This window comes from Labeo rohita, chromosome 9, assembly GCF_022985175.1.
Source record: "Labeo rohita strain BAU-BD-2019 chromosome 9, IGBB_LRoh.1.0, whole genome shotgun sequence".
NCBI lineage: Eukaryota > Metazoa > Chordata > Actinopteri > Cypriniformes > Cyprinidae > Labeo > Labeo rohita.
Genome location: NC_066877.1, coordinates 3,524,211 through 3,631,022, shown reverse-complemented (window position 1 = coordinate 3,631,022; position 106,812 = coordinate 3,524,211). Strand labels below are relative to the sequence as shown.

The following is a 106,812-nucleotide window of genomic DNA, read 5'->3' as shown; positions in this document are numbered from 1 at the left end:
GTTCATTAGTCAGGTGTGATCCGCTGCGTTACATAGGGAGCAACAGCAGAAATGTGCTCAGGGGCTCCTAGGAGCAGCATTGTGATAAAATACAGACAGATGCCACTCAACAGTGACACCGTGTGGTGAGATGCATCTGTGCACATCACACGATCTTTCGCACCCAAAGGCTTTTTACAGAAAAGTGCCCTTGGATTAAAATAAGCAACTAAAGATCTTAAAAATGGAAGTTTGAAGAACTGAATGTTCTTTAGGTAACATACTTAAAGATACTTTTATGGATGTTCACTTTCAAAGTATATCATTAGGAAAAATAAAATGATAAAGTAGTTTTTATTTGTTAATTCAGTACTTTTGCTTGGGTTCCAGAAGTACGGGTACTTCTTAAATAGTTGATGGATGGCAACCTAGCGGACTGGAGTTAATCCAAAAATGAAAATCATAATTTACACACCCAAATTCTCTTCTGCATACTACAGTTTAATCTTGGGGTTCATCTAGGTTCATGTGAATTTTTAAATATGCTTTATTTCTAAACATGACATTCTAACAATTGCTGATTGTTAGAATGTCGTCTGTTGTTTAAAGACGCTACTTTATTTCAACAATGAATTATTCATTTTTATGTTTAAAAATGAATAAGCATAAAGACATTTACATAAGCCAAGGTTTATAAATGCTTTTTTGTTCAATCTTAGTTTATGCTGTGTAAAATTATTAAATACAATTACAAGAGCTATAGAAAATATTTACAAGTAAAGCTGTCCTTGAATCATGAATCATCTTGTTCATGGGGGCCTGTACATGCTGTATGTTTAATGAAGTGTTCTCTAGAAGTCTTACAATGTTTTTCACCCTAAATTCTTGTTTCAACAGGAGGTCACTTTCAGCAACCATTTCACTGGCTCTTTAAACATGGTAAAATGACTGTAACACAGTCTGAAAAATGTAAATATGATTAAAACCTCTCATTGGGATCAGATAATGAATGGAAACATTTGCTAATTTATTTGTTATAGCACAAAAGATAAAATAAAATAATAAAAGAGCGGATTATATAAGTTACTTTTGATATAATGCTTACTGTTTGGGTCATTCTATAATCAGAGGTACATTTAGAATTTGACAATGTGAAGAAAAAGGTTTTTTTCCCCAAACATGACCTTACACAGCTGATTTGAAACAGTCTATATTGTATAAAGTGCTATAGAAATAAAGGTGATCTGTAGGAATATGTGCATAAAATACCATTTATGTTTGCTACTGTCCACCATGTTACCTGGGTAACACAGTTGACAGGTAACTTAGTTGACATTTTTAGTGTTTTGGGCCTATACTCAACATGAAAGCCTAGAACTACTGAGCATATGGTATGTTTAGAAATATATTTTCATACACAAAACATAAGTTTTAGTTAAATTGTATTGTTAACATTTGCAGCAGTAATACTTGGTTAACACTGTTGACGGTCAATTAATCCACTCTTCACACTGGTTTGCTACTTTAACCAATATTAGTGAAAAGAGAGAGAATATAACATTTAGTGTTTCATCCATGTGCTTCTAGAGGAAATATCATCATACTGTGCAAACTATGTGAGAATGGGACTTATTTTTAAAACACACACCTAATCTAACTGAAGGCAAAACTATGAAATAAATTTTATATTTGAGGTAATTTTCATGCGTAAATGCAGAGCAGAATGAGCAACTTCACAAAATCGGACAGCTGAATATCAGGGTTGAATGTGATATGAACATCATTGTTTAACAAAAGATATCGCTTTTTCAACGTGATTGGGGAAAATATAATTTTAATAAACTACAAAAATAAGCATCAGGGCTTTATATTGCTGAAAATATATTAAAAACATACTTCACGGACATGAGATGTACTCAGTTATAAAATGACCCACTATTTTTAATGTGTCATTAATGTAAAATGTTTTTTTTACTGGTTTAAAAAAATACCTTATATAAAACTGCTACGGGCTAAGTTGCATTTTATTATTACATTAATGTAAAATGCTGGTAAATAAAGCTAAATGTTTACTAACATAAATACAGATAAACATAAAAGCTATTTTAGGTTCTTTCGTGCCATAACAAATCCTTTAAATTGAATGGTATTCGGGAAAAAATAATGAAAAACAGCATAAGCAAACATCAAACCAAAACAAATTCATTACTGAAACTGAAACGGGCGTTCGGCACGAATCCACTCAAAAAATGTTTCTATATTCATGATGTCGGATTTGGATGAGCAACTATTATTCATTAGGCTAAGCTTTGAACTTCTCTCCAATGCATGTAAATCATCCTTCACATATTTAAATTGAGCAGTGTAACTTTTTTCAGTCCAACAGGCCGGAGCAAATGTAATGATTTCACTCAATTAAGCTATGTGAGCTAAGTCTACAAATCATACTATTAACATTAGGCTACCTCATATACATTTTACAAGGCTGTTGGTTCTTCAAAGAAAGATCTTTTTTTAGATCTGGATTTATTTTAAACCATTTTTAGGCATTCTGATAAAGTACTGCTTTATGCACAGTATTGCATACTAAGTACTGTATGCACAGCTCCTGTACGCTGATTGATGAAAATAATATAGTAAAAATTATGACTCTGAATATCTGTCTATTATCATTATTTCACCAGACACCTGGTGGAATATTAATATTTCTAGTTTTAAATATTGTGTCTGTAATATGTTTATTATTTCATTAATATTAAATGTCCTCCTTACACCTTACTGTTTAATTAAAATTAAAAACGAACCTATATTGACAATAATTTATAAAATGAGTATGGAAAATATTAACTACATTTGCAGTATTCTACATTTTTGCATAACATTATTTTGCATTTTTTTGTGCATAAACAGTAACTAATGATGTTACAAGTCTTTTTTGGTACATTCGTCACCCTGGAAATGAAAGATCAGGTTGAGTACACTGTGTTGAGACAGAATTTTCTAGGCAGTGTGGACTGGATGTACACAACACATTGAAAAATGTGATTTTGTCAGACTATGACACAATCAGGAAGAAGTGTGCTTTTCAGACAAGCTCTCTGACTGGACAGACAAAGAAAAAAACTTAACATGACATTCTAAAAAATGACAGAGGACATCAAATCTAAAATGTTCTGACATGTTCTGTTAATTTATTGCACAAACAGCTTTGACAAAATGTACTCTGATATTAAACACATGACCAGGAAATCTGGGGAAAGACAAGGGAGCTTTCATAATATTCAGATTGAAAACTGTTAATACGCCTGTTGTTTTGTCTTTAAGTGAAACAAGACGTTTGATGATGAAACCATTCAGGAATCATTCCGAGGGGTGACAAAACCTCGTCTGATCCTTCATTTTGCGTTTCAGCAACACAAAAGAGTTCAGAAACATAAAAAAAAGCTCCTCTGACACTTAATAAATGGTAGTGTCGTTTGGGAAAGCAGTGAAAAAGCTCTGCTGAACATCACAGCCCCGTTTGACAGGCTCGAGGAGAGGCGTCTCTCAGCAGTGGGCAGGACGTCTGGAAATAAAGACCCTGCAAGGCTATTGGATTATTTGTTTAGGCTTAAATGTTTTACAAAAGTGCCACTTTAGTAAAGTGAGAAGTCTATGCCCTGTTAAACGGGACACACACTGTTAAACACACTCAATTAATGGGTTATTTAAACGGTTGTGTCTCTTTCAGGTCAACACAACTTAGTAGCCTACAGGAATAGTTCAACCTTCATCATCAGGTTCAAACTCAAAGTCATGCTGCTCCAAAATCACACACTGCTTGCTTTCTTCAGCAAAACACAAAAATTGCACAGAACGCTCATGCTGCTTTTTCATTACATTGAAAGTGTGAAAAAGCACCATGGAGGTATCAGCAGATGACTCTCAAAACTTATTTACACATATTGCGTTAATGTGCACCAGGTTTGACATCAATGGCAGTGGTCATGCGTCTCATAAGTGTCAATGCGGCAAATTTTAAAGTACAGAAAGAGCCTGTGGTGATTGTGAAAGATCATATGACCTGGAATATGAACACATTTTAATGGTATGGACTACTTTTTATCCCTTTCTGTAATGTTTTCAATGTCTGGAAAAGAGCAGCATGAACATTCTTCCGAACTTCTCCTTTTGTGTTTTACAAAAGAATGTCATTCAGTTTGAAACAACATGAGGCTGAGTAAATAATGAGTGTATTTTCTGTTTTAAATGATTAGTTCACTTTCAGAATAAAAATGATAATTTGCTCACCCCCATGTCATCCAAGATGTTCATGTCTTTCTTTTTTCAGTCGAAAAGAAATAAAAGTTTTTGAGGAAAACATTTCAGGATTTTTACCAATAGGTTAAAGGTCCAAACTGCAGTTTCAATGCAGCTTCAAAAGACCCTACATGATCGTAGTGAGGAATAAGAGTCTTATCTAGTGAAACAATCATTCATTTTCTAAAAATTAAACTTTATGTAGCTTTTAACCACAAATGCTCATCTTGTACTAGCTCGACTTCGCTCATTATGTAGTCACATTGGAAAGGTCACGCGAACATGCAAAGAAAGTCAAACGCCCTTTACAAAAAAGGTAAAACAACAATGTCGGACGATTTTGAAGTTGGATGAGAAAATGAGATGGAGTTTTTCTACCTTTTTGAACCAAAGCACACAGTCAAAGAGCTAACAACGCTTGACTTTTCCAACGTGTTTAGGCAAGGCGTAAATTTTAGATATATTTTTATTTTTTTTTTAGAAAATGACAGATCGTTTCGCTAGAAAAGATCTCGGCTGGAATCACGTAGAGCCCTTTGAAGCTGCACTGAAACTGCAATTTGGACCTCCAACCCCTTGATCTCCATTGAAGTCCACTATATGGAGAAAAATCCTGGCGTGTTTTCCTCAAAAACCTTTTTTTTGCAACTGAAGACAGACATGAACATCTTGAATGACATGGGGGTGAGTACATTATCAGGAATTCTTTATTCTAAAAGTGAACGAATCCTTTAAGTGAACTATTTGTTTGAAAGCAAGCATCTCCTACACAAGTCAAACCACTTGAAGATTTGAGAAGAACTGAGTATAATGTATAACTTGATGACAGATGAACGCAGGAGGAATTCTGCCACACATATTTTTTCCTCAAAGTTAAATGCATACAAATCAAATGATGTAACAGTCACATAAATGTTTTAGATACCATTTCAGATAATCTCTGGCTTTTTGCATACGTTGTGTTAAAAAAATACAATTTATCGTGATGGATCTCTGGCGAACACACTCTCCAAATCATGTAGTCGTGTTTATATACAGGATGTACAAATGCGTGTGTGGCTGAAGCAGTCGGCCGAAGAAGAGATGCTGACAGTCTTTGGTAGAAACACGAGGAGGGATTTGATGCCGATCATTTTGACGATCAAGCCAAACCAAATCACCTCAGTCCAAAACCTCTGTCAGCCAGACCATGTGCTTGAAGACACAACATCTCTGTTTAACCCCACACTCACAGGGGTTACTCTTCAACAGATCTTGCTTAATACACAAAAACTGCACCTCTTAAAATAGTGAATCTCATAAAAAATGTCTAGGTCATATTCCATCTCCATAAGAGAGAGAGAGAGGGAAAAAAAACAATCAAGGCTAATACATGTATTAATTAATTCAATTACTTTTTTGTATCATTCATTGTTCAATCGTGTCACCTACACAACCTTATTAAAAATGTAAATGAAATATATACACTACCAGTCAAAAGCTTTTGAACAGTAAGATTTTTAATGTTTTTTTAAGGAAGTCTCTTCTCACCAAATCTGCATTTATGTGATCCAAAGTACAGCAAAAACAGTAAAATACTTAAATATTTTTACTATTTAAAATAACTGCTTTCTGTTAAAACATATTTTTTAAATGCAATTTATTCCTATGATCAAAGCCACATTTTTAGCATCATTCAAATATGCTGATTTACTGTGCAGAAAAAAACCCAAAAAACATTTATTGTTATTATCAATATTTAAAACAGTTGAGAAATTATAGAAATTAATACTTTTATTTAGCAAGGATGCTTTAAATTAATCAAAAGCGATGAAAAAGTAATACAAAAGATTTCTACTTCAGATAAATGCTGTTCTTCTGAACTTTCTATTCATCAAAGAAACCTGCAGAAAATTATTTCCAGCTGTTTTTAACATAATAATAATAATAATAATAATAATAATAATAAATGTTTTTGAGCAGCAAATCAGACTATTAGAATGATTTATGAAGGATCATGTGACTGAAGTAATGATGCTAAATATTCAGCTTTGAAATCACAAAAATAAATACCATTTTAAAATATATTCAAACAGAGAACAGTTGTTTTAAATTGTAAAAATATTAAAAAATGTTACTGTTTTTGCTGTACTTTGGATCACATAAATGCAGGCTTGGTGAGCAGAAGAGACTTCTTAAAACACATTAAAAATCTGGTAGGCTACAATATATATATATATATATATATATATATATACATATACATATATATATATATATATATATATATATATACACACACATATATACCATCCAAAACATTTGTCTCCATTCTCTTTATATTTTTCTCATCGAGTGAAATAAAAACAGGACATTTTTGATGAGATTCACCCAAAAATTATAATACACCTAGTTCGACAGACGAATAGAAAAGGCAAAAGTACAGTAAGGAAGAGAGGATAAGAGACAGTAAACATTTAGCCACTCAGAAAGAGGAGTTTAAGACAGACGGACGGACAGACAGACAAAAGGCACACTGCTTTAAAAAGCATAATTCAGTCACTGCTAATGTACGAAACAACAGTAGTGCCAGACACAAAAGCATCCAGACGTTACAGTATCAAAAACCTGTTAAATCAGAAGAGCAATGGGAAGACCGGTGAAAACTTAGGTCACGTGATCACGAGGAGGCAGGATGTTACGGACACTCGAGTCCTGCCTCCTCACGAAACACAAGGTCAAAGGTCAAAGGTGACAATAACGCAAGAGGATCGGTTAATGGGAAACAGAAGAGTGGTTTATCGTATTACTGTGCTCACACACACCAAGAAAAAAGGCAGGAATATGAAGTTTAAATCAAATCGGACTAGATGATAATAGAAAACGCATGAACGCAGAGTGTTAGTGAATTACAACAGGTTTCTGCTGCCAAAAATGTTCTGAGGGTCCACGTACTCCTTCACCGACTTGAGCATGCCGAGCCCCACGCCGGACACGCTCTCTTTCATCCATTCCTTCCGGAGTTTTCCCACTGTGAGAGAAAGAGAGAAAGAGAGAGAGGGGGATTGAGCAGACGTGCGCGGCAGACAGCAGGACGTGAATGGCTCTCGTGTGCGAGCGGCTGTAAGCACTGGATGATGGATGTTGTGGGGTGGGCGGCACTGCTGAAACGCTGAGATGTTTTGCATGATGTGATTTATGGAGAGCAGCAGACTATCAAACTCATTATGCTGCCTGCGCTCCCAGCGGAGAGAGAGGTACCGCGGCAGAGCGTCTCTGCGTGCCGCGTCTCTTCCTCCGCGCTGTCTGTTTGTCTGCTGCTCTCGCGTTCAGACTAAATACCACAGGCTTCCACCCCACATACATCAACGTCAACACAACTTTACCAAAAAATAGTCATTAAAAAATAAATTAATACTAAACAACATATGAGAACTTCTCGTAAGCACAATTCAAAAAATGATACGACACTCAATCATAAAATTAATGAATAAAATCAAGTGTGAGTAGATGCCAGGGAGTTGATGTTCTGTTTTGAGGTAATCTAAATCTTTTTTGCATTGCTACGTTGTTATGAATGATTAGTAAATAACGATAAAAAATTCTAAACTTTAGATCTTATGGCCAATAAATGGCTGATACTCAACATCTACACAGTTTTGCGAAAAGTAAGTAAATAAATAAATAAAACCGTTTTAAAAGTTTAGGTATCAATTCATTATTAATTTATGATTATTAATATTATTAAATCATTTTTACAATTTTTTTTAATTATAAAATCATTAGTATATCATTACCGTGAACATTAAGTGTTAATTGAAAGAAAAAGTAATCTAAATGCAAAAATAGGGGAAAATGAACAATGATATAATATCAGCAAATACAGATAACATTTAAAGAATTAAAAAAAAATATAATAAATTTGAAAATAAATAAATAAATAAATAAATAAATCTGTCTTATCAGCAGAGATTCACGCCTGAAAATATCCTAATGGATCATATAAATTAAAACTAACTTCCAACAAGACTGTAAGACTGTAATAATGTAATGTAATAATAGAAAAAAGTCATCTAAATAAAAAAAAAATAAAAAAAAAAAAAAGTGGAAAGAGCAAGAAAAATAATCTAATATCAGCCAATGCAGACACATTTAAAGAATTTAAAATAATAATAATATAAATAAATAAATAAATAAATAAATCATTAAAACAATGTCCTTTATAAATCTTTGGTTAATATTTAGATATTTAATTAAAACCATTATTGATATTGCTGGTATTGTTACATCATTATTATATAGTTATTGTTATTTTAAGATATGAACTTTGTGTGTGAAATGAAGGAAAATGTACTCTAGATGCAAAAATAAGAGAAATGAGCATGATCAATAATCTAATATCAGCCAATGCAGATACATTTCAAGAATTAAAAATAATAATAATAAAAAAAATAAATAAATAAAAAAAGAACTTCCAACAAGACAATAAAAAAATAAATAAAAAAATAAAAGACGTGCCCTTTTTAAGTGTTTGGTTAATATTTAAATATTTAATCATTAAAATAAATAAATAAATAAATAAAAACTTCCAACAAGACAATAAATTTAAAAAAAAGCCCTTTTTGAGTGTTTGGTTAATATCTAAATATTTAATTATTACATCATTATTGATATTGCTGGTATTGTTACATCACTATTATATAATTGTTGTTATTTTAAAAAATGAACTTTGTGTTAATATAACACAAAAATCCAATCTCAGCCAATATAGATACATTTATTTAATTAAAATACATTTATTTAATTAATTAATTTATTTAAAATGTATTTAATTGTTTGTATAAAACTAAATATGAAGTTAATTTAAACAAAAATTATTAATTAATTAATTTAAAAAACATCTATTGGATAAAAATTAAACCAATGTCCAAAAAAAGACAATGTAATTATATAATATAAGATTGTTAAGATTTCTTTCCCAAATCATTAAAACAATGACATGTTCTTTTTGAGTGTTTGTTTAATATAATACCACACAACATATTGTTTGTGAGAGCAGCAGTTTAGGGAACCTTGACGTCCCCGTCGCTTCTCTCTCTCTGTCTCTGATGCGTAATATGATTGATAAGCGAGCAGACGGCGTTTCGTCATAATACGTTACTGTTTGAGAAGGGGGCGGGGTTTAGGGCAAGGGCAGCTCGCTATTGGCAACACCCCAACCCGACACTCTCTCATACATATGCAAATAGGTCTTGCGGCAACAGAGCCAGTCATTTCGCATGAACGAACAGACGGCCGGCCCACCGAACGCACAGCCAGCCAATCGGGAGTGGTGCACGTCGGCCCCTCCTCGAACCCCCAGTGGTGTATTTGTGTCTCTGCTGGGCGACAGACAGAAACAGAAGGAGGCATGACTGCATCATTGCCTCCATCACGGAGATAATTTACACATCTATCATCTCGCCATCAGCCCGTATTCCCGCGCTCTCTTTCCATCACTATCCTGTCACTATTCATCTCTCATAACCACTTTCGCACAGCTGAGACATGCAAAAAACTTAAGACGGAGACAAAAGCATAGGTGTGTGTGTGTGTCCAATAAGTGGAAGCGGTCTGAGTATGTTTGAGGCTGATGAACTCATTTCCCTGACAACCCCTGGTCTTCACCTGCACAAACACGTGCATGCTGTTCACACTCCTACGCTGTCCTCAGGCGTGCGTTTACACATGCTGTGCTCTGAGACTCTGGGATTAGCTCAGAAGAAATCTTGACGCATGTCTGCATGGTGCCCAACAAACAAACCCCAAAAGCAAAACTCCTGCTGTGAGGTCCAACAAGAATTCTTATCTGGGTCACGGCACCAAAAAATAAAACATTGTACTTCGAAGTGCTCACATTAGTCTAAAACATATCACAACTACTAGAGATGTCGGGCGGCAGGGGTGAGTGACCATTGTACTGGTGAACGCTGGAACATTTTATTCATTTAAGAGAAATTTAAGTAAACGTTTAAACTGACGAATGATTCATTGATTCGAGTGGTTACTTCCAAAACGTTCTTGAAAGCCCTGCTTGTTTTGTAGTGACTTTAATTAGTACTGTTTACAAGGTTCATTTGGTTGGTTGATTTCAATGAACACACAAACGACTCACTGATTCACACAAATAAATAAACACACAAATGATTCACTGATTCATTTGAGTCATTACTTTCAAAATATTATAGGAAGCCCTTTTTTGTAATGAAATAATGTTTAGTTCTGTTTGATGAAGTTGCTAGGTTCGTTAGGACAGTTCATTTCAATGAACCACTTAAATTAACAATTCAATGATTCATTTGAGTCATTACTTCCAAAATATTTTCAACAGCCAATAGTTTTTGTAGTGACAAATGTTCAGTAAGCTCTCTTTGCTAGGGCTGCTATACATTTTTTAATTAGTTGTTTGTTAGGTTTGTTAATTTCAGTGAACACACAAACAACTCATTGATTTACACCAATCAACAAACACAAATGATTCACTGATTCATATGAGTCATTACTTTCAATATTATAGAAAGCTCTTCTTTTTGTAAATGAAATTAATGTTAGTTCTGTTTGATGACGTTGCTAGGTTCATTACGACAGTTCATTTCAATGAACCGCTTAAACTAACGATTCAATTATTCATTTCAGTCATTACTTTTAAGATGTTCTTAGAAGCTAGTCAGTGAATCATTCATTTGAGTCAATACTTCCAAAATATTACAGGAAGCCCTTGTTGTTGTAGTGACAAACGTTCAGTTAGTTCTCTTTGCTAGGGTTACTAGTTTGTTTGGGCAGTTTAATTCAGTGAACCACTCAGTGATTCATTTGAGTCATTACTTTTAAAATAGTTTTTGTAGTGTCATAAATGTTCAGTAAGCTCTCTTTGCTAGGGCTGCTATACATTGTTTGGACAGTTCTGTTCAATGAAATGCTTACACAAATGATTCACTGACTTGATTCATTACTTTCAAAATGTTCTCGGAAGCCCATCTTTTTTTGTAGGATTTTTTTTTTCTTTTTGAATTAGTTCTGTTTGTTAGGTTTGTTTGGACAGTTCAATTCAATGAACTGCTTACACAAATGAGTCAATGATTCATTACTTCCAAAATATTATTAGATGTAGTAACAAATTTTCAGTTAGTTCTCCTTAATTTTTTTTCGGAAGCCCTTCTTTTTTTCTAGCAAATTTTTTTTTTTTTTTTTTTTTTTTTAAATCAGTTCTGTTTGATAGGTTTGGTCATTTCAATGAACACAAAAACGACTCACTGATTCACACCAATCAACAAACACACAAATGGTTCACTGATTCATTTGAGTCATTACTTCCAACCTATTATAGGAATCTCTTCTTTTTGTAGTGAAATAAATGTTTAGTTAATTTAGTTTGATAAGCTTGCTAGGTTTATTTGGACAGTTCAATTCAGTTATCTGCTTACACAAATGATTCACTGATCAATTTGAGTCATTACTTCCAAAATATTATAGGAAGCCCTTGTTTTTGTAGTGACAGACGTTCATTTATTTCTCTTTGCTAGGGTTGCGTTATGTTTGTTTCGGCAGCTCAACTGATTGAACCGCTTACACAAATGATTCACTGATTCATTTGAGTCATTTGTTTTTAAAATGGTCTCAGAATCCTTAACAAGCCTATAGTGTCAAGTATTAAACTTTAACTAGTTCACATTGATTGTGTCCAATGTTGTCAATATTTTCAAAATGTCACCCAATTCCCAAAGTCCAGTCAGATGACTGACAAATGCTTTGCAAATTGGTTTGCCCAAATCATTAAAAAGTCGTCTCATTAATGAATCAGTAATCATTACCTCTGGTCATTTCTTTCCATTCTCCATCCTGCTTCCCCTAAAGGCTGCGCACGGTCTGTTTTTAACTCTTTATCTCTAACAGAGCAGCAAATCTATTTTAACAGTTTAATCTGTTTAACAACATCTTTTCAAAGTGCAAAGGGCATCTTATTATTGATTTAGTTTGCTTAGTTGTATGTCCACATGGCCAACGTGCAACAAAGAAACTGTGTGCGCTTGTGTTTAAAGCGAGTGGAGGTCTGGCAAATGTGTTTGGTTGCATTCACAGCTCTGACCTGCGGTAAACACAGGTTAGTAAACTGTGCCTTTCTCTCCTGCGCCCTCCCACCTCGCAAGCCCAGACTACATCTGTTTTTCCAGATACACACACACACACTTCATTTGTCATGCTGTGATTGTGTGTAGACAAAAGGGCCTGTCGGCAGGCAGATAGTACCGCAGTACTGCTATTAATCACAATTACGGAGAACTCCCCTCCACCACACACACACAGCATCAGCATGGCTTTCTTTCTCTTAAATCAGGAAAGTTTATAAATATCAGCTCTACATTTCCTCTCTCACTTTAAAGGTATAGCTAACCCAAAAATGTAACAATTTTCTCTTATCTGTGAAATATAAAAGACCAATTCTGAATCAGAATAGGTCTTAACTCACATTTTCTCAATTATTATTCTTGAGTATTTTGTCTTGTGTGTTCCACAGAAGGAGGAAAAAGTTATTCAGGTTTTTGGAATGACATAACAGTCAAGAAACAATGACAGATCTCTCATTTTTGAGTGAACTATGCCTTTAATACTCCATACAGCACTCGACCTCATGTAGGCTACAGTGTGAGTGTGTGTGTGTGTGTGTGTGTGGCTGTGATTAATGAGTGTGGTGATGTTTAGCTAGCAGCAGGCGGATGCTAGATACGTCATGTGTTTCAGACCCAATAAACCAGGACAAACCACTGACCCAAACTCTGCAAGTCTCTAAAAAGCTGAATTGCTGAGTCTAGAGGCCGTGTACTGTATATGTTCTGTTCAGTAGAGATCAGAAGGAGTGAATATATTCATTTATTTTAGATGACGTGTGGTGAAATTCACCTCCATGATGGTGAGACAGACTTCCTCCGTTGGCTAGAATCTCCTCCCGGGCTGCATGCTACATAAGAAAGGCAAAACAGAAACACATTCTCAGTATCTACTTATTTTAAGCCAAAATCAATTCTTTGTTTTGAATTTAACAGCAGTCCATTAAACTTACAGGTTTAAAGATTGATGGCTAATCGTTTACTTTCTTACTGTACATACCTCCACTTGTTCGTAGACGTGAACTGGATCACTCAGACCCCGGTAATTAAAGGCAAAATAGAAATACACACAAGCACCTGCATCATACGTCTGTGTAACTCTGAAAAGAGGATAACAGACCAAAAAAATCAATTTCAAGTTATTGGAAGTTCTTACATAAAAATGCACTCAGCAACTTTATGTCATATTGCATGGCAGATATCTTGTATTGACACCTAGTGGTGTGGATGTAGCATTATGCAACAGTATTATTTTTCAGTTACAGATGCAGAAATGTGCCATTAGCAGTCAGCCGTGACTATTTTTTAAATATATATTTAATATTTTAAAATATCTTGTCTTAAAATTATTTAATATATAGTTCAGTATCAGTAAGACTTTTTTTAAAGAAGTCTCTTATGCTCATCAAAGCTGCATATATTTGATCAAAAATACAGAAAAAAAACAGTAATACTGCTAAATGTTTTTGAAATGTAAAATAATAATTTCTGTTTTGATAAGCTTTAAAATATAATTTATTCCTGTGATGCAATCTGAATTTTCATCAGCCATTACTCCAGTCTTAAGTGTCACATGATCTTCCTAATATGAAATCATTCTAATATGCTGATTTATTATTAGAATTATCAATTATCAAGAATTATCAATTTTTTTTTTTTTTTTGAACTTGTGATTCTTTATTTAGAATTCATGAGTAAAAAGTTAAAAAGAACAACATTTATTCAAAATAGAAATCTTTTCTCACAACATAAGTATTTGCTATCACTTTTTATTAATGTAACACATCCTTGATTGAATAAAAGTATTAATTTCTTAAAAAAAAAAATAAATTGACCCCAAACTTTTTGGATTTCTGAAGGATCATGTGACACTGATGACTGGAGTAATAATGCTGAAAATTCAAGTTTGATCACAGGAATAAAACAGATTTGAATGTTTATTTAAAAAAAAAAACACATTTTGCATCGTAATACTTTTACTTCTACATTGTTGTTATTATTCTTTTAATAAATAAATTTAAATTTATTTAAATTTTTTTTTTTTTTAATCAAATAAACACAGCCCAAGAGACTTAGCACAAATGCATAAGAAACTTCTCTATTAAAAATAGTGAGTGCACTTTATTATTGTAATCATGTACAATAATTGTATACATTAAAAAAAACCCTACACACTGATTTATAAAAGCAGCTAGTTACATTATTATACATATGCAATTAGATATTGCAAAATTTATAGCCACTCTCCACCAACGGTATACAAAAAGCTTGCAAAATAAATTGCACAGTTCATATTCACAATCACGATACCAATTTATTATAAAATATAGATTTTTATAGATTTTATTTGACCAAGGAAGACAAAAAGTCTAGGTTCAAATAAAAATCAAAACTGATATCAAACTAGAAATCAAAATTGTTTCTACTTTTATGTTGGTATACACACTTCTAACCACTGACTTCTCAGAGGATCGTGAATTTGGTGTTTCAATAAGCATTTATCTTAATGTTCGTCCTGCTAAATCAGATTTACGGCTTCTGTGGGGTCTTTTATGCCCCCAGAAAGGCACAAAAAGAAAGAGAGGGACATTGACATGCTTTCTATCCAGGCCCTGCTTTAGTGACCCTTGACTTTGAGACAGTGAAAGTTTAAGGGCTGTGAGTTTGTGTTATCTGGTTCTACAGAGGTTAAATGGCCACATCAATCATGTCACACGCAGCTGGATAGCGAAAGACAGGAAATGAATGACTGAGAAATGCACCCAAATCTCCCTCTCTTTCTGTGCGCGTGACGGTAAAGGTGAGATCAGAATGGACACAGAGTTTACGATCAATATTGCGTCAAAATAGACATTGCTGGAGTCTTATAGGTAATCTTTTAAGCATAATACTATATGTTAATATTCCAGATAATTGCTCGGTGGTGCTTACTTATGGACAGCATATCAAAGGTCATAAAGATAGATGTGTGTGTGTACCTGCATGTGGAGAGCGGTGGGAACTGTACTCCTCTCTCCTTACACTCTCGTACAATCCTCTCCTTCACATTCCTGCACAAGTCCAAAACCCTGAAAGAGTGACAAAAAAGAGAAATAATGAATAAATAATGAACAAGAGGTGGCCAAAAGTTAACCTACCTATTCATGCTTTACTATTACTATATTCGAAAAATGTTCAAAATAGTGCAATTATTGAAGCTATTAAGGGTATTAAATACCACAAATGGACATGTGGGAATTATATAGTGAACAATAAATATTATGAGCTTTTTGTCTTGTTTCTTCTCACTCTAAACATTCACTCAACCAACTTTTAAACTGAAAAGGCTTCACATGTGTGTTGCACACTTGACTGCTTTAAGTTCATAATCTGAAGCCTTAAAGTTTGAGTCTTTGTGGGAGTTCAAGTTTTTTCTTTGACTTTGCGTCCTTGAAACCTTCCCACCTCCACTAAACCATTCAGACAGAGGCAACAAAAGCGTCCAAGAGAGTGTGGGCAGCAGTGGGCGAAAAACAGAAAGTGCACAGGGCAAAAGTGATGGCAAAGCATCACGCTGTCTGAACATTTACCTGTCCCAAGGAACAGACGTCTCAAACGACTCTCCGATCACATAGTAGTCCATTCCCAAATCCTGCACACATACACACAGATGTTACACTAATGGACAGAACCTGACTCTATATGTGACCCTGGACCACAAAACCAGTCTTAAGTAGCCAAAAATACATTGTATGGGTCAAAATGGTTGATTTTTCATTAGGATACTAAGTTTTTTTTTAAGTTTTTTAACTTAATTTTTGATTAGTAATATGCATTACTAAGAACTTCATTCGGACAATTTTAAAGGCAATTTTCTCAATATTTCGATTTTTTTTGCAAATATTTGCCTCTACAAACCATACATCAATGGAAAGCTTATTTATTCAACTTTTAGATTTTTTTTTTAGCTTTTGGATTTTAGCTTTTGAATTTTGGAATTTTTGGAGTTTTTCAATTCCAGCATTTTTAAGTACAAATATCAAATGTCTTCTATTTCTAATATATGCAAACACAAACGTTTCCATTCAAAAGTCTGGGGTTTTAAATGTATATATTTATTTACTTTTTTAATGCATTTTAATGTCCACCAAGGCTGCATTTATTTGATCAAAAATACAACAAAAACAGCAAAACTATGAAATATTATTACAATTTAAACTATTTTATATTTGAATATATTTTAAAATATAATTTATGTGATGGTAAATTTTCAGCATAATTACACCAGTCTTCAGTGTCACGTGATCCTTCAGAAATCATTCTAATATGCTGATTTGATACTCAAGAAACATTTATTATTATTATCATTCCTTAATATTTTTGTAGAAAACGTGACATTTTAACAAATAGAAACTTCAAAGTAGGGGTCGACCAATAATCGGCACAGATATTAAGCATTTTTATGGTTATCGGTAATGACCATTTTCAAAACAGATTCGCAGATAAAATAATTTACAAACATTTAAAGAAAGTTTTTCAGAGTCCTTGTTATTTTTAATTTTAATTTTACACCAGACATATGTTCAAAATATTGGTTATCGGTCTACTTAATCTGTAATAATCGGTATCGACATCGGTATTCGACATCCTGCTGAAGACTGGAGTATTAATGCTGCAAATTCAGTTTTACAGGAATAAATTGCATTTTACAATATATATATATATATATATTTCAAAATATTGGTTATCGGTCTACGTGATCTGTAATAATCGGTATCGACATCGGCCCTGAAAAACACATATCAGCCGACCCCTAGGTCAAAGGAACAACATTTAAAAAAAAAAAAAAATAAAATAAACATTATAAATATCACTACTTTCTCATTTCATCAATTTAATGCATCCCTGCTGAATAAAGTTTTAATTTCTTTGCTCTTACTGAGCCCAAATAAAACCAATGTCATTAAAACACACATTTAAGGTTAGACATAAAAAATAAGTTTTATGAAGGTGCATTTTTGGGCTCTTTGAAGTCTGTTGTAATTAAGGAGAGTAAATCAGTGTGAGGAGCTTCATAACACACCCGCAGATACGCGATGACAAACGTCAGCATGTAACCCCTCTGACCGTTATCCTCTCCTGCTGCCAGACCCCTAAAACACACACAGTAACAAAACAGAGTACAGGTCACTGGGAATTGAAGGGGAAAATACATGTTATCAGCACAGTCAATGTTGCAAATAAAAATCATGAGGCGTTTGTGGTCCGGTGAACATTTCCTGCATGGACACACACACACAGAAGCAGTGGATCAATAAGGTCAGCTGTGGGATTCCCCTTCTATCCATCACAATCAGCCTCTAATTAAATATTCTCAAAATCAACACAAGCGTTAATGCAGAAATCATTCAATCTGTTCAGTCTTTTCCTCACACACCCATCACTGCCACTGAAAGAGCCGTGACGAATGAGGGAGGATGAAAAGACACAGACAAACGCTAGTGCTTCTGTATACAATCAGAGAGATCAGTTAAGGTCAGGGGTCATGACCCTTATGACCTTTACTGGTGAAACAGTAACTCTGGTTCCATAGAAACAGCACAGATTAGAAGAACACACAAAATGAGAGGTCTCTTACCCAAATTTGGCTGCAATGTCGTAAACCTGTTTCTCATGCTGCAAAACCTTCCCACGATCGCCTTCGAATAACAGCGTAGCAACACACAGGTGGTGCGGGTCGAAGCCTTTAAACTGAGAGCGATATTACATGGTTAGATGACACAAAATCAAAATTGATCAGCAGATGTTATTCTGGAAAAAAAAAATGTGACAAACTATTATCAAAATGTATGAGCTTTTGATACTCTCTGCCTCTAAAATTAGTTTTTATTTTTGTTTTTATTTCAAGGCTGTGTGGGCAGGGAGAAACCGTATTACCCAATAATATCATAGCCTACTTTACACAAGGCAATCAAATCAGTGGATAAAAATCAATAGCAATATTTCTTGCTTTGACTGCAGAGTGACTGACCAAGTAAATCAGAGAGCAGAGCAGTGAAATAGCAGTATGGATAAATATTCAAATCCTTCGTGTGGTCCAGAGTAGCCAAAAATTGACACACCTACTCACTGTTCATTATTCTAAAATGTTAAATAAAAAAAACAACAAATAAAATAGTAATATGAAAGTCTTCAAAATTATGTATGTGCAGGGGAATTATGTAGTGAACAACACACACACAAAATAATAAAAAAGCAAAAAACACACTTATACTTAAGTTTCTTTGTCTGATTCTGTTCAATGTTCACTCTGTTCAGATTCTAACCAATAACTTCATGAAATGCATCCTGGGATGCTTTAGATGCTGTGCATCTAAAATAAGCTTTTTTCTTATATCATTTCAAGGCTGTTTGGGTGAGATAAAAGAAAATTAGGATGTAGTATTCAAAACACAAAACAAAAACAAAACACATTAAATCAAACCTAAACTAAACGAAACCTAACTAAAAAACAACAAAAACTCAACTCAAAAAAAAAAAAAAAAAAAAAAAAAAAAGAACATAAAATAAACATGCAAAACAAAAATGAACAAACCAAATCAAAACCAAACCTAAACTAAAACAAACCAAACCAAACCAAAAAAAAAAAAAAAACAAACAAAAAAAACACTCATATTTAAGTTTATTTGACAAAAAATAAAACAAAATCAAAACTATATTTAAGTTTCTTAAAGTTTCATTCTTTAAGTTTTTTAAAAAACAAAAAAGCAAAAAAGGAGATAAAAAAATCAAATAAAATAGGACAGAACAAAATAAACCTGCAAACACACACCAAACAGAACAAACCAAACCAAACCAAACCAAACCAAACAAAAAAAACATTTGTATTTAAGTTTCTTTGACAAAAAAATAAATAAATAAAAAAAAAAGAACCAAAACTAAACACACACAAAAACAACAACACAAAATAAAACAGAACAGAACGGAATAAACCAAACCATACCAAAAATAAAACACAAACCAAATCAAAACCAAACCTAAACTAAAACAAACCAAATAATAAAAAAAACACTCATATTTAAGTATCTTTGACAAAAAATAAAACAAAATCAAAACAAAACACAAAATAAAGCGAAACAGAACAAACCAAACCAAAAACAAATCAAATCAAATTTAACACCAATTTGGTTAACAAACCAACCATGTTTAAGTTTCTTAAAGTTTCATTCTTTAAATTTCTTTAAAAACAAAAAAACAAAATAAACTTGCAAACACACACCAAACACCAAAAACAAAATAAAATTGAACATAAACCAAAACAAACAAAAAAACATTTGGATTTAAGTTTCTTTGACAAAAAAATAAGAATAGAACCAAAACTAAACAAAAAAATCCCACACAGCAACAAAAAAATAAATAAATAAAACAGAACAGAACAAAATAAACAAAATGAACATACCAAACCACAACTAAAACAAACCAAACCAACTGAAACTATACTAAACTAAAACAAAACAAACCAAACCAAGAAAAACAAACAAACAAAAACACTTGTTTTTAAGTTTCTTTGTCTAATTCTGTTCACTCTAGAGATTCAATCAGATCAACAACTTCATGAATTTTTTGCTTTAGATACTCTCCCTCTAAAACATGTTTTCATTTCCAATTTCATTTTAAGGCTGTTTGGACAGGAAAAAAAAATATATTACTACTATGTTGTGTTTTGTCCAAAACACACACACACAAAACAAAAAAATAAAAACAAACAAATAAAAAAACACTTACTTATATTTAAGCTCTGATGGTCTAATTCTCTTCACTTAAGTAACATTCAATCAACCCATTTACTGAGGAACACACCAGGATGTTTCTTTCAAGGCTGTGTGGATAATAATTTTATAGCCTACTTATCACAAGCCGATTACATCAGTGCACCAAACTAAATCTTGCAAAAGCTTCCTGCTTTAGATGCAGAACACAGTGACTGACCAATCAGAATGAAGTATTCAGGAGAGCAGTGTGGTACTCCCGAATTGTGGTCTTGACACACATTTACGATTCTCTCACCTTTGTGATGTAGAATTTTTTCAACCCGTCCAAGAACGATGTGAATATGGAGGACACTTGTGGCTTGAGTGCATGACCTGTCAAAACATTTTTAAAAACATCAATAAACCCCAGTATTAAATATACAATCATTCAACATTTTTTGTGCAATCAAAAGCTTTCCTCTCTTTAAAAAAGGAGAAACGAATGCCTCTCGTACTGTTCTAATGTCACCAAGCATCCCTCAGTTTTGCCCCTTGGATTTCCCAGAGGCCTTTGTGTCAGATTTATTAGCGGTGTGAACAATAGCACAGTAATGACTGGAGACAGAGAGGGAGAAAAAGCGAGAGGGAACACAGTGAGGATGTTTCACAGGGGGTTTGTCATAAATCATCCTGATAGCAGCTCCTCTGATAAGAAACGCTGCTAAATTTCACACACACAGTCAGATTCACCTCAGAACCAACACCAAATCTAAGATTAATTCAAATCAATTGAAAACTGACAGGAATCTGTGTGAGAAATACTTCAAACATGCTAATCACGTCTCAGCCGTGGCCTAGCGTTTAGCATGCTAATGTGGGAGGTGCAAGTTCAATTCCAGCTCGTGTCCACACACACTCCCCCCATCTCTTGCTATCATTTCCCGTCTGCTATATAGTCTCTCAGTGCTGGGCGGTATAATGATATATGGTAGAAATGTGTCTGTTCTGGTTTTGCTAAATCACTTACGCAGTGGTACATACATCTGCATGGCTATCAGTGTTAATTCACACACAAGAATCACTAAGAAACTTAGAAAAATGTGTGCAAGACATGTCCCAAATAATCATGAAGATGAAAAATGCGTTAAGCAAGGCATCTTTTATGTAAGCGAGTTTAGTTTTAGGTTATTGGATGACGTATAATGTTACAAATTGGTGCATTAATAAAAACAGATTACAGTGTGCATATTAACTATTTAACAACAGCTTCAAATACGCCTCACCTAATAACAATTAAACAAAATATTTTAACATTTTTAATATTAGTTATATTAGTATTTGAATGAATAGCATTAATATTAGTATTAAGGTTCTGTTTTGCTATTGATTATTTTAGTAATCGATTATTCGATCGATTAATCGAGTAATCTGATGAAAAGTCATTTTTCTTTATTAAAGAGCTATACTAAAAATACAAGAGAAAATAAGATAGGTTTCTTAAAATAAACAACCAATTTGTTTCTTTTTAGAAAAATATACATTTTTATTGCTGAACTTGCATACATTAATAAACATGAAAACTAAACTTTTTTTTGCCAAATTACATTCAATATGCAAATACAAATATATCAATAATATATAAATTTATATTTCAAGAAACTGCCCATAAATCAAGAAATTGAGGCATTTAGATGTATTTACTAATTATTTAATTCAGCTCAGAGGGACATGAATGCATTTAACTTGCAGTTACAAATGCATAAATAATATTTTGTTATTTTAAACAAAACATTGAATACTGACATTTACATGCATTTTTAAAATGAAGATACTTTAAAAGTAAAATCAATGCCGCCAGCAGATGTCAGCAAGTCACTGTTAAGTAAGTGAGTCATTGCGATTGAACTGAATCGTTTAACGGGTGATTCATTCAAGAACGAAACACTGTCATGTTGCTCAAAAACGCAAAACAGCGCTGTGGCTGTTTGTAATGGTTATTTGTTGACGAAACAGAGCAAAAACAGGGAATATGAGGTCTAAAATGTAAGCCTCTTGTAAGTGTAACTGGGGAAACACAGTGTTCCGTGTGTCGTTATAGTAAATGGACTAAACGAAGCCTCGAGGCAAACAATTTTTTGTATTCGAGTTACTCGAGGAATCGTTTCAGCCCTATTATAAATAACGCACACACAAGTATGTATATCTTTAGGAAAAATATGTTATGTTCATATATTAAATATATATATATATATATATTATAAATTATATGTATAAAAATATATACATGTAAATAGTACATACATACTGTATGTGTGTGTCTTTATATATATACACATAATAAATATACACAGCACACACACGTATATTATGTAAAAAAAAACAAGCACTTCTATTTTGGATGTGATTAATCATGATTAATCGTTGCCCAGCACTAGTAATGGATAAATATTTTTTCTTCAATATACCATTAAAACAATTTTGGGACATAATTTAATTAATTATTTAATTTAATTTAATTTAATTTAATTTAATTTTTATATATTTTGTAAACAAATTAATATTTTTATTCTGCAAGGAGGCATTAAATCAATCACATGTGACAATATTTTATAATATTCTCTCTTATAATGTCACAGAAAATAAAAAAATAAAGAAAAGTGCTGTTCTTTGGAACTTTCTAGTTATTCATTTCTAATCCAAAAAAAAGTCATGGTTTCCAAAAATATAAAAAATTAAATAATAATAATAATAATTACAAAAATGACATAGTACAACAGTTTTTCAACACTGATTATTGAATGTTTTTTGAGCAGCAAATCAGCATATTTGATTTCTGAAGGATCATGTGACACTGAAGACTGGAGTAATGATGCTAAAAAAAAAAAAAAAAAAAAAAAAAAAAAAAAATCAGCTTTGCATCACAGAAACAAATGGAATTTTAAAATATATTAAAATAGAAAACAGTTAATTTTTTTAAACTGCACTAATACAACTGTTAAATTCAGTGAATGAACTGGTGTACTTTACCATGATATAAAACGACTTCATTCTGTGGCATAATTTTTCTGGTCATACACTTTTCAGTCATTTCAGCCCTAGCGACCTTTAGTTTGTGAGGGACCGAACCCTTACGACGCCATTCTGAGATGACACAGTTAATGCGTCTGAACGCACTACAACACTCATTACCTCCCTTTTTCTTCTAATTGCGATTATAACACAGATATAACAATAATACAGCCACACTTCTGGCCTTGAAGAGTGTGCATTCTGCAAAAAGCATTATGATTACAGAGACCCGAGTCTTCATTAAAGAGTCAATACATCTCTGTGGCTCTCAGAAGTGCACCGTCGATGAAAACACGGAGCCGAACGGGAGTTAATGAGATCCCTGGAGACGGGGGGAACTTTTCCAGATATATCTGGCAACCCCTCACAAATTCCCCCACATCTCCGCATGTAACGTTATAAACCTCGGCTGCACTGTGAGCTTAATTGCTGCCAGGGCCATTTTTCATTGTTCCTGAATTGTGTGTTTGTGCATTCGCTCGCTCATTCGTTCGCTGCTCAGCTGGTAAAATAATGATCAATTTCACTTTATACGAGGCGGCGCGAGAGGGGGTTCTCCAGAGATAAATTACACCAGACCAAATTAAACCACTTGATGTAATGAATACACAAAACAACAACAACAAGTAATAAAAACCAAAACAAAGCTCTCAAAGGCTAAATCTTCCAATTCATCTCTGTGGAGTGGAATAGGAATATGAAAACAGATAACTGTCTCTACAGCCAGAAATGGATTATAACTGATGGTTGTGGAAACAGGCTCTCTGTGTTTCTCTACTACTTGCTGTCAGTTTTCCAGTATTACATGATGTTAAGTTATTGATGGGTACATCATTTCCGGTGGTGCTGTATATTTATAACAGAACATAACCTCACTCAGGTTATGTTCTGTTATAAATATACAGCACCACCGGATATGATGTACCCATCAATAACTTAACATCATAACAAAAATAAGAAACAGTCTGACTAATCAGTGCTGTCACTTATTTCACTGTGGTGTATTTCAACGTGTTTCTGCTTTCACAAAGCTAGCTCATAAACATTAATTAGGCTTTGCACAAATAATTTAAAATGATAAACTGATTTTGAAATCATGTTTTTGGCTGAGTAGTTACTCACTGTAAAACTGATATGTAAACAATAGCATTAAGATTACGGTATAACTGTTCAATTAGGGCCCTATGATTTCCACGATGCAAAAACGCAGACGGAATCGCAGAATACAGTCATAAAAATGGAATTTACTGAATAAATTTACTGAGAGTCACTTTATGAGCATTTTACCCTTTCATTTGAGCATTCATGGCAACCCATCAAAGTAAAAGTTCAGTTTAACTAGTATAAACTGTGTCAGAAATATATTATATATATATATATATATATATGTGCAGTAGAACTTACGTACTACTAATAATACATTATTAAAAATTAATTTAAGGAATAATCACACAATATTTCTGTCATGTTTTAATTTATAGCATTAAATAAAAAGTAATAGTATTAAAACAAAGTTTGTTTTTATTTGATTAAAGAATAAATTATTGTTTCCTTTTTTCATTTGATAACCAGAAAAATTAAAATACACAGAATTTCTGAAATAAATAAATAAATAAATAAACAAACAATAAATACAAATTATAGGGCTATTGTAAAAACACATTTTAATAGAAAGTTGTTTTTATGCATTCGAATAATTATAAAGAATAAATAAAGAAAAAAATAAAACATATTTCATAGTGCTATTTCATTTTAATATACTACTGTTAAATTGTTTCATGAATTTAATTACACAAGCTTTTTGATTTCTACAAATTTATTGGAAAATAAAAATAAAACTGAACTTGGGGGGAAAAAAACGGATTTCATAGGGCCCTACTCAAACAAACAAGCAAACAAAAAGTAGTTTTCAAAATAAAATTAAAGATCTTACACAATGATTTTACAGTGTTCAAATTAAATTATATAATTTTCTATTGTTTATTTATATTAACCACCATTTAAAAGTCTGGGGCCAGCAAGCTTTTATGTTGTTTTGTTTTGTTTATTTATTTATTTAATTTTGCTATTTAATCCTATATTTAATATACTGATGTTAAATTGCACAAGTTCCATGAAATTTATTAATTACACAAGCTTTTTGATTACTACAAATTTATTTCAACCATTAAAACGGACTCCAGAAAAACAGAAATGGAAAAAAGCAGAGACCAGAAAAATTAAAACAGAAAAAAATGAATTTGGAAAAATAAAAAATAAAACTAATAACATTGAGTTTTCAAAATACAATGTTCTTACACAATGATTTTACAGTGTTCAAATGAAATTATATAATTTCCTATAGTTTATGTTAACCACCATTCAAAAGTTTGGGATCAGGAAGATTTTATTTTATTTTATTTATTTTTCATTTTTATTTATTTATTAATTTATTGCAAGAAAGAAATTATGTTTATTGATCAAAAGTGACAGTAAAGGCATTTACACTGATATAAATTATTTCTATTTCAAATAAATTCTGTTCTTTTGAACTTTCTATTCATAAAAGAATCCTGAAAAAAAATGTATCACAGTTTCCACAAAAATATTTAACAACACAACTGCTTTGAATAAATAAATAAATAAATAAATATTATTGTTAGTATTATTGTTATTATAATTATTATTATTATTAAAGGTGCAGTGTGTAATTTTTAGCGGCATCTAGCGGTGAGGATTCGAATTTCAACCAACGGCTAAGTCCCCCCCTTACCCCGCCCTTTCGAAACGCATACAGAACCTACGGAACACAACTTTCTTTCCGAATGCGGTGGCTTGCGGGAGGGGAAAGGGAGGAGGGGGTCCGAAGGGATCACGATGCCGGTAGAACAACGTACTGACGAAACGCGTTCTGTAGAAGTTTGTCCGTGTGGGGGCTACTATAGAAACATGGCGGCACTAAATGGCGACTTCCATGTAAGGGGACCCGCGGTTTATGTAGATATAAATTGCTCGTTCTAAGGTTATAAAATCATAACGGCTTATTATGTAAGGTCTTTACACACCTCTGAAAACATAGTTTTGTATGTTATATTGCATTTCTGCCAATAAATTCTCCTAAATATTACACACTGCACCTTTAAGCATAATAAATTATTTCTACAATTAATGTTTATGCTATTTTTGCTATTTAATGCTATCTTCATTCTCACATCAACCACTGTCTGTTCTGGTATTTCGTGTCACGTATTCATCAGCAATTGCACATGAAAAATTATTTGTCAATCCAACAGTAATGTTTCCACTGAGAACAACAAGACCCAGGTTCTAACTTAAAAACACACACCTGTTGTCTGAACAGTGACAGAATGGGTACAGGGAGGAAGTGGCAGCATGAGTGCTCAGGAACATTAATAGTTTTGAAATAAACACACCATCTTTAAAATACACACCAAGAAAGCATGTGTTATGCAAATAAATGTAAATGCAAATGGCAAGACATTGCTTCCCAAAGCAAACGGATCATTCCATGTGTAACTGCTCTTTCCTGAAGTTTGTGTAATTGGCTGGAGCAGTTCTGATCTGAGATCAGCCCACACAGGACACAAGGCCGTACACCTCACCAGCCCTTCTGAGACAGATCTGTAACCATGACAACACACCGTGCACTCCCACACGGTATGCTTTGAATCACCGTTCCCTTCATCTTGGCCCGCTTCCTTAGTAAAACATTTTCTGAGGATCCCAGAAATTGTTAAACATATAATAGAAACTAACTAAAAGATACACTGATTTGCTCAACACATTTGACCAATGATTTTTGTCCACTTTTGACCATTTGTGAAAAGAATAGAATAGAATAGAATAGAATAGAATAGAATAGAATAGAATAGAATAGAATAGAATAGAATAGAAATGGCTAACAGCTAGAAAAACATTCACAATTCACATAGACTACTGCCATTTTTGTTGCTTTTTTGTTTCTTTCTGAAGCCACCCATCGTCACCGCATCGACTTCATTGTAAAAGAGTGGTGTAAAGACTTTTCTTTAGCTCCACAAAAGTGTAATATGAATAAAAACTAAAACTCACCAAACTGAAACTGCTCGTTGTCCATTAACCGAATGGATGCTGGAGCACATCTCTGAAACATAAATAAAGAAAAGGCAACTTCAGACAGAAACGAATTAATACATGCAGATGTATAACGACCCTCACCCATAGTTTTGAATAAATCTGCAATATTAATATTGCTCAGCAAGCATTTGTTAGGAAGCACCTACACTACGGCGAAATGATATTCCAATTAAAATAAAACCTTACTTTTTAAAGGCAGCCTTGGGCAAAGACAAACAGAGAGAGGAGCAGTGTAGGTCCTGAATAGCATAATCAATAATTTAATTTTAAGTTTGGATCACAGTTTGTTTATGGACTAATAAGAAGCAGTGCTGTACAGAACGCTAGCAGTGTGCTCACTCATCAATAACGGCTACATCAGCAGCAGGCCCACAGACTAATGAGGAGCCGAGATCTAAGGCCATTAGCCAGAGTCTGAGCAGAGCTGCAGGTACACACACTGTAATGAGAGACGCAGCCTTATTCACCACACCAGCACTGATACCAGCCTTCAAATCAATGCTGCACTCAAACACACATGCCAGAGTAGCTCTCAAATATACACAGCATGAATTCAGAATGCCACAGTAAGTCTAAATCAGTTAATATCTAAAACCATTTATACTTTTGGTGTACTTAATCCTAAACATACAGTAGCGTTCAAAGATATGAGGTCTGTCAGATTTTTTCAAGAAGTTAATATTTAGCAAGGAATGTTATAATGTCACAAAATGATTTCTATTTGATAACACATGCTAGTGACATGCTGTCGTTGTACTGAAACATCCAAGCAACATGCTAGTGACATGTTAAAGGAGAAGTCCACTTTCAGAACAACAATTCACATATAATGTACTCACCCCCTTGTCATCCAAGATGTTCATGTCTTTCTTTTTTCAGTCGTGAAGAAATTATGTTTTTTGAGGAAAACACTTCTGCATTTTTCTCCATATAATGGACTGATATGGTGCCCTGATTTTGAACTTCCAAAATGTAGTTTAAATGCGGGAGAACATGAGATGGGAGTTTTTCGACATACCGTAACTGTCATGAACCGGGGGAAAAAAAAAAAAAAAAAAAAAAAAAAAAAAAAAAAACAGTCCAGGCAGAGTAAGACAAGATGAGCGCTGGCATTAAAAAGTATATAAATTGTATTATTTTTATTAAAATAACCAATTGTTACACTAGATAAGACCCTTCTTTCTCAGCTTGGGTCATTTACAACCACATTTGGGATCGTTTCAAGCTGCATTTAAACTGCATATTGGAAGTTCAAACTCGGGGCACCATATCAGTCCATTATATGGAGAAAAATCCTGAAATGTTTTCTTCAAAAAACAATTTCTTTACGACTGAAGAAAGAAAGACATGAGCATCTTGGATGACAAGGGGGTGAGTAAATTATTTGTCAATTGTTGTTATGAAAGTGGTCTTCTCCTTTAACAACATGTTAGCAATGTACTAAAGCTAAAACATTCAGAATAATGTGCTAACATGCCAGTGATATGTTAAAATGTGCTATAAACATGCTATAAACATGCTATGTGCATAAACATGTTATAAACATGTTAACCCTGCTGAAAAGAAAAAAAAAAAAAACAGCTAAAACCAACCTAAGCTGGTTGGCTGGTTTTAGCTGGTCACTCAGCCTGGCTTTCACTGGTCACAGCTGGTCAGCAGGCTGGTTTTAGAGGGGTTTTGGCCACTTCCATAGCTGGCCAGGCTGAGAGACCAGCTAAAACCAGCTACTTCCAGCTTAATCCAGCTGAGGTTGGTTTTATCTGTTTTTTTTTTGTTTGTTTGTTTATTTGTTTTTTCAGCAGGGAACATGCTAGCAACACGTTAGCAATGGACTAAAGCTAAAACATTTAGAAAAATGTGCTAACATGCTAGTGACATGTTACAATATGCTAAAAACATGCTATAAACATGTTAAAATATGCTAGCAACATGATAGCAATGGACTAAAAATAAAACATTCATAAAAATGTGCTAAGATGCTATTGACATTTTAAAATGTACTATAAACATGCTATAAACATGCTAGCAACACATTAGCGATGGACTAAACTAGATGCAATGGACTAAACTAAAACATTTAGAAAAATGAAATATGCTAACATGCTTGTTATGTTAAAATGTGCTAAAAACATGCTAGCAACACATTAGCGATGGACTAAACTAGATGCAGTGGACCAAACTAAAACATTTAGAAAAATGTGCTAACATGCTCATGACGTACATGCTATGGACATGGTAAAATCTGCTATAAACATGCTAGCAACATTGTGAAACCCTGTGACAGTGACAGTATAGAGATATATGTTATTGCTAATCAAGTACATGCTGTTTTTTTTAACTTTCTATACAAATAACTTCAGAATAATGTATCACTTTTCTAGAAAAAACTATTTAGCAGCAAAAACGGGAAATGATTCTTGAGCAGTAAATCAGCATTTATGGATGACTTTTGAAGGATCATGTGACACCGCTCTTTAATTAAAAAAAAGACTGATTGCCATTTTCTACAACTATAGTTTTACTACAAATACTATGGTTAAACTATGGTTAGTGTAGCAAAACCATGGTTCATTTGTGTTGAACATGCTTTAACTACAATAACCATGTTGTTGTTGTTGTTGTTTTGTAAAACTATGGTTAATTTTCGCAAGGGACTGAAAATTCAACTTTGAAATCACAAGAATAAATTACATTTTAAAATATATACAAATAGAAAACAATTTAAACTGTAAACTGTATTTTTACAATATTACTGTTTGATCAAATAAATGCAGCCTTGGTGAACATAAACTGCTTCTAAAACATTAAAAATAAATCTTACCAATCTCAAATTTTTAAACAGTAATGTACTGGTAATTTGTATCAGTAACTGGTCATAACATCATTTTGAAATCAGCATCATTCAGACTATCCTCGAATCAAACCATCTCTAGAAAATCAGGTTAGTTTTTCGAGTCCCATAGTCCTGCACTGACCTGTCTGGCCACCTCTCTCAGGCACGCCACACCCTGCTGAAAGTTTGGGAAGACAACGGAGCCGTACTTCTGATACTCAGGAATGGGTCGGATCTTCATTGTAACTTCAGTCACCACTCCCAGAGTTCCTAAAGAGCAAGACACATATGCTTAATCAGCACGTGCGAGGACATATGGGAACCATGCGGTCACAAACAGCATCACAGCAGATTGTTTTTTAAGGTTTGATCTGATTCTCTATTACTGCATCACACACAAGGGCTGAAAATGTGTGGTTTGTAATATGCATGATTTGAATAGCCTTTAACATCAAACAAAGGATCTCCGAGAGTTAAAGTGTATGAAACGCACAAACACACACATACGCATACATACATACATACATACATACATACATACATACATACATACATACATACATACATACATATATATATATATATATATGAACAGAGCCCCTGGCTCTCTGCAGGAGATCTCCGTGTTCATTTTCACCTGAACGCTCAAGTTTCTTCTGCTACAAAAGGAAGCAGAGAGATTTACAGACTGTGTTCTGTGACATAAAGCAGGTCAGTATCAAACGGCACACCGGGGGGAGAGCAGAGCCACCGAGGCCCCGGCAGAGCCCGGCGCAGCAGGCTTCCTGTCCCAAACCAGCATGACCTCTGACCCCTGAGGGAAACCCTGCGTCTTCTGCTCTGAGTCTGGGCTTCTAGACTCATTACTGACAGCCCAGAGCGAGCGTACATGTATGAGTGTGCAACTCTGGTGATAAAGTCCTGTGGAGAGTTTATGCTTCCCATCAGTGAGACCGTATGCTGGACGAGGCTTTATGAGCAGAAAAAAAACCTCAACAACAAAACGCCACTCAACCTCATCCTTCACTCATATTGTCTTCATTATACTGTAAAAATACTGGAAGTACAACTCTGTAACATTTTTTTGAAGTAACTATGAATTACCATATAATTTATAGTGAAAAACAGTAAAGATACATAAGAAAGTCGCTACATCACACACCATATTTAAATTGTTTCTTCTTATTTTTATAATCAGTAATGTACATTAAGAAGTTTTGTGTTACAATGTATGACATAGCTGCATTATAAAGAATTTTATTGTAAAATACTGCCATATTTGGTTTTTGGAAGTTAAATTATGAATTAATGTATAATTTATAGTGAAGTACGGTAAAAGTAAATAGTTCAACATCATATATATGTACTTTTACTGTAAAATACTATCAAAGCATAGTGGAAGTGAAAATATCTTAAATTTATAACAAAAATGGTAATGTTTTAATATCACTTTATATGTAATTATACTGTAAATTGACATAAGATGCAAACAGTAAAAGTAAATTGTTTAACATTGTGTTACATGTAATTTTACTATAAAGTACTGGCACATTTGTGATTTTTGGGAAACAAAACTATGAATTACTATACCATTTATGATGTAAAACAGTAAAAAAAAAAAAAAGGTTTAACATCAAATTGTACATACTTTTACAGTAAAATACTGTAAAAATGTTTTTGGAAGTAACTGAATTACAATATAATTTATGGTGAAACAGTAAAGATACATAAGGAAGTCCCTGCACAACACATCACATATGATGATATTTTATTTAAATAGTTTCTTATTTTTATAATCAGTAATGTACATTAAGAAGTTTTGTGCTACAATGTATGATTTCACTGCATTATGAAGAATTAAACTGTAAAATGCTGACAAATGTATGGATTCTGAAAGTAAAATTATGCATTAATGTATAATTTATAGTGAAGTACAGTAAAAGTAAATACTTTAACATAATTTTATGTAATTTTACTGTAAAAATACTATCAAACTATAGCGGAGCTAAAAATATTTTAGAATTTATGATAAAAAGGGTCAATGTTTTAATATCATATTACACGTGATTATACTGTAAAATAAGATGAAAACAGTAAAAGTAAAAGGGTTTAACACTGCTATATGTAACTTTACTATAAAGTACTGTCACATTTATGGTTTTTGGAAAAAAAACTGAATTACTATACCATTTATGATGTAAAACAGTAAACAAAAATGTTCTTTGGAAGTAACTGAACTACCATATGTATCACCATAATTTATGGTGATAAACAGTAAAGATACATAAGGATACATAAGGAAAGATACATAAGGAAGTCCCTGCACAACACATCACATATGATGATATTTTATTTAAATAGTTTCTTATTTTTATAATCAGTAGAGAAGTTTTGTGTTACAATGTATGATTTCACTGCATTATGAAGAATTAAACTGTAAAATGCTGACAAATTTATGTTTTTGGTAGTAAAATTATGATTTATAGTAAAATACAGTAATGGTAAACTGTTTGCATGAATTAGCATAAGTATTTTCTCAAAATTTGTTTTTTCTTTTGGTAGTACCTCTAATATCAAGGCCTAATGTCCAATTTAATAAATTTTCTGTGGTAGCGGAAAAACCATGACATGAAATGGGCTGTGGACCTTTTAAACAAAAGGTGTTTAAAATTTGTCTTTTGTTAGGGTATGCCATATTTCAAGCCCTTAGGTGTCTTTAACGCATAGTCTGTGGTGGCCAAGAAACCACACTGATATGAGCTGAAGGCACAATAGGTGGATCAGTGTGCACTGTCCTATATACTAAGTTTAATAGTTTCTTGTGCGCACATAAAAGTCTGTATATTTTTTATTTTTGCAAAGGTCCTTGAGGCTATGTAATATGGTGCTAAGAATATAGTGAGAAGAAACCCAAAATATTTATAACCTGCATTCTGCATAATGAAAACGTGCACAGTGAATTGATTCAGTCCTATTTGACAGTCACCAAAAAAAAAACAAAAAAAAAAAAAAAAACACGCTGCCATGAAACCTTACTTCTTGTACAATACTTTAATTTTTATTAAATTCTTAATTTTTTTTTATTATAAAAAGCTTAATAGGGGTAAAAGTCTGGAAACACAAATATTTTTTTACATACTTTTCCAGACCTGGAAAATACTATTTCCATACTTCCAGACTTTTCCAAACCCTATGGGAACCCTGTAAAAGTAAATAGTTTAACACCATATGATATGTAATTTTACTATAAAGTACTGTCAAATGTATGCACTTAAAAAAAATTATAAATTACCATATCATTTATGGTAACCCCATTTACTATCAAACACACACATACTCACACCTCTGAGACGAGAATCCTTGCATCTAAAGATCTCCTGACCCCCGTAAAAACAACAACAATAACTCTGTCATCTGAACTTTAGCGTGTCAGAGGGGAAAAGGTGAAATGGGCCTTTCTTAAGTGTCTAGATGCCCCTGACATTACAAAGCCATTAAAGCAGCCAGATGTCCTTCCTAATGGAATCATGAATGTTTAATTAATGCAGATTAATCCTGGGAAATATTCGTCCTCCCACAAAAAACTCATATGAGCCATAAAAAGCTTCACAGACCATTTTACCAAACACAACGATTATGACCCATTTTCCTCACTTCAGGGCTTCACGAACGGCTTAATGACTTTTTAGAGAAATAGATTAATAACAGTATTGTTTTCTTTGGATAAGGCTGATGCTTTTAAACAGCACACAGTACTCATATAAGACATCAAGCACACAGTTCTGACTTGTTGCCTTCTCTGAGGAGAGCTTGAGAAACATTACAGCATGACACACATTGAAAACTAAACATTGAAAGTTTCAGTGCCCCCTAATGGTTCACAGGAAAGCCCAAACATAGTCTCAGTTTCAGACGGTGTTCTCTGACTACCTGACTTTTGAAAATCACCGCAAGTTTCAGTCAGATGGCACGACTGCTACATGACTTCTGGGAGGAAGAACTAATCACTGGGCTTACCAAAATTTTCCAAGATTTTAGGAATAATTCACCCAAAACACATTTGTTGAACATTTACTCACCCCAGACCATCCGAGATGTAGACTAATTTAGCATTACATGACTTGCTCACCAATGGATGCTTTGCAGTGAATGGGTGCCGTCAGAATGAGAGTCCAAACAGCTGATAAAAACATCGCAATAATCCACAAGTAATCCACAAAACTCCCATCCATCAATTAATGTCTTGTGAAGTGAAAAGCTGTGTTTGTAAGAAACAAATCCATCATTAAAATGTTTTTTAACTTCAAACCACTGTTTTCAAATATTCTAAATATATCGTTACTAAAATACAAGTCCTATCTGTAATATTGCTTTCTCCAGTGAAGTCATCTGAATCAGGACATAAATATGCACAGATAAGCAGAGTTTACAATAGTCAAAAACATTTATAAACAAATATGTCAGCGGATTTTAACGTGAGAAAATAACACTGCACAAAGTTTTATTTTTTGGATTATGGACTAGATATTTTGGCCAGAAGTGACTGCTTGAAGTTAAAACGCCTTAACAATAGATTTGTTATTTGCAAACACACCTCTTTTGGCTTTACAAGACATTAACTGATGGACTGGAGTGGTGTGGATTATTGTGATGTTTTTATCAGCTGTTTGGACTCTTATTCTGACGGCACCCATTCACTGCAGATCCATTGGTGAGCAAGTCATGTAATGCTACATTTCTCCAAATCTGTCCCAATTACAAAAAACAAACTTATCTACATCTTCAATAGCCTGAGGGTCAGTAAGTCTTCAAAATAAATAAATAACAAACAGGGTTTACTTATGCATTGTATCATCTATTTTAAATGCATCTATCTCTAAAAACTTTACAGTTTGATCTTTTCCTTTGTGTGATTATTGCAAGGCTTCATCCTGATATGATGCCAGCTCTGCACTAGTAGGCCAAACAGGGCAACATGACCTTAGACAAAGATTGCTTTACAAATCTCTCTGATTAAAAGAACTGTTTTTAAGAAAAGTGATTGATAAGAACTCTAACTTTAGTATAAACCCCCTTATTATCACTATCAGTGACCAAACCAATGTCAAACTAACCTTAGTCAGTGTGCACAGTGACAAGAGGATCCACTCTAGGAACAAATACTACAGACTAAAGTATGTACTGTAGTATTCTCAAAGTACCTACTTAGGGCTAAAGTTTACTTCGATTTTAAGTATACAATGGCACAAGACTTGAAGGAGTAGTTCACTTCCAGAACACAAATTTACAAATAATTTACTCACCCCCTTGTCATCCAAGAAGTTCATGTCTTTCTTTCTTCAGTCGTAAAGAAATAGTGTTTTTTGAGGAAAACATTTCAGCTATGGTGGTTTCTTTACGACTGAAGAAAGAAAGACATGAACATCTTAGCAGACAACGGGGTGAGTACATTATCTGTACATTTTTGTTCTGGAAGTGAACTTCCCCTTTATATTTTGTCATCAGCACAGGCTTTGTTTTCTTTCATCAAAATTTAAAGGTGAAATACAAGCCGTACATGTTCTGGACATGTTTCTGAAGATTCACTGAGAAGTGGATCCTTTCAGATACATTCCTCACACAAAACATCAGGTATTCGTACCTTCTGAACCCATTATGAAGTGATGTATGTCGGGGCCGGTGGACATGCGGGGCCCTAGACAGCTCTTCTCAATCACTCCTCTAGGGGTCACCATCTTTATATGCACCACCTGGAAACACAGGAGATCACAGGTAGCATGAATGACTTACATTGACACATCTCTAACTCTAAACCACAAGACTGATGCGGATAAAAGTGTGTGAGGGTGAATGTGATGTCTCTAACTCTGTCCCAGACCTGTGTATGCTTGTGTGTGTTGAGAAACAGGAAGACATACCAGGTCTTCGATGTTGCCGTAGATGTTTTTCTTCATGCCTGATGCCCGTGTGGCCACCCAGCCGCCCAGAGAACTGAACTCCATGGAGTCTGGCTCATGGCCCGTACAGTAGCCACGCTCATTCAACTATAATCACATAAATGAATTTTTTAGTAAATAATAGTCACTGACATTAAAAAAAAAATAAAAATAGGTTACAGGGATAGTTCACCCAAAGAGTTGACGATAGCCATTGCCTTCCATAGTACGGAAAAAATACAATGGAAGTCAATGGCTACAGCAACTTTTTGGTTACCAACATTCTTCAAAATATCTTCATTTGTGTTCAACAACAACAACTGAAGACACTCATACAGTTTTGGAACTACATGAGAATAAATGAAGATAGAATTTCTTTAGTAGCTGGTGCTGTCCAATGATATGTTTACATATGTATACATATTTAAACACAATTGCACAATGTTTGGGGTCAGTGATTTTTTTTATTGAAAGAAATTAATGCTTTAATTCAGCAAGGATGCAATTAATTGGTCAAACGTGACAGTAAAGACATTTAATATTTCACAGTTATTACATGTACTCTACGCTTACTTTTCCTTAAAAAATTTAGGAGCACAGTCAAAATGTTAGGAGCGCCTTCTAATCAATAATCAAAAAATCTGACCAACAATTAGCCCATCACAAGATGATATTTGTCTCCTTATAGTGAATTAAAGATAAATTTTGTTTTTACCTATGTAATGGCATTTTTCTAACTTTATTAAAAGTATGTCATTATGTCAATTTTTTTTTTTTAATTATATTTTATAAGTTATTTAAAATTTTAATTAAAACAACAAGAACAAGTAGAATAAGTTATCAATCAAATGAAATCACTATTAAGTATTAAAATTAATTTGTAGTACAGAGGTGGCACAGAAGAACACAAAAGTGGCTTGTTGGTGTATTTTCATGTTTAATGAGGCTCAGAGGTGGCATGAGCGCAATCAAATTCATAAACTCATGTTTAGATTAATGTTTTAAATATAAATTTTGAATACAGAAATATTAAATGATTTAAATAACTAAGAAAGATACTTTAAAATGAAATTAAATCTGCCAGTAGGTGGCAGCAAGTCACTGATTTAATTACTGAATCATTCATTCATTTGATTCATTCATTTATTCAGGAATAAAGCAAGTGACTGTCTTTATGAATGGGAAATTGAATCACTGACTCATTAGATTAGTTTAAAAACTTACGTGCACTCATTAACTAAACACTGCTGTGTTTAAATGGAGATGCGCAGCAGCTCAGTTGCGACTTGTTTCAAACTATTTTTAATGATGAAACAGCAAAATCAGACGATAATGTTATAGTCAGACAATGTAAGTCACTTCATATTAACTTGTTTATTTAACTGTTGTATTAAATCAATATCTCAATTACGAACTCGCTTAAAGGGGTCATCGGATGCAAAGTTCACTTTTTCATGTCGTTTGAACATTAATGTGTTGTCAGTGTATGTACAAATCTGCCCTACAATGATAAAAATCCATGCAGTGGTTTTTAATTAATCTGTAAAAATAATATCCCCTTTTTCAAATCGAGCCATCACACCGACAGAGGCCGCTCCCACGATAGCTGATTGACATGAGTGTCTTACCTCAGACCCGCCTTAAATCAGCTGTAACAGTCCAACCTCCATTGTTTCGACACGGAGCAGTGATGTAAATTAGATAATAATATCTCCGATTGATCGATTGAGGTGTTGTGTTGCTGGATGTAATAATGAACATAGTGGTCGTCACTTACTCCCGACATCTGAGCCGCTGAAGATGCAGTAGATTACGTTTGTTTGTGAAGGGAATGCGCCTCCCGATCTACATATATCCGTCTATGTTCACGCGAATCATTCGTGATCCAACTTCACTTACAGCAAAAGTGAGTATAAGGGTTTTTTTTATGAATCTTTGCGATCACCTTTCCTAATAACGTGCTACTTAGCAAGTTTGGTGGCTAAACGTGGCTAAATGTGGCTAAAGTAAACAGGCTCCTCTCTCCACAGAGAGAAGAGAGGGGCGGGGCGAGCAGAGCTCATTAACATTTAAAGCAGCCTCGACCAAAACAGGATGATTTTTGCAGAGCTGATATTGGCAAGGTAAAAAGGGTGTTGTTTTACACAACCATTGAGAATTTTTAACCAGAGTATATTATAGACTTTTCATTAAGACCCTAAAGAATCATATCAACTTGTGGAAAATGGGCATCTGATGACCCCTTAAAAAAAGTCATTAAAAGTGGTCACTCATTTTAGTTCATCGCGATCTCACAAAGTTCCATTATAATCAACAAAGCTCTCTACACTGCACAATCAATCTCTTATTTATCTCTTATTTACAGTCTCTCTACACTTTGTTCATGAATGGATTCGTCAGATATGTCTGTGATACATTACTCCACATTGTGAAAACGCGTAGAAATCTTTGAAGCTCCCCTCAGCGGAAACACAAATATGCTGTTTGGGTCAGTTGCACTGGTGCTCCAAAATATTTTTTCATAGTTGCACGCAGTAGTTTTCAGTCGCACTGTAGACCCTGTATTACTGTTTTTACTGTATTTTGAAGACTTCTTCGTGCCCCAAAAATTGGTCTAATGCTAGCAAAAATGGTTTGGCAGTTGTGTCACATTCTTTTTGAATGTAAACAAATTTAGTGGATTCCACTATAAACTAAACCTCAATCTTGCTTTGGGCAAAAAAATAATATATATATAAAAAAACACCCCTGGATGTAGTATTCACAGCAGCTGGTGAACAGATGTTGAACATCATAGTTGTTACAACATCACGTCTTTAAGCACAGCTGGATCACTGTATTGACCAATCAGCATCCAGGGACTGGACGATATCGGTTTTATAATAAAAATTCTAATCACACCACTGTCAATAAAACACCAGCCTCACAGGAAATGTGTTTCTGGAGGTTTTGAAGCCTTATGGAGCGTTTCGGATCTGTTTCCTGCGGTCAGACTCACAATATGGAGTGTGTGAGCGTGACCGCCGTATACCTGTGAGAGAGCTGATGGGCTTATTGATCAGTCTCCGATAAAACACACACTCCAGGTGATTTTGTTAAGCAAACCCCCAAGAAATACAAACACACTTTAATGTTTCACCATCTGTCCTGCATCTCTCCAACACACACACACACACAGAGTGATGGGCTGATTGTAATGCATCTCACACACACAAAATACCACACCAGACCAGCGGCACCAGTGCCATTTTTCGACATTAGTTTGATGGGACCATCTGCTCTGTGTGTGTGTTGGTGGACAAGGAGGCACAAGCAAACGGCCTGTTTTTACCCTTCAGCAGTAACATGAATGCTGGCACACACACACTATATTATAAATAAATTAAAACTGAATACAAAGGAAGCCGCAGGAAGCTCTTTGCTCTAAAATAAAATGGTTATCGTAGCGTGGTTGTAAAATCAGTGTGTGCATGACTGACCTGTCTCTCCAGATCCTGTCCGATGATTCCAGCCTCCACATGAGCTGTGAGATTCTTCTCGTCAATCCACAATATTCGGTTCTAAACAAAAGAAACAAACAGCTGAACATAACAGGTCATTTAAGGAATCCTCTCGTTTTATTATTTATAATTTATGTAGTGCTGGCCAATGATTAATCGTGATTAATCGCATCTAAAAAAAAAAAAAAAAAAAAAAAGCTTTTGTGTTTTCTGCGTATATTAATTAAGCATATATAAATACACACACATACAGCATATATTTTGAAAATATTTACATGTACTTACATGCAAATTTATATTATATATAAATATATTTAATAAATAAAACATAACATTTTTCTTAATATACATGCATCTATGTTTATTTATACATACATAATAAATATACACAGTACACACACATATAGCATGTACACAAAAGGTTTTATTGTGGATGCAATTAATTATGATTAATCGTTGCCCAGCACTAAATTCACAAATAGTGGAGCAATAAAAAAACAACAACAGAGCAGGCATTGTGAATGGGACAGTTCACCCAACAAGGAAAATTCAATGTTGACATTTTAAAAGACATTTTAAATAAAGTTTGTTTATCATTGACTTTCACTAAAAATATCTTGTTAATAAATTGTTATTATAATAATATTAATTGTATATAAATAATAATATTGTTCAACAAAAGAAGAAGTTTTAGAACAACATGAGGGTGAGTAATGAGTAGAATGAGTAGAATAAATAGAATTTTCATTTTGGGGTGAGTTATTCCTATAACTGCTTAATTTTGTATTAATTTTTAAATTATTTGGTTTTAAGGTTTTGTTAAAACACCAAGAAAAAACAAAAACAACAACAAGAACAACAACATCTGAACTGCCTAAGTAATGTATACAGAGCAATTGAAAAAAAAAAAAAAAAATAAATATGCAAAACAAACAAAAAAAAGAATTTGTATAATATTTAAAGTAGAAAAAAATAAATGTAAAGGAAAAAAGAAATTGGGGTTACAGGATACAGAATTCATTTTCTATTCATTTTTAATGCCTGTAGTTTTTGCAACCCTTCTAAATATGGTTTAAATTTTGATTGTTATTTTTTAACAAAATAATAATAATAATAATAATAATAATAATAATAAACATAAACATTAACATTAAATAGTCAAAAACCCATGCCTGAATTGGTTGTAAATTTAATATTCATTTAAACATTTAAAAATATTTAATCTTTTTTTTTTTTTTTTTTTTATTTTGGTTACCAGGATTGAATGAATGTTTGCTGAATGCAGTCAAATTTGTGAAAATAAAATAATGAAACTATGTGGGAGACAGTTACACTACTTTTGAAAACTATGGCATTTTTTGTTTTTGAAAGAAGCCTCTTATTAAGTCTTAAGCCTGACTTAACAAGACTGAATTTATTTAATTAAAAAAAAAAAAAAAAAAGTAAAACCAGTAAAACGGTCAAATATTATTATTATTAAAAAAAAAAACTGTTTTCTATTTGAATGTTTTTTTATTCTTGTGATGCATAGGTGAATTTTCAGCATCATTTCTCCAGTCTTCAGTCACACGATCCTTCAGAAATCATTCTGATATGCTTATTTTTCTGCTCAGGAAACTTTTCTGATTATGATCAATGTTGTGATAAATGTAAAGTTTAGCATAGAACCGCACAGAAATCATTTGCAACACTACAAATGTCTTAACTGCCACTATTGATCATTTAATGCATCATTGATAAATAAAATATTAATTTATTTTAAGACAAACTAAAAAAATCTATCTTACTGACTCCAACTTTTAAATAGCAGTGTATGTTTTTGTTTACTAAAAAAAAGTTAACTGATTATCAATTCATGACATGAATATTCCATTTTCCAAGTCCAAAATTAAAAATCAAAATCTGATTTAACATCTCTAAAACAACCTGGAAATCTACATCAACCTCATAACCACCTCATAATAACCTTATAATCCTTAAAATGACTATTTAACAACAGCAGTCATTCAGGGAACCCAAAAACTAGTTGATTTTTAATTTTGGGGTGAATAATCCCAAGAGGTCAAACTACACAAATATGGTTTAAACACTCTTCTTTTGGTTTTAAATGCTGTTTTTAACAAAGAACAAAACACACAGAACAAAGGAACTGTGTATGCGCATGTGGGCTAAAATGCAAACACACAGTAAAATGTAGAATATACAATGTAACAGACACACGACAATACAGTAGAGAATAGATTATAAATACCTCAAACCACAACATGTTGGTATAAAAGGCTAATTATAATGCTTGGAATAGACTACAATGATAGAGCGAGAGAGATTTTGATTAAAGTGCAGTAGTGTTGACATTGTGAGTATGTTCGCAGGTCTCCCTCAAACCACATGTCAAACTGATTCACTGCCGCTAAACTCAGCCCACATATCTGAGCTTAGCGAGTCAGGACAGAGAGAGGTCACTGTGTGTGTGTGTGTGTGTAAACTAGAAACCACAGCTACACAAACCACTGCTCTCAGTCCTGTCTGAAGTAGTCTGACAATTTGTACCATCTGTGACTTTCCTCTTGTGCTGACGAGTAAAATCAGCACATTTTCTTGATTTAATAATAGAAACACACATTTAATCACACCTTCCCAGCAGCCCTGACTTCAGCTAGTGTATGTTTCAGGCACTCTGAGTAACAGTCAGGTTTTGTCCCCTGGTTTCCCACAGGGGTTAAATGCACTTCAGGAAACAGCCCCTTCTCCACAGGTGGCTCCGCCCTTCGGCTATCAATCACGCCACTGCGCTCATAAAACAACCGCGCTTATGACTCGCTGCCTTTCATGTGCGTGACCCCGCGACCCCTCAAACAGGCCAGCCAAGGTCAGAGCAGCAGATGAAATATGTGGAGAGGCAAAAACGAGAGAAAAAGTGCAGGAGCAGGGTAACGGATAGAAGTACAGACAGGTAGATGGTACACAGAAAGCTCTGTATGTGTGTAAATGTAATATATGCACTATAAACATACACACACACAGAGGTGCTAAATGAGTGTCAGTATGTCACACCTGCATGTATGCGTGTGTTCATATAAACACTCACCATCTGTGATGTGTCCAAAGAGACAATGGAGCGAGTCTCCTCACGAGGGCACTCTAGAGCACTGGACACACTAGTACCACCTGATCATATGAGAGAGAGAGAGAGAGAGAGAGAGAGAGAGAGAGAGAGAGAGAGAGAGAGAGAGAGAGAGAGAGAGAGAGAGAGAGAGAGAGAGAGAGAGAGAGAGAGAGAGAGAGAAAGAGAGAAAGAAAAAGAGAGAGAGAGAGAGAGAGAGAGAGGTTTAATATTGTAAGAATGTTCACATAAGTACAGAAGTACACAGGATCTGAACAACAGCTTTTTCATCAGAGCTCCTCAGAGATGTCAAAACTAATTGACACAATTTGAAAACAGTTAATAATAAAAATGTAAATATAACATTTAAGCAAGAACACCACAATGACTGAAATGAAACTGAAATAACTAATTAAAATAAATGTAACCATATTCCATTAAACCAGAATATCAGGTAAATCAGACATTGCTGATCACAAGGGCTATCAGTTTAACAGGTTAACTGATTTAATTAGTTATGAAAAAACACAATTAAAATATTTTAAAGGGGTCATCGGATGCCCATTTTCCAGAAGTTGATATGATTCTTTAGGGTCTTAATGAAAAGTCTATAATATGCTTTGGTAAAAAAAATTCTCAATGGTGGTGTAAAACAACACCCTTTTTACCTTGTCAAAATCAGCTCTGCAAAAATCATCTCATTCTAAGGGGTTGTTCCTTTAAATGCAAATAAACTCTGCTTGCCCCGCCCCTCTCTTCTCTCTGTGGAGTGACGAGCCTGTTTACTTCAGCGGCATTTAGCCGCTAAACTTCCTAACTATCACGTTATAAGGAAAGGTGATCGCAACGATTCATTAAAAAACCCTTACACTCACTTCTGCTGTAAGTGAAGCTGGATCACGAATGATTTGCGCGAACATAGACGGATATGTGTAGATTGGGAGCCACATTGCCTTCACTAACAAACGTAATCCACTGCATCTTCAGCGGCTCAGATGTCGGGCATCTGAGAATGGCTCGATTTGAAAAAGGGGATATTATTTCTACAGATTAATTAAAAACCACTGGATGGATTTTTATCATTATAGATTTGTACATACACTGCCAACACACATTAATGTTCAAACAACATGAAAAAGTGAACTTAGCATCCGATGACCCCTTTAACGCAGATTTATACAACAGTTCAGTAAATCAGAAGTTGATATTGTGTTATATTTTAAACACAATATTATGTGTTTTTGCTCAGTTTCTCAAAGAACATATTATCTTTGACACCAAAGCAGAATTGTTGCATGCGACACAGCGGTGTTTAGTTTTTTGAACGAATCCAAGTTTTGAAAGAATTATGTGAACCAATGATTCAAACGCCCATTTAAAAAGTGAGCCATTTACTTCAGTCCTGAATGAATCAGCCATTTAAACAAATCGAATGAATGAATGGATGACTCATAGAGACATTTACCACCATCTGCTGGCAGATTTAGTTTTTTTATTTAGAGTATCATGTCATAAATTTTTTTTATTTTTTTTTATTCAGTCATCATTTACTCACTCTCATGTTGTTTCAAACCTTTCTTTTGTGAAACATAAAAGGTATTTTAAGGACTGCTGGTAACAAAGCTGTTTTGGTTACCAGTGACTTTCATCGTATGAACAAAAAATACTGAGATGTTTCTCAAATTTTCTTTTATGTTCATAGTTTACGTTAGGCTGTTTCATCTTGATAATGCCAGATAACTTTGATAGAAAGGTACGTAAAAAAAAAAAAAAACATGTTCAGGTCTAAGTGTCGAATCAAATTTTTGGTGCCAAATTTGATCAATTTTGCTGGTAGTCCATTGTATGAAGAATTTTTTGGTATAATATGTCACAGATTACTTTATTTTGCTATCCTCCCTTACATAAATAAACTACAGTGTCCTGTACAGTGTCACTAGTTTAAAAAAAAAAAAAAATTATTGTGTTAAAAAAATTTGGGGAAAGTGGGTAAAACATCTTTATCCAAGTACTTGCCTCCGTAGGGTATCAAGCAGATGTTGTGTTTACAGGCTAATTCCACAATCTTCTCCACATCACTGTGACAGCCTGCAAAAATTAAATCACCATTATAACACACTCATATTACTTACACCAATTTCATGTCATTCTTTATAAAACAACTCCTACATGCTACACTACTGTTCAAAAGTTTGAGGTCAGTAAGATTTTTACAAATATTTTTAACCGAAGTCTCATGTTAAAGACTACAGTAATATGGGGAAAATTACCACAATTTACAATAACTTTTCCATTTTATATATATTTTAAAATGTAATTTATTCCAGTGATACAAAGCTGAACTTTCAGCATCATTACTCCAGACTTCAGTGTCACATGATCCTTCAAAAAATCATTTTAATATGCTGATTTGCTGTTACAAAAAACATTTATTATTATTATTATTAAACAGCCTTTATTCAAAACAGATTTTTTGTAACATAAAATGTCTTTACCGTCACTTTTGATCAAATTAACACCATTAAAAAAAACTACAAACTTTTGCCCAGTATTGCACATCTGCAGAAATTTTTTGTTCTGTAAAGGGAAAAAACTCAATCTCTTCTATTCCAGATGGGTGGATCAATATCGAGCACTGACCCACTGGAGCACATCTGACCGCCCACTAAACGTCCCACACAATCACACGACAGTGAGCTCAATCTGAGCTCATACCTCATTGTTTACAATACAAAATGTCACATTTCTTAGTTAAAGAGAATATTCAGTTGGAAATAATATAAATGATTTTATTCACTAGGGTTTTTTGATTGGATGGTGAACATAAGCAATTTCAGATGCAGAGAAAGTGATCTTTTTTATGAAAAACAAGCCACAAGTGAGGGCCACAAAAGGTTTTCTGAAGGAGACTGTGATGTTACAGGATAATCTAGTGAGGGTGAACCCTGAATGACTGGAGAGACATTGAGGTAAAGAATGAATTCTCCAAGAGAGAATATTCTGGACGGAGGCATATAACAGGGAGGCAGATGATTTGCTGGCCGCTTGGGTACTCTTCTAATCAAAGCTCAGCCATCAATCAGAGAGGGTGAAATGGGTCCTGTCACGACTCCACCAATCAGAGAGCAGCTACTCTGGCAGCCACAGTATCACTGGATGGCAAACTCCCCCCTTCCCTCTAATTAAAGCAGCTTCTCATGAATATTAATCAGCACTCAGCCACCGATGCTTAACCCTTTGCAGTCACTCACTCGGCCAAACCACCATGTCGGGCACCCGTCCTATCCTCCCCTCGCGCAGCGCAAAGATCTCGTGTAGGCAGTGACCTGAGGAGGACAAAGGAAAATAGCTTTCAGAAAGACATCAAAACCCTGCTTGCTCATACTGGTAAAGTACCTGACAGTAAATAGCACCCAAATAAATAAAAAAAAAAAAAAAAGAAAAAAAAGTTTCCAATATTTTTGTAATATAAACACATATGGCCTGAATTATTTATTTGACGTACCATGTAAGATTTCAAGTAATACTGTAATCTCTTAATAAACATATCACCATTCAAAAGTTTGGAGTGAGTATGATTTTTAAATACAATAATACTTTTTATTCTAATAACAATAAGAATAAATACAAAATAATACTATTTATTAATTAAATGTTCATCACTGATATTACTAAACCAATCAACATATTATAATGATTTCTGAAGGATTACGTGACACTGAAGACTGAAGTAATGATGCTGAAAATTCAGCTCTGAATCATAGGAATAAATTACTTTTTTAAATATTTTCCAATTAAAAATAGTTATTTGAAATTGCAATTTTATTGTATATTTGTATTTTGCTGTATTTCTAATAAATAAATGTAGCCTTATCGAACAAAAGAGACTTCTTTCAAAAACATTTTAAAAATCTTACTAACCCCAAACTTTTGAATAGTAATGTATGAGGAACAATAAATTAAATGACTAATTTTCATATATAAACTAAAGAGTAAAGTGTTTTGATCAAATAAAAAAAAAAATTATATATATATATATATACATATATATATATATATACACACACACACACACATATATATATGTGTGTGTGTGTGTGTGTGTGTGTGTGTGTGTGTGTGTGTGTGTGTGTGTGTGTGTATATATATATATATACATATATATAAAAAAACGAATTTTAATATGTATATATATATATACATATACACACACACACACACACATATATATATATATATATGTGTGTGTGTGTGTGTATATATATGTATATATATATATATACATATTAAAATTCGTTTTTTTATATATATCTATATATGTTTATTTTTTTTTACGTTTTAAGTTTTTTTTTTTTTTTTTTTTTAAAGTAAACTCTGTAATAAACAAAACTCATGTTTCACCCCTAAATCAAAAGAAAAAACTAATAATTTTTTTTTATTTAGGACCATTATAACTTTTGCATTGTCATATACAATGGAAACATGATTTATTAAAATAAGGTTCCATTTCTTTCTAAAACACATTTCCCAGAAGTCAGATGACATGGGACATTTAAAATTTGAAACCAAAAAAATTCTGAAAACTTTCTGCCAAATGCAAAGATGGCAGTACTGTACCATGAGCTCGGAAAACCCGGTCCTCTGGGTCATGTGACATGGCCACACCCACTGCTTTCAGATCCTCAATGAAGGGCTCGTTCAGGTTAGGAGGAGCAACTGCACTTAAGTTCAGACTGGGCTGGAGGAAGACACACACACACACACACACACACACACACACACACACACAGTATTACACACATCCAACAAATGGGTCTGATACAGCAGCTCTGATATACCACACTTGACTTACTGTGGCAGGAGATTTGTGCTGTAAACTGGCTCCAAACGTACCCTCAAACCAGTCCTTCAAACTTGGTAAAATCAGCCCACTCAACCGATATCTGAAACCACCGAAACACACACTGATCAAGTCAAGCGGTTTCATGACTGTCACAACCATCAGCGAACTGTCACTTCCTGATATTTAGACACAACGTGTACAAGTATTCAACTCAATTGTTTACAATTAATAAATGATTACTTTCATTTAATCCATTAAATCTTTCTAAAGAACTTTCATTCTCTGACCTAATACTGTCAGATGAGCGCAGAGTGCAAATTTCCAGCCACTAGATGGCATGAGCACACCATGATAAACCAAAAAATAAAACACCAACATTATGTGCACCTACAGTCCTCGTCATCACAGAGGAGGTGACAGTTACTACCAAATGTGTGTTTGTCTATATATGTAGACATGCCATGTGTGAATGACTGAATGGAAAGAATGATTTTAAAGATTTTCTTTGCATATGCTAATAATCCTTCCATGATGTGTTTGACTTTTTTTAAACTATAGGCTTGTCTTGTATGTGTTACGATGAAATATGGCAGCAAAAGCACTTCATCCGGGCATGTGTTAGATTAAGCAGCGCCGCTCTGTCTGTACGATTACACACATCGTGTGACAGTGTGTGTCTGTAGGTCCTTGAGACCGTACTTGAGGAACATGCTGTGGTAAACATCTCCATCCGGGCCAGTGTTGTAAGTGCCACACTCTGTGTGAGACTGTTTACGCTAGTGTCCTCTATATGAATGTTTACAAAGCACAATGACATGTCTCAAAACACTACAATGCCCAAAATCAACCTTGTACTGTACGTTTCAGCCAAACCGCACAACTATTGTAAATATAGGGTGCAATTTATTAAAAAAAAAAAAAAAATAAGAATGACATCAATAAAACTTAAACAAATAAATAAATACAGCGTAATTCATATAAAATAAACTAAAAATACATAAAATTATTGTTTAAACAATTAATTTTTAATTTTTTTTTACAATCAACTTGTTTGACTAGATGTGACCCTGGACCACAAAACCAGTCATAAAGATCAACTTTTTGAAACTGAGATGTATACATCATCTGAAAGCTGAATAAATTAGCTTTGTTAGGATAGGACAATATTTGGTCAAGATACAACTATTTGAAAATCTGGAATCTGAGGGTGCAAAAAAAATCTAGATATAGAGAAAATCCCCTTTAAAGTTGTCCAAATGAAGTTCTTAGCAATGCATATTACTAATTAAAAATTAAGTTTTGATATATTTACGGTAGGAAATTTACAAAATATCTTTGTCTTTGAGGAACATGATCTTTACCTAATATCCTAATGGTTTTGGCATAGAGAAAGAAAAAAAAAAAAAAAAAAAAAAAAACATCAATTGATCATTTGAGCTGTACAATGTATTTTTGGCTATTGCTACAAATAAACCCATGCTACTTCAAGGGGAAGACCACTTCCAGAACAAATATTCACATATAATGTACAAAACGATCAGTTATTTTCATAAAAAAAAAAATTTTTTTAAATTCTTATCTTGTCTTGCTCTCCCTGATCTCTGTGTATTCTGGCTCAAGACAGTTGGGTTTGTCAAAAAACTCCAATAGTATTTTTTCCCTCAACTTCAAAAATCATTTCAAAATCATCCTACATCACTGCAGAAGTACCGACACAGTCCTTGCAAAAGTGAACATGCAAAGAAGATCAAACACCCTTAACAAAAAAGGTAAAACAGCGATAAAGGACGATTTTGAAGTTGAGGAAGAACATGAGATGGGAGTTTTTCGACATACCCTAACTGTCATGAACCGGAACAGAAACAGAGTTCAGGCAGAGTAAGACAAGACGAGTGTTTTAGAGTAAAAAGTATATAAATTGAATTATTTTTATGAAAACAACCAATCGTTTAGTCGGCTGGGATCGTTTACAACCGTATTTGAGATCGTTTGAAGCCGCATTTAAAATGCATTTTGGAAGTTCAAATTCGGAGCACCATATCAATCCATTATATGGAGAAAAATCCTGAAATGTTTTCTTCAAAAAACATAATTTCTTTACAACTGAAGTAAGAAAGACATGAACATCGTGGATGACAAGGGGTGAGTACATTATCTGTAAATTTTTGTTCTGGAAGTGGGCTTCTCCTTTAAAAGTGGTTTTGTGGTCCCGGGTCACAAATATTTATTTAAACCATTTACAGGCCCTATAAAGAGGTCCACATTTTCCAACACTTTTCAGCCATGTATTCTGACAAATTTGTATTATCTTTCCATCCTTGTCCAGCAAGATGTAAAATATTTTAAAGGAATGCTGTCGTTCATACAAATGAAAGTCAGTGGGGTCCGAAACAACGACTTTCACTGGATGGACCAAAAAAAACAAAACAAAAACAAACACTGTTTGAGACAAAATACGTTATTTTTTATATTATTCTACAGAAGAAAGCAAGTCATACAAATGTGAGGGTAAGTTAAAAAAAAAAAAAACATTTACAAAAGTTCATTTTTGGGTGAACTATCACTAAGACTGTAGTGCTGTCAACTCAGCTTAACACATTCATATCAATTCCACAGAATTTCCCTTGAATCAGTGCAGTAATATGAGTCTAATTAGTAGTCTATTCTGGTCTAATTGGTGTTTGTTTAGGTGCCTCATACTCACCGTTTCCCTGTGAACTCTGCTTGACCCTTTTTATTAAACAGAAACCTTGAGTCACTGTAACCCCAGCCATTCCACTTCATGATCTCCTGCCTGAAAGAAACAGAAAGAGAGTCTGATTTTACATGGTGTTTTATAATAACCAAGCACAAAGTATATTCAATGATATACAATCTTCATCTTTATGCCTACAAATACAATATTAATTTTTTTATTTTTTTGGCCATTTTCATAACTTGCAGAGATAAAGCGCTCCAGTCCTTATATTAACAGGTCAAATGTGATAATAGAAGCTCACGGCTGAATGAAAGTGCTAGTATGGAAGTCCTGTAGATTACACTATTCATTCCTGCCGAGACTAAACAGACAAACCTTCAGATAAGAAATGTTTTGAAACAGTCAACAGCAGTTACAGAAAATGTGCTGCTATCTTGATCTATCTGAGTCACCGCATGAAACACAAAAACCTGCTGATAAAAGTTTTTTGAGTTTCATGTATTATGTTTAGGGGCATAGTTAAGGGTGGACCCTTCATGCTTCATGCAAAAAAAAAAGTAAATTTTCATATGAATCACACCACACAAATTCATACAAAAATGTCATATATTTCTTCATGCAACTTATCTTTGGACCCAAACGGTCAAAAGGTTAAAAAAACAAAGAAAATGTGATCTTTCTTGATGTATTACATTTTTTAACAGCTTTGTTCATCTAGCACACCTACCACATGGTAGCAAAAAATAAAGTTGTTCTATTTAAAAAACATATTAAAATATAAAAATTATAATAACAACAAAACAATAATAATAGCCTAATAACAATAATAAGCTGTTATTTTAGTGCAAAATTGATTAAATTTTGCTATGAGAAAATTTTTTTGGTTTGCCAAAAACAAAAAAGAAAATAATATTAATAATAATAAATTAATAGAATAAAATAAAATAATAAAATAAAATAAAATAATAAATGATCATTTTCTGTATCCATTAATTTTGTTTTATTGAATTATATTTTGCAAATGGAAAGTTTTCTTATGCTTGACAAGTTTTTTTCTTTTCTTTTTTTTTTTTTTTAGAAATGAATAGATTTATTCAGCAAAGATGCATTCAATTTATCAAAAGTGACCGTAAAGTTATTTTAAACTGTAATAATATTTCACAGTATTACTGTTTTTACAGTAATTCTCATCAAATAAATGCAGCATTGGTGAGCATGAGAATCTTTTCAAAAATATGAATAATCTGTCACATAAAATAAACAGGAAAAAATGCTGTGCTAAACTGTTTACAGTACACTACGTACAGACAAGTCATAGTTTATATCTAATAAGTACTGATGAAGTAATAACCTTAAAAATGAACAGTTTGAAATGTTCCTCCACGTCACATTCTCCTTAAGTTACGAAAGCCCTTATTTATAGTTGTGAGGATATTATCACTAAGGCTTTTCTTAACTCAAGCTGTTTCTTGCAGCTGGTTTCTGGTCTTTAGATATGGCTCAGACCCTAAAGTCCAATCATTTAGAAATGTAACAATACATTTCTCCAATTGTTTCTTAAACCCTTACATGAGTACTAGTAAGTGTGATGACTGCCTTAGCAAACGAGCTAAAGTTCATTACTCCAGGCGTTAGTGCAGCTGTGATCTCTGGAGCGCAGCGCCTGCTGTGGGACTCCAGCTCAAAACACACACTGTCAGTTTGCAGTAACATGTGAGCGGGTGATCAGAGACCGGAATGCAGGTCTGCTGCTGATCTTCTGAGAAACAGACAGAGTCTAATCCAAAAACACTCATCAAACGCACGGGACATACAGCTGTCCGTAAAGACGTCTCAACAGCAAAGAGCGGACGAAAAAATGTGATCGCTCCAGACCTGACGAGACGATGGAAAGAGAGACAAAAAGAGACGTTATCTGACTCAGTCGATCCACCAGAGTGAGATGGTGGATGTTCCACCAGAGTCTAATAGTAGACACTAACAAACCCTAAATACTCCCTCAGTGACCCACAAAAACTGACATTCAGCATGTGGATTTTTTTACTCCTGCTCACTGTTACACGTGACATGTAGAAGGGACCGGTCGCATTCAGTAAATCACACAGGAAAATACTTTTTTAGGAAAAGACTTTAAGCATTGTAAAGTAAAAGACAAGACCAACTGTTTCATGCACTGAAATCAAACATCTGAGATGTAGCATTTTAATATAAGGGTGCATTTCTTTGAATATGGCTAACTTGGTTTGATATCTCTACTGATCTTCACTTTAATAGTTAGCATGTTAGCAAGCAGGACTGACAAGTTGGTTAGTCTGTTTAGTTTGTTAAAGGAAGAGTCCACTTCCAGAATAAAAAATTCCAAAATGCAGCTTCAAATGATCCCAAATGCAGTTGCAAACAAGTCCAGCTGGGGAAGAAGGGTCTTATCTAGCAAAATGATTTGCATTAAAATAATACAATTTATATACATTTTAATCTCAAACACCTGTCTTTTCTTGCTCTGCCTGAACTCTGTGTATTCTGGCTCAAGACAGTTAGGGTATGTCGAAAAACTCCAATCGTATTTTCTCCCTCAACTTCAAAAATCATTTCAAGATCATCCTACGTCGCTGCAGCAGTCTTTGCAAAGTGAACATACAAAGATCAAACACCCTTAACAAAAAAGGTAAAACAGCGATACAGGGCGATTTTGAAGTTGAGGGAGAACATGAAATGGGAGTTTTTCAACATACACTAACTTTCATGAACCGGAACAAAAACAGAGTTCAGGCAGAGTAAGACAAGACGAGCGTTTGACATTAAAAAGTATATAAATTGTATTATTTTTATGAATATAACCGATTGTTTCGCTAGATAAGACCCTTCTACCAGAGCTGGGATTTTTACAACCACATATGGGATCATTTAAAGTCACATTTAAACTGCATTTTGAAAGTTCAAACTCAGGGCACCATATCAGTCCATTTTATGGAGAAAATGCTGAAATGTTTTCTTCAAAAAACAATTTCTTTACGACTGAAGAAAGAAAGACATGAACATCTTGGATGACAAGGGGGTGAGTACATTATCTGTCATTTTTTGTTCTGGAAATGGACTTCTTTAAAAGGGTGCTTCATCCAAAAATGAAAATTCTGTCATTTGCTTACACTCATTTTCTTCCAAACCAGAACAAAGAGTTTCTTTCTTCTGCTGAACACCAAGAAGCTATTCTGATCTGACTGATATTCTGAAGAATGTTAGTAACTAAACAGTTGACGTATTTATTGTCATTTTAGTCATAACGGTAGACGGTAACATAGTCATGTTTTTCCATACAATGGAAGTCAGTGGCTATCAGCAACTGTTTGGTTACCAACATTTTTCAAAATATTTTTCAACAGAACACAACATACAGGTTTAGAACAATGTAACAATGAGTAAATTATGACAATTTATTTATTTATTTTATTTTGGGTGAACTATCCGCCTAACTTGCACTAATGTGCACAATAATCCCTTTATTTGCATTCAAGACATTTCAAACAACTTAAGCAGTCATGCTATCCATTTTTTATTTTATAATAAAAGTTACAAAGTAAAGGTGTGGTCACAATTATGACTGCTTTGCAATTTTTGAGGCATAATCAAGAGATTTCAAAAGGAATCCACACATTTAGGAGTAGTTTTGGGCCAAGTTACGTAATCTGATTATTTTTTTCAATGTAACTAGTAAAGAAATGCATTACTTTTAAAATTGACAAGGAAATATCTGAGTCACCTTTTCAAACAAGTAACACAAGTTACTTTAGTTTTTATTTTAAGTTATTTTAAGCTTATTTTTTATTTTAATATACTCTAAAATGTAATTTGTTCCTGTGATGCAAAGCTGAGTTTTCATCAGCTGTTACTCCAGTCTTCAGTGTCACATGATCCTTCAGAAATCATTCTAATATGATGATTTATGATCTGATTTAATATCAGTGCTGGAAACAGTTGTATTGCTTAATATTTTTTGGAACTTGTGATAATTTTTTTCAGGATTCTCTGATGAATAAAAAGTTAAAAAGAACAGCATTTATGTAAAATAGAAATCTTTATGCATTTAATATACACTACTGTTCAAAAGATTGGGGTCAGTAAATTTTTGTTCTTCCTTTTTTATTTGAAAGAAATGTATATTTTTATTCATCCAATGACGTGTTAAATTAATAAAAAGTGATATCATAGATTTACATAAATGCTTTTAATAAATGCTGTTCTTTTTAACTTGTTATTCATCAAAGAATTCTGAAAAAAAGAATCACAGGTTCCAAAAAAAAAAATATTTGGCAGCACAACTGTTTCCAACATTGAGAAATCATCATATTAGAATGATTTCTGAAGGCTGGAGTAACAGCTGATGAAAATGTACCTTTGCTTCACAGGAATAAATTCTATTTTAGAATATTATTATTATTATTATTATTATTATGTATTTTTTTTTACCAAATAAATGCAGTCTTGATGAGCATAAGAGACTTCTTTAAAAAACATTACAAGTGTGACTGATCCCAAACATTTGAGCAGTAGTGCGTGTATATATCTAGTTTCTATATTAATATATAATACTTTTTTTATTTTTTTATTAAAAATAAATAAGTAAGCCCAGCTCAGGTGACAAACAGTAATGCCAAAGTAACACAATGCATTCATTTTCATATAAAAGTAAAAAATGCAATTAGTTACTTTTTATGGAGCAATATTGTAATGCATTATTATTTAAAAGTAACTTTCTCCAACACTGTTCAAAAGTCTCATGTAAGGCTAGAGACTAGCAGAAACATTGCTTGGTTTAAAAGTGACTTTCTCGTCACTACATTTACAGTGGAAAATGTTTGTGCAAAATATTGCTAATGTGGTTGCACCTTACTTTCACAAGATTCATTGAAAATGTTTAAGCACCCACACCACTAGGTGTCAAGTGTAAGTCCTAGACAATTGCCATATAGGCCAGATGACAAACCATAGCTGTGACCCTGGATCACAAAACCAGTCTGAGGTAGCATGGGTATATTTGTAGCAATAGCTAACAATACACTGTATGGGCCAAAAATCATTAGGATATTAAGTAAAGATCATATTCCATGATGATATTTTGTGAATTTCCTACTGTAAATGTATCAAAACGTAATTTTTCATTAGTAATATCCATTGCTAAGAACTTAATTTGGACCTTTTTTTTTTTTTTTTTTTTTGCACCCTCAGATTCCAGATTTTCAAATAGTTGAATCTCGACCAAATATTGTCCTATCCTAACTATACATTCATGGAAAGCTTTTAGATGATGTATAAATTTGATAAATATGTCTGGTTTTATCTTCGTCATTTTTGGAAGATCGGCTTGCGCCCCACAAATACTGGTCATCTTCATGCCCTAAAAATTGTACATTATCATTTGAAAACACATTCATACAAATACTTACAGTATGTTTTCTCATGAGATCAGCAAACTTATCCAGCTATACAAAAATAAGCCAGTTTCCAAAAGAAAAAATGATCTTTCTTGATGAGTACTACATTTTTGAGCAGTTTTGTTCATCTGGCAGACTGGCAAACACTTCCAAGAGGAAATGTTCTAAACCCCTTCAGTATAATGCCTGGCAAGATAAGATAATGATGAAAAGCAAATGTTCCCAACTACTATTGGCAGTTCAACAACCTTAACATCCACCATTTCTCTTTGACAACAAACATTTAACACAAACAGAGATTCCAGCTGTATCTTATCAATGAATCACACCATAAAAGTGATGCCTATTGTTCTAAAATGTTTCCACACACCTGCAAATATCACCCAAATGTTCATCAGGTGGAGTAAAGTTAGGGCCTGTCCAATCACCCACACTTGTGGTGTTGGCCACTTGAAAGTGACAGGAAGTACGCACCTTCCTGTGTCAGGAAGTATGCACGCAAGATTGTCACAGATCAGAAAAATGCTAAAGCTATCCCATCGTTCATCATATCCAGGACTCATGTGTCCCCAAATTGTGATCTTATGAAAAATGTAGATGTTGTTTGTGAAATGTTGCACATTTCGTTGGTACAGAGACGATGTGTATTTTGTGAAACACGTACACCCTTAAAAATAAAAGTTCCTAAAGGGAGTTTCTGCTTTCATACAAGAACCATTTTTGGCTCCTCAAAGAACCTTTCACTGAACAGTTGCTAAAAGAAACATTTTTAAGAACATTTTAAATGCTATTAAGAACCTTCACTGCATTTGAAAGGTTCCATGGATGATCAAGGTTCTTTTTGGAACCACCTGATCTATTTTTTAAGAGTGTAACTGCTTTATTCACTTCATTAGTAACACCACAGTTACCAAACTGTCTCGTCTGTTACAAAACGACTGAATGGACAATTCAAAGTTGATGTTTAAGTCCAAAGTACTGTAAATAAAGCTCAATAAAAACTTTCACAACACTATGTTGTAAGTGCGTCCCATCAGGTAATCAAAAGTTCTACACACACTTTGGGCTTGTCCAAATACATGAACACTTGTGGTCCTTTTACATGACCACTTGTCTACCTACATGACGTACTTACTGTATTTGGCCTAAGTGTTCAAGTGGGCATGAAGACCACAAGTGTGTGTAGAAATGTTTCTTACCCAGTGGGACACACTTATAGTGTTGTTACAAAAACATCAGCTTTATTTAGATTTTCAATACTTTGCATTTTAAAATAAACTTCTAAATGTCTGTTCAGTCGTCTCTATAACAGATGACACAATTTCAGAATAGTGGTGCTGCTAATTAATTGATAAGAAAAAACAGCTGCAAATGTTGTACAAAATACTCATCTTTGCATCAATAAAATGCGCAACACTTTACCTTTTACTGCTAAATTACATTTAATATCTAATTATTATTAAGATTTAACTCATGATTTATTTTCATGAGATGATGCATGATACATTTAGCCTTGAACACGCTATACAGTATGGATTTAGTGTGCATTAAGGGAACTGTGCTTTGCCGTTTTTAAAACCTGTATCTGTTGCGTGCACATGTGGTCAAGTGTGGGGGTTTTTGTACAGGCCTCTGTGGTCTTCATACACACCGGAACACTTAGACCAAAAACGGGAAATATGTCAAGCAAGTGGTCAAGTGCAAAGATCGCAAGTGTGGGTACTGGAACAGGCTCTACAGAGACGATTCATTCAGAGAAAACAGGATTGGATTAATTATACATGATATCTAAATGCTAAAATCTTTCTGCTGGGTCTCAGTAGGTTAAAGGTTGTTTAATATCCAGCACTAGATGGCAGCACAGTGCTGTCATCCCACATGAAGGAAGTACATTTTTCACTCTTAGCAAATACTAAGTCAGGCCACCACAGCCCTCGTCCAATCAGAGCACAGCTTTGCTGTACTAACTTTTGACATACAAAATACAACCTGTGGGGGGATCACCTCATATTAGCTAACTGTCGTAACAACAAACTGCATGACCAAGAATCTACCCACTAAATTATAAGAGTAAAGTGATACCAGCTGTCACAGAAATAACAAAGATAAGCAAGAAGATGTGACACTAACATGGAGATTAAGTGTGTACTAAACATCCCAGTTAAGAGCCTCAGGCTAGTACTGTTGAATCTACAGTCAGACAGGAATGTCCAACGCCCTTTTTGTTTACAGAAGCATCACCAATTTCAGTGAAAGCACATGTCGAAACAGAATCTAAGACTTTCAGAATCAACGCAGGAACCTCCAGAATGATTAATTATTAGCAGATGATTCAAGAGTTGGAAATCAGTTTGAAAGGTCACCTAACTCCGGAGACTTTCAAGGGCCCCTGGTTGAAAAACTCAGTAGAAAGCGAGACGATCACTTTTATTAAAATCTAAAGCTCACCTAACTATAAGACTCCTGTCTTCATCTACTTCTACGCCCATGTTGCTCTAAATTACTTGGAAACCAGTTACTATAAACAGCATGCATTTTAAACAATCAGAGCGGATGTCAAGCCCCATATGTCTCGCTCCATATGACTTGCATGACGTGTTTCATATCTTCTGACAGCCTTGTGTCAGGAACAGACCCAAATTTGAGTTACTAGCTAAAATATTGCCCTGGTTCTTCAATCTCGTTAACTTGAGGCTGAGTAGATGACGACAGATGTTATTTTTGGGTGACCTATAGCTTTAAGGGCTGCTGTGAGTTTATAATGTGCACTGGAGGAACCAGCAGCCCTCTTCATTCCTGGTCTGGGCGCTGTGAGTTTAACCCGAATAAACTGGTGCAATAAGCACAACGCACAAACAAGATCTGAATGTGTCCATCAGTGTGCAGATACCGCGCGTCACCGCACCCACCTCCGGGATGAATGGACACTTTGTTTAGATCCAGCGCTCGAGCGCATAGTGATACAATGCAGCGCCCGCCACTGCTTTATTCCTTCACGCAACTGCTGTTTAGACGCAATGTTTATTTTCGTGTATGTACGAGAAGCGTGAAGAGCTAGATCTCATAGCACACAGCAGGTTTAGGCGCACATACCTCCTCTTCGGGACCGGTGTCACGCTGCTCGGGTTGGATCGGGGCGTCTCGGCTTTGCACTCCTGCGCAGCGACGCTCGTGTTTTCATCTTCTGGCCGTTTCTGCAAATGTCCGGCTATGATCCTGAGTCTTTGCTGTGCGGTGCTGCTGCTGCTGTTTGACGCCATGCTGCTTCCGTGTTTGCTGTCAGAGGTCAGCGGGCGGCTGATGGAGGGATGTGAGGTGGAGATTACACCCGCGTCCCGTCATGCACCGCACTCCGCCTCCCTCCCCGCCCGCTCTGCTCCAGCGCGCTACTTACTGATTGGAATACAGAAGATTTTCGCTAAAATCATCCCTAAATCATGCAATTTATTTTTAATTTGGTAAATACCACTTTTTCAGTAGCTGTCACTCTTAAATAATATATATTTTGCCATTATGATAGCATACGTCTTTTAAATGAATAATATTGCTAGAATAATTCTAAAATTCTGCAATAATAATAATAGATACATCATAAATAATTCTGTCAAACGATTAATCGTGATTAATCACATTCGAAATAAAAGTTTTCTTTACATAATATATGCATGTGTGCTGTGTATATTTATGTATATAAAAAACACACACACAAGCATGTACATATTAAGAAAAACATGTTGTGTTTATATATAAAAACAAAAAATATATACATGTAAACACATTTAAACTAAATATTTTCAAAATATATACTGTATATGTGTGTATTCCTATATACATAATAAATGTGCACAGTATACACACATATTTTATGCAAACAAAAAAATATATTCCGGATGCGATTAATCGTTTGAGAGCACTAATCCAAATACATCTTTTTGTACTTTCTATAATTTTCATAGCGTTTGTTTTCATGTTTTGAATAAATCTAAAATAATAATTCTACAATAATAATAGAATAATGAAATCAAAAATATTAAATATTAAATATTAAATAACACACACACACACACACACACACACACATATATATATATATATATATACACTGATTACGTTAATAATAATAATACATGTTAACAGTTTTTATAGATTTTGATGACGTTTCATTATTTAATCATTTATTGATTCTCCCTAATTCTACTTTTTCTCATTTACATTTGTTTTCTAAAAAGCCTACTGCTGTTTATATATTGAATATATTTAATTATTTATTTGTAATATATATTTATATATAATATTAATTATATGAATATAAACATATACATGTAAATATTTATATACTGTATCAAAATATATACTGTATGTGTGGGTATTTCTATGTACATAATAAATGTACACAGTATACACATGCAAAAAAATGGGAAGCAATTAATCATTTGACTACTCCAAATACATCCTTTTTTTTTTTTACTTAATTACGTATTTTTTTGCATAGTTTGTTTTCATGTTTTGAGTAACTATATATATATACTGATTACATTGTATGTTCATAATAACAGTTTTTATAGATTTTGATGACATATTCACATTCACACAGCGGTATTTATTAATAATTAATAATACATAAAATAATTTCTTGTTTCTAAAATAATAATAATTCTAAAATTCAATAATAATAGAATAATAAAATCATTTTGAATTAATAAATCATATTTTTGTAAGCATAAATTAATAATTTATTGATTCTCCCTTTTTGTCACTGACAAAAAAAGCCTACTCAGTATAAACTCTGTATTTACTTAAGTAATTTATGCTTGTCAACCCAACACATTTTCATTATTATTTCAAAAGTAAGCTAAAAAGTAATCAAAAAACAGGCAGAATACATTCTAAACAGTGATTAATGAGCCATTTGACAGCAGTCTGTCAAAGTGTTTGTAAATGATTGTTCTGAGCTTATGTTAAGCACCCTCATGGTTAAGTCTGTGCCGTTTCAATCTTTATGTGCTTGGCTAATCAGTCACAGATGTACTTTAAATGCACTTCAACAAAACTTCTCACTTTTATTTCCCACATGCATACTTTGCATGTTGCATAGACTAGTATTTCAGAAAGCAGTGTTTCAAACACCATGGAACGCTGTATTTTAAGCCTGAAAATCTGTTCTGTCAAGGCCAATAAAATGTTTTCTCTGTCCTCCTAGAAAAAAAAGTATGGATGACGCATATCAGGCCTGATAACCCACTTACAGTGCCATTACCTGAGTCATGTGACCGTGAGAGTAACTCAGACATGTGCTCGTCTGCCTCCTGTGGGTCTGATGATGTCATCACAAACATCTACACTCTCCATTTAAAGTGCTTTCCCTTCTAAATATGCGACGCATCCCTTTTACAACAATGGAAAATGCCACATTTTTGTGTTTACTGAGGTTACGGAATGGAATGCCTAATTGGAAAGTGGTGTGTTACTGTGCAACGGTTATTTTTAGGCATTTAGCAATTGTGGTATAGCCTCGGCTATGCTAATTGAGCGCTTGGAGAACCCATTTTGAAAAAAAGATCATATAAATAACACATAAATACATCAGTGTATCTGTGTTCCACAAACTCAAAGGATGTTTGCTTCAGTTTCTGAAGTTTGTTAGCAGTTAGAGGTTAAGGAATGATCACGTAGATGCAGGAGATGATGATAATGATGTGATTTATTGGTGCATGTTGTTGAGGGACACAGGATGTGGAGTTTAATGCTGTTTTCAAGAGGCTGTTACAGCTTCATCCAGATGGAATGATTGTTTCCTCCAGGCTTGAGCTTTAAACTCCCAAAACAAAGTTCTGTAATGCACTGACTGCAAACAATTAGAGTCGGAGTGTATCACAGAACTTTACTTGGAAAGCCACAGCGCTGCTTGCTAATTTTCCCTCTTCTCCGTGAAACTCTTCAGCACGACTCTCTGAAAGATACAGATATGTTACAATTCTCCCCTCAGAAATCTGTATTTATACACTGTGAAAAATATGTATGATCAATAAGACTGGGTAACACGTTTTTCCATTACTTGAAATTATCCAAATAATTTAAAGGAACAGTTCACCCAAAAAAATGAAAATTCTGTCATCATTTACTCACACACATATCAATCCAAACCTGCATGAGTTTCTTTCTTCCGCTGAACACAACAGAAGATATTTTGAAAAATGTTAGTAACCAAACAGCTGATGGTAGCCATTGACTTCCATAGTATTTTTTCCATACTATGGACGTCAATGGGTACCGTCAACTGTTTGGTTACCAACATTCTTAAAAATATCTTCAATATTCAATTTGATATTTAGGTCAGTTTAATATATATATATATATATATATATATATATATATATAATATAAAGACATTTAATAAGTTAACTTGTTCAGGCAATTTGATTATACCTAAAAATTTAAGAACCTAATGAAATTCAGTTTTTAAATAGGTGGGATTGTTTTAGGGAGCATAATAATAATAAATAGCAAGATGGAAGATGATTGACAGGCGAGACTGATCAAAATATTTCGAAGCTGGAAGTCAAAAGGAGGCAGGCCAGAACTCCTGCAGCTCCATAATGGCTATTAGACGAATTTAAATGATGGATAAGATGCATAGAATCGGAAACTCGGACTCATTCTCATTCACACATGCATATAATCACCTCACCAGCCTCCATGATGAACACATATGGCGGCCTATAATACATATGCAGAAACAGATGCCTACTTGCACAAGTTTCCATTCAATTTAAGTGCGTGCGACAAAAAAGTCAAATGAAAAAAGCTACAATGACACATGCAAAAAAAAAAAAGGTAAGATTCATATATTGACTTTACTATTACACTGTCTGTTTGCATAGTTGTAATTGGGGCAGGCGATACGTAGAGCAGCTGACGTGTCGAAAAGGGTCCAAATTTGGAGCAGTGCATTACTGTATCAAGATCATCACAGCAGTTTGTCATCCTGGAATAGATCTCAACTTAACGCACTTATCGCATTTCACAAAGAACTAAAAGAGAAGTCACAATCTAAAGAAAGGGGAAACTGGGAATGCCATATGTCATGCATTTGCACGTAACTTCACGCAGACAATTCAGTAACCATCTTAGTTTTACTTTTCATAGTTAAACTTCCATTCCTGTCAAAGTTACTTCAAGGCTTCAGTGAGTGAATATATCAATGAGTGACTGACTGACAGTGTTTTCTAAGCCTACGCGCACAGTCTGTGAGTGCAATGCACACTTCCAGAGGAAAAGAAGAGGAAAAAAATGAAAAAGAACATACCTGCTGCAACTCTTGAGAGAGTCGACATTGGGAGAAGAAGTGCTCTGTCTGAACGCGGTGGTCGTTTCTGTCAAAAGCCCCTGAGGATTTTACTCGGTGGTTGAGCAGATGACGCTGGTGCAAACTGTTGATGAAGCGCTTTCACGCCGCGTCCGTGTCCGTGTAGCAGCTGGAAGAATGTCGACGTGGAGCTGCCAATCGTGCGCGCGCAATCACGCACGCGCTTAGAGCGGAGAAAACTACAGTTTGCTGGTTTCGGGCACTGGGGTACAGTGGTTACTAGTCGGCTAGTTAGTTCTGGAGATAAGTGAGGTTAAGGTGAGACAGACAGACAGATAGACAGATAGATAGATAGGTAGATAGGTAGGTAGATAGGTAGGTAGGTAGATAGATAGATAGATAGATAGATAGATAGATAGATAGATAGATAGATAGATAGATATTAGCCCACAGACATAATGTTTCTTTTATGGACACTTTAATGTCTGAAGAGTTGATTTTTATTTAAAATAATTTCAGCTATTGTGTATTTTTTTTCTAAAACAGCGCCTTCATCATGTATGTAAGTTTCTGTTATTTTGTTTTACCATTCTCATAGATCTAGTGCTGTCAAACGATCAACCGCATCCAAAATAAAAGTTTTAGTTTACATAGGCTAATATATTTGTGTGTGCTGTGTTTATTTACTATGTATATATACAGTGCACAGCATAAATGAGTACACCCCCTCTAAAACTTAACAAACTCAGCAATTATTCTTTACTTAGAAGACATGTTAGGGTTCTTTGGAGATATAATGTTCCAACAAGCCAAAGAAGAATGTCACAATTATTCAGGAGCATAAGATTTTCTTATCGAAGTGATTAAATGCTGTGTTGCAAAAATGAGTACACCCTCCTGAAAGTTGCTAAATAAAACAGCAAATCACTAAAATTATTGTAGGTTTAAGGCAATTTTTGATCAAAACTTTTAAAAGACAAGTAATGTCCTGACAATTAAAAGTGTTATATAGCCTAATGAATCATACTCAGACTTAATGATGGCAACAATGAAACTGCTTGAGAGAGAACTGTCAGGAGATTTATTTCTTAGCATAAAAGAGGACAGTGGTACAACAGGAATACCAAATTATTGTTTTAATACAGCAGAAGTAACACTGACATTCAAAAACAATGGACTTGTGACAAGGCTCCTGAAATAATCAGGTCTTGACTTTAGATTTTCATTTAATGATGAGTGAATTTTTGCTAGAAAAAAAGCAGGAGAAATACGAAGCAAGTGTCTCAGAGACAGCAAAAGCTATGAAAAGAGTGGCACTTTATTTCACAGAGTACAACGCAGCCTGCAGAAGTGACATGGATGGTTGTTGTCACCACTAGAATTACATACTGGAGCCAAAGCACAATAAACTCATTGAACCTCTTCCAAGGCCCATATTTAAGAAAATATTGACTTCTGGGAATCCATACTCTGGTCTCAAGAGACCAAGTTAATCATTTTGGATCCAAATGCATCCAAAATGTTATGTTGTTGCTAGAGGAGGAGTACAGTGAAAGGTGCCTTGTTCCCACAGTGATGTTTAGTGGTAGTAAAGCTGTTATACAGGGATGTGTGAGTGCCAAATGTGTGACTTGTGCTTTATCAATGCTGTCATGAATTCACACACTACTGTGTGATGTAATGCAAAAACCTGAAACAGAAAATGCTACCCTCTCCACATTCCCTGCATTGCTGGGCATTTTTTCAGCATGACAGTGAAGATATTCATTCTCCCAAGGTGGAAATCCTTAAGTGCACATGTATTTCACTCAGTCGTAACACTCTTAAGCACCTGTGAGGGATTCTGTAGAGACGAGCTGAGCAAAACTCCCTATTAAAGACCAGGGCATTTAAGGAGGTCGTCCTCCAGGAGTTAAACAAGACAGATGTGAAAATTTGTCATGAACTTGTACTCTCAGTGCCAAGAAGGTTCAGAGCAGTACTTAAAGTTCTGGAGGACATACTAAGTACTAAAATATTTTACATTTGCCGAATTAAATCTGGGGTGTACTCATTTCTGCAATCCTTCATTTAAACTAAATTGGCTAATTTACTTATTTTACAGAAAATATTGGCACATTTATTTTAGTTTTTTGCCATCTTTCCATGAATTATATAAGTGATCATTAAGAAAATACATCTTCTATATTTATTCAGAGGGGGTGTACTCATTTATGCTGTACACTGTAAATACACACACAACACATGTTGTTTATAAATCAAAATTTTTAAAAATAATGTTGATTATATTAAATACATACTGCAAATATATACTGTATGTGCGTGTATTTATAATAAATATACACAGTATACACAAATATGTAAACACAAACTTTTATTTTGGATTCGATTAATCGCGATTAATCATTTGACAGCACTACTTGTTAAAACTAGGGCTGCCCCCAAATGGACCCTTTTCACAAGCCTGTGATGACGTGTTTCAGTGGTCATCATCATCATAAATCCTTTAATTTTTTTTTATATTTTGAATTTAAAAAATATGTACATTTATAACATTATACTTTGTATTAGATCACCTTTTTATCAAGTTACAAAAAAAAAAACTAGTTATCGCTATGCGAGGGTGTTTCTAATGCCGCATCTATGGGAGAGAGGGTAAATTTGACATTGTTCTCTCTTCTGACTGCCCATGTCAGTCTCTCTCAATTTTTTTCTTTTGATTGAAAGTCGTGAAAACACTATTGCGTTGTTTTTCTTGTGCTGTCTGAGCAAATAGGAATGCAAAAAATATATTTGTGGTACTCTCCCATTCACTGCTTTCGGATTTTACCCAACTATGACGACTTCCGCTACGAGAAACCCGTAAATGTGAGAAATGTCCATAGTCGATTAACTGTTAGTCGACGAAAAGAGGCTTAGTCTACCAAAATTGTATTAGTCGCAGAAAAAAATCAAGAGGAAGTGGCTGGTTCATGTGGTAATATAGTAGGCTACATCGGCCAGGACATCCAAATGCGTACCCATCATTCATCGACCTCAAATATGGCTTGTCATCTTAAAGATTTATGTAGTAGCAACTTTACATGGCAGCCAAATGTAATGTTAACCTAGAAAAAAATAGCGCTACTGAAGAGCCTGTGAAGAGTGTGGAAGCAGAACAGTAGCATGCTCACTTCATGATGGAGGCGCCGGTGGGGTCACTTGCTCTAAAAATAGTCTGTCATTTTTCGTCATACAGAATCTGAAAAGACTAAATTTATTTGTGTGCACTCATAATAACAACAAAACGTTGCGCGTTTGTAAAATAAAGAAAACAGTAATGCACTTTCTGCCGTCTGGGTCTCTGTGAACTTGAGCGCAAAACTGTGTATACTTGCCTTACTGACATGAAAAATATATCTGTAGGGAGTGAAATGTCTACTTTCAAATAAACCAATTTAAATAGAAAACAAAAGCCGCTTTTCCACTATCGGGCCGAACCGTTCTCTTTGCTTAACCGTTCCATTCCGTGCCGATCCGGGCCAGTCAGCACGGATATGGTTTCATTTTCCACTGTGGTGCTGATAAACCGGAACTCTTTGGAATGTAAACACAAATGCGTCAGTCCTTAGTAACGCAATTGTAATATAAACAGCGATGTGGACGATAAGCAGATAATTCTGTTTTGGGGACTAACGTTACTTAGTTAAATAACAGAAAAAAGGACACAACTCTTGGCGCAAAAAATAAAATAAACAGAAGACAGGTATAACCTTACCAACAAATGCTGAGGGGATATGCATGCTAACGGAGACGGACACAGAAGGTAAAACCTTTCTAAAAACTACCACATTTATTGACAGTATTAATGCATGAACTATGAACGCAGTGTAGCAGCTGTTTACTTTGCTGTTTGATCAAACAGCAAGCACACACGTTCTATCAGCACGGTTAGGCACGGTTGTCTAACCGTGCCGAGAATTTCGGGCCGAGAACGGTTTGTAATCGTGCTGTGCTGTACCAGGCTCAGGTGGTACCCCGCCAGTACTGGTAGGTTTAGGGTTAGGTGTGGGGGAGGGGTTAGGATTAGGGGTGGGGTTAGGATTAGGCAGTCAGGTAGCGATTTGAACGAGAGGCGGTAATAATTTGGCGGGGGTCGAAAATGGGCACAACACCGGAACCGTACCTGATCGTTCTAAGAACCGTTCGGCCCGATGGTGGAAAAGCGGCTAAATATTCTCAGATTATGTAATCCGTATGAAACACGCATACAGGCGCATCACTACTGTGGAGATGACGAGTCCGTATCGCCGACTTCGTCTCTTAAGGTGAAAACAAAGAAAACACTAGTTAATCAAGAAATTATTAAAACGTTAATGCAGCATCCGTACTGTTTTCCCCTAAGACATTTATCATTTTTATATCTGCCAGTGCATTGTGGCAAGCTTTTTTTGCGTGCACTTGAGCGTTTATTAGGCTATGTAAGCAATTAATGGTTAATTATATGTTTATTAATTCAAATGAGCTATGGAACATACAGGAAACAAAGAAAAATCATGGTAAATATAAGTTGAGGAAAGAATATTTTTAGTTTGTGTCCGTCATTTCCAATCAAGTGACGGTTTTGTCAAATTAATAAAATAAATAAAATAAAAATGAATAAATAAATAAACTGTAAACATTACTTATGTATTTAGGATACATAAATGCTAGGTAAGTGCCCTTAAGGATACTTCATGTTTAATATATAATTTCATCACAATTTGCACAACGCATACATTGTTTCATACATACACAAAACATACATTGTTACACAATTTGTTTCATGACTGTCAAAAATATGATTTCTAATTTGATGTCCACTGTCAGACATTGTTAGTTTGCAAATCACATAAACTAGTGAAAGTGTGCTTAACGAGAGTTTCTAAAAGTCCTTAGGGCTGAAACACCTTTTGCAATAGTCAGCAACACAGAATACACTTTGTACTCAGTTGACAGTATGACTTAGCTAAGTGTCACGGTGTGGGTTGATCTTTTAACAAAAGTAATTATAGTTTTTGTCAGATGACCATTTCAAACATTTAAACATTTCATGCATCATTTCACACAGATCATTCACATAGGCCTACATGGTAATCCATTTGTTTAACCCAAGCAACAGTCTAGTTCAGAAGTCTAGTTCAAAGTTTTGTAATTATAAACTCTTAAATTGGTTAGAATGGTTAAATTGTGGTTTAAAAGGTTGAAGATTAATAACACTGTGAGGGGAAAATGCACATATGTGACCCAGGACCACAAAACCAGTCATAAGGGTCAATTTCTTGAGATTAACATAATAATAAATTACATGATGAATAAGCTTTCCAGCTTTATGGTTTGTTAGAATTGGACAATATTTGGCCGAGATACAACTATTTGTATCTCGAATCTGAGGGTTGAGAAAACTGCCTTTAAAGTTGTCCAAATGAAGTTCTTAGCAATGCATATTACTAATCAGACATTAGGTTGTGATGTATTTACTGTAGGAAATTTACAAAACATCTTCATGGAACATGATCTTAATATCCTGATTGCCATAAAAGAAAAATCGATCATTTTGACCCATACAATGCATTTTTGGTTCTTGCTACAAATGTACTCGTGCAACCTAAGACTGGTTTTGTGGTCCAGGGTCACATATGCATTTGGAAAAGCGTAAGCCTGAACAGCAGGGGTCGCTATCTGACAGACAGACATGCAGGTCACGCGACTTAGTACAGTAGGTGTGTTCTTAGATTGACTGTTTGATACTACAGGTCAACCAAGGGCTAAGAAAAATCACCTCACACTAGGCCTATCCTATGGAGACCGAGCAGGTGCAGTGATCTGCTCCACCTAGATCAGCACCTAATAGCAGTCAATGAACCTTTGCTTTTTAAATTATTATTTTTAAAAAACGGCATTTTTTTAACCCTTAAAAACTCAGCTGTTAAGATAAAACGTGAATATTTAGTTAGAAAAGGCGATTTATGTTAAAATAATAAAGTATATGCTATTCATCAAACCGTGTGCTTTTTTTAAGATAGACAATAAATAAACTAAATATATAGCTCTATAAAGTTATTGTTAAAATCAAGAAAGGTTCATCTTGGTTCATATTCAGGAGGGTTTAACAGTAAGTAGAGTGGGGCGGTAAAAGGGGGGCGTATAACGCAACAGCTCAGCGAGCGCTTTCTATTGGTCAACGTGAGTGTGGGCGGAGCCATCCAATGACTGGGGCTTTCCGTAAATTTTCATAACTACACAGACAGCATTTCCTTCAGAAGTGCATCGTCTAGCAAAGACAATCTGCCGTATTTATTTTAAGCCTTATTTTATTTCGCTGTGAAGGATTACAAACAAAGAAACCACATTAGGAGTTACGACAAAAAAAGAGAGATTTTCTCTCAGCATGATGGAGATCGAACTGCCTAAAATGCATCCAAGCCAACAGGTAAGTACTATTTAATAACACTTAACTCAGTCACTAATGCTATAATAATGTTAAGTATTTAATAATATTTAAATGACACTGTAATGTCAGTTTTTCTAATTGTACTATGATGTTACATCATTTTGCCCTTTGAACCAGTGGCGTGGGACATATGTTATATTCAGATGTTACATTTATTGCTCATGTCACATATGTGTTAACAGATCACTGCCTTACACACATACTCACTTCCATGCGACTTTTTAATAGCCTTTCGTATCACTGATTTTATTTCAACATGATTAGTTTCAAGATATTTATCTTGAATATTGTATTATACGTAATGACGTGGTTGTAGCGGTGAAATTGTTGAAACGTCGACTTTTCTTAATATATATTTCATGTTAAAGGAGGCGTTTCCTCTATTCTGTTTTCTCTCGACTCTCCTTTCCACACAAAATTCTGCATCGTCATTGAACTTGGGCCGTCCTAAGAACGAAAGGAAGGAAGAAATAACAAAAAAAGGTGACTATAAATGATCACGGTGTTTAATGGCTGGTAACGCGATGCGAAGGTGTCCCACGGTTCAGCTTCTGTCATGAGATGTGTCGTTGCGCGTTGATGTTTTTGCGTGCGATCCCGCAGCAGAAGCGTCTGTGCGTTCGCTCTCTGCGCATGCGCGCTGACCGGCGCCTTGCACAATAGCAGGCGGCTCCAATCTGGAATGTGGCTGTTTACTTTAGCCGTGTATCCTGACGTAAAGAAGCAGTCCTCAGCTTTAAGTGATTAGCCTCTATCACAACTAATGTAATTCTGTATATCTAACTGAAATAAGGAGCTAGGGTTCAAGTAAAACACATAAAAATTTTATTATTAACTCACTGACAAACATTACATAATACTGATCAGTAGTGCATTTTAGTTTTAGAAGTAAATGCATGAAAATGTATGTATGGATCAAGGTTTTATGGCATCAACAATTTCAGTGGGGCACTGAAACGTGAAATTCTTACAAAAAAAAGTGGCATTTTAATCACAAAAGGTCAAACTAAATTTTAAATGAGCTTTATGTCTTTATGTCTCTTGCACTTTTTGTATTGAAAGTACAAAACAAAACATCTAAATAAAAATACTAATGATATTAATATTATATTATTAATAATAAACACCAGAATGGGTAATAACAAGCCTAAATTAAGCTGTCACCTAGTAGGGCCTTGTTGTTTATAAACTTTTGTCTTATAAATTACATTAAAGTATATATGTGTATATATTTATATATATATATATATATATATATATATATATTTTTTTATATATTTTGCACACATTCTATTTTATAGGTCATGTCAGAATTATGACATTGTGTGAAGGTTATGAGGTCGAACAGGTCAAAATCTCCATTTTTTAAGGGATGATACAGATATTTGTCATATTTAGGACTCGCAGCTTTCATGCTAGGTTAATTTTATGTTAGATGAGCGTTTATAAAACACCAAATTCGTTATTGCGCTGCATACTTTAGGCTGCTTAATGATCTGTTTAGCAGTATATAATGTATTTGAGTATGTCAGTGTTATTAATAAAAATAATTAAGTGCTCCTAAAACTTTAATGTGTGTGCTGACGCAAAGTACGTTTAAACATGTTAAAGGGAACTATATTTAAATAATTTTTAATAGAAACAAATGTTTAGATGCTTGTAATAATATTCACTTCCTGTTTGTTTTGTTTTTATTGTAATATCACACATTCAGTATTTTTATATACACAGTATAAGCCTATAAACGTTATTTAGTTTATTATGTAAATCAGGGCCTCAAAGACATGTTTGGGCCTCTCTCACCTTAGGGCCCGGATCAAAATTCCCAATTATCCTCCTTTGATGACGACCCTGTTTTAAAATAAACTAATATCATCTGAGCAAAAAAACAGCAAGACGTTTATTATTAGTTTAGCCGTTGTTAGTATTAGTTTTTAGGCTTTTCAGACTGTTCACCTACTTTGAAAAACAAGAGTGGAATAATAATATGAGGGTTCGGTAAACCGGTTTTCACACTGATTACGTGCAGTATCACCTGCCTGAACTGTGCAGTGAAAAAAAATTAGAGAACAAGGAGTTCTCTTGTTCCTCCAATGGTATATTCCACATTCCCGTAGTCTGTAGAGGAACAGGAAGTGAGACAGGCGTGAAAAATAATCTCTTCTTTATCAGGAAACTTTGCAGTTTTAATATCCAGCCTTGGTTTCTCGTTACCATTAACCTGGTTAATGATAACAACACTTTGAGCAGCATTAATTATGTAGTTAGGGGTGTCTTGGATATACTTTTCACTTCTAAACACAATCATCCATAGGCTCATGGATGCACGAACATACGTGCAATACTCAGTACGATGAGCCTCACTAGTCACTGATATTTTCACTGCGCAGATGGTTAATACATAATTAGAGATATGACCAAACTTACATCGTCAGCAGGCAGAGCACATCACATGAGCACATGCCTGCTACATTAGATCAAAAACACTCACTGCCATCACAAAAATCTCAACATTCCTTTTGCTTTAAAAAAGTAGTTGACCAACAAATGGTGATTATTTTTTTTCTTATTTAGTCATCTTTATATCATTCAGACCAATATTGTTTTCTTTTTCAGTGAAACACTAAAACTCAGTGTTAACTTAGTATCACAGATATCCTATTAGAGTTTTTGTTTATATTTTGAAATAGATTGCATTTTAATATTTTCCTTTTTCATTTTAATTGAAGTTAAAGTGTTTGTCATTTTGTTGTGTTTTTTCGTTTTTATAAGTTTTTATTTTTTATTTTTTAAATGTATGTATAGTTTTAGCTTGTATTTTTTGTTTTAGTTAATTTAGTATTTTTTTTATTTTTAAAATTTTATTTTATTTTATTTTATTATTTTTATTTATATATATAGACACACATGTGAGTGTGTTTTCAGTTTTTATAAGTTTTGCTCTTTTTTAAAAATGTTTTAGTTTTTCTTTATTTTACTTAATTTAGTACCTAAGGAAAGTGTAACTTTTTTATTTTATTTATAAAAATATATATATATATATATATATATTGTCACGGGGGCGGAGCAAAGCGACAGACACAGTGGGCGTGACGTCAGGCCTCGGAGAGGCTTTTATTAAACAATAAAACAAAGTGTCCAAAAAAGGGGGAAAAAGTGTCCAAAACAAAAGGGGGATCTGGTGTCCTCGAAGTGACGGGGTTCCGTGAAGGAGGGGTAGTGTTCCAAAAGGGAAGGGTCCAGGTAAGGGGCGGAGTCCGGCGGCCGCACGCGCTCCCCACTCAGGTCCGGGGTGCGAGGGGCGGCGGCTTCTCTAGCGGCATCGTGCTCCTCCACCTACGTGGCGCTTCTGGGGGATATCACGGCCCGGCATCTTGGCCCGTCAGCCGTTACGGGTGCGGTCCTCATCCGAACCCGCGGGGTCCGGCAACTCGTCCTGCGGCGCTGGTTCCCTCTTCACCCCTTCCTGGACCCACGAGGACACCAGCGTGCATGCACGGGAAAGAGACCGGTCTCCTGAGGAGAGGCGCGCTCGGCATTTTAACAGCGGCGGTGATGAGGCTTCATTCACATCAGGTGTGCCTCATCACACGCCGCCAGACCTGGATGTTTCGGCGCCCCTCCTCCTCCCACACGCCCACTCCCGTCGGGAGCCTGGTGAAGGGCGGCGATTACCGACGGGGTGCAGCTGACAATAAGGGGGAGGCAGTCGACTCGTCACATTCCCCCCCCAAGCGACATCCCCGTCATTCGGTCGCCGCCCACGCAGGAGTGCTACCTTCCTCAACCAGGCTCCAGCGGTCGGAGTGGGCGGGGATTCCTCTCCGGGCGACTCCCTCTCGCAACGCCACCGGACCGGGGACAGAGAAACCGGAATTTAGTCGACAGCCTCAACCAACCGCAGGGTAAGTGATATTAAATGAAACAAGTCACTTACCCCTTTAGCGGCTGGGAGGCCGTCACCGTTCTCTCCGTCCTCCGGGTCCGAATCTCCATTGACTTCTTTTGCGAGCGAGAGGGGATGACGTCACCAGGTGATTCCCACTGCGCTGCCTAAGCTCCGCCCATGCCCGCATTCTCCACCACTTGTCACGGGGCGGAGCAAAGCGACAGACACAGTGGGCGTGACGTCAGGCCTCGGAGAGGCTTTTATTAAACAATAAAACAAAGTGTCCAAAAAAGGGGGAAAAAGTGTCCAAAACAAAAGGGGGATCTGGTGTCCTCGAAGTGACGGGGTTCCGTGAAGGAGGGGTAGTGTTCCAAAAGGGAAGGGTCCAGGTAAGGGGCGGAGTCCGGCGGCCGCACGCGCTCCCCACTCAGGTCCGGGGTGCGAGGGGCGGCGGCTTCTCTAGCGGCATCGTGCTCCTCCACCTACGTGGCGCTTCTGGGGGATATCACGGCCCGGCATCTTGGCCCGTCAGCCGTTACGGGTGCGGTCCTCATCCGAACCCGCGGGGTCCGGCAACTCGTCCTGCGGCGCTGGTTCCCTCTTCACCCCTTCCTGGACCCACGAGGACACCAGCGTGCATGCACGGGGAAGAGACCGGTCTCCTGAGGAGAGGCGCGCTCGGCATTTTAACAGCGGCGGTGATGAGGCTTCATTCACATCAGGTGTGCCTCATCACACGCCGCCAGACCTGGATGTTTCGGCGCCCCTCCTCCTCCCACACGCCCACTCCCGTCGGGAGCCTGGTGAAGGGCGGCGATTACCGACGGGGTGCAGCTGACAATAAGGGGGGGAGGCAGTCGACTCGTCACAATATATATATATATATATATATAATTTTATTATAGTTTGCTCATGTTTGCTCTGTTTGGCATATATATATATATATATATATATATATATATATATTTTTTTTTATATCAAATGTGTATATATTGGTAGTAAAAGTCACCATCCACTTTTTTTGCATGAACAGCAAAAGCTCAGACAGTTGGCAAACACTTTGTCTGGTGTTTCATCGAAGAAAGAATAACATAAACAATAAACAACAATAAATAAAATATTATTAATTTATAATAACAATAATACCCAAATATTTTCAGTTTTGGACAATCTGTATCTTTAAAGATCTGTTTTTAACCACATATGCTTTTGTAACGCATTTATAAACAACAGAATATCTTTTGACAGCAAGAGGCTCTTTAAGGAAACATTTCCACAACCAAAACATCCAAGCTAAACAAACGGAAACAGACATTCATCATTCATTCTCCTCTGAGGAGGAAGAGAGCGCTTCTGTTCACGCTAGAGGAGATGGTCCGGTCAGTCTTCTCGTGAGAGAGGCCCATTTAGCAGTTGTTTAGATGTTTCATCATCTCTGTGGCTCCGCCCCCGTCTGTTATCTGGAGCTGGAAAGGATGTGTGTGACTCAAAGCGAGACGGGCATGTCGCTCCATGTTGCTGTCTGGAGGCCTCTGTGACGCCAGGATCTCACACACGCAATTATTCTCTAGCCTTATTGTTATATTTAACATAAATGTGTAATTTATGTGTTTATAAAAATTAACTTGACTAAGAATTTATGCACTGCCAAAATTACTACTATTAATACATTGAAAAAGAAGCAGTCCTTTAGTCCAAAACAAACATTTTTGCTGCCATATTTAGTTAAAGTGTAGCAAATACTGAACGCCGCTGTGATGTCAGTGCTGATGAGTGATTCAGAATTGCAAAACAGAATCGCTTCCTTTTAAAACTGTGCAGTTCCTCTGTTGTCAGTACACACTTCTTCTCTGTTTAGTCCCCTGGGCCTTGTGATCTAAAACTATAGGAAGCTCATTTTCTACAAATCTCGAGTCACATGCTTGACATGTTTTTTTTTGACCTCATAAACAGATAAATGCAGACAGTTCGTGCAAAGCTTTCACTGTGTAAATAGAGGAGGTTAAAGACATAGTAAAGCATATCTCAAACACTGTTGATGTAGTGAAGACTTTAGTTCCCACCACTATCAATCAAGAAAAGACAGAGGCCAAGGTTTCATAAATTTTTTTGTCACTCGAATTCTTGGGAAGAATTTTAATAACCAGCATTGATAAATGTCTCATGTCCCATTGGTGGTTTGTAACATTAGAACTGGGACTTGTGAACCATTTTGCATCATTGCATGTGCTGCAGAGAATGATATTTATAGAGCTGGGTGGCTGATTACCATTTTTAAAGGAAACACTGGATGCAAAATTCACTCTTACATGGTGTTTGCATATAAATGCGTCTTAGTAGTGTGTGAACACAACCACCCTACAATGATAAAAATCTATTTACTCCTTTTTTTTAATCCCCAAAAAACCTAAACAGTCTCAATTATCAAGCCGTTTTGATTTTATGAGCAGTACGATGTCATACTGTTCAGGCTCCGCCCACAACCACTAATGGACTGTCTTGTATTAGCATATTTCCGCCCTCAGCCAGTTGTACGCTGTCGCAAATTTTCTCTGCGCTCGAGCAGCTGTAGCGACAACAATGTCTCGTAAGCATAGTTGAAAAGTCAACATAGGAGACTTCATTTTCTTCTGATATGAGAAGCACTATGAACACAGTGGATTAATTTTGGTTTTGGCCAAAATTAAGGGCCAAAAGGGAGCATGGGGCACAGCCTAACACTTAATGACTTTCTCAGTTTGTGTAAATCCATGTGGGGTTCAGAGTATAATTTTTTAATCCACATTAATTTCACACTTGTCTAGTAGAAATATGTTGCTGTAAATTATTAACTTTTTAAAAAATAAAATAATAGTGTGTTTATGGAATTAAAAATGATCTGTTTTGGAGAACACATTGCAACCTGATCACACAACACACAGCTATACAGTATAATTCAAAACAGTGTGCGCAAATGAAGAAACACATTCAGACATTCAGAAAAACACAGAGAGACACTCCCCTCCCTCCACACACAAAACACCAGACACATAAACGAGCCAACATGCTTTACATTTCTTGAAATAATAATTTCTGAACATTAAAGGTGTCATCGGATGCTCATTTTCCACAAGTTGATATGATCCTTTAGGGTCTTAATGAAAAGTCTATAATATACTTTGGTTAAAAATTCTCAATGGTTGTGTAAAACACCACCCTTTTTACCTTGTCAATATCAGCTCTGCAACAATCATCCTGTTCTGGTCGAGGTTGCTTTAAATGCAAATGAGCTCTGCTTGCCCCGCCCCTCTCTTCTCTCTGTGGAGTGACGAGCCTGTTTATTTTAGCCGTGTTTAGCCACTAAACTTGCCAACTGGCACATTATTAGGAAAGGCGATCGCAAAGATTCATAAAAAAACCCTTATACTCACTTCTGTAAGTGAAGCTGGATCACGAATGATTCGCGTGAACATAGACGGATATATGTAGATCGGGAGGCGCATTCCCTTCACAAACAAACGTAATCCACTGCATCTTCAGCGGCTCAGATGTCGTGAGTAAATGACGACCACTATGTTCATTATTACATCCAGCAACACAACACCTCAATCGATCAATCGGAGATATTCTTGTCTAACTTACATCCCTGCTCCGGCATCAAAACATGGAGGTCGGACTGTTACAGGTGATCTTAGGTAAGACGCTCATGTCAATCAACTATCGTGGGAGCGGCCTCTGTGGGTGTGATGCAACACTGACAGGCATCTGAGAACGGCTCAATTTGAAAAAGCAAATATTATTTTTACAGATTAATTAAAAACCACTACATGGATTTTTATCATTATAGGGTAGATTTGTACATACACTGCCAACACACATTAATGTTCAAACAACAAGAAAAAGTGAACTTAGCATTCGATGCGGTCTTTATTCACCTGTTTCTCATTAAAACTCGTAAAAGTAAATAGTGTAAATCACATGGTTGTAATGCAGTGTTACAACGTTCCCCATCTGCGTGACTGGAATTTAAAACTGGTTCGTGTGTTCTGCTAGTCAGTGAAGCATTAATAAACAATCTAAACTGATAAATAACAGATTTGTCTAATTTTAAATAAATACTAAAAACTGAGATGAAAAATTTACTTAAGTCAGAAATGTACTTTTACTATGGTTAAATACATATTAAGCGATATCTTAAAAAGATTTTAAAATTTTGGCACACTTTTTTCTCTACATAGTGTTGATATGGCAACTAGCAAATACCGTAAATTTGGTTCTGCTGGCATGTGTGGAAATATTTAAACCACGTGTGTAACAACTAACCTCGAGTTCGTTTGTGCCCCGCGCTCCCCTACACAAAAAACAGAAGAGAGGGGTGGAGTGAGCAATAGCTCATTATCATTTAAAGAAACATGCACTGAAATGGGTTGCTGTGAACAGAGCTGTTTTTGGTGAGGTAAAAAGGAATGAGGAATTTTAACTTAAGTATGTTAAAAACATTTCATGAAGACTAAAGGATCAAACCAACTTGAGGAAAATAGGCATCTGATGTCCTCTTTAAGATACAGTTCATTTGCTCGTCCTCATTTCGTTCCAAACCAAAGACGCCCCCCTAATATAATGGTAGGGGAAACACTGTCATATAAAGCAATTGTGTTTCTTTAGTGTCTTTACTTTTATTGTGTGCTAGTTTTGGATGCATCGACTTTTAATGGATAAATAAATGTCAATATTAAAAAACTATTTTTATTTGTATACTGAAGATAAACAAAAGTCTTATGGGTTTGTAATGACATGTGGGTGAGTAAATATCAACTTTTAACTGACTCTGTTAATATACCTGTCTAAAGATTTCAGAGCTGTTACAGCTGATGGCAAGAACTGAAAATGGCCATATGTCAGGCTATTAATCTGTCCGGACTCATATATCATAGATGACGTATATATGAGTATACTGATGAAACGCTGCTTGTAAATCCTTGTTTGTTGTTTTTCTGGTTTTGTTGGCACATTCAAGTTTCTCTATCTGTTTCAAAACACTTGAGATGCTGAAATGCACTGACCTCTAGATAATTTCAGTAATAACACATTAGACTTTTTTTTACATGCCTGGAAATTTCAGTATTGCATCAGAACCGGTGGACTCATCACTGAACTAGTTCTGCGCTGTTAGTCATTAACTGACAAATTACCCTTCTTAACCAATTACAATAATATCTTTTAATAATAGCAATCGAACAGTACTCCTGGAAAAGTACTCCTTTTCGTTAAAGTACATGATTTTTAATGTCCTTGTTATCAATAAAGCATGTGTATTTTTTCTAGCTAGCACTAATCAATAAGGAAGATTAGTGCATGTATGTTTTCATCTTTCAACTATAAAAACATTAAGGCCTGGTTTCACAGACAGGGTTTAGACTAAGCCAGGATTAGGCCATAGTTCAATAAGGACACTTAAGTAATTTTCATTAACATGCCTTAGAAAAAACATTACTGGGGTGCATCTTGAAACAAAACAAAGGCACTGATATTTTTAAAGATCAGTCTGTGCAAGTTTCTTTCAGTTGAAACAGCTGTCTGTGAAACCGGGGGTAAATGTCAATATGATAAAATGTCAGCTTAAGTTTCTTCCATTCCAAACAATGTGAAATAATATATTTTGAAATGTTGTGGAGCAAAAAGTATGATAGTTTGCTTTGGAATGAAAGTGAAAATGAAAATAAATAGTAAAGAAAAAAACTGTACTTAAGCACAGTTAAAAAAGGCAACAAATACTTTGTTACTGTCCACTACTTCACATAATAGAAACCTTAAATAAAAAGGCCAGCCTTATGCATTTTGTTGGACATGTACACATCTAAATGTGCTTCTTATTTTTCCTGTTGGTCTACCAAGGTCACGTAAACATGCGAGCGACAAGGACACCAACTACATTTTTGGTTCTCTGTCCTTGTATTTGACAAACACCCTGATCTCTGTAGTTAAAGCAACATGGCGGGTGGCGTTTCATTCGGGGCTGCTGATTGGTCAGAGCGGCTGTATACTCCTCCAGATCTCTGTAGGACTCTTCTCTAGAAAGTAGTGAAAACATGCTGTGTTTTACCACAAAATATAAAATTCCAGTTCATGGTATGCAGTTACAAAGAAGTCTGGTAACTATAAATAGTTTTACATAACAGAAATGGTATTTGGTGTCGTATATAACATGACCACAGATGTCTTTCTTTAATCAACAAAAGTTTAGAAAAAGTTTACATTTTATGCGCTCTAACTGGTCACTGTTAAATGGTCCTGCAAGGTGATACATTCATGCTTCAAAGAATAAATGTCAAATAATAGCATCTCTAAAGAAAAAAAAAAGATATTTTATTTTTGTTAAAAATTATTTAAAAATTAGTGAAATTAATAAATTAAATTTTAAACGAATACCATTAATAACACTTAAAAATGTAATTAATAAAATAAAATAAAATAAAATTAAATTAAATTAAATTAAATTAAATTAACTTAATGCATCCAGAGCACATATTACATTTATAGAAATAAAAACATCCAGTGGCAGACTTTCACTTTAATAAAAACTACAGAGGTTCTTTTGCCTTCAATGGTTAAATTTAATGGTCATGTCATGAGAAAAATTAGTTTTCAGAAGAATAAATGTCCATGCAGTCTGACAAAAAATATTAGTATCTCTTCTAAAACTATAGAGAAAACACATTTGAGATTACTGGAGTCTTTTTCTGAAACATCTGAGAAGCAAGAAACTTAAGCAAGATAAACAGTAAAATAAGTGCTGCTGGCATCTCATTTAAAATAAAAAAAGAAAATTAGAAATCCTAAAATTAATTTAAAACTATAACATTAATACAACTTTTTAAAAATTAAATAAAAATGTAATTTAAATGTTTTAATTTAATACTTAATTTAATTAAATTTAATTAATTTAAATGAAATGACATTAGGAGCACATATTACATTTACAGAAATAAAAACTTTTAGTGGCAAACTTTCACTTTAATAAAAACTTCAGAGAATCTTTTACCTTCACTGGTTAAATTTAAATGGTCCTGCTATTCAAAATAAGAAGAATATTAGAAATCATAAAATTAATTTAAAACTAGAACATTAATACATTTTTTAAAAATTTTAATAAAAAAATATAATTTATTAATTACTTAAAATTAATTTCTGTAAATTAAATATTATGTAGTCTGGATGCATTCATTTAATTTAATATTTAATTTAATTAAAAAATGTAATGTATAATTTAATAATTCAACTTAATTAATTTCACTTTTATATTAATATTTATTTATTAATTATTTTTATTATTTATTATTTATTATTATTACTGGAGTCTTTTTCTCAGGAGAAAACATCAGAGGAGCAAGAGACTTAAGCAACAGAAACTGTGCTGCTGGCATTTTATTTAACACTTCGAAGTCATAAAATTAATAAAATTAATAACAATAAGGAAACTTTTTTAAAATTAAATAAACAGCTAAAATGTAATAAAATTACATTGAATTAATGCATCTAGATTAAATAACTTTAAATGTACAGAAATTAATTTTGCAAACTTCAAAAACCTAGAGATCCTTTTGCCTTCACTAGTTCAATTAAAATGGTCCTGTAGTGTGACAAACGTATTTTTCAAAGAATAAATATTCCATGCAATCTTATCAAACAACACAGCATGCATAATAATGATAAAGTAACCAGAAAATGCTGTTAAAAATAGTTTTAGATATTAATCTCATCACACCACAGGACACGTCAACTTAACCAATACGGCCTGTGAGCGTTTCACTTGCAGCGCAAGTTGAAGGCCAGAAATGTGAAGTTTGCAGCATTCACTTTTTCCAGCCGCTGTGCTTTTTGAGTTGAACTGACCTTTAAATCTTCCACTAGCATTTATAGTAACACCAGCACTAGCGTGTGAATGTGGCGCGTGTGTCCGCGTGGGTGGGTGATTTGTGGTTCTCAGAGATGGAATGAAAAAGGAGAAGCGGCATGTATTATTCATTCCATTGACGATGGCATTGTGCGCGTGCTTATCTGAGGTGGGACGGGCTCGTAATCCCTCCTCGACAGGCAGGGTGTGGTCAGGAGGTGGCCAGCTCCCTCAAAGCCTGCTCTTACGTTCATCTCTGTTGTTTCTCTCTAGGATATGGATCTGATAGATATCCTGTGGAGGCAGGACGTGGATCTGGGAGCAGGGAGAGAAGTGTTCGATTTCAGCTACAGACAGAAGGAGGTGGAGTTGCGGCGCCAGCGCGAGAAGGAAGAGGAGAAGCAGCAGCAGCGTCTGCGGGAGCAGGAGAAAGCGCTGCTCGCCCAACTCCAGCTGGACGAGGAGACCGGAGAGTTTGTGCCTCGGAGCGCCCCGCTGACGCAGGCCGGCAGCACCAACGCCGAAATCGCACAGGTACGCCGCCAAAGAGAGGTGTGCATGTACACATCGAGGCCAGGGCAACAGGAGAGCGGATTTGAGATCCGTCACACACACGCACACACACACACACACACACACACATACACATACAGTAGGTGCTCAGCAGGCCTCACCCTCCCCTCATATTACAGGGTGCAGCTGCTTAGTTGCTTGGTAACCGCCACTATGGCATAATTACTGGAACTCAGGTGGTAAGGCTTCTTCGTAAGCGCAGTTCTACGAAGTGGAAAGCAAATAAACTCGCAAACGATCCCTGTACGACATTGATAGGACACTAAAGACCTCGTTTCCCCTAAGGAGGTTGGGTAAAATTGTGTTTCACAGATGTACTACGTGATTTTAGTCTTGTACGAACTGAACGCTCTTGAGTTTTTCCTTAATTGTAGACTGCTTTTTTTTGGCTAACTCAACCTGGGAAATTTTATTACACAGAGATTGCGCTTTTATAGTTCAAGAGACTGTTTCTCCTAAATCCATTAAGAGAAATTTATATATGTAATAGTGTTGACATACCGTAAAGGTTTATAGCTCTAAAATGATGGCGTAGCCTAGATCATTTGATCCTAGATGAATGAGAATGATGAGAAATATTTGAGATCATCTTAAAAAATGTATGGTATTTGATAGCAGACTTTGGTTTGTTAGCAATTGCTGAAATCTCATCTCAAATTTTATAAAAACATTAACTTAATGTTATGAATATTCCATTAACAAATGTGACTCTGGACTACAAAACCAGTCATAAGTAGCATGGGTATATTTGTAGCAATAGCCAATAAAAAATGGGTCAATTAAAATGATCAATTTTTCATTTAGGCCAAAAATTGTTAGGATATTATGTAAAGATCATGTTTAATGACGATATTTTGTACATTTCCTACTGTAAATATAGCAAAACTTAATTTTTGGTTAGTAATATGCATTGCTAAGAACTTCATTTGGACAACTTTAATGTGATTTTCTCAGTATTTAGATTTTTTTGCACCCTCAGATTACAGATTTTCAAATAGTTGTATCTCGACCAAATATTATCCTAACAAGCCATACATCAATGGAAAGCTTATTTATTCAGCTTTCAGATGATGTATAAATCTAAATTTCGAAAAACTGACCCTCTATGACTGGTTTTGTGGTCCCACAAATATAGTTGAAACAACATTAATAAAACTATTATAAGCTATATACTAATTTAATTTAATTTTATTTTATTTAAATTTAACTTATGTACATCTTTGGAACTAAATAAAATAAAATGGTAACACTTTAAAATAAGGTTAATTATTTAACACTAGTTAACTTAAACTAAGAATGTACATCAATTTTACAGCATTTTTTAATCTTAATGTCAATTTCACCATTTACTAATGCGTTATTAAAATCACAAGTGTTTGTTAACATTAGTTAATGCACTTTGAACTAACATGAACAAACAATGAACAACTGTATTTTATTAACTAATGTTAAAGATTACTAGAGCAATAAATGTATTGTTTATTGTTTGTTCATGTTAGTTAATATATTAACTAATGCTAACAAATGACACCTTCTTGTAAAGTGTTACTAATAAAATAAAATAAACAAACAAATAGAGTTTACAGCTCTAAAATGATAGCATAGCAGACTTTGGTCTAAGCGTAGTTTCAGACCAGCTGAAATTTCATCTCAGATTTTATAAATAATTAATTTAATGTAAATATTCCATTAATACATATAGTTTAAGTAGCATTAATGAAACTATTCATTTAATTTAATATATAATTTAATTTTATATTTAATTTAATTTAATTTATGTTCCAACTTCAAAAAAAGATTCTTTTTTTTTTTCTTACATCATTTGATTCTTGAAGAATGAGAACAATGAGAAATGTTTGAGATCACATCAAAATCTGACTTTTTACAGACTTTGGCAAGTCTAAGCATAGTTTGAGACTCAATTCTATTAATACATAAAATGAGTTAACATAGCAATAATAAAACTATTAAAATATAGTTTAGTGTAATCCAGAGCACATTGGATTAAAATCCAAAGCGCATCCCCACAAACACTTTAGTAGTAACTACTGAAATCCCATTCAAATCAGTACATGAAATCTAGACATCCTTTGTTAAAAATTTTAACTGAAAGTTTGTTTTAAAAACTAACTCAAGTCAGTCCAGTCCTAGAATCTGCATTTACATGTATGTTTCCTGCTCTGTGTGTATATGCAATGGCTTTATTAGGTTGTATTTGACTGTGTACGTGCAGAATGGAGCTTTCGCAGAACAGGACGGTGATGCCATGTCATTTGATGAGTGCATGCAGCTCCTGGCTGAGACTTTTCCACTAGATGAGCCAGCTGAGGTAATTATGGGATATATGTCACGCGTGTAACACCTCACACCTCATGGTAACATTACACCTATACATGTCACTGCACTTCAGTCTAATTATCTCTCTATCTTTGTTTTCTCTCCAGTCAGCGCCGCCTTGCCTGGATGCCTCCGTTCCACCTTCCACAGATCTTATGATGCCTCCAGACATCCCAGCCTTTACCCAGAATCCTTTGATGCAAGGCTCTCTGGATCAAGCCTGGATGGAGTTGCTCTCACTTCCAGAGTTGCAGGTATAAACCCTAAACTAGACATTATTAAAGGGTTCAGCCAAAAATGAAAATTCTGTCATTAGTTACTCACCCTCGTGTTGTTCCAAACCCGTAAGACTTTCGTTCATCTTTAGAACACAAATTAACACAGAAGACGAATGAAGGTCTTACAGGGTTTGGAACGACATAAGGGTGAGTAATTAAAAGATTTTTTGGGGGGTGAACTAATCTTAGAATCAGTGCAGGGTCCAAAATGAACTTATTGACACGTCTAGACATGCAATTAATATTTCATGCAAAGTTTATTTACACACCCGAGCCAATTTATACTTGCAGATTAGATGCCGCCAGCTCTACAAAACACTTTAACACCTATACACACCTTAACATGGCATTAATACACTCAGAAATTAAAATCTGTCACTGTTTACTCATCCTCATGACATTCTGAACTCATAAAACCTTTTCTCATTTTTAAACAATAGGGATGCCCTCGACTAAAGATTTTGCTGTTTGACTAGTAGTTGTTCGTTTTAACCGTTAGTCAACTATTAGTCACACATTTATTAATAAACCTTATAATTCATAATAATGAGCCTTTAATTGCCTACATAGCATAATAAGTGCTCAAGCACACGCATAAGGCTTGCCACAGCATAGCGGGCAGATATAATAGTTATGAATGTGTCAGGGAAAAACAGCAAGAAGGCTGCATGAACATTTTAATAATTTGATAATAAATTTGTGTTTTCTTTGTTTTCGGCTTCGGCTAACTCGTCATCTCCGCAGTAGTGATGCGCATGTATGCATGTTTCATATGGATTACATAATCTGAGAATATTTGTTTTCCATTTGAATTGGCTCATTTAAAAGTAGACATTTCACTCTCTATATTTTTCATGTCTGTAAGCCTGTTTAAACGGAGTTTCGAAGTTTCACGCTCAAGAGAGGACAGAAAGCGCATCCTGTTTGCTTGCATTATTTTACAAAAGCACAACGTTTCGTTGTTATTTTAAATGCACACGAATAAACAGAGTCTTTACAGATTCAAAAAATGTATTACTTTTATCTGTATGAGCAAAATGTTGTTTGCAGATGTTTATATGAACTTCCAGTGATAGGAAAGGAATCTCTCAGGTTTCATTAAAACATCCTCTTCCGTGTTTCAAACAAATCTCTAACAGGTTTGGAATGACGTGAGGGTGAGTAAATGATAACAGAACTTTCGATCTTAAAGTAAACTACTTCAAAATCGTTTTTAGAGAGAGGTCGTGAGGTGCTTATTTGTGTACTCTGATTTATACCACCTGTGGTTTAGAAAGTCGCAAACAACCCTGTTGCTGAGCAACAACCAAATAACCCCCTCTGAGCTCATGCTGCGGTTTGACTGGCGACTCTCGATGTATACTTCATTTGTTTTTGTTTGAATTTAACCACTTCTTTACCTCAGTATACATAGAAGCTGGTTCAAAACTAAACAAAAAAGGTTTAAAGTTAAGGTCCTGTTATGTGACTCGCGTCAACATTCCCCAGTGCATTGAACTCAAACTATACTACTGAGCAGGTCAAGCGTGGAAACACTCCAACAACCGTAACCTTGCCAGACAGTGTTGAGAGAGTCTAATATTGTAACCCGTTTGTCTTCACTTTGGATTCACAGGCTGTTCTTTTGTATTTTTAGCAGTGCCTCAACATGCAGATGCAGGAGTCGTTGGATATGAATGGATTTATGAAACCCTCCGCAGAAGCACAAGACCCAAACTACAGCCAATATCTGCCGGGGATGGACCCTCTCCCGTCTGTGCAGACAGAGGTGTGTCCTCCCGAATACATCAACACTTATGATGGATCCTTCAACACTATGGTGTCGCCCAACCTCAGCCAGATGAGTCTGAACGTCCCCGATGTGGGGGCCGAGTTCAGACCTGAAGAATTCAATGAGCTGTTTTATCCCGAGATGGAGGTTAAAGAGGACAGTGGCCCTGTTGCATCCGACGGAGAAAACATGGTCAGCCAACTGGCTGAGATCTCTAGCGATCCTCCTGTGAACCACATGGATCTGCACAGCTTCTCACCTGGAAGCTTCAGCTCAGGAAAACCAGAGCCTATGTCCGAATTCCCAGATTCAGATTCGGGCTTGTCGCTGGACGCCAGTCCTCACATGAGCTCTCCTGGAAAGTCCTTGAACGGAGACGGATCGTTCGGTTTCAGCGACTCCGACTCGGAAGAGATGGACGGCAGTCCGGGAGGCATGGAGTCAGATTACACCGAGATATTCCCGCTGGTTTACCTCAGCGATGGAGCGCAGGGATCTCTCTCGGAGAAACCCCCAGGAGAAGCACAGGAGATGAAAGCGAAGAACCCAAAGATAGAGCCGGCGGAGGCCAGCGGCCACTCCAAACCTCCATTTACCAAAGACAAGCAGAAGAAGCGCTCAGAGGCGCGGCTCTCCCGTGATGAACAGAGAGCAAAAGCCTTGCAGATCCCATTTACTGTGGACAAGATCATCAATCTGCCTGTGGATGACTTCAACGAGATGATGTCCAAACACCAGCTGAGCGAGGCCCAGCTCGCCCTCGTCAGAGACATCCGCCGGCGGGGCAAGAACAAGGTTGCTGCGCAGAACTGCCGCAAGAGAAAGCTGGAGAACATTGTGGGCCTGGAGTACGAGCTGGACTCGCTCAAAGAGGAGAAGGAGCGTCTGATGAAGGAGAAGAGCCAGCGCAGCACCAGTCTGAGAGAGATGAAGAAGCAGTTGAGTACCTTGTACCAGGAGGTCTTCGGCATGCTTCGAGACGAGCAGGGCAAGCCTTTCTCGCCCAACGAATACTCCCTTCAGCACACTGCGGATGGCACCGTTTTCCTCGTTCCTCGCCTTAAAAAGACTCTTGTGAAGAACAACTAGCTCTGTTCTTTCTCTTCTCTCTCCATCCACACTTGCTTCTGTTTTTTGGTACTGCTTTTCTCTTGCTAACACCGTGTCCTGACCAGGCATGACGCAATGAAGCGACAAAGGCTCTTCCCACGTCCCACTATGAAAACTACGTGTTACCATACATTAAACATCATCAAATATGTTTCTATTTGGCACAATTTAGTCGCATGACTCCTGAAACTTGTCATTTTGCGACTGGTCAAGACACGGTGTAGGTTTTGCGCAAAGGAAACAACTAAATAGGAGCGTATTTTGCTTATACATCCACTGTTGAAATGGCAGAACTATTATATACGTTTTGCGTATTCTACTTTCCTAATATTCCTAACCTCCGTTGGATTTTGTACTCCTTTATATTTTCTCTGAGATTCTTTTACCTATATGGTTTGTAAATACATTTATACTTTATTTGCTATTGAGATAGGAACAAATGTACTGTATATAAAAAATAGATCACGTTTTAGAATGCTAAAGATGGTTGTGATCATTTTAAGTCTGCACTTATGTCAGTTTTTATATCTTAATTTACTATTCTATTGCTATTTTACCTCTTGACTTTATGGCTTTATATAATAAATAAATATTTAAACCTGTGAAGTCTAATGGCGTCTTGAATGGGAGTTGCTTTGTGATGGTTCGTTGATGGAGTGGGAAAGAGGAAATTATATTAGCAAGAAGGAAGTAGCATTAAAATCAGTTACGAGAAACAGTCACTACATAAATAAAAGTATTATAATACATAATATCAAAAGTAGGACCTATATTTTAGAGACCGATGACACAAATACAGTTGAGGTCAAAAGTTTACATACACCTTGCAGAATTTGCAAAATGTTAATTATTTTAGCAAAATAAGAGGGATCATACAAAATGCATGTTTTTTTTTTTAGCACTAACCTGAATAAGATATTTCACATAAAAGACATTTACATAAAATAATAGTTGAATTTCTAAAAATGACCCTGTTAAAAAGTTAACAAACATACACTTCATTCTTAATACTGTTGTTACCTGAATGATCCACTTTTGTTTGTTTAGTGATAGTGGTTCTTGTTTTTCTTGAACAGTTATTCTGCCTGCTGTTGTTCAGAAAGATCTATCAAGTCCCACATATTCTTTTTCCGTGTATTTGAACCCTTTTCAACAATGACTGTATGATTTAGAGATCCATCTTTTCATACTGAGGACAACTGAGAGACTCATGCAACTATTACAGAAGGTTCAAACACTCACTGATGCTCCAGAAGGAAAAACGATGCATTAAGAGCTGGGGGATGAAAACTTTTGGAATTTGAAGATCAGGGTAAATTTAACTTATTTTGTCTTCTGGGAAACATCCAAGAATCATCTGTACCTTCTGAAGGGCAGCACTAAATGGAAAAAAATATATATATTTCCAAGAAAAATAAGAAAAATGTACACATCTTCATTCTGTTCAAAAGTTTTCACCCCCTGCTCTTAATACATTGTTGCATAGTTTAATGCAACTACGACTAAACAAAAAAACACACCTGTGGATCATTCAGGTAACAACACAGTATTAAGAATCAAGTGTATGTAAACTTTTGAACAATTATTTTCTCTCGTGGACTACCTCTCTTATGTGAAATATCTTGTTCAGTTCAGTACTAAAGAAAAAATAACATGCATTTTGTATGATCCCTCTTATTTTGATAAAATAATTAACATTTTACAGATTCTGCAAGGTGTATGTAAACTTTTGACCAAAACTGTATGTCTACGACAGCATTATACTGCACAAAATGTATTGTGACATATAAAATCACCAGTTAATTAAGAAACTGAGCAAAAATAATGAAGAAAAGCAAAGCTGAGAAGTGAAAAACAGTCATATTTTATCTAATGCAGAGACATTAATCCATTTTAAGCATAGCTTAAGAGTCCAAATGTGTTTTGAGGCCACTGTATGTTATACACATTGACATCATAATCATTGGTAGAAAGCTGTTCATTATTTGAGGTTTTCGGCTCAAACTGTTAGTTTTCTTGGAAGCAGATTTTCTGTTTTGGCTATCAACCAACACTGCAGAACACAACATTCTTAAAATCTACCCCAATTCATGAGATTTAAAAAATCATAAGCCTTGAAAGGCTTTTTTTTTTTGCAAGCCTGCTGTGCTAACAAGTTTCAACTGAATCTTCCTCAAGTGACCAGTCCCACTCTCCCAGTGTTATGCAACAAAGCTGAACTGTTTGGCTGCGGCCCATGTTAGACATGCCTTCATTAAAGCCCCGCTGGACAAAGTACACCAGTGGAGTTGTTTGCACTGCTAGCCACTTGCACCCACACACACCACCTTTGAACACACCAAACCCTTTCCTTTGCACACTACAATAGATCTCCATTATCAGCCAGTCACGCTACACCGACAGGGCCAACCTGTTCACAGACCTGCATTTACACGTCATAACGTAGGATCTTTTCACTACATAAAGATAAAAAAAAAACAGGTGAAAAATGTCTCATTGAATCCTTCTTTTGTTCTAATGACATTTCAATCTATTACAGCATTAAGCTGCCATGCATTCTCTCCTGTCAATAGACTCGTGTTACATAAATGAGCGACGTTACAGCAAATGGGGGTTGTACATCAAATGTTTAATTTCTTTAGTGCTAGCATGTGGCTTATCTAGGCCAGCAGTATCTTAAACATTTGCCAATGGTTGTGACCTTGATCCTGGGTCAAGGGAACAAAGTCCCCATGACAGGTTTTGTAGCAAGATAAGCATTGCGTGAGAAGAAAATGGCCTGCGCTGAGTGCGCTCACACAAAAACAACACAAACACAGTAAATTAAACATTCTCGGGGGTTCAAATGTTTTTTATTAAACAAAGTCAACATTTGGCAATGCAATCACACTTACTCATTCTGACATTATAAGTGATGTTTTATGACTATAAAATATTGCGTAAATATACATGGATTTATCCTGAAAGACAAAACATCCTCCCACAAAAAATATGTATACTGAAGACTATACAGAGTCAGCGTGTAATAATGATTAAAAGTTCATTAAAAGTCCTTGTCAAGTGATTAATATCCCCCTCAAAAACCTATTAGGCTATTTCAGGATGCACCGGTGCTGTGCAGACGATCATCAAAGTACCGCGAGAGCAATTGGAGTGCTCTCGCGGTACTTTGATGTCTTATGCTGATTGGTCTGCGCAGCACCGATGCATCTCGAACAAGCCTATTATCTGCAAGTGAGTGAAGACTCAGCAAATCTGTACTCATGTACACTAGCTGGGTTGATTACGTACAAATTGTAGTCCGTTACTGATTCAAAATTGTAGTTAGTAATGTAATCCATTGCATTACATATCTTAGGTAATGCATAATGCAATCTGATTACTTTTAGATTACTTTAGATCTTGCACTGTATAAAAAAAAAAATTACCAAAAAAGTTTTCAACTTTAAAAAAAAGTGTTCATGATGCTTTAAAATATTAAGTTTACTCAACTCAAATATCTATGTTTTCATGTAGTACATCTTAACATTTCATGTTGAATAAACTTAAAATTTTTAAGGCAGCATGAACACTTACTTTTTTATGTTGAAACAACTTTTTTTTTTTTTTTTTACAGTGTGTTTATCACATTGATTTTAATAGGATAATCGTGTACCATATTAATATAAAAATACAAATGAGTAAGAAAATATATGTATGGAATATATTTGTATGGAAGCCCATTTCCACCAATTGTGACTTTTTTTTATCTCACAATTCTGAGATAAAAAATGTTTTCTCAGAATTGTAAGATATAAACTCAGAATTTTGAGATAAAAAGTCACAATAACTTTTTTTTTTTATTCAGTGGCAGAAACAGGCTTCTATAGGTTTGAGTTTAATTAAAAGCTAATAATTGAAAAAAAAAAAAAATCATAAAAACATAAAATTATTTTAAATAATAATAAATCATCTTAAAATCAATCAAAATAAAACACTTACTTAAAAAAATTTTAATATTTTATTTGTTAACCTGCATGTCATGTGACCATAACTAATGTCAGAGAAACATAAACATGCAAATGTGATATTTAATTATTAAAATATTATCTGAAAATCTCAAGGGTACTTCCAATAAACAAATTAGGTGAAATCAGATGACAAAAAAATTGTGAATGGTGAAATACTGAAACACTTCTTAAACCTAAAATGATTTTTGTAAATCAGTGGTTTAGGGCTGCAATGATTCCCTGATTCTACTCAAATATTTGATAAAAATTTTTTTTTAAAAATCCTCGATTGCATTTGGGCTATGTCGAGTAACCGGCAAAATACCGGAAGTGGCACATTTGACATATTAAACCTTTTTAAAAATCATAATTAAGCATAAAGCATAATGCTAGAATTCACAAACACTATGATTCAGATAAATAAATATATATGTGATGCAGAATTAATATAGGTGGTTTATTTACATGCGTGTAGGTTACATATGTGCATCTCAGAGCGGCTCCATTCACAGTAAATGCTGCCACACAAACTGTTATCGTTTACATGTGTGGAGTGTCTTAAACTCCATCTTTGCATGTTGTTGTGAGTATGGGTTTATTATAATGTTCATCTGGGAATGCTACGTGCACTATTTCATCAGATTTGTAAGGTACATCATTTATAAACCTATGCAAACACAGGAGAATACATCAATATCTTTCTCAATATACTAACTGTTCATCGCGATTTTAAAATATAAGTTTAAACCCTCACTCTGAGTTTACATCTTTTGAAGTCCACATATTCAAGAAACTGCAGTGGCTGTAGCATTTCTGTCCTCAAGAAATGGCCAAATAATAAAGATTATGTGGACATTTGAATTAAATGTTGTTGAGTCCATCCACTTGACTAATGACTGGTCTCTGTGTAAATATTTACAAATCTGGAAGACTTTCTGCAGTGTACAAGCAGTAGGCTATTTTAGAAAGTAAAATTTAAAAGATTAAAAAGAGGAATTAGGGAGAATCAATAAATTATGCATTTATTATTGCGTTTGCGTAAATACCTTGTAATCATGTAATCCATAAAAAAGTAACTGTAGTCTCATTATGAGTATTTTAAAATGTAATATAATCTAATTACAAGTACTTAATTTTTGGAATCTGATGACATAATTCAGATTATTAACCAGCTCTGCTAGAGAATGAATCTCACTAAAACACGTCTGGGTCGTATTTCAACAATCTGCTGTGTGCTGCCAGCCAATCTAGGCATTTCTGAAAGTTCTTATTAAATGAATTCTTAAATCTAAGTTTGTATTACCATAATGCGCCCCTACTTCTAACATAGTTTTGTAATTCACATTATTCTCAATGATGAATCATTAAATGAGCAGTACTTCTGACACATTTACCTTTGTACACCAAAATTCAGTCATCTCAATAGGAATCTGCATGATTGGGAATTTCACTCGTTGGACGTGTTCCTCATGTGGATTGCACAACGGATTTGATTTTGTTAAACTGTTGACACGCAAATTCTGTGCGTTGATTAATATGAAGCTGCTTGAACTGGAATTGACCTCTGCGTAAGCGCTGCTTTATTCACTGCTACACTGTTGATAATTTTGTGCATTCTTATAATTAAAATTTCTCAGGCAAAAAGGGTTCAATATCTATTGTATTTAGCCTCGAGATGTATGAAGCACAGCTCACATAGATGTCACTTGACCAACCTGAATCCACTGCGAAATCTGCGTAGGGAAATCTTTCGCACCTGAAATCTTTCTCACCTGAAATTCCAGATCGAGTGAATTCCTATTGAAATGGCTGGATTTCGGCTGCTAAAATTAGCTGGAAAATGGTAAATGTGAAGAGAATTTGTTTTGGTAATGTAACCGTATCTCAAAAGTATTATTATAATTAAAAACATTACAAAATCCCTATTGCAATTAAAATCAGAATAAAGGCAGCACAATATAATATGTAAGTAATTGCATATTATTTACATTACAGTAATGACAATTAGACTTTTTTCATTATGTTATTGAGAACTGGGGAAAATATGCTTAATTATCATGAAAATTAAATAATAATAAGAATAATATATATATATATATATATATATATATATATACACTACTGTATATGTATTAAATATAATTAATGATTTATATTGTTTTTTCTATTGTATTTCTATTTATATAAATAGAAATACAATAAAATTAATTAATTCAATTAATCATATATTATAATAAATTTAATTTTAATTTTATTATATTTATAAAATCATATTTATTCATTACTTTTATATATTATAATTAATAAACTATACTTCTCTCTTTCTCTCTCTCTATATAAACACTTCGTATTGGTCCAGGCAGAGAATTTGCATCAACAGTTTAACAAAACAAAAAATAAATATATATATATAGATAGATAGATACATAATTACATAGGTTTAATCATATTTATTAATTTGTTGTAATTAATGCGCTATATTGTTCTATTTTATATATATAATCATTTATTAATCATAATTAATGAACTATATATATATAATAATTTTCAAGTCATATGTATTAATTATAGTTAATAAATTATATATATATATGTCATATTTATTCATTAATTATAATTAATAAATTAGATTTTTTGTATATATATATATATATATATATATATATAAACATATTTATTAACTAATTATAAGTAATGAATTAAATTTTTCTTATTAAAGTATATAAAATCATTTATTAATTATAATTAATGAATTGTGTGTGTGTGTGTATATATATATATATATATAAATCATTTTTAAGTCATATTTATTCATTAATTATAATTAATGAATTAGATTTTTGTATTTTATATATATATATAAACATATTTATTAACTAATTATAAGTAATGAATAAAATTTTTCTTATTAAAGTATATAAAATCATTTATTAATTATAATTAATGAATTGTGTGTGTGTGTGTGTATATATATATATATATATACATATATATAAATCATTTTAAATTCATATTTATTCACTAATTATAATTACTAAATCATATTTTTCTATTTTATATATATATATATAATATGGGCAATAATTGAATTGATTGTGGTATCTGATTCTCTGCAGGAGGATATCTTCAACAAATCCACATATATTTTGCACATATTAATCTTACCCATCCAGAACCATCGCTGAAAACGTGTCATAAAAGACTTTCAGCCACTTACTGTAGATCAGGCGCTGCTTTTCCCATCTGCAAATTAAGCAGAAGAGTTACACTCTTACCTGCTCCTATGACTCTCTCTTCCTCTTCTTCTGTCTGTCTGAAACCCTCATAGCATAGCACGGGTCTCACGCTAGCATTGGCTTTGCGCTAGCCTTCCTTCCTTCGCTCGCTCTCACGGGGTACAGCTAGTCTCACCGAAACAGATGCTAGCTTTCTGGAGACACACTGGCTGCGAGGCTGGGATCGACCTGCCAGTCTGAGAGCCGTAAAACTTCCTGTTGCCAGTTCGTCTGTCTAGGCCCGGAGGCCTTACTACTCTCATACACAACAACACGCGCGGCACTCGCGACTTCACACTCAATGACGCACTAAACTTCATTAGGCAAGTTACTACACAACTTTATTTCAGCTGTTTTTTTTAATTGTCAAAATAGTTCAACAATCTAGACTTCTCTCTTTACAGGTTTAACGTGTTTACATGCTCTCAGATCTGATAAAATCTACTCTGTAACTCAGCATAAACAACACATGTACTGCATACTCACAATATATAAAAATACACGTGACACTGACATCACTGTCTTCAATTCAGAAAATAATAAACATAAGTCTTTTTTTTCTCCAAATAACACACTTAAGGCCACAACATAGTGTATACTCACAATAAATGATATTTAGGACTATTCTGACTACGGTGCTTGATATCATACTATGTTTCACTCTCAAAAATGCTGACAAGGGGTTGAAAAGCACAAAGAAAAGTCAAGCGGGTGAAGGAATGTACATCCACTAGCACACACTAGTTGTAGAGGAGTGTCTGTCTACACTCTGTCTCGTCTAGCGTTAAAGGCTGCATGTTTCTGCTGCAGTAAGACCTATAACTGGCAGATCTTGGCCCCTCGCACTCTTTCTCAGTAATCTTTCCTCATCTCTCCTCATCACCATCTAACTCTGGATCTGTTGAACAGACACAGGGCAAAACATCACCAGTAATCCCGCGTTACACGTCTGTGCAGTCTGTGTGCTCTAGAGGCGGCTCTGAACTTACCACAGACAAACAAATCTGTTAATATCTCCTGGAGCCGTAGCCTCCGCCGCCGCCGCCCCCAGAGCCATATCCACCTAAATATAACAATGCACATGATCAGGCACACATGCAGTGGTTTCACTTTTGACGTGGCATGCAGTGTACTGGATTTTCTGTACCTCCGTAAGGTCCTGAGTTTCTTCCTCCAAAGTTATTTCCCTTCATGGGGCCGTAGTTGGACTGTTGTCCCCCGTAATTCCCAAAATCGTTGTAATTTCCGCCTCCTCCTCCACCACTTCCACCACCACCGCCACCACCAAAGTTACCTGAGAAGCAGGTTAAAAAATCTGTTTAAATTTAAATTGAAATTCTGTTAAAAATGTTCTGTTTATTATTGAATTGTTGTATTCTAGAAATATTCCATGTAAAATTTTAAAGAAGGTGCATTAAATTGATCAAAAGTGACGCTAAGATTGTAGAGGTTTCTATTTTAAATAAATGCTGTTCGTTCTTTTGAGCTTTCTGTTCATCAACAAATCCTGAAAATAAATGTAGCATGGATTCCACAAAAATATTAGGCAGCTGAACTGTTTTCAACATTGATAATAATAAGAAATTGGTGAATCAGCAAATGAATACACTTTACCAGATTTTTAATGTTTTTAAAGAAGACTTTTCTGCTCACCAAGCCTGCATTTTTTTTAATATATTTAAATCTGAATATATTTTAAAATGTAATTTATTCAAAGTTAAATTTTCAGTATCATTGCTCCAGTCTCCAGTGTCACATGATCCTTTAGAAATCATTCTAATATGCTTATTTGCTGCTAAATAAAACGTTTTTTATTACTATTTTTTTTATCAACATTTAAAACAGTTGAGTAATTTTTTCTCAGGATTCTTTGATAATAGACCCAAAGATCAGCATTTATCTGAAATAAAAAGCTTTTTTGTAACATTATACACTATACTGTTCAAAACATTGGAGTCAGCAAAAAAAAAAAAACCTTTGAACAGCAAATCAGAATATCAGAATGATTTCTGAAGGCTCATTTGACTGGAGTAATGATGCTAAAAATTTAGCTTTGAAATCATAGGAATAAATTACATTGTAAAATATATTCAAATAGACAATAGTTATTTTAAATAGTAAAAATATTTTTAAATTTTACTGGTTTTGCTGTACTTGGGATCAAATAAATGCAGGGTTGGTGAGCAAGAGAGACTTAAAAACATTTAAAAAATTTTAGTTAAAAAACTTTTGACTGGTAGTGTACATTAGAATGATTTCGGAAGAATCATGTGATATTGAAGATTTACATAATGATGCTGAAAATTCAGGTTTGCATCACAGAATAAATTACAATTAAAAATATATTCACTTATTAAATTGTAATAACATATTACAATTTTTACTGTATTTTTTAAAATAATTGCACCTTTGGTGAGCATAAGATGGTTCTATAAAAAACACTAAAAAAAACGTACTCCAAACTTTTGAACAGTAGTGCATTATTTTTACATTTTAGTACAAACTTGCTCCGCCTCTGAAATGACTTCCTTTTTGGATGACATCACTGTGACCTCTTGTTTTAAACCCCACCCCTCCAACCACCTGTCATCTATTTGTATCATCTTAAATGATAATGTACCTCCAAAATTTCCTCCATCATTGTAGTTGTCATATCCTCCAAAGCCTCCTCCACCTTGGTTTCCATATCCAGGGCCTCCACCGTATCCTCCACGACCACCTCCATAGCCAGGACCCCCACCATAGTTACCACCTACCACCAGAGACACACTTCAGCAATAATAACTGCAGTCTGAGCTTCATAAAAATATGACTGACTGATTTATTGTGATACCTTAATACCTAGGTTAGTACACTGACCAAAATTATAAATGCAATACTTTTGTTTTTGCCCCCATTTTTCATGAGCTGAACTCAAAGACTTTTTTCTACGTACACAAAAGGCCTATTTATCTCAAATATTGTTCACAAAAATCTGTCTAAATCTGTGTTAGTAAGCACTTCTACTTTGCTGAGATAAACCATCCATCTCACAGGTGTGGCATATCAAGATGCTGATTAGACAGCATGATTATTGCACAGGTGTGCCACAATAAAAGGCCACACTAAAATGTGCAGTTTTATCACACAGCACAATGCCACAGATGTCGCAAGTTTTGAGGGAGCGTGCAATTGGCATGCTGACTGCAGGAATGTCCATCAGAGCTGTTGCCCATAAATTGAATGTTCATTTCTCTACCACAAGCTGTCTCCAAAGGCGTTTCAGAGAATTTGGCAGTACATCCAACCGGCCTCACAACCATGGACCACGTGTAACCACACCAGCCCAGGACCTCCACATCCAGCATCTTCACCTCCAAGATCATCTGAGACCAGCCACCCGGACAGCTGCTGCAACAATCGGTTTGCATAACCAAAGAATTTCTGCACAATCCGTCTCAGGGAAGCTCATCTGCATGCTCGTTGCCTTTATCAGGGTCTCGACCTGACTGCAGTTCGTCAGATGCTGGGCAGATGCTCACATTCGATGGCATCTGGCACTTTGGAGAGGTGTTCTCTTCATGGATGAATCCCGGTTTTCACTGTACAAGGCAGATGGCAGACAGTGTGTATGGCGTTGTGTGGGTGAGCGGTTTGCTGATGCCAACGTTGTGGATTGAGTGGCCCATGGTGGTCACCCATTGAGCATGTTTGGGATGCTCTGGATCGGCGTATACGACAGAGTGTTCCAGTTCCTGTCAATATCCAGCAACTTCGCACAGCCATTGAAGAGGAGTGGACCAACATTCCACAGCCCACAATCAACAACCTGATCAACTCTATGTGAAGGAGACGTGTTGCATTGCGTGAGGCAAATGGTGGTCACACCAGATACTGACTGGTTTTTGGGCCCCCCCTAATACAGTAAAACTGCACATTTTAGAGTGGCCTTTTATAGTTGCCAGCCTAAGGCACACCTGTGCAATAATCATGCTGTCTAATCAGCGTCTTGATATGCCACACCTGGTGGATGGATTATCTTGGCAAAGGAGAAGTGCTCACTAACACAGATTTAGACAGATTTGTGAACAATTTTTGAGAGAAATAGGCCTTTTGTATACATAGAAAAAAGTCTTAGATCTTTGAGTTCAGCTCATGAAAAATGGGGCAAAAACAAAAGTGCTGCGTTTATAATTTTGGTCAGTGAAAATTTTTTTTGGTAATTTTCCTGTTTAGCCATACAGTGAAGCTTTATTCTGAGAGCCATTTCTAAAATAATTGTTCGGGCAAAGCCCTTTTGTTCAACGATGGTGCAAATCACAAATTAACAGACTTAGTGATCATTGTTCATATTAGTATAATGATACTGTCCCCACCAAATCCGTTGTATCCATCTCCTCCGTAGCCACCTCGGCTTCCTCCATACCCTCCTGTGAAACATACAGGATTATTCACACCTGAGGTGCTACTGTACAAACTGCAGATGTAATCGACACACAGGATCAGATGTACAGGATCACATGTCATCCTACCTCGGCCAAAGTTGCCACCTCCAAAGTTTCCTCCTCTGCCCATGAAATTGCCTCCACCTCCACCACGATCTGACAATCATGATCCAAAACAACATGTTTTATATTATTACCTATAACAACTTGAATATTACAGTAACATAATTAAACTAATTATAAAACTCTAAAATTGCCTATTTGACATTCAGGAGAGGTGAAACATGTTACTTACATCTCTGATTAGAAACAGCTTGCATCTCCTGCTTTGGAAGTGCTTTTCGTACTTCACAGTTATGAGAGTTGATTGTGTGATATTTTTGTGCTGATGACGAGGAAAAAAGACTTTTTTTAAAGCAAGACAGAAATCTGTTTGCTCACCTACTAAATAAAACCTGTAAAAACTATTTTTTTTTGCTGTTAACATCACGTCTATGAACTTTTATATATCAATATCAAAATTTTAAGTGTACAAAAACCAATTTATAAGTAAATGTTAATTTTAGTGTTTTAATGAGTTTTCATTTTAATCTTTTTTTTTTGCATTTCAACAGTATTTTGATGTTTAAATTGAATACGTTCATAAAAGCTGCATGCATAATAATTATAAAAGAATCATCTCCATCTAGCTTTAGAGCAATCGATAAGTGTAGTGTTTCCATCTAAGCTCACCAACAATTTTATCCACAGTATCATGATCATCAAAGGTGACAAAGCAGAATCCTCTCTTTTTTCCCAGTTGAACGTTCCTCCATTATATCGATAGTCTCAATTTTCCCGTAGCGCTCAAAGTACTCTCTGATATGATACTCCTCTGTGTCCTCCTTGATTCCACCCACAAAGATCTTTTTCACTGTCAGATGCGCTCCAGGTCTATTAGAGTCCTGGATAATACAAGAAAATAAATGTAATTCAATCTCGATTAAATGTATCTTAATTTTAGAGTAAATTGAAAAAAGGTCTGTATGAAAGCCTGTTTCTGTCATGAAATCTAAACATATTAAAACATTTTCAGTGACTTTGTGAATTTGTCTCACAATTCTGACTCGCACAACATAAGCTTTCTCAGAATTGTGTGTTTTTATTCTTTTTCTTTTTCACAGAATTGTGAGTATTTTTTGGAATTTTCTTCTGGAAAAAAACAGCCAGAATTCTGAGAAAAAAATTGGAACTGAGAAATGTTGTTAACTCAAAATTGCAAGTCAGAGTTCTAAAATGAAAAGTAAAATGAAAGTTGTAAGGGTCTGTTTTTTTTTTTTTATTCCATGGAGGAAATGGGCTTTCATATTACAAAACATGGGTAGCTATACAGTGTTCTTTTTACTTATTTATTTATTTAAAGTTTTATTTAGAGGAAGTTTGGTATCTGAATTTAAAGCTGCAGTCCGTACCTTTTTTGTGTTCATAATTTACAGAAATTATATAACAAGTGAGTACGTCATGAATCCATTTTCGAAACTGTATTTTTGGCCTATCCTGAATCACTACGGTACATCTAAAATACGTTTTTAGACTGGTTCTGGTAGGAACAGCTCCGTCTACAATGTTCTTACGCAAATGCATGCAGTTCTGTTTATTAACCGCAAAAGTTACAGACTGCAGCTTTAAATTAGTACAAATATTCTCTCACTTAATATATCCATAAACACTGCACATGTAAAAATTACAAGAGAATTACAAATACATTTACAAAAGTTTTTATACAAAGACGTCTTTTTAAACAAACATGTTTTTAGATGTCACACTCCAGTCACTACACTAGTTTATATATATATATGGCGCTTTACGGTTTAAATGTATGGAACCGCACCTCTCGGGAAACAGCTCGTTTGGGCTCAACGACACGACCGTCCACTTTGTGTGGCCGTGCTGCCATGGCAGCATCAACCTCAGCTACACAGGAATACGTCACAAAGCCGAAACCTCGTGAGCGTTTGTTAGCTGGATCTCTCATTACCTGAGGAAACATAATCATTGACAGCCATCAACAACAGTGTTTTCTTTGCTTTTATTATTATTTCTATATGCATTATGCCACAGGACTGTTTGGCTGATTGATTCTGATTGGCTGACTTACTGATGGTCTAATGTGTTAATTAATTAAACAAATATTTCACCTAAAAATAAACATTTTGATGAAAATTTACTTACTCTCAGGCCACCTAAGATTTTTCATCATTACATCACCTCTGTGGTGAATGGGTGCCGTCCGAATGAGAATCCAAACAGTGGATAAAAACATCACAGTAATCCACAAGTAATCCAAACCACTCCAGTCCATCAATTAACATTTTGTGAAGGAAACAAATTTATCATTAAGATGTTTTAAGCAGTTGTTTAAGGTCAGATCAGAAGAGAAATATGCACTGTTTACAAGTGATATCTGTTTTAAACTAATATGTTGGTGGATTTTAATGTGAAAGGACAACAGGGAATGGACCTTTTCACTAGATGAATCATTATTATGTATTACGGCTTCATATTTTAGCCCAAATTAACGATTTTAAATTTAAAGGCCGTAATGACGGATTTGCTCACAACAAGCACGCATTTTCACTTCACAAGATGTTAAATGATGGACTGGAGTGGTGTGGAATACTTGTGGATTATTGTGATGTTTTTATCAGCTGTTTGGACTCTGACGGCACCCATTCACTGCAGAGGATCCATGGTGAGCAAGTGTTGTAGTGCTACATTTCTCCAAATCTGTTCCCATGAAGAAACTCATCTACATCTTGAATCGCCTATGAGTGAGTAAATTGTCAGCTAATGTTAATTTTCGGGTGAGTTATTTCTTTAAGCAGTATCACAGGAACACACAGTGCTATATGTGGCCACAATGTTGAATTTCAACATGGCTGTGATTGCACTGTTTTTCAATAATTCAATGGTATTACATATTCATAAATCATAGTATTTATGTGGCACTCCAAGATGCTTCGCAGAATACCCTGAAACTTTTTTATTGAATTTTATTGAAATTTATTTATTATTATTAATATTAAGGATGGCTTTTAGCTGTCTGTTCTTTGCAAAGCGATTACAAATATATAAACCAAATTAAATTATAAAGCAAAACGTGAATGTGATCTAATAGTCTCTCACCACACAGTCTGTGAGTTTGCCCCATTGCTCAAAGTGAGCACGCAAACTGTCCTCTGTGGTCTCAAAACTGAGTCCACCGATAAACAGCTTCCTGAGCTGCTCCGGCTCCTTACTGTCACGACCCTGTTCACATGAAACACACAATTAATAATCACACTTGAACCTTCGCCCTTTTCAAAATATGCGTCATTACACTGATAAAACTTGCCTTGTAGGGCATGACCTCTATGTTACACAATGCTCTAAAGCTATTAATTTTATTTTTTAAAGCTGATAATGACACTTTCATTGATTACAGCATTCAAACTGCAGAGTTGGTGTGGTTTTTATCTGTGTGGGTGTTTTTCCTGGAGCCTGTGAATGCTGGTGAGTCTGCCTGTGAGTTCTTGTGGGATTGATGGATGACATCCGGCCATGCCTTCACCAAATTCAGTAAAGGGTTTTAATATTAATATTTATTAGATTGAGTGACGTGAGTCCACAAGTACCTCTTCATTGGCTGAAAGACTGACGCTGAAAGGTGGGCGCTAGTCAGCTGACCAATAAATTTCTACTACTACGTTCAAGGCTCGGCTTATGAATATTAATTAGGGTACGTGATTGAATGCTCCAGGAAAATTGCCGCGTAACGTCAGCACAGCCTTTGTTAATATTCATGAGGCAGCCAACGCCATAACAAGATTGGTATTTTAGCCGGTGGTCGTACGTTTTTAAGAAATTACGTTACATCTAAAGGAATAGAGTGGGTGTCTGTACAGGAAGCTCCATAGGATCTTCTAAGATAAAAACTAAATTCAGGAGGAGACGGCTGAAAAACAAACCGGCGTCTAGAATATTCCATGCTAACGAGTTCATGCGCCATTTTAGATTTGTTTTCAGTGTTTCCTCCATATTGTTAGTGTCAATATCAAAAACAAAACATTAAATCCCCGTATCCGTGTTTTAAACGGACACGTTTACAAAAACAAGCTCAATATTTGGTTAACGCTAGTCAACAACCACCTACTTAACCAAAACATTATCAGCCCGCTGAGACATGTAGCACGAGTTCATTCTTGGTATGCATTTGGTGTCCAAGAGAGTAGCTGTAAGAGCACAACACTCGTGTTTCATTTGAAAATATTAATATATCCGCCTTAACAGCATGCATACAGTATCTGCTCTCTACTCGGTCATAGACATACAGCTTGACGGCAGAATGCGGCACTCTTAATACAACGCCCGCATAATAAACTGACATTAGATGTGTTTTACTACGGATACTGTAAAACTGTTACGCAAACTCCGTATAATAGCAGGAATATTGATAAGCGGTACCTCCATGCTGCAGCTTTTGCGCCCCCTCGGTCTGCACACCGCACGACTAAAGCGCTGCAGCACATGTGATGTCACACTTCAGCCACTGGAGGCGCTGCCGGACACTTCCGGATATAGTTCAGTTGTGGTAGAAGTCAAAAGTTTACATACACCTCGCAGAATCTGCAAAGTGTTCATTTTTACCATAATAAGGGGGATCATACAAAATGCATGTTATTTTTTATTTAGTACTGACCTGAATAAGATATTTCACATTAAATATGTTTACATATAGTCCACAAGAGAAAATAATTGCTGGATTTATAAAAATGACCCTGTTCAAAAGTTTACATACGCTTGATTCTTAATACTGTGTTGTTTCTTGAATGATCCACAGCTGTGTTTTTGTTTAGTTATAGTTGTTCATGAGTCCCTTGTTTGTCCTTAACAGTTAAACTGCCCACTGTTCCTCTGAAAAAAATTATTTGGTTTTTCAGCATTTTTGTGTATTTGAACCCTTTCCATCAATGACGGAATGATATTGAGATCCATCTTTTCACACTAAGGACAACTGAGGGACTCAGTAATATGCAGCTATTACAGAAGGTTCAAACACTCACTGATGCTCCAGAAAGAAAAACAATGCATTAAGAGGCGGGGGGTGAAAACTTTTGAAAAGAATGAAGACAAAGACAAAATAAGTTACATTTACCCTGGTCTTCAAATTCAAATAAGTTTTTCACCCCTGACTCTTAATGCATCGTGCTTCCTTCTGAAGCATCAGTGAGGGTTTGAACCTTCAGTAATAGTTGCATATGAGTCCCTCGGTTGTCCTCAGTGTGAAAAGATGGATCTCAATATCATTCCGTCATTGATGGAAAGGGTTCAAATACACAACAATGCTGAAAAACCAAAGAAAAGACAAACAAATGACTCATGAACAACTATGACTAAACAAAAACACAGCTGTGGATCATTCAGATAACAATACAGTAAGAATCAAGTGTATGTACACTTTTGAACGGGGTCATTTTTTATAAATTCAAACAATTATTTTGTCTTGTAGGCTATATGTAAACATCTTTTATGTGAAATATCTTATTCAGGTCAGTACTAAATAAAAAATAACATGCATTTTGTATGATCCCTCTTATCTTGGTAAAATAATTAACATTTAGCAGATTTTGCAAGGTGTATGTAAACTTTTGACTTCAGCTGTATTTAATAATGGTCTACAGGCAATAGTAATTTATCAATAATTTTGCAACAACATTAACACTGTTTTTTTTTTACGGCTTTGCCACTTTTTCTGTTGAATAGTAATATCAGCTTTATTAAAAAAAGAAAAATGCTTTCTGTTTTGTGTAATTATGAAAAGTTACACTGTTAAATACAAAATGCATTTTTATCTGAAGAGGTAGCTGACTTAACTGAGGTGATTTACCATTTAACCATGTCATCTAAGAAGTTTTATGTCTATTTAAGACACTACCAGAAAGTTGTAACTTTTAGTTTACTGAACTCTCCCACAGTTTGAGATATAAGATAAAGGAGACAAACCAGATGCCAATGCACAAAAAAAGAATAACTTGTTTGTGGTTCTGGCTGATTGATGGTGGTTTAACAAACCTGAAATAGCAAATCAATTTTGGGAGCTTTTTAATATCCTGCTTGCTCATCACAATACTTGTGGGACAGATCAGGTTTTTATGCCTGTGTGTGTGTATGTCTTGAAACTTGTACCTGAAATAAACTCTAAATAAACTGCTAAAATTAAAAGGCCTAAATCTGAATCTTGAACTTGTATCTAAACATTCATTCATTCATTCATCCAGCAACGGAGACCTTCAGGTCCATTGCACTCTAAAAATGCTGGGTTAGAAGCAACCCAGCGCTGGATGAAACATGAACAAACCCAACGATTGGGTTGCTTTGACCCAGCTGTTGAGTTAAATGGGTCAGAACAACCCAGTCGCTGGGTTTGTCCATATTTCACCCAGCAATGGGTTGTTTTTAACCCAGCATTTATTGTTTGTAATTTATTTTATTTTATTTTTGGCCAATCAAATACGTTCAAATTAAGTTTTAGGTCAAATGTGAACCTATTTATCTTTTGCAAGAAAGACTAGATCATGAACATTTTTGTAAAAATGCTTGGAACGTGAACATGTTGTACCCATGGCAATTTCCTGCTTGTAAAAATGCTTCAGTATCACGCAAGAATTTGAGCTTGTAGTAGAACATAAAATTATTAAAAATCGCTGACAGTGTACTTAACCATTTATCTGGACCTCTGTTTGAACGCTGTTTGTCTTATCTTGTTGACGATAACATAACTGCACTATAATTGAGGTGATGCAACTTTAACAAGACACAGCAGTTATGAGTATAAACAAGTCCATCATGCAGTGACCATGTATGTGTTTGTGTATCAACACTGTGGTTCATGGACATTAGAAATGACTGTAAATACAGTATAGTAAGATTTTCCTATTCTTAAATCTTAGTCGTATTGGTCTCAATGTGATTTTATTTTTGGTTCACTTGGAGTTAGGTGTAGTTGTCACTTTAACTGAAAATGATTAATGTTTAACAAACAAAAGTGTCACAATACTTATACACAGTATCTCCAGTTTGAACACTGTATCTAATTTTTATCATGTTAAAACTAACATGATTTATTGTGAAAGGTCTGCCTGAGGTCCTTATTTAGAAAAATGCCACTTGATATTTGATATTAACACTTTCTCTGCAAAGCAAAGCAATCGGAAAATGCAGCGTGATTTGATGCTATAATTACTCTTAGGAATGAGAAAGTGAGGGCCTATTCATATGCTATCAACCATTATCATGTTTGCAAGACATATCATCCACCAATCAAAGAACCAGTTGCGCCTGTCATGTGAAACCTCATTCATAAGCTGTACGTGATCTTTGCTAACAGAATACGGAACAGATGTGGTTAGACTGGTTTTACCATTAGCCATAGAAAATAAAGTACGGTGCGCCACCTGCTGGCCCTTCATGCACTTCAAAACAAGTTGAAAATGCAGCTTAGTATAAATATGACGGAAGTCATTAATAAAATTAACATGTAAGCAGCATCCCACTTTTTAATAGTTGAATAAATCGACGTAAATGGCCTTGGTAAAAGGCTATCAGGCAGAAGCGTGAATGCAGGGTCTATGCTGATTTATAGTAGTTTTATGAGATGGTTATAATGTGTATCATCATTACCACAATGTGACAGATGAAATACTACCATAATAAAACAGCCACTCTCACTTCCAATATTAGAGCACTTTTATTTATTGGCAGATGTCTGCGTGAGATTTATTAGAGAAGCATATTTTGTTATAGTTAAAAGAGGAGACGAAAACGAAGGGTTTCTCTCTC

At 34.9% G+C, this 106,812-nt stretch overlaps 3 protein-coding genes and 1 long non-coding RNA gene across 5 annotated transcripts; 1 reads left to right on the top strand and 3 right to left on the bottom strand.

Moving 5' to 3' along the window:
- Window positions 1-3,143: 3,143 nt before the first annotated feature.
- Window positions 3,144-58,980, bottom strand: agps (alkylglycerone phosphate synthase). Its single transcript, XM_051119154.1, has 20 exons — window positions 58,752-58,980; window positions 50,236-50,325; window positions 47,541-47,631; window positions 47,306-47,426; window positions 45,940-46,014; window positions 44,705-44,776; window positions 42,674-42,753; window positions 39,565-39,645; window positions 36,068-36,193; window positions 35,791-35,899; window positions 30,292-30,419; window positions 27,272-27,323; window positions 20,448-20,524; window positions 18,019-18,131; window positions 17,464-17,533; window positions 15,971-16,032; window positions 15,380-15,469; window positions 13,402-13,501; window positions 13,195-13,252; window positions 3,144-7,288 (listed from the first exon to the last, which is right to left on the bottom strand). The coding sequence occupies exons 1-20, from the start codon at window positions 58,916-58,918 to the stop codon at window positions 7,167-7,169; spliced, it is 1,884 nt and encodes a 627-aa protein (XP_050975111.1). The 5' UTR covers window positions 58,919-58,980; the 3' UTR covers window positions 3,144-7,166.
- A 2,361-nt stretch (window positions 58,981-61,341) lies between these two features.
- On the bottom strand, window positions 61,342-63,143 carry LOC127170867 (uncharacterized). The gene is made up of 2 exons (XR_007828416.1): window positions 62,965-63,143; window positions 61,342-61,608 (listed from the first exon to the last, which is right to left on the bottom strand). It is a non-coding gene; the product is annotated as an uncharacterized LOC127170867 (long non-coding RNA).
- Window positions 63,144-69,207: 6,064 nt separating this feature from the next.
- On the top strand, window positions 69,208-87,869 carry nfe2l2a (nfe2 like bZIP transcription factor 2a). 2 transcript variants are annotated; one of them, XM_051119156.1, is made up of 5 exons: window positions 69,208-69,415; window positions 81,472-81,732; window positions 84,005-84,100; window positions 84,216-84,362; window positions 86,026-87,869. In XM_051119156.1, exons 1-5 carry the CDS (start codon window positions 69,374-69,376, stop codon window positions 87,244-87,246), a joined length of 1,767 nt encoding a protein of 588 aa, XP_050975113.1. In that variant the 5' UTR covers window positions 69,208-69,373; the 3' UTR covers window positions 87,247-87,869. The 2 variants fall into 2 exon arrangements, with proteins under 2 accessions (XP_050975113.1, XP_050975112.1); XM_051119155.1 differs by having other exon boundaries at window positions 69,210-69,415; window positions 86,023-87,869.
- A 3,297-nt stretch (window positions 87,870-91,166) lies between these two features.
- hnrnpa3 (heterogeneous nuclear ribonucleoprotein A3) lies at window positions 91,167-103,508 on the bottom strand. The gene is given in 12 exon segments (XM_051119159.1): window positions 91,167-95,429; window positions 95,521-95,594; window positions 95,679-95,825; window positions 97,152-97,283; window positions 98,887-98,940; window positions 99,043-99,111; window positions 99,251-99,340; window positions 99,688-99,757; window positions 99,759-99,899; window positions 100,826-100,972; window positions 102,121-102,243; window positions 103,438-103,508. Coding segments are annotated over 11 exon segments (1,035 nt in total). The 5' UTR covers window positions 103,444-103,508; the 3' UTR covers window positions 91,167-95,429; window positions 95,521-95,538.
- Between the last annotated feature and the right edge of the window lie 3,304 nt (window positions 103,509-106,812).

Coding starts and splice junctions, on each gene's coding strand:
- agps (XM_051119154.1), bottom strand. CDS start 58,918: ATGGCGTCAAACAGCAGCAGCAGCACCGCACAGCAAAGACTCAGGATC. Junction 39,646..42,673: donor CTTTGGACACATCACAGATG/GTGAGTGTTTAT, acceptor TCTTTTGTTTAG/AACCGAATATTGTGGATTGA. Junction 18,132..20,447: donor AAAAATTCTACATCACAAAG/GTGAGAGAATCG, acceptor TATCGCTCTCAG/TTTAAAGGCTTCGACCCGCA.
- nfe2l2a (XM_051119155.1), top strand. CDS start 69,374: ATGATGGAGATCGAACTGCCTAAAATGCATCCAAGCCAACAG. Junction 69,416..81,471: donor AAATGCATCCAAGCCAACAG/GTAAGTACTATT, acceptor GTTTCTCTCTAG/GATATGGATCTGATAGATAT. Junction 84,363..86,022: donor TCTCACTTCCAGAGTTGCAG/GTATAAACCCTA, acceptor TTGTATTTTTAG/CAGTGCCTCAACATGCAGAT.